Source organism: Castor canadensis, chromosome 12 (assembly GCF_047511655.1).
Source record: "Castor canadensis chromosome 12, mCasCan1.hap1v2, whole genome shotgun sequence".
Classification (NCBI taxonomy): domain Eukaryota; kingdom Metazoa; phylum Chordata; class Mammalia; order Rodentia; family Castoridae; genus Castor; species Castor canadensis.
Genome location: NC_133397.1, coordinates 76,984,734 through 77,096,323, shown reverse-complemented (window position 1 = coordinate 77,096,323; position 111,590 = coordinate 76,984,734). Strand labels below are relative to the sequence as shown.

At 41.0% G+C, this 111,590-nt stretch overlaps 1 protein-coding gene and 1 long non-coding RNA gene across 2 annotated transcripts; one reads left to right on the top strand and one right to left on the bottom strand.

Annotated features, from left to right (window-relative positions):
- Positions 1-23,296: 23,296 nt before the first annotated feature.
- Rpia (ribose 5-phosphate isomerase A) lies at positions 23,297-63,146 on the bottom strand. Its single transcript, XM_020183871.2, has 9 exons — positions 62,816-63,146; positions 56,932-56,992; positions 55,351-55,406; positions 41,318-41,377; positions 38,959-39,023; positions 37,916-37,984; positions 36,964-37,105; positions 29,221-29,320; positions 23,297-24,228 (listed from the first exon to the last, which is right to left on the bottom strand). Exons 1-9 carry the CDS (start codon positions 63,098-63,100, stop codon positions 24,131-24,133), a joined length of 936 nt encoding a protein of 311 aa, XP_020039460.1. The 5' UTR covers positions 63,101-63,146; the 3' UTR covers positions 23,297-24,130.
- On the top strand, positions 63,082-71,020 carry LOC109699245 (uncharacterized). The gene is made up of 2 exons (XR_002213617.2): positions 63,082-63,327; positions 69,555-71,020. It is a non-coding gene; the product is annotated as an uncharacterized lncRNA (long non-coding RNA).
- Positions 71,021-111,590: the final 40,570 nt, after the last annotated feature.

Genomic DNA, 111,590 nt, shown 5'->3' with positions numbered 1-111,590 from the left:
TTTTCTTTTGTCATTCATCAAGCACAATAATCTAAACATGAAGAAGTTCTGGACTGAGGATCACCCATCCCATCATCTAATCTGTCCCCATTTTCTATAGTCTTCTAGATATCCTGGGCTATGGGCTTCTGAGCATTGCTGTGCATTGAGCTATTTACCAGCTTATCAGCTTCTTGATGGATCAGGATCCATTGCTAGATGATATGGTGCAGCCTACCAGAAAGGAAAGGATTTTCTTGGATCATAGCAATAGTTATGAGAGCCACTGCAGCTGACAGGCTAGAAGGATCTGATGTTTCATGCCCTTACGTTGACTTGTCTTTGGCTTCCTTTCCACACCTCTACTCGTTTCTTTAAGATTGTAAATGCTTGAGGACACAGACAGGATCTCCCAAATTGACTATAAAAAAATCAAATCTTTGAAACAAGAGAAATAAAATAGGCATATGTGGAACATGACACAATTCAACCTCACCACCCCACCCCAACACACACACACACACTCATAAATGTAGATATATGCTTCTCTGCACTCTCAATCTCAACTTGGTTTTCTAATGCACATTGTTGCTCAGAAATACAGCAACTCCTAAATCTTACATAAAAAAGTACTTTTGCCAGTATTATATTATATAGTTATCAGGTGATAAGTAACATTAAGCAAGTTCCTAAAACTTGACTTCACTAGGCCTTCCTGATAAGACAGGCAAATAACATAGTCACTCATCTTGCTAGATTCATGACACACCCCAAAATAATGAGGTATAAATAGTCTTACTGTAATATTATCAAAGTTGTGACTCACATAACTCTTATGAGCAATTTATCTACAGGTATGTATGACAAGTGAAAGCTTGGTCCTACTTCCACATGATGTAAAGAACTTCTGTCTCCCCTAAGATGATCTATGAGTAATGAGACACTCCTGACTCCACCTAGTCACCCTTTCTTTGATCCCACACATCATTACATACCATCCACAACTATGTATTTAATTTATGCAAGTTCCAAGTATTCCTGTCATATTTTCTATCAAAATAGAAGCTCCTAAAAGACAGTGCCTTTGGCCATTATGTAGAAACTGGCATCATTCCCCTTGAAAACCAGGCACCCAAACATTCGAGGATCACAATTGTAAGACTTAAAGAAAGTTGTTTTTTTTTTTTTTTTTTTTTTTGGTGTAACTGGGGTTTGAACTCAGGCTTGAACCACACATCTAGTCCATTTTGCTCTGGTTATTTTGGAGATGGGGACTCAGGAACTATTTGCCTGGACTGGCCTCAAACAGTGATCCTCCAGATCTCAGCCTCCCAAGTAGCTAGGATTACAGGTGTGAGCCACCAGTGCTTGGCTTAAGAAAGCCATTCTTTATTTCCATATTTCAGTTTATGATTTGCACTACCATTTATTGAGAACCTGACCTAGAATTTTTTCACTTGGTCATTATATAAGTTTATAGCCATTACAGAGTTTGGCACAAAGCATGGTACCTTGGTCTTATGTGTTTGTTGAAAAAATAAAAGAGTGGATAAACAAATGAATTGTTAGTGGTTGATTTTATGTTTATAGAACAGTTACAGAGGGGTTGTTTTTTTCTGTATGTGGTTGTGTTTGTTTGTTTTTTAGATACATTGACTAACAGAGTGTAATGTTATTATCCCAGTTTATCGATGAAGAAGCAGAACCAAAAAAGATCAACAGACTCGCCCAAGTGGAAAAGTCACCTCTCCGATACCTGTCCTGTGAGTTCAAGCCTTTTTCCTTAACAAAACCACCTGTCTGGACCAACACCATTGGATCCAGTGGTCCAAGTCTGCTGGGCTTGTAATCCACTCTCCAACTGTGGCCTTTAGGGATGCTCAGCTTCTGCTTCTGCCATCCTCGTATAACATAAGTGTTTTATGTTGTCTTGAGCTCCAAAAAACCTTTTCTGTAAGGATAGGAGAGTGTACCTTCTGGAGCCAGCCAACTAGAAAGCTTTTGCATCTCATGAGCCCAGATAATCTAGTCTAATTCCACCTCCACCACCCTCTACCCTGCACTCATGGGTTCTGTGCCCACAATGGGTACTTAGAGTTAGGGTCAAGAGGACAAGTTCACTTTGGGGTACAATGGTTTGAGCACAAGCAAGAGGTCATTGACTTGGCCAGAAAAGAATGGTTTAGTTGCTCTAAATTATTTAGAATTACTATTATTTCACAACTGGAAAGGAGTGTGTATGTGTGTGTCCAGACAAATTTCTCAAACTCACTTAGTTATAAGAATAAGTCTTTTAAAAAAACTTTTTAGTGACAGTATTTCTAACATTTACTCTAAAAAACTATATTGGACCTATAAATATTCCAGGGTTTATTTAAAATTTTGATAACTTTTTACTCTTTTTTGAATTTTTTAAAATTATTATTGTACTGGGATACACTTTGACATTTACAAAAGTCCTGAAAACATACTTTTTACTCTTGAGTTATAACTGTTCTATAGATATGAGAGTCTAAAGAACAGATAGAATCACTAAGGTATATATATATTTGACAAGCTTCCCTGGCCCACCACAGAGTACAAGGCACAGTGAGGAATGTATGCACATGGATAACACCATACTTGCCCTCAAGGAGTTTCTGTGAAAAGAAATCCTCACCAAATATATGTATATTGAGAGTACAAACAAGGGGAAAACAGTATAGTATGATCTGAGTACTAATGTTCTGAGAAAAGTCAACTCAAAGTAACAGAGTAATTAGGGCTAGCTTAGAACTAATTTTTAAATTGATAAAAGAGCTGAAGAGACATTTATGGACTATAAGGACTAGAGGGATAGAGCCATAAAAATCAGACTACCCTCTTTATTTTAACAAAGTAGGAGACTGAGCCTGACAGCAGTTGCCTGACTTACTCAGCACCGTTAGTAGTTGATGCTAAAACAAGACAAGAAGTGAGGGCTCAGGACTCTCTGCCCATTCTCCTTTCCCTACATTCTTACAAAGCTTAGACCGGGGGTGGGGGAGGATCATAAAAATTTGGTACATGGTGCGAGAAAGGGCTGTGAGCTTCCCTGAGGTGGTGGAAAAACCAGAGGATAATGTGGGCTATTCTGTTTTGTTAGCTTCTAATTCAGGGGAGATGATCGATCATTAGATTCACTGGCTCAAACACCCAAGAAATCTGAGTCATGGTTATATTGGACAAGTTTCATTGGATTGACTTCCCAGGGACTGATGTGACTAGAATGAAACTGATCGCTGGAAGATCAATGACACTCCTCAGATTCTTGCCCTTCTCAAGAGCCCAGATTCCCAGGCTGTGGAAGGGGCAGCCCTAAGTAACTATTGCTACCTACAGGTAGGTCACTGCCTGGAATCAGCATGTTCTCTAAGCCATTCTCTAATTGTTTCATCTGTGTTCATTTTGTCTCATCTAAAATATTTCTAACTATGGCATGTGCCTTTAATCCCAGCACTTGGGAGGTTCAGGAGAAGGACTGCAAGTTTAAGGCCAGCCTGGGATACATCGTTAAGTTCCAGACTGACATGGAAAAAATAAGTAAGTAAATAAATAAACGAATTAACTAACTATTGTATTATTAACTACATCTGGAACTTCAGGCCGTCCTAGGCTATATAACAAGATCCTATCTCAAAAAAAAAAAAGATAAATAAAAAATAATTGTTAGTCCTAGCTAACCCTGCTAGAAAAATATTGCTGGAAGAATCAAGCAAGATACAGATGGTAAATTGCAAAATCTGAGTCCTAATCAGAAACTTGGACACAGGATATCAAAACTAGAAGGGACCCTTACGAGTACAAAAAACAAATCTTGTGTTTCACAAATGGAGAAACTAGAGAAGACAACTGAGAAATGAAAGGACCCACAGAAGTCAAGAAAATGCCATAATGAAGGTACAGATTTCATCATTTCATTAATCTGAACATGAGAAGAACAAGGGGATTTCCACAGTGCCACATCACATGGAACAAAGGCTTCTATTTTAAGAGTCCTGCCCTGCACCTGTTCTGTCCAGATGGGCCTGGCAAAAGAAGAAATGAAAACAGGCTTTTCTCACTACGGAGCTGGCGTGCGGGTACAGGTCACAGGTTGCCCAAGTGACAATGGAGGAGCAAAATGCTGATGTGCACTCCCTGAGGGTGGGGAGCCTTCATTCTAAGATTCCTGATTCCATTATGAAAGAGCTTCCCACCACAGCAAGGAGGAAATGAGGCAAAGTCCAAGCAAGGAACCGTTTAACATCCTGGTTCCACAGTGTGCTGATTCAGCAGGAGAAACAGGAAGTGAGAGAAGGTGCAACCCAGCCATGGGCTAGAGGCATGCTCCCTACTCAACATGTCCAGAAAAACAAAATGGTTAGATCTTGGAATAAATCGTCAAGAAAAGCAGCAAAATAATTTCACCATAATTTCTTCCATGTAATAACAAAAATGCAATGAAAAAATGACAAATTGTACAGCCAAACTGATTCTGAACTCAGCTGGGCCGCAACTTGGTTGACTGGCCTGGAGCAAGTAACTAACATTTCCTTAACCTCGGTTTCCTCATCTGTAACTTTTTAAGATAATATCACAGCACACCTTTGAAAGTGCTTGTAAGGATAGTGATAACATAACAGCATATAGGAAAGGACAGAGGGAAAAGTAACTTGTTATTTTACCAACCTACATGTGAACACTGCTTGACATTTCCAAAGCTCAGAGAAGCTGCTTCACTGCTGCTTCTTCAGATCAGCACATAAACAGTAAATCCTATCATCAGATCAGGATTCACCAGTGACACAAAAGCCATTCTGTACATCTTCCTTCCTCCAAGGACCTGCCACACAAATTGGAAGGATCCTGTAAGTTTTAGTTTAAACCATGTCATTATGCCTCCCTGCTCTATCAACATCTGATGGTTTAAAATCTATTGTGTGTAATTACAAAATTCACAAGCTGTATTTTTTATCAAAAGATGAAATTTAAAAACATCAATTCATGATTAAGATTTTGTTATGTAACTTCAGAAAATTCCATATTGGCACTTTACTTAAGGAATGAGTTGTTCTAGTTAAAATAAATTGCATGTATTCCAAAGGATCATGACTGAAGTGACATAAAACTAGCATATCTGATTTCCTTTATTTAATGATTTTCTGCCTTTGATAATTCAGAAATCACTTCAGTCATGAAGTGACCTTAGTACTATAAAGGAGCAAAAATATTGATGTATTTAGACCATTTCACAAAATCTCAAACCTTATTTTATATACTCATGCCTCTCTGTGCTAAAGAGTTTATAATCTACAATTATAAGGAGCTCCTGTGGTTATCATTTTTTGTCTCTGGCTTCTGAACTAGTTTTTCATTTGTAGAATAACAGTAAACATCCAATACTCATGATGCAGTCAGAAAGAGTATTCTGGAGTCCCATGTCGGCTACTGCCTTGTTAACAATCTTGAGTGACTCACTGGGCCTGTTTCCCTGTCACATGAGGGGGTTGAACTAAATGATTATGAAGATCCCTTCTACATCTAAAATGCTATGATTTCTACATGGCAATTGAAGAATTTATAAGCTCCTTTCTTGGAGCATGATTTGCTATCTATGAAGTGAAAATAATCATTTCTATATGAGAAGAGGCCTTGCCCTACTCTTTTTGGAGTTGATTTTTTTTTTTAAGTTCCATCCAGTGAAAAAGCATTTAAAGAAGGACTGCCTTCAAGAAGATCACTGGTCAAAGAGAAACTAAAATGACAGAGATAAACAGGGACCATCATGCAACGTGTTCTATGACCCTTTCAATGTGCTTGGCCTTGTGCTAGGCCTCCACAGAACTTTAGGAATTTACAACCTAAACCACATGCTCACCTATTCGGATGCTCAGAATACACCTGGACAGTCCATGAACTAGAATATGAGATGGTCCAGATTACTTATTTAAAATGTAGTTGTTAGGAAACACATGAAAATCTGGAAATCCCCAAGTATCTTGGTTTGAGTGTCAACAATGGATGAAATTGCCAATGCACCTAGTCTAGCTTTCCCCTTACCTGTGCTATGAACACTTTTTGAGAGATTTCTGCCTTTAGATGGTATGTTTTAAAATAATTAAGAGGCTAAAATGAAAATAAAACTTCAAAAACATACACACTGGATTTGAAATGAAACTTATACCCCATTCTGGTTCTACCACTATGTGATGCTCACTGAGTCATGTACCCCATTTAAAATAAGTCTCAATATAAAATTGTGAATAAAAATTTTGCACAATATTAAATAATGTTGTGTAACCATCTCGCAAACAATGCTCAGGAAATCTTTGTAATGTAATTGTTTGAAATCTTCTGAAGGAAGGCTCCCAGGAATGGTAGAAATCATTTCATGAAAGGCAACATGGAGGGCCTGTCATTGTCAGCAAAGTGAAACAAAACTGTTCCCTTCATGTGTGATGGGCTCACAGACTGCTGTCCTCACTGACTCCAGGTTGAATACATATTTACTAAGCCTTGTGTAATTAAAGCAGCAGGAAAAATTTCCCCCAATCCCCGCTTTCTGGCTCAGCACCTGCAATCATGGAAACAAAAAAGTTTCCACTATGAGGTTTTCAAATAGGAACTAGCTCCATGCTTGAGGTGTAGAACTAAATCAGGTTTTTTTTGTGCTTCTCAGTGAGAGATTATCTGTAGAACTCAGTACTTGAAACTTACACACACACACTTATATCTACGTACTACTTCACCCTTAGGTACTTTTGTTTGTCTGTTTGTTGTTTGCTTGCTAGGTGGGAAAGGAGAGATACAGATGTGTGAAGAGAAACTGCAGAATAATATTCACATGGTTGAAAAATAACACTTGTGAAATATTTAATTGGCATAAATTGGTATAATCTTTCGGAAAGGAGTTTAGTAACATAACAAAAGTTACTAAAATTCTATTTCCTTTAAGTCAATAGTTTCAAGAAATCTAAAAATCAAACATTAGAAGGCTGAGAGTGTGAATCAGTAGTGGGGCACTTGCCTACCATGCTCCAGGCCCCAGGTTCAATCCCCAGCACCACAAAAATAAACAAACAGAAAGAAAATCAAATATTTGAAAAAACCTAAGTGGAAAAATGGCTAAGGATATAATGATGAAAAGTCAACTCAATGGACTAAATTATAGTGTACTGAGCAGAGGCTCCAATGTCTATGTGACAACATGCAAAGTTATAAATTGATGAGGCATCTGTAAAGTGTGGAATGCTATACTTGCCTTCCTTATAACCAGTCCTATGTAACAACATATGTGTCTTATGAATAAATATTGGAAAGAGAACATATAAACATGGATGAAAATGTTAAGAATATTGCTATATTAAAGCACAAGACTGTGAATTTTCTTCCTCAAAATGCTTGTTGTGAGGGGACTGGACTTTGATCACATGATAAAGCGAGAGCACACAGGGAGGGGTGAGGATAGGTAAGACACCTAAGAAATTAGATGGCATTTGTTGCCCTCAATACAGAGAAACTAAAGCAGATACCTTAAAGCAACTGAGGCCAATAGGAAAAGGGGAACAGGTACTAGAAAAAAGGTTAGATAAAAAAGAATTAACCTAGAAGGTAACACCCACGCACAGGAAATCAATGTGAGTCAATGCCCTGTATAGCTATCCTTATCTCAACCAGCAAAACCCCTTGTTCCTTCCTATTATTGCTTATACTCTCTCTACAACAAAATTAGAGATAAGGGCAAAATAGTTTCTGCTGGGTATTGAGGGGATGGGGGAGAGAGGAAGGGGGTGGGAGGGAGAGGGAGGAGGGCAGGAGGTTAGGGAGGGGGTGGGGGAAGGGGGGAGAAATGACCCAAACATTGTATGCACATATGAATAAATAAATAAAAATTAAAATTAAAAAAATGCTTGTTGTTTGCCAGGAGTGGCAGCACACACCTCGAATTCCAGCACTTGGCAGATAGAGGCAGGAGGATCCCCAGTGTAAAGCCAGCCTGAGCTATATTGCAAACCCTGAATAAAACAAACAACAAAACCAAAATGTTTGTTGCTAGAATATCATTTTTATCCTGTAGTGCTGGGAATTGAACTAAGGCTCTGTGCATGCTGGGCAGATAGTCTGCCACTGAGACACATCCCCAGTTCCAGAATATAATTTTTATAAGGAATATTCAGGAACTGGTAAAGCGATAGAACAACTTGCCAGTATTCACAGTGGAAGCAAGGCATCAATATTTGTCATACTTTCAGATTGAGATGGAGCCCATGCCTCCCATGCCAGGCCCTGGGTGGGTCATTTCACAGCGTGGAGCTTCTGCTACAGCACCCAGAGTAGAACACAGCTACTCAACCAGACATAAGTGCTAATGGCTTCCCAGCAGTTTGAATTAAATGATCTGAAAGAAAATTACACTACTTCCAGCAAATACTTCCTAGAATCACAAAGTACCTTTTATTGTCAAGTGACATGTAAACTATAAATACAAGTTTAGCCATTCTTGATTGAGAACTAAAAATATGTTACATTTTAACAACTGTTTAAAATAAATTATCAAAGAGCCAATGTTTTAATTAATAAGTCACTTCTGTCTAAGTTCTCACATATATTTGTCTAGTTGAATTCCCTGAAGTATTCATAAAAGCAAACACGTATCAAATTAAAAAGCAGAAAAAAGATCAAATATTTTACTGATTTTTCTTACTGGAAAGTTCTCCATTTAATTTTTGGAAAAGTAATCCCTGCATTTGGCAAAACATTCCAACAGTTCGAAAGAATAACCATGGGAAGAAAATTTCTCTCCACCATTCCCTATCCCCCAAGCTAAGAAAAATTTAACAAAGTATTTTAGCTCTATAGTACAGGAATTTTCAAGCAGATTGAAATAAAAAACTGGTGTGTTAGAAAAGGCATAGCAAGAATTGAGTTTTGGAGGTACATGTTGCATATGCTCTCCCTGTAAAGCAAAACAGTTCTTGAACTTCTAAAACTGAAACTTTTGGAATTTGTTTAAACTTATTCTTACCTATAAAATTAGATTATAAAAGTGATAATTATTTTAATTATAGAATAGTATTTAGAAAAATAGCTTCTAGAATGTAATCTTGGTTTTGAATAAATATTTTGGAACATTTACCCATTGCCTTTCATTTTGTTTTGTTTTGCTTTTAAGACCATGCTGGCCTCAAATTTGAAATATTCCTGCCTCAGCCTCCTGGGTGCAGGGATCCATGGCATGGGCAAGCCGGGATCATTGCCATTATTTGCATTTGGATACAAACTCAGGAGTAGCCATGATCTAGTTGAATTCCTATAAAAAAGGGAACAGAAAGTATGTCTTTCCCATGAACAAAATTTATAATTATTCAATGTTGCAGGCATGCAATTAAAAACAAAATCAACAAGATTACTTAGAAAAAGGATTTCTCTTGTCTCCCCACAACTTTTAAACATAAATATAAAAATTTATATGCACACACCTTATAACACAGCAATCTATTTAGGAATAAAAATGCACTACGGTGAATTGTGGTATGTGTAAATTATATCTCAATGAGAGTGCATTAAAAAAAATATGAAAACTGCTCTCAATCCAAAGGAACTGATCTTTAGGCATCAGCCCAGAGAACACAACTCCCAGTTGTACAAGGTACTTTAGGAATTTCCAAGGTCAACACTCACAATCATCAACTTTTCACACCTGAATTAGTTTACTTTGACACACTCTGATGATTTTTCCCAATTAGAATTACATCCATGGACCTCTTTACCCTTAAGAATTATATGTTGATGGTACCAACTGAATTTTACTTTAAAAATTCTATTTTTGCTTACATAATCTCTTTATTTACATTTCACCAAAGAAATGTTTTCCATTACATGGCTATAATTCATTTTCCAAAACAGAAAAGAATAAAGTTGCATAGATTCTATACTAATAAAGGGGAGGAAAACCACACAAATAATAGTAGGCTCTCTCCACTGGGGAATATGTGCAGGAGGGGGAGAAGTAAAACTATAAAGAGTTACATAAAATTGTTCTTCTATGACCTGGTCCTACCTTGGATTTTCTAACAATTACACACAGAGAGAGCCAACTGTGAGGGGCACACAGCCTGGGTGGGACTCAGAATGCAAGTTTTACCCAGTTTCTGTATGGGCAGCAGATTGGCAGACCTCACTGTGGGGACCCTAGTGGTAGCTCAGGACATTCTCTATGTGACTGCAGCTGCCTTCAAAATCTGAGCCCCACGCATTTTTTTCAGATCCATTATTTGGAGTTTGACTCATCTCCCCCAGGAAAGCCTATATGCTCCCTAATAATCCTCTGACCTCTGAGGATCTGTAAGTAGATATTCCCATCTGCTTAAAGTTGCTGTGGAGGAGTTTCAGACAGGCAGAACTGCAACCCAACCCAGCTAGTGTGTTCAGGCAGAGGAGGCTTCATGCACCCAGGAGAACAAAGCTAAAGGCTAGGCAGCAAGTGGACATAGCAAACATTCAGGGTGACACATCTCCACTGCAAAGAAATGTTCTCGGCCATTTCAAAATGCATCTCTAACTATAACTGCTGCTTTGCTGGTTAAGTGCCTAAGCTGGTCTCTGAGAGTCAGTCATTTTGGATGAGATAGAGAAACAGCACAAATTCAAAACTACTGAGTCTTGCACATGGCAATTTCAAGTACTTACTAGCAGAAAGCCACCATGGATTTTATAAGATATATGTCATCTAGGGCTGTGACCACTGGCAGCTCAGACGAGACCCTTTATATCATGCATAATCAGCAGAGTGGTGCTTCAGAATGAATGGAAACATCAATGCACAAGTGCTGAAAACACCCAAAGGTGCAGGGAAGACCCTCCAATTATGGTTGTTCAGTTGGCTTTGTCACGAATCATGGCAATAGCTTGCCTAAAATGGAAGGACAGATCAGCTCCGAGACGAAACACAGAGACAAATCTCTTGGGGACAGCAGTTGGCCAACAGAGCCACATCTCCTCAAAGGTCCCACTCTGCAAAGGCCACAGAAATCCCACCCTCAATCAGCCTGTCCAGAAAATATTTAACATGCAACAGGGACGCCCCCTTCTGGCCTCTTCCAGGGAGAACACCAAGCTCTTCGAGGGCCATGGAGTAAAACCTGGAGGAGAGATTGGTATCAAAAACTTCACATTTAACTATGTTACATCTGTCATTATATTTGCATTATCTTCTTCAAAATGTTGTTTGGCATCTTCAACACACACACAATTATCAGTTTTTATTTTAATAATGTTTCAGTTTATTAGCGAGAATAGGAAAATACATGAAAATAAGCCATCTATCAATCCATCAGCAAAAACAACTACTTTTAACATTATTTAATATGCTTCATTTTTATGTAGTCAAGATTATGCTATATGGTAGCCATTGCCAATCTACTTCCAGTTCCTGTCTCTGGCTCCATTAAACTGACTTCTGGATCAATTCGGCCAATGAGAGGCAGTGGCAAGAGTTTGGAGTGTGGAAAGAAGGGATAAGCCAGGATATTTATCCCTCTCTCTGCCTTGGGGAGGAATTTCCCAGCTCCATGAGTCTAGTCCCCACCAAGTGCGTGATTTATTGGGTGTGGCACCATCTTGTCCAGCCCTGGGGGAAGTAGGGGGAGGGCTTCCTGATACTGTTCACCTCTATGGGCTCTCTGCCCTCCATCACTGAGAATCAATTCCATAATAAATTCCATTTGTTTGAAATGCCTACAGTGGTTCATTTTCCTAAGTGGATCATGACTGTTCTATGTCACATGTGTAATTTTTGGTTATTACTTAATAATTTATCACTTGGGCTGGTGGAATGGCTCAAGTGCCTACCTGACAAGCCCTGAGTTCAAACCCCAGTACTGAAAAAAAAAATACCAGTGCTAGACACTGTTCTAAACTGTTGGTCAGGTGCTGGTAGCTCACACCTGTAAGCTACCTGATCTCTGCTACTCAGGAGGCAGAGATTAGGAGGATGGAGGTTCAAAGCCAGTGTGGGCAAATAATTCATAAGACTGTATCTCAAAAAAAACATCAAAAAAAGGGCTGGTGGAGCTGCTCAAGCAGTACGAGTGCCTGCCTAGCAAGTGTGAGTTCAAACTCCAGTGCTGCTGAAAAAATATTAATAATTTGTCACTCAACGTTATTCCATACAGATTATTTTATCTGTAGTTCTTTACAAACCTTCCTTAATGGCTGCATACCTTGTAACTTCATACCTTAATTGACTCATATCATTCAAGTTTCTAATTTCTGCTGAACTATTACATTAATATGTGCATAAATTTCTACCCATACTTCTAAGTATTTGCATAGACATGTTTCCTGAAAATGCCTAAAAATTAATGACCCATTTTAAGATTCTTGATACATATTGCCAAAAAAAGTCTCCAGTAAGAAAGGATAGACCAGTTCCCAATCCCACCGACAGTCTAAAACAGCTTGTCTCACTGTGTCCTCTGCACCTCTGATTTCCTTGGTGCGTTTATGTTACAGTTTTAAAAGGCATCCTGTTGTTACTCCTTAATTTAGATGCATTTTGTTTTTGCTGTTAGTGAGGTGGAACATTTTTCAGGTGATTATTATCCATGTGCACTTCCTCTTTGGTAAACATCTTTTATCATACAGTCAGTCCTTAAGTGATTCTCACTTTGTTCAGGTATACCAGTGATAGTTCTGAGAGATAAAAAGCAGAATATTGCTCTAGCTACATTAGGCAAAAGGGATTTATTAAGACAACATAAAACTAAACTATGACATTGAAAGAACTTTTGTAAATGTCACAATGTACCCCCAGCATAAAAATAAAAAGTAAAATAAAATATTAAAAAAGATTATGTCATATAACTACAAAATGAGTAAGAAGGCTGAAAATTGAGTTCAGAAAATAGGCAAAACAGAACCTAGTAATCTGGAAATATGGTCACAGTCCTGCCGATGCTACTACTGATGCTGCCACCCTGAAATGCTATTCCTGGCATTGCTGCCCCCAACTTCACTGAATTCTGGATGCCACCAGCCAAATGAACACGAAGTTCTTCTTGTACCTTTATCGTTCCCTGTGACAACGGCAAACTCTGCATGAGTACCTTCCTTCATCAGGAAGTGTCTACTTCTCTACCTCCAGAAGCCAAGCTATTTTAATTCATGAGCAGTACAAGTTAGAAGTGACACTGCACAATTCCTGAGGAAGACTGCAGCTTAATAAGCATCTTCAAAAGGGCCACATGTTAAAGACTTAGTCACCAGCCTATGGCACAACTGGGAGGTGGTGGAATCTTTGTCAGGGTGACAGAAAGCTAAAATAACTTCTTAGATTCCAGCTGCCTGCCATGCTGTGAGGAAGATAACCCACAGATAGGCCCAGGCAGACTCAAAATTGCTCCAGATAAGACCACATGTAACAGAGATGAACCATCCCCAAATTTGCAGGTCTGTGAGCAAATGAAAGTTTTAAGTCACTAAGTTTTGGAGTGGTCTGTTATGCATCAAGATATAACCAATACAACTCTCCCTCCTTTTCCTGTACTGCAATCCACTGTTCTTCCTCCCAACTACTCTTTCTGCCCCTTCTCTTCCACTCTTTCCCGTCTTCAGCTCCCCCTCCGTCCTCCCACAACCTGTCACCACACTACCCCTCCCTCCTACACACTCACCACCCGCTGACTGGCCACTGTACCAACTGCACACAATCCCAGCCCCCTGCAGTCCCTGACACAAGCACCCTCCACTCAACAGAAACACACCCAAACACACACAAGGGCCACAAAGCCCAGCAACCCCCATAACTCTAAACCCACCCACCCATTCCTTCCTCCCCCCCAATTCTTTACTGCCACCTTTACCAAGTCCCTATAATCTATAACCAGATATACAGTTAGATAATCTATAACCATTACCCCCTCCAACTCCAACTGTTTATAGATATTATCATCGTGGGGTTTTCTATAGAATACATTAAAAACTGGTCTGGCATTGAACCTGTGAACTTGTTAATGCTAAAATGCACCCCCAGACCAGGGTCAGATAGAGCACATCAACCTAGCTAACAACCAAGTCAGACAAAACATACAAACTAAATCAGGGAAAGAAATCGGACAATCAAACCCACCAAATACCCTACCAAAAATGTACTGGCACAGCACCAAGTGGGTGAGGAGAAAAAGAAGAAGGGATGGAAAACACTCTCCTCAAAAAAATAATTCAATACAGGTTTCAGTGGAAAATGAAGAAAATGGATACCCAGTTCCTGATCTCAACAAAACAATGATAAATGTAACTAAGGAACTCAGTGATGCCCACAAAAAAACTCTCAAAGAAGAAATCTGGGAAGAATTCTGAGAAATTCATGGTGAAGATATCAGACTAGAGATCGTGTATATTCTGGCCAACCAGAATACACAAGAAATTTCAAGACACCAAAAACAAAGAACATGAGATGACACAGAAACAAGCAAAGGAACTCAGAGAGGCCTCAACAAACACCAAAGTGAAATAAAGGACACTATAAAAAGAAATACATGAATTGAAGAGAACAACAAAAATTATAAGAGTTGAACAAAGATTTGGAAAACCTCAAAAGAAAGAATCAAACAGAAATCCTAGAAAGAAAAAGTCCCTAGAGTCAAACAAAAAACACAGTGGAAGGCCATTCCAGCAGACTAGAACAAGTGGAAGACAGAATCTCAGAGCTCGAAGATAAAATGTACATTAAAGAAAAAAAACAAAGAAAACTTAGTCAAACAACTCAAGAACTATGAAAGGAATATGCAAGAACTCAGTGACTCCATCAAACCTGAGAATCATAGGCGTTGAAGAACAAGAGGTGCAAGCCAAAGGGATATGTAACATATTCAATAAAACAATAACAAAATTTCCCAAATAAAAGAGTTTTGACCATTCAGATATAGGAAGCCCCCAGGGCACCTAACAGACTTGACCAAAATAGAACCTTCCTGTGGCATATTATCATCAAAACAACAAGCATAGAGAACAGAGAAAGAATATTGAAGGCTATCAGAGAGAAAAAACAAATAATATATAAATGTAAACCCATCAAAATAACAGCATATTCTCAACAGAAACCGTAAAAGCAAGAAGGGAATGGACTAAGGTATTTCAGGTACTGAATGAAAATAACTTCAACCCTAGGATACTCTATCCTGCAAATCTGTCATTCAAAATTGATAGAGAAATAAAAATTTTCCACGATAAACAGAAACTAAAACAGTATATGACCACCAAGGCACCACTACAAAAGGTTCTACAAGGAATTCTGCACACAGAAGATGAAAGTGAACAAAACCACGAGAGGACAGGAAGCATCAAACCATGGAGAAGAAAAGACAAGCAATCAGGGAGTAGCATTGATTTGACTGCACACAATCAAATCCTTAAAAAACAAAAATAACTAAATGCAGGAGTCACCACACACCTATCAATATTAACACTGAATGTTAAGAGACTCAACTCCCCCATCGAAAGATTAAAAAGGAAGATCCGACAATCTGTTCTTTACAAGAGACCCATCTTATTGACAAAAATAAACACCAGCTTAGAGTAAAAGGCTGGAAGATTTATTAAGCCAATGCCCCCCACCAAAAGCAAGCAGGAGTAGCAATACTTATATCAGACAAAGTAGACTTCAAACTTACGTTGGTCAAACAAGACAAAGAAGGACACTGCATACTAATAAAAGGTGCAATACATCAGAAAGAATAACAATCATCAACCTATGTGCACCCAAGGTCAGAGCACCCAGTTTCATCAAACATACACTAAAGGACTTAAAGGCATACAGACTCCAACACAGTGGTAGTGGGAGAATTTAATACCCCTCTATCACCAATAGATAGGTCACCCAAACAAAAAATCAACAAAGACATCCTAGAACTAAATGACACCATAAATCAAATAGACCTAGCTGATGTCCACAGAATATTTCATCTGACAACAACACAATATACATTCTTCTCAGCAGCCCATGGAACTTTCTCCAAAATAGATCACATCTTCAGACACAAAGCAAACATAAGAAAATAGAAATAACTCCCTGCATTCTATCTGATGACAATATATTAAAACTAGAACTCAACAACAAAAACAACAGCAGAAAACACAAATAATTGGAGGCTGAATAATACAGTGCTCAATGATCAGTGGGTCATAGCAGAAATAAGATAGGAAATAATGTTCCTGGAAGCTAATAAAGATCAAAACACAACCTACAAGAACCTATGGGACACAGCAAAGGCAGTCCCTAAGAGGAAAGTTTATAACCATGAGTGCATATATCAAACAGACAGAAAGAATTCAAATAAACAACCTAATGCTACATCTCAAACTCCTAGAAAAGCAAGAGCAAGCAAAACCCAAACCAAGCAGAAGGAGAGAAATAATAAAAATAAGGGCCAAAATAAATGAAATAGAGACCAAAAAACCATACAAAGAATCAAGGAAACAAAGAGCTGTTTCTTTGAAAAAAAAAAAAATGAGATTGAAAGCCCCTCACAAATCTGACTATAATGAGGAGCGGAAATACCCAAATTAGCAAAATCAGAAACAAAAAAGGGGAGATAAAAACAAACACCATGGAAATCCAGGGAATCATCAGAGACTAATTTGAAAATCTATATTCCAACAACTTGGAAAATCTTGAAGAAACGAACAAACGTCTAGAAACTTATGACCATCCAAAACTGAACAAAGAGGATGTTAACCACCTAAACAGATCTATAACGCACAATGAAATTCAAGGAGCAATGAAGAGTCTCCCAAAACAGACAAGTCCAGGACTTGACAGATTCTCAGCTGAATTCTACCACACCTTCAAAGAAGAACTAATACCAATACTCCTTAAACTTTTCCACAAAATAGAAAGGGAAGGAACACTGCCTAACCCATTCTATGCAGCCAGTATTACACTCCTTCCAAGACCAGACAAAGACACATCCAAAAAAGGAGAACTACAGGCCAATCTCCTTTAAACATTGAAGCAAAAATCCTTGATAAAATGATGGCAAAGCAAATCCAACAATACATCAGAAAGATCATTCACCATGACCATGTCGGCTTCATCCCAGGGATGCAGGGATGGTTCAACATATGCAAATCTAAAAATGTAATATAGCACATGAATAGAAGCAAAGACAAAAACCACATGATCATCTCGGTAGATGCAGAAAAAGCCTCTGATAAGCTCTAAGAAAACTAGGAATACAAGGAAAGTACCTCAACATTACAAAGGCCATATATCACAAACCTATAGCCAACATCATACTTAGTGGGGAAAACTGAAACCACTCCCCTAAAATCAGGAACAAGACAAGGATGCCCACTCTCCCCACTCCTATTCAACATTGTCCTGGAATCCCTAGCCAGAGAAATAAGGCAAGAAGAAGAAATAAAAGGAATACAAATGGGTAAAGAAACTGTCAAAATATCCCTATTTACAGATGACATGATCCTATACCTCAAAGAATCAAAAAACTCCACCCAAAAACTTCTAGACACCATTAACAGCATCTGCAATATAGCAGGACACAAAATCAACTTACAAAAATCAATAGCCTTAACACCACCACAAGCAGGTACTGGCGAGGATGCGGGGAAAAAGGAACCCTCTTACACCGTTGGTGAGAATGTAAACTAGTACAACCACTCTGGAAAAAAATTTGGAGGCTACTTAAAAAGCTAAATATTGATCTACCATTTGATCCAGCAATACCACTCTTGGGGATATACCCAAAAGACTGTGACACAGGTTACTCCTGAGGCATCTGCACACCCATGTTTATTGCGGCACTATTCACAATAGACAAGTTATGGAAACAATCAAGATGCCCCACTACTGACGAATGGATCGAGAAAATGTGTTATCTATACACAATGGAATTTTATGCAGCCATGAAGAAGAACGAAATGTTATCATTCGCTGGTAAATGGATGGAATTGGAGAACATCATTCTGAGTGAGGTTAGCCTGGCCCAAAAGACCAAAAATCATATGTTCTCCCTCATATGTGGACATTAGATCAAGGGCAAACACAACAAGGGGATTGGACTTTGAGCACATGATAAAAGCGACAGCACACAAGGGAGGTGTGAGGATAGGTAAGACACCTAAAAAATTAGCCTTCAACGCAGAGAAACTAAAGCAGATACTTTAAAAGCAACTAAGGACAATAGGAAAAGGGGGCCAGGAACTAGAGAAAAGCTTAGATCAGAAAGAATTAACCTAGAAGGTAACACACATGCACAGGAAATCAATGTGAGTCAACTCCCTGTATAGCTATCCTTATCTCTACTAGCAAAAACCCTTGGTCCTTCCTATTATTGCTTATACTCTCTCTTCAACAAAATTAGAAATAAGGGCAAAATAGTTTCTGCCAGGTATTGAGGGGGTGGGGGGGAGATGGAGGGGGTGGAGTGGGTGGTAAGGGAGGGGGTGGGGGCAGGGGGAAAAAGGACCCAAGCATTGTATGCACATATGAATATTAAAACAATTTTTTAAAAATCAATAGCCTTTCTATATGCCAACTATGAACAAACTGAGAAAGAATACAGGAAAACAATTCCATTTACAACAGCCTCAAAAAAAAATCAAACACCCAGGAGTAAACTTAACAAAGGATGTAAATGACCTCTACAAGGAGAACTCAAACCACTAAAGAAAGAGATCAAGGAAGACTAGAGGATGGAAAGATCTCCTGTGCTCATGGACTGGTAGAATCAACACAGTAAAAATGGCTATTCTACCAAAAGCAATCTACATGTTCAATGCAATACCCATCAAAATTCCAATGACATTCATCACAGAGATTGAAAAATCTATCCTAAAGTTCATTTAGAAACACAAAAGACCACAAATAGCCAAGGCAATAATACTGAGCAAAAACAGCAATGCTGGAGGTATCACAATACCCAACTTCAAACTATACTACAGAGTCATAGCAATAAAAACAGCATGTTACTGGCACAAAAAAAGATGTAAAGACCAGTGGAACAGAATAGAGGAACTGGATATGAATCCATACTGCTATGCCCACCTTATTTTTCACAAAGGTGCCAAAAATATATGATGGAGAAAAGAGAGCCTCTTCAACAAATGTTGCTGGGAAACATGGCTGTCTGTCAGCAGAAAACTGAAACTAGATCCATGCCAGTCACCCTGTACTAGTACCAACACAAAGTGGATTAGACATTAATATCAGACCCGAAACCTACATGAAAGAGCAGGGAACACCCTGGAAACAATAGGAATAGGCAAGGACTTCATCAGCAGCCCAGCAACTAAGAGAAAGGATGGACAAATAGAACTACATGAAATTAAAAAGCTTCTGCACGACAAAAGAAATTGTATCTAAACCGAAGAGAACACCCACAGAGTGGGAGAAAATATTTGCTACCTATACATCAGACAAAGGACTGATAACCGGAATTTACAGGACTGGTCTCCCTCCACCAAGAAAAGCTTCTGAAGTAAAAGAAGGACAAATACACTCTCCTATTTGTAACTTGGGTAGGGTACCCTCAAAATCTAGCTCTGTCATTGAGGGGCATTCAGGGATCTAATGTCACTTGAGCCTGACAAGAGGTGCTGTCAGCCAGGACTTCAGTTCCCTGCTTCCTCTCCCACCCTGCTGCTGAGCCAGGAGGTTCTCCATGATCCAAACAGAAGGGGGCTTCAACACTGAATTTATTTTACTCATCAACTGCATAACTCATTGTCTGTGGAACATTTTGCACTATCTTTAAAAGACCTTTCCTTCCCTCTCTGTAATTCTGCCTTTACCCCACTTCACCATCATTAACCATCACACTTCTGTCCCTCTCAAAACACTAGATGTTTTCCCATTGAGCCCATTTGAGTACATTTGAGCGGTAGGCTATATTGGAGTGTTTTTGCTATCCTGCAATACAACCCAGCTATTAAAAGTGCAGAGGCACTGAACCTATGTCAAAACATCACCTGATTACTGGGTTAGTGGAGAGTGAAAACTGATGCAATCCTAAATCTGGTTGCATCAGCTGCTAGGTGTGACAGGAAGTGAGCAGTCAGGCATTTGAGAAGGAGATCACAAGAAATTGTTGTCCTAGCACCAATGAAGTCCTGGAGCCACATCACAGGGTATCTGGGGCCCAACTCGCCCACCCCAGTGCCCAGTACCCAGCAAGTGCACAATACTAGTTAATCAAAGGACTGGTTACAGAATGCTCAAGCTATCTGGATCCTGTGAAAAAGATAAGCACCCCATGACAGCTGGTAGTTAGCCTGGTTGGTTTTATCAGTCAGACCTTGGTGTGGCTACAAGCTGGCGGGGCACCCACAGCTTGGGTTGATGCTTGTTTATATTAAACGTAAGCAATTTCATGGAACATCAGTGGCCATCAGACAAAGACCAATATGACCATGACAAAGACAAAAACAATACTCCTTCATAGGCACATTTGAACACAGGCAAAACAGGGACACCATCCAAGTCCCAAAAAGGAGCAGGTATCCCCCATACCAGCTAATGAGTGACTTGCTTCTTTACCAAAACCAGCTTTAGCCTCACTCCATTCTTCTCACCTTCCAGGTAAGAATTAAGATGCCCAATCATAGTTATCCCTGTTTCCTGACAGCATCCAAAGCAAAGCCTATTCCTTGAACCCAAGGATCTGAGACATCCATGGCTACCCATAGTCAGAGACTTCCCTAATTCAGTGGGTCAATGGACCCAATTTGTGTTCCTCAATGGTCTTTGGGATTTACAATCCTTAGCCATACATAACCCTTCCCAGATTAGCAAAATGACTATGGTTATCATTGTGCTTGTGTCACAGGGAGAAAGCAGGGGAAGAAACAAGCATGGGGGACTCACTGAGGGGAGGTGGGGAATCAATGGTTGTCAAGCTTCACTTCAGAGCGACAGATGACCTGTACAAAGGGCATTTTCCCAATGCAATGTTCACTCCTTTCTTTCAAAGAAAATTCAACAGAATATAGAAATAGGATTAACCATGAGCTTACACAAACACACATATGTAAAATAAACCATTCACTAACTTTGGTACTCTGACAAATAACTTGTGACAAACATTACAACTGATGGACACAATCAAGGAACACAAACCAGCCAAAGCCTTACAATTACCTCGAAGTAGGAGCAAGGTCTAGAGCCAGAGACATCAAGCCTGCTTTATCATGAGTAACCTAAACAAGTTACTTAAACTGAGCCTTGTTTCTCACTCTGCAAATTAAGAGAACAAGAACTATAAAGTAACTATGGACTAGCAGGACAAAACCCAAAATATTACTGCCTGGCACACAGAACAAGTTCAAAGTGACAAGTCCCCCCCTTTCCCGTCTTCTCCACCTTCAAATAAAAGGTGGGAACCGCTACAATGGTACATTGAAAAGAACCCATGCAAGCAAAGTCCCTCTCCTGAAATAAGCTGACCTCTTGAAAAGATTACTCTCAAAAGAGCTTTTCTTTGAAAATTGCCTATGTCTACTGGAATTTTCCCATAAAAAGTTCACAACATGGCATCCTTAGCTCTTCTGAGTTTCCTTCCAAGGGCCTACAAAATCCCAACCTGAAAACCAGGGCTTCCAGGCTGGCTTGGTCAATAGCCACCTTTGTGTCCATGATCAAGTGACATCCTATTCAGGCCTGTTTCTCTACCATAAACTGACACATTATTTCACTTTACTATTGGTCAGCAATGATGGCCATTGCTGGACAGGAAACTGTCACCAGTCACCAATAACCACCTTCCCCACTGGTGGCCTTTTTTCCCAACTGTCTAGCCACCCCCCAATATTGCACTGTCACCTGGCCTCTTGCTCACTAGGCTGGATACATCTGGGGCACAGTAGGTACCTCACTCATCTCTGTCCCACCTTTTTCCTCCCACTACTGCCCACTAGAGATTGACACAAGATGGGAGCTCAGAAAGTTTGATGAGAGTCAAAATTTTGAGCTCCAGATGAGTTGAATAGATTTTATTGAAGTCCAAGTGATTTTCCTCCTTTGATGACTCCCATGAGGGTGACAGCTTGTACTGGTTACAAGCCTTTCCCAAACACCAAACTTGCTACTTGTGCTGTGCCTCTCAAGATTGATCACATGCCCTGATTAATTGGTTTTGTTACCCAATTTATTATTACTAGGAAGGTCAATTTAATAATTTTATTGAAGAATCTTTAATGAAGAATTACCTCTAAAGAAAACTGCCATGTGTGTGCGCCTAAAGTGTAATAGGTATTTTGTTTTCTTCAAGAGAAGAAAAACATCACATGAACATTCAAAAACTTAGTTTGGTCACAGGTGCCAGTGCCTGTGAAACCCACAAAAATTTACATGTGATGTGGACCAGGCAGGTGAGTTTCAGAACTCAGTTTAACTTTTTTGTTTTTAACCCCTGAGTTAAATCCATACCACAAAAACTTTGTATTATTTTGAAAATCTGCTCTATCAAGTTTTCTCAGCTCATTTTGTACCAAAATTACTCTATCACCCAAACTAAAATAGTCTTAACGAAAAATACTGCACTCCTAACACTAACTTTCCTAACAATGTGAGACAACTACTTTTTTAAAAAAAGCCTTGAGAGTAAAAAAAAAAGGAATTCAACAAGGGGCAAAAATGTCTCTTTTAATGCTCAGTCCTGATTAATTTTTATACCGCACCTCAATTTAGCAGGAATATAGATGACAGGAGGTGCTAACAGATTACAGAATTCAAACTTTAAAACAAAGGGTAAACTGAGGAAATGACTGTTCAACTACTGTGCAAAGCTAGCATGGGGGAAACCAGGGCTCTTGGCACAGAGATCTTTAACAACAAAATGGATCTTTTGAGACCCAGCTAGAATGATCACTGAGCCAGTCATGGCCTTCTTTCCCTGTCTATACAGCTGTTTCTACATAGCTCACTGCTTATTAGGCAGTTTATCTGAAGATTACAGGGTGGGAGAAATAAAAAGAAAATTCAGGTTATTTATTTTACTGCTTATCAGATTCCATGACTAAAAGAGGTTTGACTAATATAAAACATGGAAATAAGTATGACCTGTTCAGCTGTGCTGCCTTCACAATAACTAAGAAAATTAACACTCTCTCTGTCTGATGAAGGTCTATGGAATAAACATTCCCTTGTTTAAATACCAGAAAGCATTACCTACCAGAAAAAAAGAAGGCATTAATTGGTAAATGGCTCAGTTTTCTTGAGTGAACTCTACCCCTTACCTGATATAAGTTGAGTGAGCAAAACTGATTTCCATTTCACTGTAAATTCTATAGTAATAACAAAGAGTCAAAATGGCACAACACTGTTTATTTCAAACTTCAAACAACATGAAGTGATGACTTCTGACACCAAGCCATACAGTAATACTAAAGGAATAGAAAAAATATTAACAGAAAGAAAATCACTTTTCATAAGAGCAAGTGCTTCACATTTCACAGCAGTGCTTCAGCAGTACTGGCAAGTATTTCTGGACAACTGCTTTCAACAACAGGATCTGAAAAAACCCATGACCAGAACAGAGAAGTCCACAGCTTCACCCTGACAGTTTACATTCCAAGTCACTCCACACCACACTGCTGCACTCACAGACTTTTGTAAACCTGACCTTAAAATGTAACTGGGTATTGTGCGTGATTGCAATGAAAACTACCTAAAAACAAAACAGAGTGGCAGAAAAGTAAACAAAGTTTCCCGTAAGGCATCAGGAGATCACTGCTGGCTGGCCCTTCATTTCACCAGCTTAAAGGAAAGAGATTTTTATTTCTCAGCAAGCTCAATGTTTCAGAAGCTTAGCCATCAGGCTCAAGTCTAAAGGTTTCAAAGACAGTCTTGCCCACCTCTTTTTTATTTTTTGGTAAATGTTTCATATAAAACATGAAATCAAGTTCTACTGTATAAAAAAAACAATATTTTTCATAGTAAAAATATATATGTTTAAATTTCTCTTTTTAAAAAGACACATAATAACAATACTTCAGAAGACTGGATTTAACTTTCACTTCCCACATGGTCAGCAGTCCACCCTGGCACAGATACATTAAGGCAAAGGCTCCAGGAGAGGCACGTCCACCTTGGCTGTGGCTGGAGAGACTCAAGGTGAGCACACTACTCCTCACAGGGTCAACAGAATGGCTTCTCCTTCATGTTCACTGAGCCATCCTGCATCCCAAAGTAGACTCTTTCTGCCATGTTAATGAACAGGCCTGTGTCCACCACACCTACACAACAAAGAATAAAAAGAATCATTGAGGTTCAGCCTCCCAAGATAAGAAGAGAATCAAGGATCATAGGGTCACGGGAAGCAAACATTTTAAGCAGCACTGGATAGTAACAAATCTAAAGCCTTGCTCTCCCACAAAGCAACTTAAAGAGATTCTGATTATCTTTATTTCTTCCTGCCAGCTCTTTCTCCACCCCACCCGGCCCTGAGGCGTTCTTTCTATACCCAAATGTGCAAGCTCTGCCCCACCACAGGGTCTTTGTCATGCTGCTCCCTTTGCCTGTCTGATCATCTTCAGATACTTCATGGAGTTGCTCTTCTTCACCCTTCCAATATACCAGACAAGTCCTCTTCTAGAGAGACTCTCCAAGACTACTCTAAGCAGCCCCCACTCTGTAATTTTCAATCACACACATACTCATGCCTAGTCTCCCGCAATTCTACGCCTAGATATGCAGTTGTTAGGTGTATGTATAATAAAAAAAAACACATATAAGATGAGTCAGGCACAGGGCTCACACCTATATACCTAGCTACTTGGGAGGCAGAGACTGGAAGAATCAGGTTCTCGGCCAGCTTGGGCAAAAAGTTAGCAGGACCCCATTTCACCTAATGAAAAGTGTAAATAGGAAGACCGCAATCCAGGCCGCCTGGGTATAAAAGCTAGACCCTATTCAAAAATAACTAAAGTGAAAAGGGTTGTGGGTATTGCTCAAGTATAAAGTACCTGCTAGTAAGCATGAGGCCCTGAGTTCAAACCCCAGTACCACCAAAAAATAATTTTTTTAAACCACATATAAGATATCCACTGCAGCACTTTTCCTAACAGCTAAACACTGGGAATACCCAAATTCCCACCAAGAGTAGAATGGACACATAGATATGTTTCTTTCCACATACACACACACAGAGTGGAATACTATTCAGCAATGAGAATAAACTATAACTACATATGACCTTTACCTGAAATATTTACATACACACACACAGAGCAATGAGATAATATTAATCAACTATCAAAGAAAAAAAAGTATGATGAAAAGTGGTGTATAGGGAAAGAGGGGCATGCACACATTGCTAGTAGAAGAATAAGTCTGGTACTATCTGTGGAAGGCAATTTAACACCATCTAGCAAAATCCATGGACACACATAACTTCTGATCCAGCAAGTCTCTTCTAGCAAAAGACGAGAAACATAAACGTCCACTGGTGAGGATCTGGTTAAATAAATTATGAAATAATATTAACATAGCCATAGAATACCAGTTACTAAAAAAAAAAAAAAAAAAGGATAAGATTGCCCTTTTGTGAACCAATACATAAGAGTCTCCAAGACAAGAAACAGTGGGAAACAGTACAGAACATGTACATAGTGTGCTGTTGCTTAGGTAAAAGGGGTATAGCAGGGGACTTTCAACTTATGAAAGACCATTTCAAAACAGACCAGATGATTTTTATTAGCATATAATAGTTGTACGGGGGAATACATTGTGATATTTACATATGTACTCACAATCTATCTTTGTTAGATTTAACCCCTCCATCATTCTCTCTCTTCCCCCCTTTCCTCCTTCTTAGAACAATTTCAACAGGTTTCATTCTTTTATTTTCATATATGAATACAAAATATATCCACCATACTCACACCCTTTCCTTATACCCACTGGTACTCACTCCTGGAAAAGACCTGTTTTACCCTCCTACCCTTCTTTTTTTTTTTTTAAAAAAAAAAAGTCATACAATGTTTTTGGTAACACTGGCTGCCTCCAGACAGGGTAACTAGCTGGTTATAAAAAAAGGAAGGGGAAGGGCACTTGCCACTATTTACTCATAATTTTGAACCAGGTAATTTCAAAAAGAAAATAAAATTTCCATGGACATCCTTCAATAAACAAACAAAATGGGCAATGAGTCACTAAACATAAAGATTCCTGGCACCAAACTGGACCTGTATAACTGGAGCCTCCCAAAGATGAACAAAATAGAACTTAAGACCCATTCTTGGGCCAAGCGCATGGCTCACACCTATAATCCCAGCGATTAGGAGGATCAGACTTAGAGGCCAGCCTGGGTAAAAAGTCAATGAGAGCCACCCCAATCAATAAACTGGGCATAGTGCCACATGCATGTAGTCCCAGCTGTGCCAGAGGCACAGGTAGAAGGATTACTGTCTAAAGCTGGTCCAAGGCAAAAATGTAAGATCCTGCCTGGAAAATAACTAAAAAGCAAAAAAGGGACAAGGCATGACTCAAGCAGTAGAACACCTGCCTCCAAGCCTAAGAACCTAAGTTCAAATCCCAGTACCATCAAAAAAATAAGAAAAAAAAATTTCTAAACCTCTGCAACAGGGCTGGCATAGTGGCTTAAGTGGTAGAGCACCGGTCCTGAGTTCAAACCCCAGTATCACCAAGGGAAAAAAGAAAAAGAGCCAGAACCATATAAATAATTTGACAATTTTGCTGGTGAAATGGCTCAAGTGGTAAGAGTATCTGCCTAGCAAAGTGAGGCCCTGAGTTTAAACCTCAGTGCCACCCCACCCCTCAAAAAAAAAGAAAGAAAAGAAAACCCACCTCTGCAATATAAGGTGAAAGCTTCCATCTGACCCCAGAGAAAGTCAAACTGCCTTCAGAAAAGGCTTTAAAGAGAAAAAGAGAATAAAACAAGAAAAAAAGAGGAAAAAAAAAAAAAGCATGACCTTGGAGTAACCTCTTCAACTTACTGAGTTGCTGGGAGTAGCTGATCCTCTTACCCCAAATAAAACACAGTGGAAAGGACAGAGGACACTAAATGTGAACCATGATGAAAACACTCTGATGACTTTGGTCCTTCAACAAAGAGGTACTCTGCTCCAGGCAGACCCAATCAAACATCCAATGGAGCTGTTCTCTAAGTGTCCTCACCTGTGCAAATGCACATGGAACACAGGCAACTGGGGTCAACAGGGAGAATGGCACTGTTCTCCACCCTTAATATTGCTCCAACAACAAATCTAACAGGTAAAACCAAGGAAAAGGAAAAAATAAGCAAAAAGAAACCACTATGTTATCAAACCTGCTGATAACATATTACTTGGTTTAATAGCTAGCTTTTTTTTTTTCATTTTTCTCATTCTAAGTTCTAATAAAACTCTGAAATTCTCTAAGATGTAGCTCCTACATACTTAGGTAGACAGCAAGACAGTGAAAATTCCCTTACAAAGAATATCTCAAAGTTTCAATAAGCCAAAAAATGGCCTGAGCAGGAGCAAGTAAGCCCCCTAGTGAGCACTACAAGAAATGCACCTACAGAGGAAGCATGCAGGCATGGGTGAGCTGTTTCCAACCCTACACTGCGCCCCCTGGGTGTGTCTACATTATCATCAGGAGCAAGTTCATCTGTTTTACTAACAGTGACTTCTACATCATCTATTCCTCCTGTCTTTTTTGGCTTTTTAGCCTTCCGCTATATAAATAACACTAACCAAGAGAATGAGTATAATTCAATTTATCTTTTTGAATTAATAAATTGGGTAAAAATTGGCAAGAGAAGACTAAAACAGACTAGAGTTGGAAGAATTAGCTTCCTTTTTCACACAGCATATATTCACACCATTTTCATTCCCAATTAGCAGGGATAACTCAGAATCCAGTATGTTTAGTTAATGGTGAAGATAGTAACCTTTCTCCCTAAGAATTATTCAGATTAAAAACACTTCCTGTGTGGTCAGTGTTTTAACTCATTTAATCCTCCCAACAATCCTACTATTAGCCCAATTTATAGAGGAAGAAACTGAAGCCCAGAGATGTTAGATACAGCTCCAAGTTCACACTGCCAAAGGATGGCAGGGATAGGATCCAGTCTGCTCCCAAAATCCACTCTTAGTCACTATACTTTGCAAAAGTGACCTTATCTGCTTCATTAACCAATACTGGCTTAGACTGTGTTTCTCAATGTTATAAAAGACTGATACCTCTCGAATATACCTCCTCCTTTAAATCCCCTCATATGAGCCCTCAATACTTTCTCTGGCTTGGACAAAGCCTCAAGAGTTATAATTCACTTCTACACCACTCTCCCTATCTTCTTTACCCAGGGCTCCAACCAGCTCCTACTCCATCATTCCCTGGCACAAGCTGCACATTTATGTTACACAACATCCCGAGTTTGGGCAAGTGAGCATTTAAGATCAGGGTCTAGAGGCAGACAACCTATAATTCATCTTGGTGCTACAGCTGTTGGGCAAATGCTTCAGTCTACTCAGCCTGTGTTCTCTGTAATGAACTCATCCAACTGGGAATCAAATGAGAGCCTTTTAAACACTGAGCACAGTGTCTATATTACACTATCCTAAGGCACAGGTCAAAAACACCTCTACACCCTGAACTTCCTCACCTTCCAAAAGAAGCAGCCTCTGTGCACTCTAGATCCCTACTATTCTTCTGGCAGAATTAGCGTATTCCATGTTATTGACAAGGATGGCTTCACAGAGCCACAAAGCTTTCCCTAGGTTTATACCAGCTCTCCTTGAGAATTGATTCCATGTACCATAGACTGGAGCATCCCATGTAACTCAAGGCACAGCATCTTGCCTATGATATGTATTCAATGAGAGTGGGTCAAGTAAGTCATTTCCACCCCCACTGCTAAGAAGATAGCTCACAAAGATCAGAGAGGCTGCAGTCAAGCTCCTGAAAGGAAAGACTCTACTCAGAGATGGTGGCCTTATTTCAAGGTAAGCCCCGTCTGACTTTCCATCAGCTCCAGGACTATCCCAATGAACTCAAAAAACACTGAACTATACACACACACCAAAGCTACTAGGTAGGCAATAACCACTCCTGTGGGGAAAAAGCAAAGGAACTCAAGTTAAAAACCCCAAACACAGTACAAAGAATTTCTTCTTCCCAACGAAGTCTCACAAAGCCCATGTCCATCAAGCCTTCTCTGGCCAGAAGCAGGAGACAGTTATAAAGGACATGGTGACCCTGTCCAGTGAATGTCATCAGGTTACCTGGGATCATTTTGATAGCTGTGTTCACTTCACTCCATTTGTGTACCCGGTCAAACTTCCAGTCCAGGATAAAATTTCCATTATCTGTCACCACAGGTCCCTAGAAGATAATTTTCCATAATAACTAAGAATGAAGAAAAAGGTAGGCAGAGGACAGGAATGAAGGTGATAACCAAAGACATCTATCCTAATTAATGGGCTCCAGTCAGTACTCCTGCTTTGTGTTTTCTAGAAGGTAGCACTGTGAAACAGTAGTGAGCAGTGATAGAACAATAATGTCACCATTTTGTGAATCAGCCAAAATGGCAACCCCACCCTTAAACAAACTCCCATGCTCTAAGACAGCCCCACCTCTACCAGAGACTACTGAGCATGTGCTAACTTCCTTCCCCTCCCCCTTCTATAAAAGCCACTGCTCACCCAGACTCAGGGCTGTGCCATCTTTTCCCCGGACAGCCTGGCAGTTTGGGCCTGCCATTAAACTTTGCTCTGTGGACGTGAGACTTTTCTCGTGAGCTTTCTTTGTGAGCGGCCTTTTTCCTAACATTTGGTGCCATGACTTGGATTGGGTTGAGTTCCTGGCACTGACTTGCTCTCCTGGCCTCCCCCACCCCATAGCTCCCTCCCTCCCTCCCTCCCTCCCTCTCTCTCAATTCCCATTTCCTTCCTCCAGGATCTGAGCTGCTTTACCAGGACCCCCAATCCTAGAAAATGCCACTTTCTCACTAGCTCACAGGGAAGTTCCTCCACCCCAGGGCACCTCCAACTGCCATCCACCACCGGCCAATCTTCCCTCAAGGTCCTCTCTCCCTCAGTGAGTCCTCCTCGCATGCTGAGCTGTGGTCTCTCTCTCTCTCATTTCCTCGAAAACCCTAGCACTAGGTCTCAGCTCGCTCTTGTCCCTGGGAACAGTTCCCCACTTGGGACTATGGAACCCCCCCCCCACCGTGATGAAGACATTTCTTCTGGGTGTTGTGTTCCACATTTCTCTCTCTCTCCTGAGGACCTGATATTTTGGGGATGCCCACCATAGCTCTCCTCAGGTCAGGACTTCACCATGGGAGTTGGACTGTCCCAAATTCCTTCAGACTCCCCATTGGGATGTCTCCTGGCAACCTTTCGCCCCTACGCCTAATGCCTGATCTTAAGCCATGAAAGCTCATTTTTCTCTGTAATCAGGCCTGGCCCCAATACCCATTAGACAATGCCTCCAAATGGCAACTTAATGGCATTTTCAATCCCAATAGTTTAAGGGATATACAATCTCTGTGAGCGTGCTGGTAAATGGAAGGAACTTTCCTACATCCAGTCCTTTCCCTATCTCTGCATCAAACCCTCCCTCTGTACTTCCTGATCCCCTGCACAGATTCTATTAGCCTATAAACCAGTTTCTAAATCAACCAATTCCTCTCCCAAACCTCCTCCTTCCCCATGTAAACAGACTTCTTGCACTGCTTACCATATCTGTCTCCTCCTATTTTCCTGAAAAACTTTCCCCGACATAGAGTTAAGCAAGCCACTCCTTGCCAACTCTGGCCTCAAGGCGATTCCAACTCTGGGAGAGTTCATGCTCCCTTCCTCTGGACTGGGACCAAGCCCAGGGTTTATTCAGGTATGCCTCATGCTACATTGGCGGAATCCTGTTTGATTATGTCATCTGACGACTGCTTCTCTTCCCCCTCCCATCTAATGTCCCTTTTTCCTGAGACAGCAACTGGAGAGTGGAGGATTTGTTTTGCTGAAAGTGTTCCAGTACCAGTCAATGGAAGTGACCTAGAGGCACAGGTGATCACTAATCCCTCAGACGTGTCATGTCTCCAGACTCTGCCTTCCCCTCCCTTACCTAAGATGTCAGCACACCTTTTCTGCTCCTCCATGGTCTCACCGCATGTCCTTTGTCTCTGTCTGCCTTCCCCTCCCTGGGCTTACTGGGACCCTGCCTCCCATGAAAAACCTGTAGCATGGTACCTTATGACTTAAGTTATTCCAACTAGTTTGCCAGGCTTCCCAGTCTAAAGTAACTTTAAATCAGCTGCTTTACAAAAGCGCTTACAAAAGACTGTGGCTGCCACGCTTATGCCGTAACTCCGCCCCCACAAAGGGAGGGGGGAAGCAAACAGACACACTAGTGCACAGGATGCCGGCTCCTGGACACAGCAAAAACGCCTGCCATAGCTAAGAAAATCCATAGAGAGGACCCAGCACATCCTGGGCCACCAGCCACATGTGGCAATGGCTATGGCCCACCGCCACTTCCCCTAGAATAAACGCCCGCAGAGTACACAGGAAGGGGGGGAGGGGTGACAGGCCGCAGGATCAGACCTAGGCAGTCAGGGTCATTTGTCCCGGGTGTGTGTGGAGGGAGTGGTGCCTTGTACAAGTCCTGCTCCTAGCCCCACCTCACACCTCGGGGCATCAGACCCAGCCTTTGTAAGTTAATTGTTAGCTCAAGGTTATAGTCCCAGAAATAGCAAAATAGACATTACTGTAGTCTCTAAACTTCTCATTTAAAATTTTCTATACCTTTGGCCTCAACATAAATTTTTCCCTCCAAATATTAACACTAGTTGTCCTGTACTGTACTGTTATTGGCCTGAAATGCCCTCTGAATGCCCTTCTCTAACTTTACAAATAATTTATTTCTTTGTTAAAAAGGTAGACTTTATTAAAGAGGCTGCCTGCTATTAGCTAAAAAATGGGATCCTAGCGTTTTGTTCTTTCTAGATGTACCTGCCCCATTCCAGTCTTCTGGCCTGTCTATTAAAACGTTAAAAAAAATATATTAAAAGCTTTGTACTGAGGACTGGCCTCAATATGCCTTGGGTGACCAAAAGAAGTGGCCTTCACAGGGTTCCTTAAATTACAATACCATACTCCAATTAGACCTTTTCTATAAAAGTAAAAAAAGTAAACTGAGGTCCCCTATACAAATTTCTACCTTCTAAGCCACCCCAATACTCAGAACCTCTTAATGAGTGCTTCCCTCTTCAATAGGCAATGGTAGGAAGAGGGCAAGTCTTATGTCCCCTTCCAGTTATCAGATCTAAGGGAAATTTAAAAACATCTAAACAGCTGTACTGATGCCCAGACAAATACATCCAAGCCTTTATCTCTGTGATCCAAACCTTTCAACGGACATGAAAGGATATTATGCTTCTACTAGACCTGACTCTTATCTCATTAGAAAAGCAATGGGTTCTGGCCCAGGCCACTCAGGTTGGAAATGATTATATGGCTCAAGCAGTAGAGTGCCACTTTACAAGCATAAAGTCCTGAGTTCAAGCCCAGTACTGCCAAAGTAAAAATAATAATAATAATAATTGGGGCTGAGGAAGTAGCTCAGTGGGAGAATGTCTGCCCAGCATGTGCAAAGCCCTGGGTTCAAATCCCCAGCATTACTAAATCAAAAAAAAAATGGTAAAGAAGGTAAATGGCATTAATGTCACTTCAGCCATCTCACAGTGGAAAAACATAGTTTAACCTAGACCAGATCCCTCATTCTTCAAGTGAGGAAACTGATGCCCAGAACAGTTCAGAGACCTGCTCTCCAGTGTGTCAGGTGTCAATATAAAATAACAACTTTACTTTACAGCAACAACCTAAAAAAAAAAAATCCTCTTACCTTTCTATAACATCTTAAGGAGGCTACCAGAAAGCATACCAAAATGGACTCAGAGTCACAGGTGAGAGAGGTTCTCCTCAAAGATAAATTTCTAACAGTCAGCCCCAGATATTCGTAAAAAAACTCAAACTGTGGCTGAAGGGAAAAAAAATCATTGAACCAAGTGATACAGCTAGCCATGTCTGTATTCATAGCTATGTCTGTATGTCCGGGACCTTACTAACAGGAGAGAAAAAACAGACACCATGGCCTCATTGCTGCTCTCAGAGAGGGCCCCACCCAACTGGGGCCTGTATCCTAAACTTGCTACCATGGTGGACAGGAGGGGCACTTCTGCAGAGAATGCTTAAGAGGGGACAGCCCGGGAGACAGCCCCGCCCCCAACCAGGACCCTGCCCTCTCTGCAAGGGTAACCACTGGAGGTCTAAGTGCCCCCATCACCAGATGGAAGGCGAGGTGCCACCTCCTATGGATTTATGGGTCCCGTAAATAACTGTCCATGCTCCACTTATTAATATCAATATTGAGGAGCCTCAGGTAGTCATAATGGTAGAGAAGTGAAAGATCATTTTCCTCCTAGACAGTGGAGCCCGTTTCTCTGTTTTACCTTTTTCTCCTGGTCCCTGGTCCAATGACAAAAATTATCATTTGGGGCAAATCTGGCAAGCCCCTAGAGCGCTAGCTTACCTGGCCTCTGGCCTGCTCTTGGAGAGACCTCCTCTTCTGTCACTCTTTCCTCATAGTACCTAAAACTCCAGTGTCCCTGCTGGGACGGGTTTTACTATCTCAATTAAAAGCTCAAGTTCTCCTCCCCTCAGGCAGCTACCTTTGCTGCCCCCTCCTTCAGGAACAAAGAGATTCCACAGTGTGGACTGATGAGATGAGTGTAGGGTGGGCCAGGACAGCCCTCCCTAGTCAAATAAAACTCAAAAATCCCTCAGTTTCCATACCCAAAACAACATTCCCTCAAGCCTGAGGGATGATGAGGCCTTATGCCTCTCATAAATTCCTTAAAGCAACAGGGCTACTAATTAGTTGCTTTGGCCCCTATAATAAATTTAAAATTCTTATAAAAGTTAATCTTAAAATACAAGTTACAAAGTAAACAACTGGAAAGCATATAGATAGGTAGTGAATGTATTTTTTGAGAAGTTAAAGGAAAAAGAAATGTTTTTAGATGAGCAAGGATTTTGTAAAGAAGGGTTTGTCCTAAAGATTGTTTCAAATAGGAGGGATAAAGACAAACCATCAAAGGGTTTAGTATGTTATATAAAGGTCTAAGTAAGTTTTAAAAGTGTATAAAAAGATTCAATGTGTAATAAAGTTAAAGTTGAGTATAATCTAAGAGTTGCTTAAAAGATTTTTAGGGTCATGTCAAACTAAAATCAAATCCTCTATGTCTATAAAATAACAAAGTTATCTTAATATTGTTCTGCTCTGAGTAACATCTACAAAAAACAGTTACATAAAAAGATTTTATCAAAGAAATTATTTGTTTTCTGCTGATCTTGTCAAGCTTTAAGTACCACTTAATCAGAGTTCATTTACATATTTGTTTATGTGTTTTAAATGACCACGTTATAACAGTGTTATGTTATACTTTATCTAAATATGGTACAAATATTTAAAAAGTTAAGTGTCAATTTATATAAAATGATGAGCTAAAGCTCTCTTTTATCCAAGAGTGTTACATTTAAATCCTGACAGCTCCTGCCTCCTACAGGTCACCTACCTAGGTGTGGTCTTAAGGGGACACTCACTCCGAGTCATAAATGCATCAACCCAATCTTCTGTTTCCCAACCCCCATACCATAAGACAGCTTACAGCTTTCCTGGCAGTTGTAGGATTTTGCAGAATTTAAATCCCTAGGTATGCAGTCCCTGAGCAGACACCTTTTTATGCTCCTTCTAATATTCCTATTTGGGTCTTAAATAATGTATGGCCACCCATTTCTCTTAGAAAACTTACCTCCAACAGACTCTGATCCTCTGGCTGACTACCTGCCTTCTCAGAGAACTTCTCAGAGAGCATGCAGACCAGATCCTGTCCCACCCCATAACAATTTCTGTTAAATCAGGGCATCTTGTTCTCCTAAAAGGATCTTCTACCCTCTCTGTTGGGACTTTGGTCGACCAGCACTCATCTTGTCATTCTCATGACACCCACTGCTGTCAAGCTCAATGGGTTCCCCAATGGCGGCACCTCTCAAGAAACAATTAGAAAGATGAAGAAGGGAATTGGAGGACTCTTGAAATTGTCTAGGGAACAACATTTCACAGTGGTTCTCCTGGCCAACGCCCATCCTAATGCTTATGTTTCTTGCTCTCCTAGCTTCCTCCCTCGTATCATACTACATGTCTGCTATTGCTAATCAAAAGTTTAACTAGTTGTACCTCCAGGGATATCAACCTCTCCAAAACCATCCAGAGGACTGCTATGAGGGCCCCCACCAGGACACGGGAGCCTGAGGATCCTGCCCCATACAGCACCCCCTGCCAGCAGGAAGGAGCTAAAGAGACCAATGTTTTGCCCCAATTCCTGATCCTCAGCCCCTACCCTCATAATTATTAAAGAAAAAAATGGGGGAATGATAGAACAACAATGTCACCATTTTGTGAATCAGCCAAAATGGTAGCCCTGCCTTTAAACAAATTCCTACACTCTAAGACAGCCCCACCCCTACCAGAGACTACTGCACATGCACTAACTTCCTTAACCTCCCCCTTTCATAAAAGTCACTGCTCACCCAGACTCGGGGCTGCCCCATTTTTTCCCTGGCCAGCCTGGCAGTTTGAGCCTGCCATTAAACTTTGCTCTACGGATGTGAGACTTTTCTCGTGAGCTTTCTTTGTGAGCAGCATTTTTCCTAACAAGCAGGAGTTTTGGAGTCAGAAAGACTTGAATTGGAGTCACAACTCCCCCATGATCAAGAAATCCCATCAAAAAGACAGGAAGCAGAGACAGCGTTAGTAGTCAAATGGGCAGGGGAGAGTTTTAGTTAATTAATTCAGAATTCCTCAACAGCTTTGAACCCTAAAAAAAGCAGACTGAGTGTTTAGGAACACAAATGACCAGGGTCACTGTCAAGGAAACTAGAAATTCCCGCAGACTGGAAGGAGATGGGGTGGGAGTTCAATTGGTTACTCTGTGAAGTGAGGGCTGGGCTGCTACCAGGATTAACTCCAGCCATGGAAAAAGAACCTCCACAACTTCCTCCTGGCCTCTCAGCTACAAAGGGAGCCATGAAACATCAATGAGAGCTTTGTAACAACTGTGACTAAGACTACATTTTTTTTTAGGTTTAAAAAAAAAAAACACTAAGAAGAAAACATGTAAAATAAAAATATCATGCAGTGCACAGGTGGCTCATGCCTATAATCCTAGCTACTCAGGAGGAAGAGATCAGGAAGATCTCAGTTTAAAGCCAACCCTGGGCAAATAGTTCCTAACCCTATTTCAAAACAACTTACAACAAAAAAAGGGCTGGTGAAGACCCTGAGTTCAAACCCCAGTACTGAGAAAAAAAAACAGGGTATAGTTATATATCACTTATTTTCTGTCTTCCAACCTTTTTACAATTATACATAAAACTATATTTAGATTTTAGATTATTAACTTTTGTTTATTTAGTAAGAGAAAAAAAGTTCTTCACAATCCACTTTAGAAGCTGAAAACACCCAGACTGAAGTGTCAAGAATGTATTCCTAAAGAATACACCTCCAACAAAATATTCACTTGTCACATTTTAGCATAGAATGAGAGAAAAGAGAAGAAAAATTATAGTACAGAACCTGAAAAACTCTGCCCCAGGGGACTTCCCAAAAGCAGTCTAGTAGCTGTTCATTAGGGTGGTACAAGCTTCAGGTACAAAGATCAGATCACCTGAGAACCCCAATTGCGAAGGAATAGAAAGAACCATTCCCCCTTTTGTACAGAGGATATGTACTATATTAAGTATCATCTTAAGCTCATGAAATTGAATACAGAAACTGATAAAGCCAACTCTCTAAGAACTAACAAACTTATCAAAAATAAACAAGTTAGGTCCAGAGACCTAACTTGAGGAGAAATGAGAACATCAGAGCCTGAGGGGCCTCTGGAAACTCCCCTGACCACTTACTGCCTTGTGGACAGCCATTCGAAGTTCAACTTCGCCCCCAAACTTCCGTGTCACAGCTCGGCTCACTGGGACGTAGGCCATTGGGATGACCTCAATAGGGATACCCTTGTGCCACTGATCCCCAAGGTTCTTTGAGTCTTTCCTAGGGGAAAAAAAAAAAGAGTCCAAAAGCACAATGAAATTAAGTAAGTTCAATGGCACAAACATCAACTTCAGGAATGGGTTAGCTACATGGACTGGTCAAAAATAATGCCCATCGATAGTAAATATAAGGGGCTTCTTATAGCCCCTTATAGGTATTAAAGTTATTGGCTGCTTTACAATTTATGAGATGTTTGAAATAAATGTGACAAAAATGTTAAAATTTTATATATCTGACTTGTTTATTATATTTATGTTTTTAAGTATAGGTGTTTATTATCTGTGCTCTCCCTACAGCTATATTTCACAAATAAATGCACACAGATTTTTTTAAAACAGGCTCAGCACAAGTGCCTCCTCCTAGACTCCTTGAAATAGAATCTGAGAGCCTGTCAAAGACTGTGCCCAACATGAGTCATGTGTGGCCAGTCCTGACCCCAGAGGAATCAAAGCATGCTGAGTCACTGCCTGTGGGCAGGGCTTGCCCTGCTTCCTGAGGCTCCCTGTGAAGATCTAATGAGTGATACATGAGGATGAGCTTGACTAGCAGAGCTAGTTTCCTTCTCTTCCCCATGAAAACATGAAATAGTGCTGGATATCCCAGCTCAGTGTAAGAATGAGGCAATCAATTAGCAATATCCACCTTCAAAATGGAAGCAAGATTCAGAGACACTTCCCTAAGTCCTCACCGTCAGTCTCAGAAGGCCAAGAGTCCCTGAGTTTCTCTATGAGCTTGCTCCTCTATAAATAGGGATGAGGTTTGAGAGCCAATCTACCTTCCCAGCAGGAAGCTCAGAACACTGGACACTACCTGAAATCAGCAATCACGATGAACCGACTGGCATAGCCAGCCACAATCTTCTCCTGGGTCAGGCAGCCCCTGAGGATGGGAAAGAAGGAAGTGATAACAGGAGTTAAGACAAATCTCAAATTGAGAGCTAGGTTCAGATACGTTGAATCTCACATCTGCTGAATCCTGACACTTAAAGAGAAATTTAACTTTTTGTTTTTAACAAGTCATCCTCAATCCCATCAGGCTGCTTCCAGTAAATAGACAATAGCAACATCTGCCTGTATCTGAGAGAAATCTAGAAAGTAGATAGTAGTTCCCATTCAGGCCAGGCATAATCCCCTCCAAGATGAATTTGAGAACAGCACTGTGTTTAGGGACATGCCCTCTAGACATGGGCTGAGAAAGACAAGCTTTGAACAACCCACTCTGTGGACTACTATTTGTCAGTCAGGGTGAAGGAGTGGAGAGAACCCCAGACACTGAATCGGCAGATCTGGGTCCAGCCTATCTCTGCTGCTCACCAGTTAAATTACTTCATATCTGCAGCTAGGATGATTACATAACACTTATTAAAAAAAAAAAAAAACTACACAAATATTTTGTCATTCAATAATCTGCTTGATTGTTAAGAACCAGCAGAATAGGACTTCCTTCATCTTTTTCCACTTATCATTCCCTAAGCCTCTCCCCAAACCAGCACGTAAGAAACACCCAATAAATGTTTTCAAATAAGGAACTGCTCACAGATGTAAGAGCAGCTTTAAAGCAAAGGCCACAGACCTAACAATCTAGTCCAATAACATGCTGGGTTAGCCTGTATACAGATATACAAAGAACCCATTAAGATGAATAATCTCACTGGAGGCTTAGGTTCCCAGTCACCAGATTAACACTAATGACCAGAAATAGCAAGCTGGCTCAAAGGCATATGGTATCAGCATCCTAGTAGGAAGACAAACGCATATATCACAGTGACAATTTGTTTATTCTGCATCCAATTTTGCTTTACTAAGCACTAACTGGCAGATATTTTTTAGCCAGAAAGTCCCCACAATACTCACCCACCACCCTTAATGAGATTGAGATCAGCATCTACTTCATCAGCACCATCAATGGCAAGGTCAATCTGTGTCAGGAGGAGGAAAGATGCAAAAACCACTAAGAACCTCATGAGCCTAGGCAGATTCCCAAGCTTGACCATGAAATGATAGCGCATTAGGCCCTCAGCAGCTCTATTAACTAGGTCCAGTATTTTCACTTAACCAATCAAGAGACTGAGACACAAACCTCAGTCCAGCTCTTACTCATGACACTATACTCCTTTTTCTCTTTAATGGGCTTCTCAATGGACAAGATAGAGTTACTCAAAGCATATATTCTCAATGGCAACATTGCTTTCAAAAAAATAAAAATTGACTCTAGGGATGAGGGAGTAAGGGCAAAAAATCTCAGAGAAAGGTTTTGGGCTTCCCAAAGGGCCACAAGTATATAAACACATATGGTACATCTGTGGTATTAAATTCCACAGGAAAGGGAAAGGTTAAAAATAATTTCAAAAAAGGAGCTGAGGAAAAGTGATTCAGAAGTTGGTACTCATGTGAGCAAATACAGGTAAATTTCAGGTGGACAAGAAGACCAGCCAGATGATAGCTCACGTCTATTTGGGTGGCTGAGATTAGGAGGATCACAGTTTGAGGCCAAGCCAGGCAAACAGTTCACAAAACCACATCACCGGTTGGGGGCAGGGGGGAGAAATGAACCAAGCCTTGTATGCACATATGAATAATAAAAGAAAAATGAAAAAAAAAAAAAAAAAAAACACCACATCACCAAAATTACAGGGCAAAAAAGGACAAGAAGTGTGGCTCAAGAGGTGGAGTACCTGCTCTGCAAGCACGAACCTGAGTTCAAACCCTAATCCTGCTAAAAAACATTTTAAAAAGATATCACCAAAGAAGCTGACAAATATTTAGTATATTCCTAAATTGGAAATTACCTGAGATATTCCCCCTAAAACCTCACAAAGCAACTGACTGCATAACCCAATCCCTGTATTAGGAGCCTTCACTGCCAGTCTCGAGCCCCAAAAGCAGCTGAGGGACAATGGATTCATTCATCTTTCAAAAATCAAAATCCCTGAAGTTGGATTTCTCAGTACTGATGGTACTCTGCATGGACAACGTGGAGACTTCAGGTGTCAGTTTTTTTCAAGCAGCAGTATCAAGGGACATATTCCATTCGTGTTGCACTTGCTTGAAGTGACTGGTGTGGCACAGGTATGAAGTCCAGTTTTGTGCAGGGCACCCTTATTCTCATCCTTTCAAGAAGTTGTCTGAAGCTGCAGCTTGCATTGCTCCTCTCCTAACCTACACTAACCCTAGGGTCAGGCTGCACTGTATCAACTCTCCAGGGCCTGGAAGGTGCCACCTTTTCTATCTGGACCCTGAGCCCATCTTCAGCCCAAGCACTGTCCTCATAGATAATTCAGCCTATGCTTCTAACTCTACCCACAAAAATCCCCCTAATGAGCCTTTCCCATGGATCTTACTAACCCCTTAAGGCCTTATGTACCACTACAACATGGATTGCTAGACTACATCAAGTCCCCTGCCTTCACCCCACTATGTACCACCACTCCATTCAAATCACCTCCTGAAAGTCTGGGCACTGTCCACATTATGCCCACATACCCTCAGAAAGCTGCTTTCCTGCCCATGCCATGGAGGCTTTGCCTCTTCCCCCAACTCTTCTAATGGTGCTCTAGAACCAGAAGTGCACAAGTTCCTTAAGCAAATGACATGCCCTCGCTGTGCCATTTTTACATCCATAAATTGGGAAAATGGGCATAATTATCCATCGTCAAGACCACTGGATATTAAAGATCTTACTACAGGAGAAGCACCTAGCACAATGCCTGATAACTTATAGTGGCACTAAGATGACTTACGATGTTACCACTCATCTTCAGTCTCCTCTGGAGTACCCCTGCGTTTAGCAGTCTTTAACACAAAATTCAATTCTAATCAGTTTTCAAATGTTCATGGCTGCCTCAGATGATGACTTCTTATCTCCACTTACATGTAAGCTCCTTGGGCCAGCCTACTCGTGTATCTCTGCTTAAGAAAGAAATCTCAGGGAGCCCTGAATCCAGCCCTGGGTTTGTCCAATTCTCCTTTACTATACTTGTACTGAGTCCTCCAGGTTACATCCCAAGTAATCCAACCTGTACTGAACCAACCTCCAACTAACCTCCTCTCCAACTGTGACCTCAGTCAGGATTAATATTCAGGATCCCAAGAGAAAAGTTAGTATGACTAACTTGTCTTCTCCTAGACTTGCCAAGATATCTGGATTCCATGAACAAGTGACAGTCACAAAAAAAAAGAGAGAAAGACACAGTATTAAGTCTCTCTCTCTTACCTCTGGGTGTCGATCCAGGTCACTGAGGGTTAAGCCATACTGAAGGATGAGCTGCCGTGCCTGGGAAGAACAAGAAAAAGCTCCAATAATCATTTACTCTGAACACATACATGGCAAGGATCCTCAGAATTCTTTGGGTTAAAGAATTCTCTGGGTTAAGTGCCAAACCCAGAGGCCTGACCCAAGTTCCCTCTTAAATCCCAAGCCAGCCCAGGATATAGGCCCACAAATGGCAAGACTAGCTGCTAATCCACTCTGGGAGCTGAAAAAAGGCAAAGAACACATAGTAAAGACTTCATTCTAATGCTGAGCTAAGAGTTCCTCCCTACTTACTTGCTCCTTGAAACAATACCATGGTCCTCCTAAAACTTCTGGCAGTACCTGTTTTTAAAAAGTTCTTAAAGCCAGATGTGATGGTGCAGGCCTATAATCCCAAGCACACAGTAGGCTGAGGCAGCAGGATCTCAACTTCAAAACCAGCATGAGTGGGCTACACGGTGAGTTCAACATCACACTAGGCTGTATTTTGAGATCCTGTTCCAAAAAAACAGGGCTGGAGATGTAGCTCAGTGGCTGAGTACTCTACTACCATACTCAAGGCCCTAGATTTGATCTCCAGCGCTGCAAAAACTAAAATTCCTAAAATAAGAACAGAGTCCACAAAATATTAGAAAGGGTTATAAAATAATCGAACAAGCTGGGCACAGTGGTGCACATCTGTAATCCCAGAACTTGACAAATTCAGAGTACAAAACTAGAAGAGTTTTAGGATGTTTATGTTGAAAAAAGGAGCATCATTTACTTTAGAGACATGCCTCACAGTTAACCTTCTAAAAAGGTTAAAGGTAGTGGAAATATTATGTACTCATGTATGAAAATGGAAAAATGAGACCTGTTGAAACTGTTCCAAGAACAGGGAGAGGGAAAGCAAAGGAGAATGATGGAGGGGGTGAATTTAACTAAGATATATTGCAAAAACTTTTGTAAATGTCACAAAGCACTCCCCATACAAAAATAATATAATAAAATTAGGAAAAAATAAATGCTTTGTCATTTAATAAACAAACAAATAAGCAAGCAAGGTGACAAAATTGGAGAGCAGTAGCTCAGGCCATGACATGGCCCTGAGAAGGATTCCTAGCTAAAAAGGTGCTGGGGTAGCTTCACATCTGACCACCCAGGTCCAGATGCTGAGGGATTGTGTTGATATCACTGGTTACAATATGCAGAAAAACCAAGGATAGAAAATTATCCTAAACTTGTTTCCCTTTAAAATATTTTCTGCTTAAAGTGAGTAGCAACTAAGATTCAGAATCAGGTACAGGTTCTAACCTTAAATAAACCAGTATAAAAAAGAAAAAGAGGAAGAAAAGAAAAACCCAATGCAGAAAAGGGGAACTCTTATAATACTACTGGTGGCAATGTAACTTACTACAAACTACCACATGACCTGGCTATCCTGCCACTTATTATATCACCAAAGGAAGCAAAATCAGCATTATTAAAGATAAACCTGTACTGCTATACTTACTGCAGCACTCTTTCTAACAGGCAAGGTACAGTACCAACCTAAGGGTCCATCGATGGACAAATGAAGAAAATGTGGTCTATCTATGCAGTGAAATAGTATTCAGCCATTTTTTAAAATTGGAATCCTGTCATTTATAGCAACATAGAAAGAACAAATAGAACTGGAGGACATTATATTAAGTGAAATAAGTCAGGTACAGAAGAACAAATATCACATATTCTTTTTCATATATGGAAGTAGAGAGCAGAATAGTCGTCACTAAGAAGCTAGAAGGAGGGGGGATTCCAAGATGGCAACTAGAGGGAGGAAGCAGAAAGCGTGCCTCCTAAAGTAAATCTCAGAGAGACGCTGGAGACACACCTTACAGGAAAAACCACAGAGAAGAGGCAAAACTTTGACTTCTCCACACCTCCATCCTGCACAGAGCATCTCCACTTCACATTAAAGAGAGAAACGAGGAGGGCACCTGAGCTGCCGCCAGACACCGGCACCCAGACGGCTTGGGAAGACGCGGACCACAAGGTGAGCTAAGCGGTACGCGGTACTCCCACAGACAACCCTGGGCCAGATCAGCATAGCCCCCTGCACAGATTGACCCCCACCCAGGGAAAAAAGAAAAACTGAATAATAAGCAATAACAACAACAACAAAAAAAGACAGTAGCAGAGAGGGTGGGGTGCCCTGAGCACCGAAGAGAGGGGGAGGGAATCCTTCACAGAACTGTAAATAAACAAGCTGGGCCAGAGAAGGCAGGAGAGGCAGCACACGCCCAGCAATCAGGAGCAGGAAAGCTTGTAAAAGTGGCAGTGGGAGGAAAACTCCACAGGAGAGGGGGAAGACCCACTTCCTGTGTGAGCTGTAAATAAACACACCAGCCTGAGAAAGCAGGTGCAGTGTCACCTCCCCCAGTGTGCTTGGAAAGGGGAAAGCTTGTAGCAGCGGCTTGCGCACAGGAGACTCTAAGTAAACAAAGCCTGCAGGGCCAGGTGAGTGCTAAGCTCACCCGAGATCTGCATAAATAACGCCTCCAGCAACAGCAGGCTGACAGCAGCAGATAGCCATTCACAGACCTGTCTCCAGACTCTTTTTTTTCTCTCTCCCTACCTTTGATGAGCCAACAACCGAACTACACCTGCATGATGAAAAACATACTGAAACTGTACTGCATTTGAAATTGGGACACTTTGTGGGATTTTCTGTTTTGTTTAGTGCGGTTTTGTTTTATTTTGGTTCTTCCAGTCTTTTTCCCCTTTGGTGAGATAACCACAGAACTACTTCTGAGGCACCATCTCCAGGAATTGGAGGCTGAGGGACGAACACCAAAAATTATTAAGACTGAAAATTCATTGCATTTGAACTTGGAGATTTTTTTTTTCATTTATTTATATTATATATATTTATTTTTTATTTACAATCCTCTGTCTCTCTAATGCCTTCTCAGCTTACAGTTGATTACTACACTGTCTCTCCCTGTTTTTATCTTTGAAACTTTTTTTGTTTGGTTTGGTTTTTTTCCTACTTGTTTTTCTCTTTAACTTCTTTGCTTTCCATCTCCTCTCACCCTTCCATTCTAAATATCACCATTGATATTATTACAAGCTAGAAAATACTTAATTGCACACAGTACAGGGACAATAACAACACCAAGGGCAATGACGGGAAGACAGAAAAAACAGGGAAACCAGTTTCCCCACAGCAAAAAATTAGTACAGAAACCAGAGGGGAATGAAGAAAACAGATACCTAGATCCAGACTCCAACAAAATGAAGATAAACTATGCCAAAGAACACAATGAAGCCCACAAGAATAATCTAAAAGAAGAAATACTACAGGTACTCAATGAGAACTTTATAGGGATGATACTGGATAGGGTCAACCAAAATGTACAGAAGACACTCAAGAAATTCCAAGACAACAAAAATAGAGAATTTGAAAAAGCAAAAGAAGAAATAAAGGAAACCATACAAGCACTGTATAAACACGAAAGTGAAACAAAGAACACGATCAATACAGAGATAAATGAACTCAGGACAAAAATAGACAACATTAAAGAGGAAACCACCCAGGATATGGAAAAACTCAGAAAAAAGAACAAAACAGAATTGCAAAACAAAACGGAAGGCCAATCCAGAATAGAACAACAGAAGACAGAATCTCAGAACTCGAAGTTGAAATGGTAATTAAAGGAAAAACTGAAGAACTATTACTTAAACAACTCAAGACCTGTGAAAAGAAAATGCAAGAACTCACCGACTCCATCAAAAGACCAAACTGGAGAATCATGGTCATTAAAGAAGGAGATAGAGGTGCAAAGAGAATGCGCAATATAGTCAACAAAATAGTAAGAGAAAATTTCCCAAATCTAGAGAAATCTATAAACCTCTACAAGGAAAACTATAAACTTCTGAAGAAAGAAATTGAGGAAGACTATAGAAAGTGGAGAGATCTCCCATGCTCATGGATTGGTAGAATCAACACATTAAAAATGTCTATACTTCCAAAAGTAATCTACATGTTTAATGCAATTCCCATCAAAATTCCAATGACATTCATTAAAGAGACTGAAAATCTACCATCAAATTTACATGGAAATACAAGAGGCCACGAACAGCCAAGGCAATACTCAGTCAAAAGAATAATGCTGGAGGTTTCACGATACCCAACTTCAAATTACATTACAAAGCAATAACAATAAAAACAGCATGGTACTGGCACAAAAACAGACATGAAGACCAGTGGAACAGAATAGAGGACCCAGATATGAAGCCACACAACTATAACCAACTTGTCTTTGACAAAGGAGCTAAAAATATACAATGGAGAAATAGCAGCCTCTTCAACAAAAACTGCTGGGAAAACTGGTTAGCCGTCTGCAAAAAACTGAAACTAGATCCATGTATATCACCCTATACCAAGATTAACTCAAAATGGATCAAGGATCTTAATATCAGACCCCAAACTCTAAAGTTGATACAGGAAAGAGTAGGAAATACTTTGGAACTAATAGGTATAGGCAAGGACTTTCTCAGCAACTAACAGATAGCATAGAGAAATGGGACTTCATAAAACTAAAAAGCTTCTGCTCAACAAAAGAAATGGTCTCTAAACTGAAGAGAACACCCACAGAGTGGTAGAAAAGATTTGCCAGCTACACATCACACAAAGGACTGATAACCAGAATATATAGGGAACTTAAAAAACTAAATTCTCCCAAAACTAATGAATCAATAAAGAAACGGGCAAGTGAACTAAAGAGAACTTTCTCAAAAGAAGAAATTCAAATGGCCAAAAAACACATGAAAAAATGCTCACCATCTCTAGCAATAAAGGAAATGCAAATCAAAACCACGCTAAGATTCCATCTCATCCGTTAGAATAGCCATCATTAGCAACACCACCACCAACAGGTGTTGGCGAGGATGTGGGGGATAAAGGAACCCTCTTACACTGTTGGTGGGAATGTAAAGTAGTACAACCACTCTGGAAAAACATTTGGAGGCTACTTAAAAAGCTAAACACTGATCTACCATATGATCCAGCAATACCACTCTTGGGGATATACCCAAAAGACTGTGACACAGGTTATTCCAGAGGCACCTACACACCCATGTTTACTGCAGCACTATTCACAATAGCCAAATTATGGAAACAGCCAAGATGCCCCATTACTGACGAATGGATCAAGAAAATGTGGTATCTATACACAATGGAATTTTATGCGGCCACGAAAAGAACGAAATGTTATCATTTGCTGGTAAATGGATGGAACTGGAGAACATCATTCTGAGTGAGGTTAGCCTGGCCAAAAGACCAAAAATCATTTGTTCTCTCTCATATGTGGACATTAGATCAAGGGCAAACACAACCAGGAATTGGACTTTGAGCACATGATAAAAGCGAGAGCACACAAGGGAGGGGTGAGGATAGGTAAGACACCTAAAAAATTAGAGAAACTAAAGCAGATACCTTAAAAGCAACTGAGGCCAATAGGAGAAGGGGACCAGGAACTAGAGAAAAGGTTAGATCAAGAAGAAATAAGCTACAAGGTAACACACATGCACAGGAAATTAATGTGAGTCAACTCCCTGTATAGCTATCCTTATCTCAACCAGCAAAAACCCTTGTTCCTTCCTATTATTGCTTATACTCTCTCTTCAACAAAATTAGAGATAAAGGCAAAATAGTTTCTGCCGGGTATTGAGGGAGTGGGGGAGTGGAGAGGAAAGGGGCGGGGTGGGTGGTAAGGGAGGGGGTGGTGGGAGGGGGGATAAATGACCCAAGCATTGTTGCACATATGAATAATCTAAAAAAATATAAAAAAAGAAAAAAGAAGCTAGAAGGACAGAGAGAAACAGGGTGAATAACAAGTATAAAAATACAGCTAGATAGGAGGAAAAAGTTCTAGTGTTCTATAGCACAGCAGGGTGACTATAGTTTATAATAACTTATTATATCTCAAAATAATAAAGAGGACAGAGGACTTGGAAGGTTCCTAACACAAATAAGTGCAGATAAGTCTGATATGATCACGATAAACTGTATGGATTATCATGCTATTATCACCCCAAAAACATGTACAATGTGTGTCAATTTAAAATAAATGAACCAGCCATCTGAGCCAAGTTTTCTCATCTCTGAAAAGCTGGGGATGGATGGGTTGAAGTGTACCTCAGAGGTAAAGCACGTGCCTGGCATGCCTAAGGTCATAGGCTCATATCATGCCAAAAAAAAAAAAAAAAAAAAGATGGGTGGATGAAATTGAGGCAGGCTAAAACTAGGGACTCAAAGAAAAATACACTTTAGATTAACCATACTTTGGCTAAGGAACCACCCTCACCTGACTGGGAACTGCCTGTGCCCCTCCCCAATCATTGATTACTGGCTGGGAATCTCCTTGCTCTCCCCTTCCCATAGGTTATCCTATGTTTTAAAAGCATCTGAAGGGCAGAAACACTCTCTCAGCTTCTGGCTTCCATCCGGGCCTCACCATTCCTCCCTGTGTATTTCCCTTCCCTAATAAATTCCATTTACACCCATGTGTTCTGCTTGGATTCTTCCATGCCAGAACGCAAGAACCATGGGCTTCTGGAAACACCATTTGCTGTTAACAAAATGACCAAAGCCAACCTTCTAATCCTAAACCCTAAACCTCTAAGAATAAAATACAAAGTCCCTGAATTTACAATATATTGGCCTTATTTGGAATTCTGAGTCAAATATTTTAAAGGATAGGACAGTAAGAAAAATTTGAACCCTAGATTTTTGATGTTGTTAAGGATTAATTTTGTAATATTACTGTGATATTTAAAAGACTCATTTTTTGAAAAGGCATAAAGAATATACAACAGAATGATATTATGTCTGGAATGTGTTTCAAAATAATGAGGGTGGAGAAGAATGGGGTATAGATAATCTGGCCATGAAATGATCATTGAAACTGGGTGGTTAGTGCACTGAAGTTCATTCTAATGTTCTTTTTTTCTTTTACGAATTTCAAATTTTCTACAATAAAAAGCTAAAATGAAATGCTTGCTGGAAAATAATAAAACCTCATGCTTTTATTTTTATAAAGAAAAACATAACGAAGGGGGAAAACAAGGAAAAAATGGCACTACTGGATTCTCAGTTCCTAAAAATTCCAAAAGTAGTATTAGAGAGAGCTGGATGTGGGGGTGCATGTCCATAACCCCAATACTTGGGAGGCTAAGGCAGAAGGATGATGAGCCTGGACTTCACAGGGAGACTTTGTCTTTAAAAGGATAGTTTCTGTACGACTTTGTATTTCCAGACCCTGAAGCTAAAAAGACATTGGGAAGGTCTAGGATTCTAAGATGGCTTCAGTAATCCCCGCTACATGATATTCATCTTACTGTCCCAGAATTGGTCTGTGTGACCAATGGGACATAGCAGAGATGATGGTGTCACACTTCTGAGTTTATAAATAATGCTGCAATGGGATGGCGTGCTCAAGTGGGAGAACACACACAGTCTCAGTCTCTCTCTTTCACTCTCACACAGTTTTTCAAATCAATTATTAGCATATCACAAAATTACAACAAATGTGAAGGTCATAATTGGCCTTATCTGCAATTCTAGAATAGGAAATCATCAAATAAAATGAGCGAAGCAGAGGAGGTTGGTTTTACAGACATGTTGTAGGAAGCAGAAACAAAGAAAAAGCAGAATGGTCATTTCAAGGTTACTTTCCTTGTAAATTAGCAGAATAGGAAAACAGAACAATAAATAACTGATTAGTTAACTTCAAGTTACTTTTTTGTTTAAAGCAGAAAAACTTCATTATCATGCTAACTGAAACTGATCTATTTAGGAAACTTGGCTATTACCCCTTATTCTCCTGATTTCTCCAAAGGTCAGAAAACAACTTAGTTTCAGTTTAATGATAATTGAATTTTACTTATTTGGTTTTGTTTATTTGTTTGGCAGTACTAGGGTTTAAACCCAGGGACTCACACCTGTTAGGCAGGCACTCCACCACTTGAGCCACTTCACCAGCACTGAATTTTACTATTAGTGACTACATTCTGATTTTTGGCCTGGTCTATCTGAGCCTAGTACAGGAGTCTAGACTAAAACTCCTGTAAGTTTTATTTAACACAACTGAAATCTGGGCCTGTACACAATGACCTCAAGATCCTACTGGGGTGGGATACCCTAAGCCTGCTCCCATCAAGAGATCCCCCAGCACCCCATTCTCCCAGCTTTAACCTGATTCCCCACAGGACCCATGAGTGGCCCTGAAGCTATAAGGAGAAGTCATATAGCTTCAAATGACATGAGCTTCACTCTTCCTGAGTGCTACAGATTGAATTGTGTTCCCTCCAAAAAAAAGATATGTTGGAGCCCAAACCCCTAGGACCTCAGAATGTGATCTTTCTTGGAAGCAGGGTCTTTATGGAAGTTACCAAATTAAAATGAGATCATTAAAGTGAGCCCTAGACTACTGTCCTTATAAAAAGGGGAAATTTTACCACAGACACACATGAAGAACGGCACGTAAGTATTAAGACAGAGATCAAAGTGATGGACTCAACAACCCAAGAAACATCAAAGGTTGCCAGCAACCCACCAAAAGCTTGCAAGAAAAGAACAGAACAAAATCTCTCACAGTGAAATAAGCCAGACTGAGCCAGGCATTGATGGCTCACACATGTAATCCTAGCTACTCGGAAGGCAGAGATCAGGAGGATCACAGTTCAAAGCCAGCCTGGGCAAATAGTACAAGCAACCTCATCTTGAAAATACTCAACACTTTTTTAAAAAGGGCTTTGTGGAGTGGCTCAAGTGGCACAGTGCCTGCCTAGCAAGCCTGAGGCCCTGAGTTCAAACCCTAGTACCACAAAAAAAAAAAAAAGTCAGAATGAAAAAGACAAATATCACATGTTCTCCCTCATATGTGGAATCTAGTCCTGAAAAATGAATGATAGAAATGTGAAACAAGCAGTGGAAATATTATGTACACATGTAAATGGAAAAATGAGACCTACTGAAATATTCCAGGAATGGGGGAAAATGATAGAGGGGATGAATTCAACTATGATATATTGTAAGAACTTTTGTAAATGTCATATTGTACCCCTAGTACAACAATAATTTTGTTAAAGTTTTCAAATAAATGAAATATTTTAAAGTTAAGAAAAAAAGTGAAACAATTTCTGTTTGGGGGTGGGAACCAGTAGGAAAGGGGAGGGTGAAAGGAGAGGGTGAAGGGAGGGTGAATATGATCAAAATAGTTTATACACATGTATGAAAATAGAATAATGAAATCTGTTAAATATGGAGGATGAGAAAGAATAACGGGGTGAACTGACTAAAATACACTGAATGCATATATGAAAATATCACAATGAAATCCCTATGTACAACTAATATATGCAAATAAAAAATGTGAAAAAAAAAATTCTCCATCACAACCTCAGAAGAAAACCCTAGGAACACCTTGATCTTGCATTTGTGGCCTCCAGAATTATGACAAAAAAATTTAAGATTTCTAAGCCAAAAACTGAAAAAGACTGAAATGATTTAGCATATTTCCCTTTAAAGTTAAAAGCTTTTGGAAGAGGAAAATAAAGCATTTACTGGTTTGTGGTACCTTCTTAGGGCAACCTTAGCAACACACACCAAGTTCAACATGGCAGTATTGACCCATCACTGTCTCAGTCAACACATGCAGCCTCGCAGCCTCGCAGCCTCGAGTGCCTGACTAAAATCAGCATCTGATAGACACCACGCCCTTCCAGCCGGCAAGTTGAGGGGGTCTCCTGAAGGAATGGGGCAAACAGCCCTACCTAGCTCCTCCAGCCAGAGCTCTAAAAAGGGCTTAAAGCAGAAAAGCTAATGATTTGCTTGTACTTCAGAAAGACAGGAAGCAATGCCTTCTAACTGCAATCCCATAAGTGATGTCCTCCAAAATGTCTCTTGTGATTATGTGATCTTGTGGCATGGAGCAGGTGAACAGTCCTTCTGTTTTTCATAAATTCCACAATAAAACCTGAAAACTCTGTATTTTCCCTTCTACCATGTAATCGAGGTGGAAGTACAAGCAGAGTAAATTTAAAAAAGCAAAACAATGGTTTGGGCTTAAACCAGATCTAGCTTGCAAATGCTTTTATTTCCACCCCCTTCCAAAATCTTTTAACTTTAAAGGGAAAAATCTACCAAATCATTTAAATTCCTTTAAGTTTACTAAGGCACAAAATATTTTGATTTCCTTTTAACCATTTCAAGAAACGGCACCTGGCTAAATTTAACACAAAATAAGTTTGGGCTTAGAGGCAGGGGAGGGAGGCTAACTGAACAAGTAAATTTTTAAAAAGCCCTGTGAGCTCGAGGTATAGCTCAAATGATAGAGGTCTTGCCTAGCATGTTTGAAACCCTGAGTTCAAACTCCAATACTGCCAAAAATAAAATAGAGTAAAATAAAAAGCCCTGTGAACTTTGAATGACTGTTCTACTTAGTTAACTGGAATTGGCTGACACTTTCCAATCTGGATATGTTGTTATCAATTATCATCATAAAACACAGGTAGGTTAGAAGAATAACAAGTTGAACACTTGTGTTTAACTCAGCTTCTTCCCAAAACCTCTTTAAAAGTACAACAAAAGAATTCTTCTTAAAGGTACAAACCTCACAGAAGAAAAGGGTGACTAATTTTTAAAAGCTAGGCCAGTGTGACAGTTAACTTTGGTTGTCAACTTGACTGTACTGAAGGATGCCTAGAAAATTGGTAAAGCATACTTCTGGATGTGTCTGTGAGGGTAATGGCAGAGAAGACTGGCATATGGGTCACTGAACTGAGTGCAGAAGACCCACTATGAATGTGGGCACTGCCCTCCAACAGGCTGAGACCAGCTGGAAAAAAACGGTGGAAGAAAGGGGAAGCTCATGCACTTGTGCACTTAACCCTTCTTCTGGCATGAATATTTTGCTGCTGCTGTCATCCACAGACACAAGACTCTAGCCTTTGGACCAAAACTTATACCTGCGGTTTTCAGGCCTTCAACCTCAGACTGGAGCTGCATAATTTGTTCCTCTTGTTCTGAGGCTTCTAGCTTCTTGCACTGAGCAGCTACCAGTATTCCTGGCTTTCTAGCATGTACAAAGCACTGTGGTACTACTCAATTTCTGACCATGTAAGCCAATCTCGTAAATCCCTTACAATTATTCATATACAAATACACACATACATACATACAGATATACACACACACACACATTCTATTGGTTCTGTCTCTCTGGAAACCCCGAGTAGTGCAGCCATTGATAGACAACGATAAATAGCAGAAATAAGAAAGATATACTAGGGGCTGACGGAGTGGTTCCAGTGGTTCAGTGCCAGCCTAACAAGCATGAAGCCCTGAGTTCAAACCCCAGTCCAAAAACAAGAAAAAGAAAAGATAGATATACCAAAGCAGTACTGGAGAAAGCTAAGAAATAGTCAAATAAACATCACAGAACTTCCCAAGACAGTCAGGAAGCAGTGTTATCATGACCTCCAGAAAGCACATACAATGAAATGTATAAAAAGGGAAAACTAGCTGACAGGCTACTTAAGATCCTGTTATACTCCACATCTTCCTCTCCTATTGTCAAAGCAGCAGGATGACTCTCAGGAGAAGAAAAACAGCTGGTCTTAGGACTAGATTACCAGTCTCAGTTGAGGACAAGGGTATTCCATCAGTGAACTTCTGCTGCATAACAACTGCTCCAAATTCAGTGGCTTAAAAGAGTAAAGTTTATAATTTCTTATGTTTCTGTAGACTGTCTGGGCTGGCTAGTTTAGGACCACCTCATTCACATGCCAGGAACTGCTCTCCATATGGCTTCTTATCCCCAAGGAGTCTAGTCTTGGCAGAATAATCCAGCAGCAAGAGAGGTCAAGCTCCAATGCAAAGCCACTTTTCAGGCCTCTACAGGCATCTCACTGGGTCATTTCCTTCCCAGTGGCAAACAAGTCACATGATTATATCCAGATTCAAGGAGATACTGCAAAATGTTAAAACACTTTTTCTTATCTACTACAGGTACTATAGTGAAAACAAGAGAATTAGGAGCAAGTTTATATCAAGAATATTTGCAGATGTCTTCCAGTCCACTTCACCTACTTGGCTCCCAGGACGCAGGCAGCCATGCATCTCAGGGAAATCTCACAAGCAAAAGGGATGACCTAAGTAATGGCTTGACAAGTCAAGTGCAAAAACCAGCCTCATCCTGAGAGTTAGCTGCCTAATCAGCTTCTAAGCCTACATTGGGAGACAGCTAAGAAACACAAGGATAACTTTTAAAGACTAAGATAGTCTAACAATATTTTGATAGTATGAATTGCTAAAAGACTGTTTCTCAAACTCACAACTATACATCAATTAATGGTGAATTTTTCTGTACGTAAATTTTACCTGTAGCAAATTGGGAAAAACAATTGAGGAAAACAGACATACAATAAGAAGTCTTTAAAAGCATACATTGTTAACATCATTTGAGAAGAAATTGGAGAAATTAAGCCTATAAAAAAAGTACAAGACCTTACTTACAAAAGCAAAAAAAAAAAACTTTAGGTAAACCAAAAAGGCTCTTAGATTTTAAACACATGAGAACAATGAAAGCTCAATAAAAATGATTAGCAAAAAAAAAGCTAGAGCCAGGAATGATGGCATATACAACTGTAATTCCAGCACTCAGGAGACTGAGGCAGGAAGATTATGAGCTCAAAGTCAGCCTGGTTGGTCTCCAAAATAAATAAATAAATAAATAAATAAATAAACAAAACAAGAAAGAAAAAAGCTAAAAATATAGCAAAACAATAAGATAAGCCAGTCTACAGCTCCAAAGTCACAGCAAGGGTCCTAGAAGATCACAGAAAACAGAAACGAAAAATCAGGAACAAGAGAAAGAACTCCCAAAACTGAAGTGTGAATTTCCAGGGTGAAATTCTCAGCAAGTACCCAGCATAATGGATGAAAACAGAACCATACCAAGACACATCGTGACGTTTTCCAAGAATAACGGAAAAAAGCAGATCATAGAAGGGGATACTGATTCTGAGAGAATTGAAAATACATTTCAGAGACAGGTGTAGTGGCTTGCGTCTGTAATCCCAACACTTAGGAGGCAGAGAAAGAACACTACAAGTCAAGTCCAGCTGCAAGTAGAGTCCAGCCTGAGCTACACAGTGAGACCCTATCTCAAAAACAAACACAAAAACTCTGCACAGCCAACAAGTTCACGTAAATCATGACCAATATCTGGAAATAAAGAGAGAAATTCTTCAAAATAAAAAAAAACTTTCAAACAAAGAATCACATATTGAAATGGTATCAAGTGCCTCAACAGCAGATTAACTAGAAGACATAGAAATGCCTTTAAATTTCCTAAGAAATTTTTTTTTTTTTTTTGGCAGTACTGGGGTTTGAACTCAGGACCACATCTGGTTGCTAGACAGGTGCTCTACCACTTGAGCCACTCCTCCAGACCCTCCTAAGAAATTTCTTAACGGAGATTCTCTACAGAGTCAATTGCCTGAGCACTATCTCCACCCCTTCTACTCTTTCCTTATCTTTCCCTGAATTTAACTGACTCCATGTCCATTGCTTTCTTTTTCCAGCTCCTACTATGTTATGGTGGGAGAGCATTAGATATGGAATCAATATACTGTATTTGCATGACTGACATCTCACTTAATTCCTTTCAGCCTTGATTTTTTCACCTATAAATGGGGACAGTATTCCTTGAGGACAGAGACCACACGGTCATCTCTGCATACTCTATGATACTTGAATTCAAGAGACACTGAAATGCTCTTGGGGTAAATAAATGAATGCATGTAAAACCACACTTCAAAGAGCAATCCTTGGTCAATAAATTCCTCTCCTGCTCCTGGCTCTCTCACCTAGAACAATCTCAATACACCACAAAGCCACATGTCCGTATCTCAGGAAACCAGATTTGGCAGCAGCTTGAAGATGCAAAATGGAAAGCAGGACATACCTGGAAGGAAGTAGGGATACAGACGAGGTTCAGATTCTCTTGCTTCACTCTTTCAGCTGTGGGGTCAAAGGTCACATTGGTTTGTTACTCTCTTCACTTTATAAATGTAGTTGCATTTGTTCAAATCCAAGTGAAAGGGAAATGGCCTATTTCCCCCTGACCAATGTCTTTCATTCTGTCCCCATTCTTGAAAAAGCTAGTGATCTCAAATCACACATCAGAAGACAGGACACCAGGAAGCCTAGGGAGGTTAAGCACTGACCACAGAAAAAGCAATGCCAGTGCTGCTATTGTCATGCCTGGCAGTATGCTAAGAACTCTGTACAATGAGCTCTTTTAATCCTAAAAACCCCAAAGGTAGGTTATGATTATAATTTCTATTTCATAAATGAGGAAACTGAGGTACAGAGAGGTGAAAGGACTTTGGTAATTATACAGCTGCTCAGTGGCAGGGCTAGAGTATCAGGCTAAGCAGTCCAACTCCAGTCTCAGCTACTACTCTACATTGCCTTTTCCAGGGAAAACTCAGAACTTTACTTCTGCATGTAGTAAAAAATATAATCATTTATAGGTCCAAAGGGTTGTTAAAGAAGGTTCGTTTATTTTAGATTTATTCATTTTAAACTTTCAGGAAATTTTAATTTAAAAAAAAGTCTTAAAAAAAACCTTTCTTTTTAAAATCTCAAAGCCTTTTTATCAAGTCTGCACACTGGAAGGGTTGGATGCCACTCATGAAATCCACAGCAATCCTGTGCCCTAAAATCCTGTACGTGCTGGGTTACTGTAGAAAGGCATTAAAGTTCTGGCTTGGCCAGTAAGGAGGCTCCCAGAAGCCATGACATCAGCACTACAACTACTTTTTTTTTTTTTTTTTTTTTTGTGGTACTGGGGTTTGAACTCAGGAACTCAAGCTTTCTAAGCAGGCGCTCTAACACTCGAGCCATTCTGCCAGCAACAACCACTTCTTAATGACAAAGGGAACCTGGATTTTGCCTTTAGAGTCCTGACCCTTGTCACATACAAGAGATTAGCATTGGGTAAGCCTCTCCCCAGGCCTTGTTCTTACAAACAAAAACAGCGCAGCAGAACCTGTTGAGCAGCCACTGGGGCTGATAATTCCTGAGCCTCCCCTAACCACAGACACAACTCAATCTGGGTGAAGTAAACATCTACAGGAACCAGCCACAATCCACTCCACAGGGTCACAAACAGGGCAAATCCACTCTGTTCTCGATTTGTTTGCCAAAAGAATCCTAAGACCACACATAGGACCCCTGATGGGAGTGTACCACCAAGATGACTAAAATTCTGCAGGAATCTCAGCTAAGGCAGTTCCTCCTCCCCAGATGGGCAGAGTAAACAAATGAACCCCCAGTGTTAGCAGAAGACCCACAAAATCCCTCTTTCCAAGTCTTCTTTGGAAACACTGAGCTGACCTCAGGCAAGCAGCCTCTTCTCCCAGATCTGCACTGCTAGAACCCAGACGGGCAAGTGTCAAACCTGTGCCTGCTCCCTCCCTTTCCTCTACTTCCACTCCCATGATCACACACAAAACATCCAGTAGACAGTCTAAAAACATACCTATTCGCTGCACAGCATGGACAATTGTAGAACCACTTCCAATTCCCAGCACTTGGTTATTCTGTGAAAAAGAGGAAAGAAAAAACAAAACTAATTATCATCATATTTTACTCCCTCTTCAGCCTACTTTGTAAAGCTATAAAATTATTATGAAGAGCAATTCACCAACACAGGTGCAAGGCAGGTACTGTGCCTACTTTACAGCACATAACCACTGAACCTCAAAGCTGTACTTTAATCCAGTGTCCAGTGTCCAATGGGTAATTAATCAACAGAGCTTTCATTTTTGACACTGCCAGCATCACTACTCCCTCCCAACATGCTACCAGACAAAATGATTGGCTCAATTACTTACAGCGTATAGCAACTTAAGTTGGCCTCACAGAAATGGCCTGCAGACAAACACCAAAAGATTTCTAGACTAATCAAAAGAGGTAATGAGAAAGAAAAAAAGCCCTAGAATTAAACAACAGAGCAGGGGCAAGGGTGGAAAGCTAGAGTTTCTGGTTTTGGTGCCTTTTCACACAAGCTTAACACCCAGCAGGCAGGGGACTGCCATCTTTTAGTTGGAAACAGCACAGGAAACCTCAAGGGGCACAACATCCAGAGCTCTCCCTAAATCAGTAGAAGAGGGGAAAGGTGATGCTTAAAATAGTCAGCATCTGTCCAATTAATGCCCAGGGGTCCCTATTTTGCCTGAGTCTGCCTCAGAGAAAATGGGAAGAGAGTAAAAGCCTAGTAAGGAACATGAGAAATAGTCTTCATATGCAACAAGGTGTGTAATAGATGTGAGTCACTTTCTAAGTACAAAGGACAAGAAACACATGTCACAATATTGAACCTGCCATCTTACGAAAGGGGGAAGGTACCTATGAGCAGACCAGTCAGACCAGGAAAAGCAAAACAAGGCCAGGGACTACCATTTCAAGGTAACTCCCTGGGATCAACCTCCAGCTAGGCTATGGTGAAACCACTAAAACCAAAGCAGACCCTACCATTTGTTAAATGCCTGGCAAGAATATTACAAATATTAATACAAAGTCAAATCTCACAACAATCCTTATGACCCAGAGACTCACTGTCTCCACTTTAGAAATTAATCCAATATCTTCAGAGGAAAAAAAAAAAAAAGACTTTGAAATGAGCAGAATACAGGATATCCTTTTAACTGAATGTCGGAACCTTACAATGGTGTGTGCTATTGATAGCTCTATAGAGACAAATTTTAACTTGCAAAAAACTTAACAAAGCAAATTCTTTAGAGGAATGCAAATTAATTATGGTTGATAGGATGCAACTGATTATTGTCCTATAGATATTACTCAATAAATTCTTAAAATTCATGTTAACATTTCTTGATCGCATCCATCTCACCCAAGTCAGACTGGCTATCATCAAGAAAACAAAATATTTTTGAGCCCTCAGTTCCCACCCTCTGCATGTCAGGGGATGCTTTCTCTTTCTCCACTTATTTTACTCTGCTTTACTAATAAATCCTTTTGGCTCATGGAAAAAAAGAAGAAGAAGAAGAAGAAAAGAAAAAGAAAACAACAAATGCTGGTGAGAATAGGGGTGGGGAATGGACAACTCTCATACACTGATATTGTGAATATAAACTAGTACAACCACCATGAAAACCAGTATAGAGGTTCCTCAAAAAACTAAAATTAGACTTACCTAACACCCAGCCGTACCACTCTTGGGCATATATCCAAAGAAATGTAAATCAGTACATACAGACATATACTCATGTTTATTGCAGCTGTTTCACAATAGCCGAACTGTGAATTTAACTGAGATGCCCAACAATCAATTAATGGATAAAGAAAATATGGGAAACACACACACACAATGGAATATTATTTAGCCATAAAGAAAAGAAAAGTGAAATTATGCCATTTGCAGGAAAATGGATGGAACTGGAGATCATCATATTAAGTAAGATAAGACTCACTACCACCAACAACAAAAAAAGGTTAGGGGCATGACACAAGTGGTAGAGCACTTACCTAGCAGATAAGTATGTATAAGGCCCTGGGTTCAATCCCTAATACCACCCCCCAACAAAATAATAATACACATTATACATGTTGTACAGAGCCTTGAGTTCAAACCCCAGTTTTACCACCACCACCAAAAAAAAAAAAGACAATAAATATGTATGTTGCAAGTCAAACCACCATAAGACAGGGACTGTCTATATTAAGATGTGGGACCTTTGGGGGGTGATTAGGCCACAGGGGCTGCACTCTCATTTGTGGGATTGATGCCCATCTATGGCACCTATTTCCTTCCTCCTCCCTCCCTCCTTTCCTTCCTATTTCCTTCTCCCCCTCTCCCTATGCCAGCTATTGAATTTCCCAGCTGCCAGAACTATGTGGCAATAAATTTCTGTTCATTACAAATATTTCAGGTATTATTTTCAGGTATTATTACATCAGCAAAATGGACTTAACACATGTGAACAGGTTCTAACACCTTTTCCAGTTTCATTAATTTAATGAGTTAAAAATTTTTAACATATGTTCATTTTATATTTGTATTATGATTCTTTTTATTTTAAAAAAATCATCTTTTAACAGTGTTGAGACACACACACACACACACACACAAATAAAACCTCACTTTGAATAAACAATTTCAAGAAGTTCACTTTGCTGAAATAGCATTGCATTTCAAATTTCATAGAGTTCCAACAACTAACAATTCATCTGGCAGGAAAAAATCCCATTGTGAAACTTTCTTTTTAGGAAGAAGGAAAAGTTCTGTAGGCCCCTCAAAAATAAATAAATAAATAAATAAAATAAAAAACTGATGACCATAGGTAATACCTCTCACTCCCAACAGTACAAAAGCCAGAGGAATACCCATTGGTAAGCCCCAGAGCCCCACATTTGAATTGGTCCTTTTCAAAGTTAGACTGTCTAAAATAAGAGAACATTAGAAAGAATAATCAACAGGCAGAAAATTTTAAAAAAATAAATAAATAACCCACACAAGTCAAATACTAATGTCCCCAGCAACCATGTATCTGTACACTAAAAAAGCTTGCAGCTGGGCCTCTCCTACCTCCAGAAGACTTTATCCATCAATTTCTGTGTTCTTAATCTGGTAGAAACAATTTTTACTAGTGCACAGTTCCAAAGTCACCAAATGGACCCAATGTTTAGGCCATCCGAGCAGAGCTCTGCAAATTCCACCAGTGACAATGCCCTCAAAAGGCAATGCATCTAATAAAGTCATTTATCTGACTGGGCAAACCCCAAAGGCCAGGACTTCAAGAAAACTATATGGGCATTACAAGCCATCATGACACAAAAACATTCCAAATGGCTACATATCTCAATACGTAAAAATCTTCAAGTATGAAAAAATGTGTTGACCTCTCAATACACAGGTATGCTAAACCTGACCTTCACACACCTGAGTTGAAGCCAAGCGCTCCAGCTATACAGCAATTCAATTGCCAGATTCCTCATTTCCAAGCTTAGCCATACATTCACATCTCTTGCAGGCTTCCAGAAGGCTGGTTGCACATAAGATGAACTTGGGTACAACAAACAAGCTCTGTACAAGGCCTCTGCTTTGGTTTTCAGAAGAGGCCAGGAATTGTGGGGGCCTGACAGACCCAAAACTTTTAAAAATCATGTGATCCTGCTACCTTAGAATCAAATTACAGACCCGGGAGTCAGTGCCCTAGACAAAGCCAAAGGGAAGGGGCCAATGGCCCCCTGTGGGGTAGTCCAACAGCAAAAAGCCCTTCTGAGCCACATGTCATACCTGCAACATCACTCATCCTGTTCAAAGGGGGTAACCTTAGGAATACTTTTGCTGACCAATTAGAACCACTGCCCAGTAACTTCTTCAAGATAAGCAACGAAAAAAAAAAAAGAAGCCCAGACTCCACAGAGAAAAAAGGGATGTGGCTACAGGCATTCAGGAGAGCCACTCCTGCATGGTAACCTATCCTAGATAACCAAACACACCCAACCCCAGAAACAGGCAGATCTAAACCAAGATACAAAGGATTCAGCTGAGAATTCTCCAAGTACTCACTCCATCCAGTGGAAATGGTCACCATATTGAACAACGGTGGGCTAGGGGACTAGAAACTCTACACTCACAGATTCTAAGCAAAGGGCCACCAACAGCCCCACAACCTCCATATTAACAAACATTTCCTGGGCAGGTCTCACTGTGGCCCACACTGAACGAAGATAAGGTTAACTATCATCCAGGAGCTTATTCTTTGGGGGCTGAGCAGTACAAACACAGATGACTAAAACATAAGCCATCAACATAAAGCACCTAAGAGGCACAAAGAACAGGAGGAGGAACTGTCCTCTCCTTAGGAAGCTAAAGAAAAACTGAAAGCAGGAAACGGTCTATAAACCAAACCCTAAAGGAATAACAGGACTTTAACAGGTGTCCCCAAAAAAGCCAATGGCGCTCTCCCTAGGATCATCTCATAACTTCTTTGAATGACGCAGCTGTAATCCACTGTTCTAGGGCTCTACCTTGAGATGAGGGCCTGAAGATTTTTATTTAATCAAATACATTAACTATAAAACCTAGGTCAGGGAGATAAGAGCCACTAAATAGTAATGTAAATATATTAACAGGAAAATATATAGGGCTCTTCTAATTGCACGGATTTCATTTACCCATCTATTAAATCACTTTATGTGGGTATTTTGAAATTTCAGCTTATTATTACAATTTTACAGCTGTGGTTCTAAATCACAAACATAGGACCAAATTACTCATTTTACATGCTCTCTCTTAATTCATATAAAAAATCCTATTGCTAATCAAACTTGCAACAAGTTACATCAGGACACAGCAGCCACCAAACTGATGGAAGGTACCAGAACAGGAATGACTTGGTTTGTCCTTCTACAGAACAGGCAGGGCCACCGGTTATGTCACTGGCCTCTCCCACTTAACCAAGTTGCAGAGAAGCTCAAAGGACATCACCTTTGCAAAGATCATGCTTTGTACAGCAAAGCATTAAGAAATGTAAAGAAATCTCATTTGAGAAGAAAAGAGCATCCGATAACACTACCTAAAAAGTAGAAAACAGACAAAAGACAAGGCCAGGAAATTCCAACGCCACAGGGCAGAAATACTCCATGTGGGTTCGGCTGAAGTACTATAATGAAGATAATTAACTTGATTGGTGACAGCAAACCCACTTGGTGAAAAGAATTCACTGACAGCACCACACCTGCCACTTATGCGGCCACGACCTCACTGGGTAAATGCTGAACATCTCTGAAGCCCCACCTCAAAGAACAGCCTTCTCCAGACTTGAAGTGTCCACTCGGCCCTTTCAAAGGTAGGAAGAAGTTCTGAGTTCCAACCTGCCCCTTTGACTTGGTCTCTCCTTTCCCCTGAGCACAGTCAAGAGATTGGCGCTAGCCAAGCTAAAAGCCTCCTTGGAGTGAAATTTCAAAGCACTTTGCAAACTTGCTCTCCTGGCTGGCTTTCCCAAGAAGTGAAGACCAACCTCCAGGCAGCCCCATGGCTCACCATTTACCGTTTGTTAATCAGGAGACCAGCCAGTATGTGCCTCTAAACCACCCCACCTCCCGCCCCCTGCAAACATCAGACACTACCAGGCTCCACTCTGCAGGCTGTTTCAGCAGGGCAAGGAGTCTTTGGAAAGTTAGATTTGGGAGGGACTTGATACCAACTGATTCCATATCTAAAGGCCTTTCAGGAGCAGGGGAGAGAGATCAAACTCCTGTTAAGCGCTCACCCTCTCCCCTTCTCACACAGCCACCGTCTTTCCAGGAACTAGGCACGCCCTGGCAGTACCCAGAGCGCGCAACAAGAGCCCATCACGACGAGGACAAACGCCCCAACGCCCCGAGCTGCTCACCCTCACATGGTTCTCCACGGCCGCACGGCCCGCCAGCTTCTTGGCCTCTTCAGCCTTGGACATAGTGGAGGGGGCCGGGAAGACGCTGTGAGAGTCCGGGCTGCTGGTGCTTGGGCTGTCTAAGCCACCGCGGGTCCCGGACTGTGCACGCCCCGGCAGCTGCACGTGCGAGCCTTGGAGGCCCCAGCTGTTCCCGCCTCCGCCGGAGGCCGCGCCCCCGGCCCGTCCGGGCAGCGGGGCCAGGACCCGCCCGTAGAGGGTGCTGAAGGGCCCGGGGCGCTGCATCCCGACACTTCGCTCCAGCCTTTGCTGTGGTCCCGCCCCCGGCTGCTGCGGAAGTCGTTTCACTCACTGCACACGGCTCGAGCGCGCTGATGCGGCGGGGCCTGCTGGGATGTGTAGTTCCGTAGTATCAGTGGCCCGTAGCCTTGTACCAACCTGGACTAACAGCCCCACAATGCCCGGCGACTAAATGCGTAAGTCGACCGCGACGGACTCCGGCGCGTCAGGCGGTAAGGTCCGACAGGCACCGCTAGCTGAGGAGGGGGAGGAGGGGGAGGAGGGGGGAGGGGGGGAGGAGGGGGGAGGGGGGAGGGGGGGAGGGGGGAAGGTGGGGGGAGGAGGGGGAGGTGGGGGAGGAGGGGGAGGAGCTGAGGAGGGGGGAGGGGGAGGGGGGGAGGGGGGAAGGTGGGGGGGAGGAGGGGGAGGTGGGGAGGTGGGGGAGGAGGGGGAGGAGGGGGAGGAGGGTGGGTGTGATGAATAACAAGAATTTGGAAGCTGAAAGCTTTACTTCTCCACCTTTAGAGTTTCCCTCTATCCTAAATGGTAAAGGGGGAGGTGGAGTACATTCCTTTTGGAGCCATTTAACAGGCAAACTAAAGTCAACCCCAGCTTTACCGACCACTTAAAATGTGTGGTATTTATTCTTTGCGTCTGTATTAGTGGAATTCTTTTTATCTTGAGCTCAAGGCCTTCAGCTTCACTCCAGGTCTTTGACTTTTGCATGCAAAGCCCCAGTAAAAGCAGCTGTGACCGCCATCATCTAGGCTTGGGGTTTTTTTAAACTGTACTGTGCAATCTGATATCTATCCTTTAACATCCACCTTGAATTGAAGGGGGGAAAGTTGTTCGAGATTCTTGGTTTTAGGCGAAATTCAGAAATTAGCGTGAGGTTATGGCAGAGAAGCAGAAAAAATATCTGGAGTCCTGCCGTTAGGTAACAGCCATGAGCAGTGGGGTCATGCAAAGAAAACCCAAAATGGAGGTCCTTCAAGGTCTGCAGAGAAGAACACTTAACAGCCCGATTAGGATCAAAATATCCCACCAAGGTCATGGACTGTAACAAGATTTTTTGAGTCACTCACACTAAGGTGGGTTGGCATCAGTTCCTGAGACAATAGCTCTTACAGAACAGACCCTAAGAGTCAGGTGGACCCAATAATGTTAACTTGTGACTGATCCTAGCGAGGGACTTAATATTTAAAGCCCCCTCAAAAACTGGTGCTAGAGTTAAAATTGTCATTCTCATTATTTCTCTAGAGAATATCTACTTTCAGGGGTTGGGGATTTAGCTCAGTGGAAGAGCGCTTGCCTGGCAAGTGTAAGGCCCTGAGTTCGGTCCCCAGCACCGAAAAAAAAAAGGAAAAAAAATAGAGAATGTCTATTTTCAGTCTTTTGAAAATGTATTCCATTCCTAATAAACTTTACTGTCACTTTGACTACATTTTTGTACCTCACCTGGATGCCCTTCCAGTAACACTGCTACTGTTGGTCTGCAAAGTTGAAAGCCACCTTAATTAATTTCAAAGCCTTTTCTGTATCTCCTTGGAGGCAGCCTTTCCCTGTTCTGAATTCTCAGCACCCACTAGCAAAAAGTTTATGGAGCAAGTATTGACCAATCTCTGGTTTATTACTCCAGCCTAATGGCCTATAAACCACCCTAAGTGTACTACTTGCCTACCTACCCCTTCTGCCAGGTGTATCTTGTCAGCTGAATGCCACCTCCTTAGAGAAGGCTTTCTGACCATCCTAGCTTGAGTTTCCCACCATCCTCTCTTGCTTTCCCTGTGGTTTATTTCTTATCACAGAACTTTTCCTTGATCATTTGTTTACTTAATAAACAAATAAAGATGATCCTCAACAAATACCTAAATCATAACTTCAGTAACATACATTTCATGCCTAAACCCCACACTCCACCTTCAGCCACATAAGTTTTCGTTCTTTCACACACTTTTATTTAGTTCTGTTTTTGCACACACCACCCTTCTAATTCTCCGATGTTCTTCAAGACTGCACTCTGTTACTTACTATTCTGCAATCCTGAATGCCCTTCCTAATTGGAGTGGCTGCTCCTCTGTGCTTCCAATCACCTCTCTCCTCTCTGTCACAGTCCATCTTGCTCTATTCACTTCGCTGTCTCACTCAAAAGGATATGGGACCCTTAATAGCAGAGATTATTCACCATAGAATCCAAACCACGTCGCTCAATATTTGGGGGTGAACAGTGTTTTCTCTAAAGGTCAACCTGTCTGTCCCTCTTTCTCTTTCCTTCTCTCTTCTCTCTATCTTGTGTTCTTTTCTCCAATCCTACCCCTTTTTAATTCTTTTCTTTAGATCTGCCAGTGATGTCCAGTGACTCACTCAATCATTCTGAAATCCCACTGATGGTTCTTAGGGCTGAATACTAGGCTAATACCTTGGAAGAATTTGAGCATTGTGTTCCTGTGACACTTTGTATAGGCACCATGCTAAATGCCTTAAAGACTATCCCCTACCTCCCAAATAGAAGTTTCAATTGGAAGGAAAAAGGGGACAATACTGATTGCAGGGAATTTAAGCTGCATGCCAACCAAGAAAAAAAAAAAAAAACAGGCATTTTATTGAATTGTTGGAGTAGTTGGATAACTTTTGTTAGTCTTGAGTATCGTATTTTTAAGAAATATTGTTTAAGGAGATCCCTCCCCTCATAAAATATACATCAGTGGCCAATTTGTCCTTGGAGATATCCTGGCATTAAGTTGCACCTGGTGGGTTTTTTCTCTTGTGGTAAGATAAGGAGATAAAGGACAGGCACATTCTGTACATTGTTGACAAGGGAGAAGAGAAACTCTTGGTGGGCAACATATTTGTGGGTTAATGGTGGGAGAACCATTTTTCCCGTGAGGGTCTCTATTTCTATTTCATTACCCCTACAAGTATTTCTCCCACTTTAATCTTAAGGGAGTGTTGAATGGTGAAGGTCCAGCTTCCAAAACTGCTTTTACAATGCTAGGAATCTCTCTGTATAGCTGTCCTTATCTCAACTAGCAAAAATGCTATGTCTTTCTTATTACTTCTTATTTCTACTCTTAAATGGAACTGGAGAAAAGCACAGAGCAGGTTCTGTCTGAAAGTGAGGGGGGAGAGGGGGAGAGGGTGGGAGCGGGGGCAGGGGGGAGAAATGACCCAAACAACATACACACATGTCAATAAATGAATAATTTTTAAAAACTGCTTTTATAGTTGTCTGGGGACTGATGACCCTAGCTGAGAAGTAGAAATCCTTGGACACATAATCTAATGAGGACAAAATTAGTAGTGTAGACTTTCTGTCTGGGATGGGTTGAAAAGTCACAGGACATCAGCTTGACTTGGAACTTGTGGAGTCTGAAAGACACAAATTATCTCCTTGGTGGACTAGCTCTTAACAGGCACGTAGATTCTTTTAAGGGTTCACAGGTGTACTTATGTGGCTTTGGGGAGTGCTATTACAACCACTCTGGTGAAGGAAAGACTCAGGCAGCTGCTCAGCCACTTGTGGAGACTGTGTCCAGAAGTCCTGAGTGCAATGGATCTTACCTACTCTGGGTTCATCTCATGAATATTGCTTTACAGACTTTCACATTTAGAAGTAACAACTCCAAGAAGTACACACTGTTAGCTCCACTGTACAGATGGGGCATGAGGGAACAACTCCCTTCTCCAAGGTCACACTACTTGTAAATGAAATTGGGATACAAACCTTCAGGTGATTGTAGAACTAGATCTTACCGGAGATAATTGGTGGGAATTTATTGCCCCACCCCACCACAAATATAGTCATGAACTTTGTGTAAACGGCCCAGGTAATACCTTTTCTCTTTAAACTCACAAGTCATAGCAATGAGTCTTAAGACAAAATGGATAAGGGAAAAAAGAAAAAACTATGTAAGTACTGAATAAAGAAAAATGCGTAAGTTTGGAATGCTAGGCCATGTTCAGGTTCTCACAGGTTGAAATCAATGTACTTTTTTTCAATTTGATTTGGTTTTTGTTTTTTTGAGATAGGGTCTCAATTATTAGCTCAGGCTGACTTTGAATGCTCAATCCTCCTGCCTCTACCTGCAACTTTGGAATTACAGATGTGCATCATATTGCTAAGCAGTAATATGAAGTATGTTTTTGTCATGCTGGGGGTCAAGCCCAGCCCTTTATGCATGCTAGGATAGTGATATACCACCGAACTACATCCCACCCTCAATCTACTTTATAATTTTCATATCCACTGAAAAGCCTGTTTTTCTTTCTAGACTAAGAAAGAACTGCATAAGGCTCATTCTTTGTCTTTCATGGAATATAAAGAAGTTATGTTAAGATTCTAAGGAATTCTTAGAAAACAGTTTTCAGGATCAGATTAGTGCCAGGAGGCAAAGCTCACATCCTACACTATTGTTGCTAGCAGGAGGGAGGGCCTGGACATGGAAGGGCTTTAGGCACCTCACCCCCTAAGGCTGAAAACAAAGACAATGGGACACACTGGCACTTCCCAAAAGGCTGGGAAGGAGGCACCCCCACGCAGATACAGCCACTTTGTATGCCTCCCTGGACTTCAGTGAAGCAGGGAAAACTCCACACTTTCATTCCCTCTCCCTTCTCTTCTTGTTTTCTTCAGAGTGTGATTATTTTGATTCCCAGGGAAGAGTATACAGAGCTACAAACCAGATGCTGGGATAGATTTGAGGATCCTACCAGAGATTGAAGTGGTGCTGCCTCAAATACACCTTAAGCTAGAGTTTGGTTCACCCTACTTTTCTTAGCAACTAGACATTTAGCAACAGCTACTCAAACTCACATAGCACCTCCAATCTCACACCCTTGCATTGGTCCTTTGAAGCTTCAACTTATTGCCTGAATTGCTTCATCCTTTTCTTCAAGGGCAGGTTTATTGCCTACTAATAATTTTGACAGTTAAATCGTTAGAAGACTATGAACCTTACTCATAGTGCTCTAGAGATCAAAATGAGCCATGATCAATACCTCAGCATTACTACCTTGCTATGCACTTAACACTGGAAGGCAACAGAGTATGGTCTTTACCAGTCTTCCTGCTGGTTAACCAAAGTTATGGGGGGAAAAAATGTGTATAGAACACTTCCTTAGGTGGTTGGGAAATCTATTTTTTGCTTAAGGATCAAGCTGCCTTTTGAAATTGTTAGAGCAACAGTTATCAACTTGGAGTGATTTTTTTTTTTCCTTTCCCCTTAGGACTATTTGGCAATATATAGAGACATTTTTTATTGTCACAATTGTGCAAATACTACTGTCATCCAGTAGGTAGAAGCCAGGGATGTTGCTTAACATCCTATAGTGCATAGACAGCCATACACACAAAGAATTTCTTACCCCAAATGCCAATAGTCCTAAGACTAAGAAACTTCACCTTAAAGAATTTTCAGGTGGGGCTAACAGAGTGCCTCAAGTGATAAAGTGCCTGCCTAGCCCTGAGTTCAAACCAGAAAAAAAAAAAAAAAAAAAAAACTTCAGGTGGAGATTCATGAATGGCTCCCTACTCTATCCAGCTTGTTTCACCTGCTTCATCCACACCCAGAGCTCCTGCATGATGAGCCTTCTCCAGACTTACCCTGCCAAGGAACTCCCCACCTTCCAACACCACCATCTGCATTGACTTCCCCTTGTTGCCCACAGCACCCATGAAAGCTCACCTTTTCTCAAGTTGTCATCCAGGTCCATTGATAATATTCCCCTCAGTGGCACTAGAGAGGCTTCAGATCCATGCGAGTGAAGAAAGAGGAGGAAGAGGATGGAAATAAAGCTTTACCAGTTTAGTGGGGGTGGGGGCAGACATCTACAAGTCAATCCTTTCCACACTGTGAGAGTGATCAGCTCTGGCCCTAACACCTGCACTATTCCACAAAGAGCCTCTGTCTCTGTTCAGCTTTAAGCAGCATCAGCCTAACTAACCAGATATCAAGTCCTGAGGGACTTCAAGGGAAGGGGATTTGTGTCCTTCCTCATGAAGAAAATGAGGAAGAAAATAATCTGTTCTACCATTTTGCTATGTAAATGAATTCTCCTAAGAAGTCAGAGGCACTTTCTAAGACTGGATCACATGTTTTAAACATGGACTTTTACAATACTGGCTCCCACTGCTCATTCAGGTCTCTGCCTCTCAGAGGTTGTCCCTGAATTATTAACAAAGTACTGAAGCTGCTTAATGACTTAAAGAAAAATCTTCCCAGCACAAGTTTAATTCTCTCTCTGACTTAGATTTTGTTTTCCTTCTTCTTGCTTGATTAAATTGCATACCAAGGCTAAGCTGAAATGCACTACATTCCACCTTTCTGGAGCACTCCCTAGTCATAGGCCATGGGGAAGGTCACAACTGGAGTGATGTGAGCTAGAATAACATAGAACAGGAATTGGCCATAACAAATACACTGGTAAACAGATTTTTTTTATCATTTGTGTTTTCTTTTAGATTCACAGAATTGGACTCTCATTGACCTTCACAAAAGCAAAATTAACAACCAACCCTGGCATCCATCCATCTGGAACCCACATCCATTCCCTTATTAAAAAAAAAAAATCAAAGGAAAGACTCAACATAAAAGACTCGACACAGGGTGGAAAGATGGAAACTCAGTTTTTTTCTCTGCTTATGGCCTGTACTTCCCCTTCTAAAATGTGAGCAGAAAAATTATCTTTCTTGTTCAGTTCTGAATCCCAGCATGTGCAGAATAAATGAATATGCAACACCAACCCTTAGCTCCTTCCCCTCATCCTCCACCACCCCATATTTACCGATACTTGACCTCAACTAAGCTACAGAACTGCCCTCCTATTTTATTAGCTCACATGTAGTTTAAGGATTTAATAATTTTACAGAGAAATTCTATCCCAAATGTTTCTGCTATATCTCTGTGGTAGTTTGCTATACATGAAGCACATACAACCACACACTCTACTGGATGCTCTATACAGAGTTCCTTGTGTCTTTTGCAGCAACTGTTGCCTTGCTGGTCTTCTTGACATCAGACGCAGCTAGAGCTTAGAGGGGAAGGGCTCAGTTAGAGAATGCTTGACAAGGGCCACTTAGGGGTGGAGTTCAAGCAGGAAAGAGACCTGAGGTCAGTTACCTTTGTTCTCTACACTAGAAAAGCATATAGCCTGACATAAAGCATCATTAATGGAAAAGCATGCTTCAGGAAACAAGCAGTTTTATTATTTCAGGGAGGACAAAAACAAGATATTTTCCATAAGTTGTTTAGAAAGTTCAGGCTTTCCACCCTGGCCACTACTTTGCAAATTTTTTATGATCTACAATTGACTATCCATTTTGTTAGAGATCAGTCTAAAGGTTTAATGCTGTTAAAGAAAAAAAATTGTCAGGTGCCAGTGGTTCACACCTGTAATCCTTGCTACTCAGGAGTCAGAGATTAGAAGAATCACAGTTCCAAGCCAGTCTAGGTAAACAGTTCATGAGACCCTATCTTGAAAAAGCCCATCACAAAAATGGGCTGGTGGGATGACTCAAGGTGTAGGCCCTGAGTGCGAATTCCAATACCACAAAAAAGAGAAGAAGAAATAAAGATTCTATTCATGACACTTGTTTTAGATGATAAGGCAGACTATTTAGGGGTGTCTGTGGCAATAGGTATAGAGACCACTACCAACCAACAGGCTCTTGCCAAGGGGAGAGAGGGCTTGAATGTGACAACATGTACAAGTGGGTGTTTATAAGCAAGAAACAGGTGGGGGTCAGTGGATGGTAAATGACTAAGAGGAATCATCAAGATGAGGTTCTGGCTCAACTGACTTGATAGGATTATTGCTGAGTGTGATGGATAAATTTCTGATTGTTGCCTCATTCTATTTACTTCTAGTCATAAAAAGGAACCTAGCAAATAAATGGTGCCCATTGGAAGGGTTAATGATTCCTGGCAATAGTTCCTATAGCTTATCACATAAGTTAAGAGGAATGGACCAATGTTCTATACCTGACTGATTATGAAACAAAGTTACCATTAAAATCCCTAGCCTACATTGGCCTTTCATATCCCATTCTTCAAGGCATGAGATTGCATATGCATAAGGTTGGCCATGAATTCTCCATAGATAAAAATATGCCACTTGGGTCACACAGGCCCCCTTTTCAATTCTGTTGCTCTTTAATACCTTAGTTAGAATGATATAATTAGCAGTTTATTTCCCAAGAGTTTGAGGCAGAAATATTATAGGTTAAAAGAGCACTGTAGTACTTGGCACATGAATCAGCTTGTGAGAAATTCCATCTGGGCTTTTGGTGAAGATAGTTCTTCAGATATACTTGTTGATCCTTGTTTTTATATCCCATGACTAGATTGAGTGAAAACAAATGAGATTAGAAGTCTCACTTCTCAAAAGGGACCACTATTACAATTTAAACAATTACAGTAAGGATACTGCTAGGGTTAGTCACTAGGTGGCTAAAAGATTTCTGAGGTCATGTAAAGACTTGAGTTTTACTCACAACTTACATGGTAGTGAGTGCATGTAATCTCGGTATTCAGGAGACTGCGTCAGGAGGACTTGTGAGTTTGAAGTTGGCCTAGGCTATATAATGAGACCCTGTAAGAAAGGAGAGAGGGAGGAAGGAAGGAAAGAAGGATGGAAGGAAGGGAGGGAGGGAAGGGAAGGGAAGGGAAGAAGGGAGGGAAAGAAAGGAAGAGGGAAGGGAAAGGAAGAGGGGAGGAAAAGAAGGGGAAGGAAGGAAGGAAGGAAGGAAGGAAGGAAAAGAGAGAAAGAAAGATTGATTTTTGGTTTCACATGATGTAGCCTACTTTGTCAAGTTGCTCATGAAAGCTACTGATTGGAACATTCCAATTTACAGTGTTATCCTACCAAGCAAAAGAGGTAGGCATAAGCAAGAAAAATTAAGATGTAAGGATTTTATAATGGCAGAAAAGAATTTTCCCTGGTTAGCTTTACCATAAGGTCCCCAACAGGTATACAGTTCCAAGAATATGGAGGGGCTCTTTTGAGCTGTGAGATGTGGACCCAAGTTTCAAGGCCCCAAAGTTTGTAGGCAGTGAGAAGAACTTGCATGGTCCCTTCTAAAGGAGTCCAAGGGCAGTCTTTCTCTGATGTCATTTCCAGCAGACCCGATTTCTCAGTTCTAGATCATGAAGGGCTTCATTGTCTTTAGTTAGTGGATCATGAAAAGCTGCTTTTACCTGATAAAAATATAGTTTGAGATAATTTATTAAATCCCTGAAGCATCTAGTCATATCAGAGTTTAGAAAAGCAGAAGATAAATGAAGTTCTATAGAGTCACAGGCCTTCGATGACTACATAAGGGGTCAACCACATTTTCCAGTGGGAATGAATCGGATTACTTTTGATCTAGGTAATCCAGTTCATTCAATTAGTTTTGCCTACATGTGGAAATCCAGTTTTCCCAGCACCATTTGTTGAAGATGATGTCTGTTCTCCAGTGTATGTTTCTGGCACATTTATTGAAGATCAGACAGCCGTAGCTGTGTGGGCTTACTTCTGGGTCTTGTTTTCTATTCCATTAATCTACATGTCTGTTTCTTCTGCTAGTACTATGCTCTTTTTGTAACTATGACTCTGTAGTATAATTTGAAGTCAGGTATTGTGATTTCTCCATCATTACTTCTTGCTTAGGATTGCTAGGTCTTTTCTGCGTCCATATGAATTTTAGGATTAATCATGGGAATTTTGATGTGTACTTCACCTTTGGTAATGTAGCCATTTTCACAATACTAATTCTGTTGATCCATGAACATGAGAGGTCTTTCCATGTTCTAGTGTCTTCAGTTTCTTTCTCCAGTGTTTTATAGTTTTCAATGTAGAGGTCTTTCACCTCCTTCCTTAAATTTAATCCTGAATATTTTTTTAGGCTATTGTGAACAGAATTATTTCCCTAATTTCTTTCTCAGCATGTTTCCTATTAGTATGTGGAAAAACTGATTTTTGTATGGTGATTTTGTATCCTGCTGCTTTGCCAAAAGTGTTACTCAGATCTAAGTTTTTTTGGTGGAGTTGTTAGGATCTTTTAAGTATAGAATCATATCATCTGCAAAGAGAGATAAGCTGATTTCTTCCTTTCCTATTTTAATTCCTTTTATTTCTTTCTCTTGTTATATTGCTCTGGATAAGAGTTTGAGCACTATATTGAAAGAGTGGAGAGAATAGACACCCTTGTCTTATTTCTGGTTTTAGGAGAAATGCTTTCAGTTTTTCCCAACTTAATATAATGTTGGCTATCGGTTTGTTGTATAGCCTTTATTATGTTCAGATATGTTCCTCCTATTCCTAATTTCTTCAGGACTTTTATCTGAAGTGATGTTGAATTTTGTCAGAGGCTTTTTCTTACCTATTGATATGACCATGTGATTTTTGTCCTTAATTTTATTTGTCCTTAATTTTACGTTTATTGAATTGCATATGTTGAACTAAACTTGTATCTCTGGATTGAAACCAACTTGATCCTGTAGTATCTTTTTAATGTGTTCTTGAATTTATTTTGTAAGTTTTTTATTGAAGATAGCTGCATCTATGTTATCAAGAAAATTGGTCTACAGTTTTCTCTTTTTGTTGTGTCCTTATCCACTTTTGGGACCAGGGAGATACTGGTTTCGTAGAATGAGATTGGTAACATTGCTTCCTTTTCTAACTTATGGAATAGTTTGAGGAGCATTGCTGTTAGTTCCTCTTTAACAGTCTGGTAGATTTTAGCTGTGAACCCATCTGGTCCTGAGTTTTCCTTTGTTGGAAGATTTTTTATTACTGCTTCAGTCTCATTGCTCATTATAGATCTACTTAGGTAATTTATATCCTCTTGGTTCAATTTTGTTAGGTCATATGTGTCCAGAAATTTATCCATTTCTTTTAGACTTTGCATTTTATTGGAATACAAATTTTCTAAATATTCCCTGCTTATCCTCTGAATTTCATTGTTATCTATTTTAATATCCTCCTTATCATTTCTAATTTTTTAAATTTATGTCTTTTCCCTCTTTCTTTTTGTTAGTTTGGCTAAGGGTTTGTCAATCCTACTTATCTTTTCAAAGAACCAACTCTTTGTTTTATTGATTCTTTGGATTATTCCTTGAGCTTGTGTTTTTTTTTAATTTCTACCCTGATCTTAATTATTCCTTTTTCCATCTGTTGATTTTGGCTTCGACTTATTCTTGTTTTTCTAAGCCCTTGTGGTGCATTATTAGGTTTATGTATTTGAGATCTTTCTCATTTTTATGTGGGTACTTTATAGCCATAAACTTTCCTCTTAATGCTTCTTTTGCCATATCCCCAAGATCCTGGTAAGTTTTATCATGTGGCCATCTATCTTCATCTATGTGTTTGATTCTGGAATTTTTTTTTTTTTTAGTTTTCTCCCCAATTTCATCAATGACCCACTGATCACCCAAAAGTGTTCTGTTCAATCTCCAGGTGTTATTACAGTTTTTGCAGTTTCTCTTATTATTGTTTTCTAATAGCATATCTGTATCTTATGATCTATTAAGATACAACAAATTATTTCAATTTTCGTTTTTTAAGAGTTGCTTTGTATTCTACAATATGATCTATTTTGGAGAATTATGTCTATAGGCTGCTGAAAAGAATGTGTATTCCACAGCTATTGGATGGAATATTCTGTAGGTGTCTGGTAAGTACATTTGATCTATGGTGTAGTTTAACTCTGAGGCATGTTTGTTGATTTTTTGTCTCAATGATGTATCTATTGATGAAAGTGGGGTGCTGAAGTCATTTACTACTCTTATGTCTGGACATATCTGTCCCATTATGTCCAGTAGTGTTTATTTCATGAAATTGGGCACACTGATGTTTGTTGCATATATACTTAGAATTGTTATATCTTCTGGATGGGTTGTTCCCTTTTTTAAATATGTAATGACCTTCTAATTCTGGCTTGAAGTCTTCTTTGTTAGATATGAGTATGGCTATTCCTGCTTACTTTCAAATTCTGTTTACTTGTTAAATCATTTTCCTTCCTTTCATTTCTAGTCTGTGTGACTTTGCCTTGAGGTGTGTTTCTTTTCTTTTCTTTTTTTTTTTTTTTTTTTGGTGAAGGGTTTTTTGAGATAGGATCTCACAGAACTATTTGCTGGCACTGGCTTTGAACCATGATCCTCCTGATCTCTGCCTCCTGAGTAGCTAGTGTTATAGGCATGAACCTCCAGTGCCCAGCTAGAGGTGTGTTTCTTGTAAATAAGTTGAATCTTAAAACAAAAAAAAAAGTTGGATCTTGTGTTTTAACCCACCCAGCCAGTCTATGTCTTTTTATTGGAGAGTTACGATCATATATATTAGGGTTATTATTGACAGGTATTTGTTGATTTCTGGGGTCATTTTCCTTGTTGATTTGAGTACTTTGTTCTTTTCTTCAATCCTTGTTCATCTTAGGGTTTTGCTGGTTTGAATTGAATATCTTTGATCATTTCCTAGTTCTCATGCATTCATCTATTCCTGTCATGAGATTTATGCTCTTCCTGAGCTCTCAATTTCTGACTGACTTTCTCTCTCCTCTATGTGTATTATTCCTGTAAGTATTTTCTGCAACATTGGCTTAATGGTCATGAATTGTTTTGCTTATGCTTATCTTGGCAGGTCTTTATTTCACCATTGATTTTGGATGATAATTTTGATGGGTATAGTAATCTTGGTTGGCAGTTATTTTCTTGCTGGGTTTGAAATATATCATTCCATATTTTCTTGGCTTTTCGGGTTTCTACTGGAAGGTCTGAGGTAATTATGATGTATTTTCTTTTGTAAGTAGGTATTTTTCTTGTCCTTTTAACAACTATATGATTTAGAGCAGTTATTTTCTGGACAGGTCTATTTGGGATTCTAAATGCTTCCTATACTGGGGTGTCCATGTCTTTCCCAAGATTTAGGAAATTTTCTTCTATAATTTTATTCAGTAGGTTGTCTGCACCATTGGTTTGTAACTCAGCTCCCTTTTTCTATCCTGTGGAAAAAGATTTGGTCTATTGATTATGTCCCAGAATTCTTCAAGGTTGTGGTCATGCTTGTTTATTTTTTATTTTTTTTTTATTGTTGTCTCAGTATAATGTTTCTCAATCTTATCTTTAATCTCTGAGAGTCCTTTTGCTTGTTTTAGTGTACTAATGATGTGTTCTATTGTGTTTTTCATTTGATTTATTGAGCTTTACATTTCCAACATTCTTGTAGGTTTTTTGTTTTGTTTTGTTTTGTTTTTAGAATGTCAATTTCCTTGCTGAATTTCTCATGTATGTTGCCAATTTTCTTGTCTGAGTCTTGAACTGATGTCCTTATTTATTTGTTTGATTTTCCTTTGGGGTCACTGACCAAGGTAACTTTTTTTTGAACTTGAAAGATCAGATTTATTTAGGGAAAACAAAAAATCCACAACCCAAAGGATAGGATTTTACATCTCAAGACATCTCCCAGGTAGTAAGTCTACAGATTTCAAATCATTTTTATAAAAGATATTTTTGTACAAATTTTACATGTATTCAGGATTAGGACATAAGTAAGGAACTTCTGAATCATTTGTCTTTGGATTTAGTTATTCAAGTGTTTAGGAGCTTTTGGAGGAGTAATATTGCCTTGTGTTTTCATATTAGTTGTGTTTCTTTGTTGCAATTTCTTCATCTGTTAGATTGGCTATCTCTTTCACCTCCATTCAGAGAAAAGAAAACAAGAGGAAAGAATATAAACTAGTCATTTAGATGTAGTAGAAAACAGTCAACAGCCATACCACCCTGAATATGCCCAATCTCACCTAGATGTAGTAGAAAACAACTGTACACATCACTGACTCCCCTAATAAGGCTATAAAGGAAAGGAACTAGGATAGTTATGGGATAAACAAGGACTTTAAAAAATTAAAGTTATAGGTATTAATAATTAAGTAATAAAAAAGAAGGCAGAATGAGAAACAAAAAAGAAGAAGCGGGTAGAAAAGAGTTGGAAAGTATATGGTATGATGTATTAGATATAATAGTGAGAGAGCACAGTAAGATATGTACATAGAGAAAAGATAATAGAAACGCTAACAATAACAGCTACAAAAAAGAAAACTGAATTGTTGTACTTCTTTTTTGAGGAGGAGGGTGAATTCCCCTCTCCTCAAGGAAGTATTTTGTTTCCTTCCTTTGAAGTCTAAACAAGTTAGACAATAGAGGGTTGTCTGGTTTGGGATTTAGCCCAGTTGTAGACCACCCACCAAGCACTTGCAGTGCCCTGAGCCAGATCTCTAGCACAGAATATGATGTTCGCAAGTTGGGCAAACAGAAAACAGCTCTTCCCCTCCTGACTCCAAGAATCCTGTTACTCCTGACCTCCTACTTTGTTCCAGGATAGTTCCTTACTCTTGTGAACTACAGGTTTATTCCTGACTTGATTGGTGGAAATTATCATATTGGCCATGTTCCTATGGAAACCTACCTCACTGTCCCTTGCAATTCCCACATTGCTGTGGTGTGGACCAATTCTCAATTCACTTTCCATTTAACTCATACCAGATGGTACCCAGGGCAGGAGGAAGTGGCATTGTGCCAGTAATCTCTCACCATCAGGTACTCCCCACACTCACCTCCCTTGTTGCAATGTAAACTTTTATCTCCCTCCTGCAGTTCTCACATCTTTTAGGTTCATGCCAAATTCCAACCCCTTCCCCACTCTACTTGCAATTTTTATCAGGTCCCACTCCCCCAAGGCAGCAACATGCCAGAATACTCTCTCAGCAGAGTACCTCTGACCTGTGGTTTGGACTCTTCACCCAACTAGTTTTGTGTCTATGAATTTGAGTCCCAGTCCAACCAGCTTCATGAATCCACATTGATTTTTTAGTCAGTTGATAGGGTAGGGGTTTGCAGGTATAAAACTTCAGGGTCTTCTACTCTCTCTGGCTGAGGTATTTATCCTTTTTTTTTTCCTTTTTCTTTTCCTTTTTCTTTTATTATTCATATGTGTGCATATAAGGCTTGGTTAATTTCTCCCCCCTGCCCCCACCCCACCCTTACCACCCACTCCGCCCCCTCCCTCTCCCCCCCCTCAATACCCAGCAGAAACTATTTTGCCCTTATTTCTAATTTTGTTGTAGAGAGAGTATAAGCAATAATAGGAAGGAACAAGGGTTTTTGCTAGTTGAGATAAGGATAGCTATACAGGGCATTGACTCACATTGATTTCCTGTGCATAGGTGTTACCTTCTAGGTTAATTCTTTTTGATCTAACCTTTTCTCTAGTACCTGTTCCCCTTTTCCTATTGGCCTCAGTTGCTTTTAAGGTATCTGCTTTAGTTTCTCTGCGTTAAGGGCAACAAATGCTAGCTAGTTTTTTAGGTGTCTTATCTATCCTCACTCCTCCCTTATGTGCTCTCGCTTTTATCATGTGCTCATAGTCCAGTCCCCATGTTGTGTTTGCCCTTGATCTAATGTCCACATATGAGGGAGAACATACAATTTTTGGTCTTTTGGGCCAGGCTAACCTCACTCAGAATGATGTTCTCCAATTCCATCCATTTACCAGCGAATGATAACATTTCGTTCTTCTTCATGGCTGCATAAAATTCCATTGTGTATAGATACCACATTTTCTTAATCCATTCGTCAGTGCTGGGGCATCTTGGCTGTTTCCATAACTTGGCTATTGTGAATAGTGCCACAATAAACATGGGTGTGCAGGTGCCTCTGGAGTAACCTGTGTCACAGTCTTTTGGGTATATCCCCAAGAGTGGTATTGCTGGATCAAATGGTAGATCGATGTCCAGCTTTTTAAGTAGCCTCCAAATTTTTTTCCAGAGTGGTTGTACTAGTCTACATTCCCACCAACAGTGTAAAAGGGTTCCTTTTTCCCCACATCCTCGCCAACATCTGTTGTTGGTGGTGTTGCTGATGATGGCTGTTCTAACAGGGGTGAGGTGAAATCTTAGTGTGGTTTTAATTTGCATTTCCTTTATTGCTAGAGATGGTGAGCATTTTTTCATGTGTTTTTTGGCCATTTGAATTTCTTCTTTTGAGAAAGTTCTGTTTAGTTCACTTGCCCATTTCTTTATTGGTTCATTAGTTTTGGGAGAATTTAGTTTTTTTAAGTTCCCTATATATTCTGGTTATCAGTCCTTTGTCTGATGTATAGTTGGCAAATATTTTCTCCCACTCTGTGGGTGTTCTCTTCAGTTTAGAGACCATTTCTTTTGATGAACAGAAGCTTTTTAGCTTTATGAGGTCCCATTTATCTATGCTATCTCTTAGTTGCTATGCTGCTGGGGTTTCATTGAGAAAGTTCTTACCTATACCTACTAACTCCAGAGTATTTCCTACTCTTTCCTGTATCAACTTAAGAGTTTGGGGTCTGATATTAGGATCCTTGATCCATTTTGAGTTAATCTTGGTATAGGGTGATATACATGGATCTAGTTTCAGTTTTTTGCAGACTGCTAACCAGTTTTCCCAGCAGTTTTTGTTGAAGAGGCTGCTATTTCTCCATCATATATTTTTTAGCTCCTTTGTCAAAGACAAGTTGGTTATAGTTGTGTGGTTTCATATCTGGATCCTCTATTCTGTTCCACTGGTCTTCATGTCTGTTTTTGTGCCAGTACCATGCTGTTTTTATTGTTACTGCTTTGTAATATAGTTTGAAGTCAGGTATTGTGATACCTCCTGCATTGTTCTTTTGACTGAGTATTGCCTTGGCTATTCGTGGCCTCTTGTGTTTCCATATAAATTTAACAGTAGATTTTTCAATCTCTTTAATGAATGTCATTGGGATTTTGATGGGAATTGCATTAAACATGTAGATTACTTTTGGGAGCATCGACATTTTTACTATGTTGATTCTACTAATCCATGAGCATGGGAGATCTCTCCACTTTCTATAGTCTTCCTCAATCTCTTTCCTCAGAAGTGTATAGTTTTCCTTGTAGAGGTCTTTCACATCTTTTGTTAGGTTTACACCTAGGTATTTGATTTTGTTTGAGGCTATTGTAAATGGAATTGTTTTCATACATTCTTTTTCCGTTTGCTCATTGTTAGTGTATAGAAATGCTAATGATTTTTCTATGTTGATTTTATATCCTGCTACCTTGCTATAGCTATTGATGATGTCTAGAAGCTTCTGAGTAAAGTTTTTTGGGTCTTTAAGGTATAGGATCATGTCGGATATTTATCCTTAAAACCTGTCCTGAGATGACTCCCAGTGAGTTGGGTAGTGCCGGTGTCTGTTTGCTCTGTGGGATAAAGATCTTCCATATTACGGTTTTGTCTTTTTTTTTTTTTTTTTTGCATACTGCAATCAGTTAGTACCCATACTGTGTTATCTCCTGAGAAGGGTTTCCTTTTTTCACTTTTGCCAGCAACCATGTTTGGGGGGACGCTCCCCATCACTACCAATTTGTTCTATGATAAGGTCGGTCCTTTGTTTCTTTTATAGATCTAAAGTTTAGTACTTTTAGATCTCTCCCTGCACACCCTGTTCTCTAAGTAATCAAAGTTCACTATTCTCCTTGGTTTATTCATGCCACCATCCTCTTCCTAGAGCCATGTGTCTGAGGTTTTGTTTCAGATTCATTGAGGTGCAGGAGAAAGTGCTGGGTGTCTCTAATCTGCATCATACAGGATCCTTATTATTTTATTTAACTCCTTAATGAGGAAACTGATAAGGTGTTACAACCAATTTAAAGGAGTAAAAAAAATCTCAAATTATATGGAGTAAAGAAGTGTTAATGTGTCAGTGGAGTCAACACATAATGTGATAAGGAAGTCCACTGAACCTCTGCTAGACAGAGTAGATTTTGCATGTCCACAGGCAAGAATTCTTTTGTATGGCTCTTGTTGCTTGTCTGTAATGTACAAAACTGCAAAATATCTGTCATAAAATCGGATAACCTGGATGGGTGTCCTGTCAATCTTGACAATGCAGAGCTTCCACTAAAACAGAAAGTATTCCCTGCAATGCCAAGTTCAAGGCTCCCATGCACCCTATCTCTCCAAAGTTACAGTGAGCTGATATGAGATTCACAGACTTGACACCATTGACATTTTGAACTGGAGATTTCTTTATTATAGGGGACTGCAGCAACCTTGGCCCTCACCCATTAGTTGACAGTAGCATCTCCACACCTCTCAGTTATAATGATCAGAAATCTCTCCAGACATTGCCACATATGCCTCAGGTAAAAGATTGTCACTTGTTGAAAACTTCTAAGTTATTGGCTCAAGTACGCATGAGTACTGCAGCACCAAACCCAAACCACTAACTTTAAGAAGCATAAATAATCCTGGAACATCTATTTTCTTTTCTCTTCTCCTTCTGCAGAAACTTCTCATTTCACACTAATTCCCTGACAAAGTCATACTTCTCTAGCAACAGCCACTATGCTAGTAAACAATATTTGTCTTCAGAATCTCAGAACATTAGAACAGTCACAGACTTGTCCTTTCCCCTGGCCCATGAAAACAAACACAAAAATAACTGCAATTAGGAGTTCAATTTTCCCCCAAACTCTTTCTCCTCCCTTATCCCCCTTCTCTGTGTGTCCCATTACAAGTCCTCTTGGAAGAATCTCAGCTGGACCAATTCAACCTTTGGTCTAGAACCCATAGCAGAATGATATTTTACACAGCAACTCTGAAAAAATATTTACAAGAGCAACACTTTTTTTTTTTTTGGGTGGGACTAGGGTTTGAACTCAGGGCTTCATGCTTTCAAGTCAGGCACTCTACTGCTTGAGCCACACCTCCAGTTCATTTTGCTCTGGTTATTTTGGAGATGGAGTCTTACAAACTATTTGTTGGGTCTGTCCTTGAACTGTGATCCTCCTGATCTCAGCCTCCCAAGTTGCTAGGGTTATAGGCGGGAGCCATTGGCACCCAGCCAGCACTTACTCTTATTACATGTAATATTCTTTTTTTCCAAAATGTTGTACTGGTATGGTTTCCATTCATGTTAAAATTTAAATGTTATTGTAATAGTATTAAGAGGTAGAATCTTTAAGAGGTGCTAAGGGTAGGATTGGTGTGGGAATAAAAAGTGAGCATGGCCCTCTCTCACACTCTCTTGCCCTTCTGTCTTCTACCATAGAGTGATGCAAGAAGGCCCTCATCAAATGCTGACCCTCTGCGTATGGACCTCCCAGCCTCTATAACTGTGGAAAATTATAAATTTTGCAGTCTGTGGTATTTTGTTACCATCTACACAAAGCAGACTAAGATATATACTGAATTGATTTCACAAGCCCTAGGGTGTGGTGAGCAGTGGTTTAAAATACTTAACTTTAAGGTCTTTGTAATGCAAGATCAGAGAAGAATAGAGACCCCTAGAGCAAAGATCTACCAAAAGAAGGTCACTATATAGTAAAGAGCAGAGTGTGGAGGCAGGAGGAATAAAAACCCCCAGGCTTCAGTTGGAAGCAAGTCTAGAGGAGGTTCCTTCAAGAGGCTGTCCCTCTTTAGACATTTCCGAACACTCAGAATCTCTCTAAGACCTGTTGTTGGGGCTGAGTCATATTTATGGCAGAAGCTCTGGAGGAGGCCTTCTGTTGAGTAACCCAGAGCTTCTAAACTGAGTCTTCCTCTCCCTAAGACCTCCCTGCCCTTCTACTCACCCACCAAAGGAATAACTGGAATGTGATCAAGTAGGATTCCTTTTTCCCAGATCAAGTAGGTTTCAATGGCCAGTTTCAATCCTCTTTTCCCTTCAGTTCTTACTGGCTTTGACCTTTGTAGGGCAAGAAGCCCTTCCAGGGAGGTCTTCAAGTTGGGAAATCTTTCATGTCTCAGTGACAGAAAATTTACCCCAAACTGGCCACAGGAATTGCTTGGTTCCAAAACCCAAATATTTTGCAGCTCAGTTTGATATAAATGCCAAGGGACATGATTATAACCTGCATTTCAGCTTGGCCTCCTCTAGGTTGACTCCAGAATCAGATGGACTTTCCCCTTGTAGTCCCAAGATAGCTGCCAGGAGCATCAGCTCCACTGTGTATGTCACCCACTAAGCAAAAGACTTTGGATGTCATCTTGAACAGGAAAATCACCCTAAAAGCAGATTATAAGGACACAAGAAGTTGCTAGTTAAGCCATAAAATGGGTCCAGGGCCAAGATAAAAGGCCCCATGAGGAGATAATTGCCCATTCCTGCCTCTCTTTGTCTCCTTCTGTGAACATATTTCCCGCTTCAGATCCCCTGCTGTCCATCCCTGCCTTTCTTTGTCTCCTTCTGTAAACAGACATCTTGACACAGGTCCCCCACCACTGCTCCCACCTAAACAAACCCTGATCCCTAACCCCCAATGTGCACCCACCTATTAGTGACCAGCACATTCACTATAACCTGATCCCTTGCACTTCCCTATAAGAATCCTGTAATTTCACCGCTCAGGGCCCAGAATTTTGAATTTGAGTTTATCTGGGACTGCTGGCGTTAAATAAGGTCTGAGTTCTCCTACTTCTCTGAGTGTTGCTTGGTTTCTCACCAGAAAATATTTCCACAACATTTTCTGGAGGCCCCAGCAAGATTCCAACCATTCTGGCCCCTTGAGCCACCAGCTGTGGCTAGGCTGCAACAGATTAGGGAGGGACTCAGGACTGAACAAGGCAGTGTGCCACCCGATGGTATCCCAGGTCCTCCTTCACCCCAGAGTTCCAACCTTCTGAGTAGTCTTGCCCTGACTGGACTCCAAAGAGAAGTGGACCAACTTGCCTGGCAATTTCATCCAGACTTGGTAAGCCCCCAGGGGAAAGTCAGCCCTCAGTCAGGTCCCATCCCAGTGGGCAGAAGGGGAGTCTGATCAACTCCCAGGAATCTCCAAGAGGAAGTCCACAGATCAGGGACTTCCCCAAAAAGGGGAGAAGGATAACTGTAATAACTTCGGTGTGAATGTGTGTGTGAATGAGTGGCCTGATTCATCCTCACTTCAGGCTTGAGTTTGTGGCTCCACAGCTGAAAAGCTACAGAGTCTGAGTGAGTCTGTCCTGCAGTTCCATGGTGATCCTCATACAGCTTAGGAAGGCATCAGGGCAACCCGATCAAGAGTCACAAAGTTCACCCTGCCATTGATACTAAGAGGCACCTAAGTTCCTTCAGGGCAGGGCCAGGCAGACATCTGATTGGTCTCTTCTCTTGAAGGGGCACCCACCCTTGTTTGGTGGGGAATACATAGGGTGGGTATAGATAACACCTCTAACTGTATGGGTGGAATTTCTTCAAAGCCCATGGTCATAGATTGTATGCTTAAACATTTTAAGAAGGGATTCTTGGAAGATTATGGAATCAAAATGTCTCCCAGGAAGCTGCACATGCTGTATGAGTTGGAGTGGCCCACTTTTGGGGTCAACTGGTCCCCTGAAGGTGCCCTAGAATTGCACACTTTCAGGGCTGTTTATCATTTCATAATAGGAATCCCCAGATTCCCAGATCAGTTCCCCTATATTGACTCCTGGCTTCAGGTGGCTCAGACCATGTCCCCTTGGGTCCTATTCTACACCAACCAAAAGGAACAGAGCAGAGTTTTCTGGCCCAAATACCAGAAGCTGACCAAGCCTGTTCTGCAAGGGGATCCAGAAGATGAACTACCTGTGCCCCCGCCGTGTGTTCCCAGCGCACCACCACCATCACAGCAGCCAGTGCCACCTCTCCCAGACAGTCCACCACATTCAGTGAGTCCCCCTCAGCCCTGTCAGCAGCCTCTCAGCCCTAACGATGTCTCATACCCATCCCTGGCCTGGAGTCTGAGTCCACAGCCCCTGAGCCACCTCCTTCACTAGTCCCATGCACTGGCCCCTCAGTCCAGGGCCCTGAAAATGTCGCTCTGTGAGACACAAGGGCCCCAGCAAATTGGTGTGATGGCACGGGCCAGCCTGGGTGTTCTATCCTCTATTGCCAGCCTTTCCATTACAACTGACCTCTTAAATTGTAGGAACGACACACTGCCTTATTCAGAAAAGCCCCAGGCCATGATCAACCTCCTAGAATCCATATTTTAGACCCATCAACCTACTTGGGATGACTACCGACTGAGCCTCCTGACATTTTTCAACATAGAAGTGCAATGGCAAATCCTGACGGAGGCCCCCCACTGGCTCCAAGGGCAGGCCCCAGTAGGAACCCTACACACAGAATCTTGGGCAAGAGAGGCAGCCCCCAGTGCTCGGCCTACCTGAGACTTCAATACAGCAGAAGGAGGAGGAGTCCTCACCCAATATCATGCCACCCTCCTACACAGGCTCAGGGCTGGAGCCAACAAGCCAACAAGCCAACCAACATGTTCAAAACTGCGGCAGTTATTCAGAAACCAGAGGAATCACTGATTGATTTTTATGAGAGACTCTGTGAGGCTTTCCAGGTGTACACTCCCTTAGGTCCAGGAGCACCAGAAAGCCAGCAGATTATCAATAGAGTGTTTGTGACCCAGTCATATGCTGACATTTGCCAGAAACTTCAGAAATTTGAAGGATTCACTGGAACGAATATCACCCAGCTATTAGAAGTGGCAAACAAGGTTTTTGTAAATCAGGACCATGAAGCAAAACAAGAGGCTGATAAAAGAATGAAAACCAAGGTGTCTTTATTGGCTGTAGTACTGGGGAGGCCAGACCTGACCAAGCAGTCAGCTCCACCAGGGAAGGGGAGACCCAATGGAAGAGCCTCGCTTTGATGGGACCAATGTGCCTATTGTAAGGAGACTGGCCACTGGAAGAATGAATGCCCCGCCACAAGAGACCAACAGCGGAGCCTAACTAGACTGCTCCAGGAAAGAAGACAGGATGGCAACCTGAACGAGAGGCCCAGGACCTCATTGGCCTAGTGGGAATTGAGTCAGACTAGGGAAGACTGGGCTCCTTACTACTAGACCCCAGAGAGCCCACGTCAAAATGAAAGTGGGGAGCCAACCAATGATTTTCATGGTGGACACCACTGAGCATTCTATGGTCATTAAACCTGCGGCCCCACTTACCAAGCACAGGGCCACAATAGTTGGAGCCACCAGCACTCAAACTGCCTGGCAGTTCTGCTGACCCCAAACATGCCAGCTAGGAGGGCACATGGTGACTCATGAATTCCCAATTACCCTGCTGGGAAGGGATTTACTAACAAACTTTGGAGCCCAAATTACCTTTACCCAGGGAGGGCCCACAAGCCTTACAGTGAGAGAACAAAATGCCCTCATGGCAGTGACTATGCCTACAGAAAGTGAATGGCAGCTCTACTGCCAGGAAAAGGGGGACCCAATGAAGCCTACCTGCCTGCTGGAGGAGTTTCCTGATGTCTGGGCTGAAAAAGGACCCCCCAGCCTGGCTCGCAACAATGAGCCCATAATGATAGATCTCAAACCTGGGGCTCTCCCTGTTAGACAGAGGCAATATCCAGTGCCACAGGAAGCATACCTAGGAATTCAGGCCCATCTACAGCAAATGAAGGATGCGGGGATATTGATTGAATGTCAATTACCATGGAACACCCCACTGTTATCCATCAAGAAGGCAGGAAGAAACAATTACCAACCTGTCCAGAACCTACAGGCAGTCAACAACACCATTATCACATTGCACCCTGTATTTCCTAACCCCTACACTCTCCTGAGCCTTCTACCACTGCAAGCAAGTTGGTTCACCTGTCTGGACCTAAAGGACACTGTCTTCTGCCTCGCCTGGCCCCAGTTAGCCAGCTTCTATTCACCTTTGAATGGGAAGACCCCCCCATACTGGAAGAAAGACATAAATGACCTGGACCAGGCTGCCTCAAGGATTCAAAAACTCACTCACTTTGTTCAGGGAAGCCCTAGCAGCAGATTTATCAACTTTCCCAGAAGCAAACCCACGCTATACCTTGCTCCAATACATGGATGATTTGCTTCTGGCAAGCCACAATCAAGGGAAATGCTGGGAGGGGACAAAGGCATTGCTAGCCCAACTCTCTGAGGCAGGCTACAAAGTTTCCTGGAAAAAGGCCCAAGTTTGCCAGCAAGAGGTCCGATACCTCAGGCTCATCATTTCAGAAGGATGATGCACCCTAAGTCCGGAGAGGAAACAGACCATCTGCTCCATTCCACAGCCAAAAATCAAAAGGGAGGTCCAAGAATTCTTGGAAGCAGCAGGATTCTGTCACATCCGGATATCTTCGTATTCAAGTCTGGCCAAACTGCTTTATAAGGCCACAGCAGGCTCTGGAAAGGACCCTCTAAACTGGGGGTCAGACCAAGAAAGAGCCTTTCAGGAGATAAAGAGACTGTTAACCAGCACCTCTGCACTAGGGCTACCAGATGTAATGCAACCATTCAATCTCTTCATCTGTGAGAAAAAAGTCACACAACTCTGGGGGTCCTCAGCTCTGATGGGCCTGTGGCAGCAGCCAGAGGCTTACCTGTCAAAGTGCCTGGACCCAGTGGCCTCAGGGTGGCCTCCTAGTCTTTGGGCCTTGGCTGCCATGGTAACCCTAATCAGGGAGGCTGACAAGCTCACCGTAGGACAGGACATTAATGTTAAGGTCCCCCATGCAGTCATGGCCCTAATGAACGGGCAGGGACATAAATGGCTGACCAGTTCCAAAATGGCCCATTATCAAGGACTGCTCTGTGGGAATCCTCAAGTCAGAGTTGAAACTGTACAAACTAAATCTTGCCACTTTCCTGCCAGCAGAGGAAGGGCCCCTAGATCATGACTATGAAGAGGTAATGGACAAAGTGTACTCCACCAGGCTGGATCTAATGGGTGCCCCACTCTCACGTCCAGAGCTCGAACTCTTTACAGATGGAAGTAACTTTGTCCAGGGAGGACAGCAAAAGGCTGTTCTCAGTCACCACTGCTAAGGACATCATACAGGCTGAAGCCCTACCACAAGGATGGTCTACACACGAGCTGAACTTTGGGCACTGGTCCAAGTGTTGCAATATGCAAAGGGAAAGTAAATGAACATCTACACTGATTCAAAGTATGCCTTAGCAACCCTACACGTGCCTGGAGCAATATACAAGGAAAGAGGACTGATGACAGCAGGGGGAAAAGAGATTAAAAACAAAGAAGAAATCCTCCAACTGGCAGTCTGGGAGCTGTCTCAGGTGGCTGTTGTCCACTACAGAGGCCACCAAAGGGGCACAGACTATGTCAGCAGGAGAAACAGCCTGGCTGACAGGTGACAAAGAAAGAAGCAGAAGAGCTAAGTTCTCCTGGAATGCTACAGCAAACTGCCAAACTTCTGCTGGCTCCAGAGCTACCTCCCACCCCAAATTACACCAAGGTGGAAGAACAATGGGCAAAAGATGAAAAAGGAATAAAAGAAAAGGGGGGCTGGTGGAAGTTGCCTGACCAGGGACTCTTTGTCCCCAGTGCTGTAGCAGCCCCTCTGGTAAAACAACAACATGAGAAAACAGCCCTGGAAAAACTGCTGGACAAATACTATTTCATTCCCAAGCTCTCCACCCTGTGCTCTCAAATAAGTGCTAGATGCATTACATGTGCATGAAACACTGTGAGTCAAAGGCCTAAGCCAAGTCCTTGGATACAAGCAACAGGCACCATACCTTTTGAGGACCTGGAAGTGAACTTCACAGAGGTCAAGCCCTGCCAAGGATAACAGTATGATACCTCCTGGTCTTTGTCTGCATTTACTCAGGGTGGGTTGAGGCTTACCACACACACACACACACACACACACAGAAAAGTCATGAGAGGTAATAAAGGCCCTCTTGAGAGAAATTATCCCCAGATATGGGCTCCCCCTTTCTATCAGATCAGATAATGGACCAGCCTTCATGGCAGAGATAGTCCAGAGCTTGCCTAAATCAAATGGAAGCTCCACACAGCATACAGGCCTCAGAGTTCAGGGAAAGGAGAGCACATGAATCAGACCCCCAACACTGCGTTAGCCAAACTCTGCCAAGAAACATAATCCCCCTGGATAGACATGCTGCCATTGGCCCTGCTCAGAGTGTGCTGTACCCCTGGACCCTCTGGCTACTCACCCTTTGAGATTCTCTATGGCAGACCCCCTCCCATAATAAACAGGCTCAGAGGGGACCTCAGGCAAACTGGAAATCTAGACATGTCCCAGCATCTCCAGGCCCTAGGAAAAACCCTACACCACATCTCCTGGGAAGTCTTAGAAAGGACCCCAATCCCCATGGGTAATTGGGCCCATCCCCACCAACCCGGGGATATGATATGGGTAAAAGATTAGAAAAAAAGAACCACTCCAGCCCTGTTGGACAGGTCCCCATCTAGTAATAATAGCAAATCCCATGGATGTTAAAGTCACAGGTATCACTCCCTGGATTCATCACTCCTGGATAAAGAAGGCAGCAGCCTCCACAGACCCTAATGACTGGCAGGCTGTCCATGATCCAACTAACCCCCTCAAACTGAGGTTCCAGAGGATGTCACAGTAGCACCCATCACCCGAGAGAGCTCCAGCCCTGCTCCAGCCACCTCTTGAAGCTCGTTGGTCAATGCATGGTGGAAACCTGAGGGCTTGCTCACTAGGACATAAATGTAAACCCTTTTCTGCCACCCTTACCCCATCCTGCTGATTAGCATTGTTGTAATACTGTTCTCACTAGGACTGGCTATCACTGCTCCCCAGGATTGGAATGTAGGCCAAAGTGTACAGCTGGCCTCCTGTTATCTCCTCATAGTAGGAGGCCTTACTGCTCTTTGGTGCTATCTGTAGCCCAGGCCCCAGTCTCAGGCATGAAGCCTCTGATGTGCTTTGCCTTCTGACTCTATTACACTTTAAGGTTGTCCCTTCTAGAGGCCCGGATAACTGCTCAGCTTGTGTAAAACCTTTCTCCTTAGAGGGAAAACACAGTGTGCTTTCTCCTATTACTAATACCTGTCACCCACATGCAGCACATCAATTTCTAAATGAATCAGAGGGGGTATAATTTACTATGAAAGAAAATTGACAGACTCTACAGAGTCCTGCAAGAACAAAGGCACTATAGGGCAGGGACCCCTTAAAGGCATGGAACAATGAAAGGACAGGGGGAGGAAATAAACTTCATTATGTCTGGGCATCCTCCCCGATCACCCCATCCCCATGTCAGTCTGCAAAGGGAAAAGCCGCAGATACAGAGAGGCCATCCAAAGACGATTACCTAGATGGCTACAAGCTTATAAAAGACATTGATCTTCCACCACCACAACCCCCATTGGGGTTTCCTTCCGGGACAGGGAAACTTAACTTGGAACCCCCAACTGTACAACCTGCTAAATGCAACTCACCGCTTCCTTAATCTTACGAACCCACCATTGGTGGTTGATTGTTGGTTTTGCCTGTCCTCAGGTCCCCTCCATTATATAGCAGCCCCAGTGAGCCCCTTTAGCCAGGGTGTGCATGATGCTACTCCCAGCTCTACCAACACAAAACCCAAAGTAAGCAATATACAGCTATCTCAGAGGGCCCTTAATTGTATCTACAACTTGGGAGGAAACTATCCAGTGGGGGACCTGGCTGTTTGCCAATGTGCCCAAATCCAAAACTGTACAGCCACTGCCATTAATTTTTTTTTTTTGGTGGTACTGGTATTTGAACTCAGAGCCTCATGCATGCTAGGCAGGCACTCTACCACTTGAGCCACTCCACCAGCCCAGCCACTGCCATTAGATGTACAGTTGACAGACCATGGTGCAGCAGCCCAGGAACCTTCTTTGTTTGAGGGACCCCTGCTTATAAGTGCTTGCCAGCTAACTGGAAGGGCATTTGCACATTAGCACTCCTCACCTGCCCCCAGATAAACATAGTGCCTAACAATCAGACCCTCCCTGTACCTTTCATGGCCCACACACGGTCAAAGAGAGCTATCCAATTCATACCTTTACTAATTGGATTAGGGATCACAGCTGGAATAGGAACAGGCATAGGAGGAATTGCCTTATCAGCCTCCTATTATCAATTATCTGTGGACCTAACAAGTGATATAGAACAAGTGGCTAGGTCCATAGTGGCCATGGAGGACCAACCGGACTCCCTAGCATCAGTGGTCCTCCAAAATCAGAGAGAGTTTGACTTACTCACTGCTGAAAAGGGGGGACTCTGCCTCTTTTTAAGTAAAGAATGTTGCTTTTATGTGAATTAGTTGGGAATAGCCAGAGACATGGCCCAGCAATTTCAAGACTGAGTTGCACGTAGGAGACAAGAATTAGCGAATTCCTGGAACAAATGGAGTGACATCTGGAATTGGGCCTCACAGCTTCTCCCCTTGGCTGGTCCTCTTTTCATAATCCTATTGGCCCATTTATTTGGCCCTTGCATTCTTAACGCCATCACTCACTTCATTAGCTCATAAATGGAGGCAATAAAGTTACAGCTCCTGGTGACCCAATACAGACCCTTGAGACAAGAGAAACCTGATACAATCCAGGGAACCTAGGGTTGATGCTTGTCCACAAGTAGGAAAAGCATTGAAAGGGGGGAATGAACAGGAAAAATCATCCTAAAAGCAGATTATAAGGACACAAGAAGTTGCTAGTTAAACCGTAAAATGGGTCCAGGGCCAAGATAAAAGGCCCCATGAGGAGATAATTGCCCGTTCCTGCCTCTCTTTGTCTCCTTCTGTGAACACATTTCCCACATTTCAGATACCCTGCTGTCCATCCCTGCCTTTCCTTGTCTCCTTCTGTAAACAGAGATCTTGACACAGGTCCCCCACTGCTCCCACCTAAACAAACTCTGATCCCTAACCCCCAATGTACGCCCACCTATTAGTGACCAGCACATTCACTATAACCTGATCCCTTGCACTTCCCTATAAGAATCCTGTAATTTCACTGCTCAGGGCCCAGAATTTTGAGTCTGAGTTCATCTGGGACCACTGGTGTTAAATAAGGTCTGAGTTCTCCTTCTTCTCTGAGTGTTGCTTGGTTTCTCATTGGACAATATTTCCACAACACTCTAACTAGACCTACTTAGGAAATGAGCGCTCAGAACTTATTGGGAGTGGGGGAATTGACAGTTTTGAAACAGATGGCACTGGAGCAGGAGTTAAGCATTGCTAGAGTACTTTCAATATTGTTAAAGCACTGTTAATGATTAGTCTTTACTGTAAGAACCCCTTATATATATTTTCCCCTTTAAATGTGCTGAGATGTTGCAGGCCGGAGAGATTTAACTCCCTAATTGACAGCTGTTAGACCCTTCCCTAGGGCCTCCTGGATTCTTTGAGTGAAGTACTGCCAATTAGGCAGTCAGACTACCCTTATGCCACACCAGTCACTTTGAACATGACTCCAGCTCCTGAAGGCTCTCCCTGACAAAAAGCTTTTACTGGGCTTTTGCACACCACAAGCTTTAGTGAACTCTAGATGCCCTCTGCAGCTACTTCCACCCAGCCAGAGGGTGAATACTTCCTTCCCCTTTGTCCAGCAGAAGGCAGTGCTAAAACAGTCCTTCATTTGCGTAAAGGACTACCCATGACTGGTGACAGGGACAATGCTATGCTTGGTGTCAACACAGTCCTTCATTTGCAAGAAGGGACTGCCATGATTGGTACAGACACCCTTGTCTTGCCCCCTTTGTGTAAATATATACAGGCTGTTCAGCTCATTTTGCAAGTCCATAAGAAGACCCCTTCCTATGCTCCCCGTTGGTGTTGCAAATAAAGACCTCTCTCCAGGTGTCTTTCTTGCCTACTCTTTTTTTTTTTTTTTTTTTAAGAAAAGTCAGCATAAAGCACTTTTATTGCAGTAATAAAAATTGAAACTCACGTGTGGTGTGAGGGGATGGGGAATAAAGCAACAATTTCTTTCACCAAATCCCTACACAGGGTACCCTGCAAAGGGTAAGAAGGAACCAATGGAAAAAAAGCCAGGAATCTTCCTTACTTTTGATTTTTCAGTGAGTGAGCCGTTAACATGAAGAAAAGAGAAGAAAAGAAGCTAAGAGCAGCAGCAGGGGTGACTAGAGCCATTCTGGCAGGAGCCTACATGGGAGTCTGCAATTGTGGAAGGTGGTAGGAGGAGCATCAGAGCCAACAGCTGTCAATTGGAACTGGCAGTGGGAACAGAACTGACATTGGCAGTGGATCAGAGCTGGCAGCAGAAGTAGCAGAGCAACAGGGGAGATAAGAGAACTGTAATACCACCACTGAAGCTGCGAATTGCCCCAGTTCCCAAATCCTATGGCAAGGGAACTATAACACTTGCTACTGTTGAAGAGCACTGGCTCAGGAGCTCTTGCTGCTGTAGACACTGACAGGTGGCCTGGCCATGGCCCCCAGTGCATGGGACCTGGACACCAGCTGTCAAGTGCTGCAGATCCTGACAGACAAGGCAGAAGAGTAGTAACACCTATTGCTGTGGGCTAGGGGTACCGGTACCCAGGGCCCACACAAGAGCCGTAACACCGGATGGTGCAACCTGTGGTGCGCACAAAGGATTATGAAAATAATCTGCCAAGGGGCCAGAATAACTTGAGGAGGTTCTTATTGCCTACCCAGGATTCCTATCTGGGTAAAGCAGAAGAACCACAGTCAACTAGTCTATAACAGATTTTCCACAGTTTGAACCCCAAATTCTTTATTTTTTTTTCTTTAGTGGGATTGGAGCTTTCTCATTGCAAAACAGACACTCTAACACTGAAGTCACACCTCCAACCCCCAAATTCTTTAGGAGGTAGAATTACCCTCCTTGGAAGTCCATAGACTGTGGAGAGGAAGTATGGAAAGTATGGAGAGGGTACCATTATTGGGAGGAAGGAAGAAAAAACTGTTGGGAATCAAAAATAGCATATTGTCACCTGTCCATGGTAGTGTCAAAACTATCAGTCTTTTGATTCACATCTGTTGTGTTTAGCGTTATTGTATTTGTGTTTTCATAGTAGGCTGCTCCAAATTCTTTTCGGAAAGCAGGTGAACTTATAAACATATTAAACAATAAAATATTGAAGTGTTTAACATATTCTATACACACAGGCACTACCTGCTAGTATCAGGGACCGTGAATGATCATTGTGGAAAAAGAATAGAATGGCTAGAATTAAAATGTTTGTACAGGCAATTCTGGATCTGGACCTTTTACACAAAGCAAGCAAAAGCTGATTTATAATCATATTCTAGTTAAACACTATCACAAGTCACGCCAGATCCTTGAAAATGTATTTTCCTTAACATGATGGATTTAAGAACCCAACAAGCAAGAACCACTTGCAAGAAATGAAGGAATTCATGTACAAACTCTAAGCCATGGTCCTCTCTTTCACGATATTCCATTATCACATTCTGCCTGCAGGACGTTTATAGCCTTTAGTCCTTTTCTTTTGCCCAACACCAGCTGCCAGACACAGGCATTTATCAATGGCTTCATACCTTTTCCCTTGCCCAGGTTTTATTCTCTTTTACAGCTGTCAGAGCAATTTTTAAAAATCGGATATGTTATCCTCGTTTAAGTCTTACAGTGCACCTCACTGTTTTCAAGGTAAAGTACAAGCTTCTTAACAGAGCATGCTGGGCCTTTCCATAAGTGAATCCCTGCTTTTCCCTTCAGCACCATTGCCCCCACCAGCACCCTCTCTGCCTCAACCCCAATCATAGCCAGACAATGAAAGTTCCCTAGTATGCCATGTTCTGTCATGTTGTCATGCTTCTGCAGGAGCTGGTGCCTCTGCCTAGAATGTCTTCTCTTCCACCCTCATTCCTCTGCCTCCTTCATCCTCATGTGGTTACCTCCTACTCATTTGCTAAGACACAGCTCTGACCTTGCCTGCTGAATAAACTATATATATAGAGAGAGATTCTCTCTCTCTCTCTCCCCCCCCCTATATATAGAGATCTATAGATATATATATAGAGAGAGAGAGAGAGACCACAGATGTATCATGGATACCATATATATCTTTATCTATATACTGTGTATATCTTATGTATCATCTCGTATTTCTGTCTCATCTATACCTCTCCTGTTTTGATTTTATACATATGACTATACCTAATTTTGACCACTAGAGGGCAAGCTCCTTGAGTTCAGAGCCTAAATCCTGCATCTTGCGTCTGTAGCCTTAGGGCTTAACATTAGGACGCGGTAAGCATCCAGTATGTGGTTATCAGATGGATGAATGAATGGATGATTAATGGATCAAATCAGCATAGTGAAAGTCTAATACAGCTAGGAAACTGGTTAATTGCTTACAGTTTATCAAAATATGAGTTAACACATGTTGAGACTATATGGTATAATGGAAAGGATAAAGAAAGAATAAAGAATTGAGTTAGAAGGACAAGCTTTTAGAGTCCAGAGTATAAACTGGACATTTTATACAAAGCAAGAAAAAGGTGATTCCTAATTCTATTCCAGTTAAATGCTACCACCAACCATGCCAGATCCCTGCCTGCACATCTTGGCTCAGGGATCCTTCCTTAAATCATTCCTACATCTGGGTTCTGTGATCACATCTTCTACTCACTATGGTTTCCTGCTTCCCTCTTATAAGGACCCTTGTGATTACACCCAGCCCACGTGGGTAATCCAGGATAATCTCCCTTCCTCAAAGAACTTAATCACAGCTGCAAAATCTCTTTTGACATATAATGTAACATTCAAAGGTTCTGGATATTCAGATAAGGTCATCTTTCAGAGGGTGGGGGCACTATTTGACCTACCACAGATAACTGTAGGTAAAAAAAAACTAAACCTAAATCTTACATTTTACACAAAAATTAGCTCAAAATGGATCATAGATTTAAATTTTAAATATATAACTCATTATAGAACATTACAGAAGATTTTTAGGATGTAGGGCTTAGTGAAGCGTTCTTAAACAGATACTAAGTATAATCAATAAAAGAAAAAATAAATTGCACATTATCAAAATTAAATTTTTTGCTCTGTGAAAGACCTTGCTTATGTGAAAAAGATGAAAAGACAAGCTACAGACAAGAGAAAGTCATTTGCCAATCACTAAACTGAAGAAGGATATATACCTAGAAGACCACTCAAACTTGCCTAGCTAGTGTGAAACCCTGGGTTCAAACACCAGTACTGCCACAAAAAAGTAAAAAAAACAACAAAAAGCCCCAAACCAAACAAGCCAATTAGAAAATGGGCAAAAAAAAAAAAATTTTAAAGGCACTTCATGGAAGAGGATATAATAACAGAAAGAAAAAAAAAGCACACAAACCCATGTCCAACATACTCAGGGAAACTGAAATTAAGATCATGATTAGCTATCACTCCACACTTATCAGAACAGCTGAAAATGGTGACAATATCAAATCATGGACAGGAACAGAAAATGTATCTCTCTCACATTACTTGTAGTAGTGTAAAGTGGTACAGCCGCTTTGGAAAGTATTTGGCAGTTTCTTCCCCCTCCCTCCCAAAATAATAATAATAAAAGCAAAATACGCACTCTGATCATTTTCCTCAGAAAAATGGAAGCATATTCACACAATACCTGTACATGAATATTCATAGAAGCTTTATTTATACTACCAAAAACTAGAAATAACTAAAATGTCCTTTAAATGGTGAGCAGTTAAATTGTGATGCACCCATTCCATGTAACTCCATTCGACTAAAATGAGTGAGCTATTAATACACAAAACAATGGATCTCAAGATCATCATACTGAGGGAAAAAGGTCAACCTCAAAAGTTACATCCTGCATGATCACACATGTTATATGTATGTCATCGTCAAAATGACATCATAGAAATGAAGAACTGATTAGTGCTTGGCAGTGTTTGGCATTGTTGCAGGGAGATGTGTGGCTGTGACATACAGGGTAGCTTAGAGAGACTTTTTTTTCATTTTTCTTTTATTATTCATATGTGCATACAAGGCTTGGGTCATTTCTCCCCCCTGCCCCCACCCCTTCCCTTACCACCCACTCCGCCCCCTCCCTCTCCCCCTCCCAATACCCAGCAGAAACTATTTTGCCCTTATTTCTAATTTTGTTGTAGAGAGAGTATAAGCCATAATAGGAAGAAACAAGAGTTTTTGCTGGTTGAGATAAGGATAGCTATACAGGGAGTTGACTCACATTGATTTCCTTTGCGTAGGTGTTACCTTCTAGGTTAATTCTTTTTGATCTAACCTTTTCTCTAGTACCTGTTCCCCTTTTCCTATTGGCCTCAGTTGCTTTAAGGTATCTGCTTTAGTTTCTCTGCTTTAAGGGCAACAAATGCTAGCTAGTTTTTTAGGTGTCTTACCTATCCTCACCCCTTCCTTGTGTGCTCTTGCTTTTATCATGTGCTCAAAGTCCAATCCCCTTGTTGTGTTTGCCCTTGATCTAATGTCCACATGTGAGGGAGAACATACGATTTTTGGTCTTTTGGGCCAGGCTAACCTCACTCAGAATGATGTTCTCCAATTCCATCCATTTACCAGCGAATGATAACATTTCGTTCTTCTTCATGGCTGCATAAAATTCCATTGTGTATAGATACCACATTTTCTTAATCCATTCGTCAGTGCTGGGGCATCTTGGCTGTTTCCATAACTTGGCTATTGTGAATAGTGCCGCAATAAACATGGATGTGCAGGTGCCTCTGGAGTAACAGTCTTTTGGGTATATCCCCAAGAGTGGTATTGCTGGATCAAATGGTAGATCGATGTCCAGCTTTTTAAGTAGCCTCCAAATTTTTTTTCCAGAGTGGTTGTACTAGTCTACATTCCCACCAACAGTGTAAGAGGGTTCCTTTTTCCCCGCATCCTCGCCAACACCTGTTGTTGGTGGTGTTGCTGATGATGGCTATTCTAACAGGGGTGAGGTGGAATCTTAGTGTGGTTTTAATTTGCATTTCCTTTATTGCTAGAGATGGTGAGCATTTTTTCATGTGTTTTCTGGCCATTTGAATTTCTTCTTTTGAGAAAGTTCTGTTTAGTTCACGTGCCCATTTCTTTATTGGTTCATTAGTTTTGGGAGAATTTAGTTTTTTAAGTTCCCTGTATATTCTGGTTATCAGTCCTTTGTCTGATGTATAGTTGGCAAATATTTTCTACACTCTGTGGGTGTTCTTTTCAGTTTACAGACCATTTCTTTTGATGAACAGAAGCTTTTTAGTTTTATGAAGTCCCATTTATCTATGCTATCTCTTAGTTGCTGTGCTGCTGGGGTTTCATTGAGAAAGTTCTTACCTATACCTACTAACTCCAGAGTATTTCCTACTCTTTCCTGTATCAACTTAAGAGTTTGGGGTCTGATATTAAGATCCTTGATCCATTTTGAGTTAATCTTGGTATAGGGTGATATACATGGATCTAGTTTCAGTTTTTTGCAGACTGCTAACCAGTTTTCCCAGCAGTTTTTGTTGATTGGAGAGACTTTTGTATGGTGAAATAGATCTGTATTCTCATTACAGTAATGACTACATGAATTCACACATTTGATTAAAATCCTTTAGAACTGCAACAGTGCCAATTTCCTGATATGTTATATAAGATTTAACCATTTTGGCAACTTCCTGTATATGTGTAATTATTTCAAATTAGCAAGTTAAAAACATACAATTATACAGTAGGCAAAATACACTGCAATAAAGTTTCTTTTTTTTTTCCAAGTGATCTATTACATGCACAACAAAATTCAGTATAATATCCTGAGTTCCTGCTTTGAAGAGTTAGAATGAACTGAAGTTGGCTCCTTGCTCTGCCATTTAATTTTGCATCTATTCTTGGAAAAATGTCATAAACTCACTGAAAATCCATGTAGAATGTCTAGTTCATGTAACCAATCCAAAGATTTTAGTTCTCTTTTTCTTTACTTCATTATGAGATTTCTCATAGGTAAATTCATAGCTTAAAAATGTTACTTGTCAGGTTTCTGTATTTTAGTTGTTAGATCATGACATAAGGATTCTCCCAGCTCTTACCTTCTATAATTCTGCAACCAGTAAATTCACCCAACACAGGAATTGTGGCTTACCAGGGAGCAATGCTAAAAGTGGCCACCAGGTGGCAGACCGTCCTCTCTATAGATTGACCAATTTGGTCACAAAAGGAAATGTTAACTAGCTATATTTAGATTATGAAGTTTTTTTGTATTTCCTGCTGTGAAGAATTTCTGGAACAGCTCAGTTTTGTCAGATTTTCTGACTCTGAGGTTTTGAAAATGATCCAATAATATACTTAGTTAAACTCAGTTCAACAGTCTACTAAATATTTAAGTTCATATAATGGGTACTGTACCAAGTACTTGGGGCCAGTGTTAATCAAATGTTCAGACTTGATAGCACATTTACTTATAAGATGTGTGTGTATGTGTGAATGTGTGTTAGTATTGCACTGTTTTTTCCTATTGAATCCACTTATTTAGTCATATAAGTTATCACAGAAGTGTTTTTCTTCCTTAGTACCTATCTTCCACAACCTGAGCAAAGCTTAAAAGAATAACATTGAATGGATAAAGGTGATTCACTTGGATCTCAAATCAGCTTGAACTTCCTCAAGAGGTCTCTGGTCATAGTGTGACCAGCTTGTCCCAGTTTTCCTGGCATTTTCTCTTTTAAATCTGAAAATACCACGTCCCACAAAATCTGGGAAACTGCGACCTTTGCTGGCTACCCTGTATAGAGACTGCCTCTGTCTTCCTCCCATTCCGAGGGGATATCAGTATGAGAAATAGGAGTGGATTTCAGAATGATCCACTGTTTTGCCACTAAGCCTGTCTGGTCATGAGGTTTACCAACCAGGGCACTATGTCTTGCTGTCAAAAGAACCTAAAGTTGTCCTTTGAATCCTGAGACAACATCCATAAGCAAATATGAGTCATCAAAGCCCGGAAAACCCCACTAATGAGGTGGAGAAAAACTTGTGTGGTGGGAAGGGGCTTTAGTTTGGGTTGTCAGAAGGCGACTGTGAGGAAGCAGCACTGAGCTGAGACCTACATGAAAAGAGACAGCTATCCAAAGTTTGGGGGGGGGAGGAGAGAAGCATCATAGGCGAAAGGATCAGTATTGCCAAGGCTATGAAATAAGAAGATATTTAAAGTGATGTTGGAACCAAAAGATTCTCTGTGTGAATAAAGTAGAATGAACAGGGGAGGAGAATAGGAAGTGAGTTTGTAGTGCCCAGTTCATGTAAGGTCTATGGGACTTGGTAAGGAGTTTGAATTTTTTTTTTCTTTAGGAAAGGGAAGGCACTGGAGGGTCTTAAGAGGAGAAAGGACATGATCCAATTTGCCTGGATCATGATCCATCCCCTGGATGCTGTAGGCAAAATGGACTGGAGCAAGCCAGGCAGGGAAACCACTCAGGAAGTTCCAACCATCTGAATCAAATTCATAGCATCAGGCTGGCAAGAACTTCCATGGTATCACCTGAGGGTACAAGGCATGATGCATGTTAAGGAAACCTCTCTCTGCCACCCAGAAACAACTCCCAAGTAGAATCCCAAGTTTCCCATGTCTTTCTTTATACCTAAAAAGCAGCTCCATTACTTAGCCTGAGACCCCACAGAGTCTGTGGTGTGGACTCAGGATTCCCTCAAAGAGAGATACCTGGTGCTTAAAATACTACTATCCATGCTACTTTGCCCTGAAAGCATGCAAAATAGGGAGAGAGAGATAAGAGAGTGGGGAGATACAGTGCCCACAAAGATTGGTTCCAGGGCCCAGGATGAATATCAAAATTCATGAATGTTCAAGTCCTTTATACAAAATGTCATGGTATCCTCCTGCAACCTACATACATCCTCCCATACACTGTGAATCGTTTTAGTTGCTTATCATACCTAATACAAAGTTAATGCCATGTTAGTAGTTATTGTACTGTATTGTTTAGGAAATAATACCAAGAAAAAATTTGTACATGTTCAATGACGACATGATTGTTTTTGATCTGCAGTTGGTTGAGTTCTTAGATGCAGAATCTGTGATTACAGATAGCCAAATGTGTATAAATTGAGAGAAACAGGACAGCAATAAACACTTTTTAGTGCCCTTAATCCTGAAATTTATACTCACTGCCTATTCCACTAGCTTTTCCCCTCTCTCCAGTCTAATGATAGAACTGAACAGAAAACTACTGGAAGTTTCTTATGTAAACTCAGAATGCAATTTGTCTTTAAAATGAATTGGAACATAAATTCACTACTATACAGTCTCCCCCAGTAGCAGCGTGGCCACAACTGTGATGTGCCAGACCACTGGAGGAGCAGGTTCTAGAGATACGTAAAGGCTGTATGACTGGAAGCCTCAGCCATAGGACATTGGTGAGAATTCTGGTGGCAAAGCCAAGAGCTCCCAGAGATAGTCATCTTTAGTGTGTTCTCCAAACAAAGGTCTTTTCACCTGCTTTTTTGGATACTCCATATCACATTTGGATTAGACAAAAAGCATATGGACAGTGATTCAAGAATGAAACTTAGGGGTAAGAGGAGATAAATTGACTGGCTAGTGCTAATGAAAAACACCACTTAGCTATACACATCGTTAGTCTTCAAAACTCCACCTTTCTAAAACCAAGAAGTTCGTGAATTACATAGTCTTTCTGCTGTGAAGCATATGTGGTTAAGCATAATTAAGAACAACCACCAAACAAATGCTTGAAATAAGTTAGAGGGAGTCAGCAAAAGTGCATTATCTGGGCCAAGAAGGCTGTCCCCTGTACCATTCTTCCTAGCAATACTAGCAATACTAGGAACATGGGAACATAGAGAGACCGTGAGGCTGAGTTGGAAATTGAGCCTCAGCATGGAGCCCAGCAAGCTACATCCACACCACCTGTAAATCAATAATGGATTTGCTACAAAGACCATGCAAACTTTCCAAGATAAACAAGGCTCAGGGCTCCATTGCGAACTGCTTCTGTGCTAGTGTGTTTGATCTGGCAGGGACCAGAGTGGGAACAGACACAGGCATCCCGTGATAATGAGTCATAGCTCTGATACTGACATCACTTGACAATGGGGGCACCTGAGAAGGGTGGCAGCTGGGAAGGTAGGTGAGCTACCATCAGCTACCCTTGGGAGAATCTAAATTTAGTGTGGGTTAATCACAAAGCGTCTGTTAAACAGCCTTGTTCTCTCTTCCAACTTAAATGGGGTACAGTCATGTCACACGTAATACTTAGGCCCTAAAGGAACAGATTTAGATATCTATAAAGATAAGCCTTCCCTTGTTGACTCTTTGGTTAGCCTGAGGTAAAGCTTATTTAAGAAGTAGCCAACAGAGTTTGAATCACAGTGCAACGAAGGAGTGGGTGGTGGGATCTCACAGTGTGTCTGGCCGTCCTTTTCTCTGTCTTGCTTATTTGAGCTTCAGCCGAATTCAAAATAGTAAATGATGTTAAGGCTGGAGAGGACTCCAGAAAGGCCAAGACAATGATGGTCTGCTCACAGACAGCCATCTCGAAGTTCTCTGTGAACCGAATTCATTGACACCTGAAATCTAGACCAACCAGCCATGGTTGTGTGTGTGCAACTGCCATCCACAGAGGTAACTGAACTGGCAGGAAGTGCTTCCAAAATCTTAAGGTAAAGTGTGTTACCCTTCATCCCTTGGAACTTGCTATTCGTGAAGATGAAGAATTAAGCACCCGCATCAATGCTACAGTTGTGTCAACCCCCACATCCACAAATCTATGGTTGGGAGGAAAGGACAACAGATAAAATGTCCAAAGGATGCCTGGATTTCTTACTGTCTTAGGTCTCTAACAGCTGTCCAGTGTTGGTGATTCCAGTAGACTGTATCTCTGTGGTAAATACAATTTTGATTTTTTATAATTCTATTTGCTCAGGTTGGAAGTTTGATTAGCTTTCCAACCAATCAAATTTCTGCATTCAAGTCTTAACCATATTTAAGTGTTACTCGTGGATTCAAAGAAGCTATTAATTCTGAAGTAATGGGTCTTCATTAAGTTGACTGCTTTTTTAAAAAAAAATGTTTGGATTTTAATTGTGATGTAGAAATTATAGTGACAAACATTTCATTTTGTGTAGACATCATCTTTACTCTGGTAGATAAGTTCAACAATAGTCATATACTCCCAAAAAAAGAAAGAGAGAGAGAAAAATAGTGGATAAATGTTTGCATCTTTATTTATAGGCCACTGGCACATTCATCATGGTCCTAATTGAAAACACTCCACCATGATATTTATCCCATTGTCTTTGGTCCCCAGCATGATTACAGGTCCTCTACTCTGCTGTGAGCTTCCTGCGGGCAAGGATGGCGTCACACATCCCCAGAAGCCAGCACTTCACCTGGCATATCCAATGACTAATTGTTGACTGAGTCAATGACTGTATTCTGGTTCAAGATTATCTGTCTTCTTACCTTTATGTTGCTACCATGGGCTGCTGCCAAGTTGGGAGAATTTTTCTCCATCCTTATTTTTGAGTCAATAATGGAATACAGCTTTCTTTCTGTATAAGAACAAACCCCTGAGCCTCCAAATTAGTTATGAGATCAAGAATCTCCATGGGAATTGGAGGTGTATGGGACATAAAGTACCTTGTTCAAATCCTTTGGTCTTTTTCTTCTGTTTGCCCAGCTGTGAAAAACTCTTTCTACTTATCTATATCATAGCAGAAACAAGGGGGGACCATGCAAGCCCAAAGTCAAGAATACTGGACAATGATGCTCAATATTTTGGTGGTAATGGGATTTGAACTCAAGGCCTTGTACTTGCTAGGCAAGTGCTCTACCACTCCAGCCATTCTCCCAACCCTGCACTCAATGCTTTGTACATGCATACTCTTAGGTAAAAGGAAAAATCTTGCAAATGTCTAGTTGTTTTTCTAGTATTTGTTGACTAAGAACACTTATAAAGAAAATCTATAAATTTAAATGATTTAAATTTAAATGTGATTTAAAATGTATTTTACTAACCAGGTATCGGTGACACTCACCTGTAATCCTACCCACTCAGGAGGCAGAGATAAGGAGGATCACAGTTTGAAGCCAGCACAGGCAAACAGTTCGTGAGACTCTATCTCGAAAAAACACATCACGGTAAGGACTGGTGGAGTGGCTCAAGGTATAGGCCCTGCATTCAAACCCCAGTACCACAAAAAAATGTATTTTATTAATTATGCTGTCTCTCCATTCATTAAATAGATTTTTGTCATACAAAGTGTGTGTGTGTGTGTGTGTGTGTGTGTGTGTGTGTGTGATGCATTGTCTATTCATCCTATACCAAAAGTTGGTGTTTGTAGGTTTTCAAGACACTCTGTAGTCCCTCAGGTTGGGACACAACATGGTAGGAGAAAGATGGTAGTTTGACTACAAGATATGCCTTAACTCCATACTCAGAAAAATCCCACTTACTTAGGATCCTAGGAAACTAATATCATCCAGGGAGCTCCCTTTCTCCCTCTCTCAACTATTCCTTCTTTAGTATCAGCCCTCAGTCTCCCCACCCATTAAGAAAAATTCCTACAGGATCCTCACTCCCCTGTACCCTCCGAAAAAATTTTATAATGGCCTTGGCATGGTGGTACACCCCTGTAATCCCAGCTACTCAGGAGGTAGAAATAGGAGGATCACAGTCTGAGGCTAGCCTGAACAAAAATGTGAGTCCCTATCTGAAAAACACTGAAAGCTAACCTAGCAATCACAAGACCCTGAATTCAATCCCCATTATCACTACAAAAAATTAATAACTCTAGTAATTCTTTTGGGTTTTTTGGGGGAGGGGTACTGGGGTTTGAACTCAAGGCCTACACTTTGAGCCACTCCATCAGCCCTTTTTTGTGAAGGAAGTTTTTTGAGATAGTGTCTTGCAAACTATTTACCTGGGCTGCCTTTAAACCATGATTGTCCTGATCTCTGCCTCCTCAGTAGCTAGGATTACAGGATTTAGCTACTGGCACCTGGCAACTCCAGTGTTCTTAAGAGTTAAAGTCCTTGACTTTATCTACTAAAAAAACAAACTAAGCAAAAAATGAGGACTTTCACCTTTGGAGAGTCCTACACTCTTAAAAACCCTGAATACTATCAAGAATGTCCATGAGAATTCTCTTTCTCTACCACTTGTCTAAAAGCAACTTCTGTTTTTTTTTAACCTTAGTTTTTCCTATATTTGAGATGTTACCTTTGGCCCATTAATGGTTTGTTATGTCTTTTTATTATGACACTTGGTGTATTGGTCAAGGTTTACCTTAAGAAAACAGAATCCACTCTTGCACAGAATGTTTTCAGTTCAGATTCAAGACATAGAGTCTAGAATGAACCTTCAGGAAATACTCCCAAATATATATATACACCAAAAAGTGGGCTACCAGCAGCATTGCTACATGCGGAAGCTGCCATCCCCTGCCTCAGCTCTACCACTTTACTACAGTCCATGGAGCAAGATAGGAGCCTTTCTTATCTTGCTGCCTTCCCCCACTTTGAATTCAGTTCTGAATTCAAATGTAACTTGAGTGAATATGATTGGCAGAATGGGAATCAGAATCCAAGGTAAAATGCAATACAATACAATACAGGAAAGCACACTTAAGAGGCTGAACAGGTGTGGAAGAAACCAACCTATATATCGATTGTACCAGGTCATACTTACCTTGATTTTATACCCTCCCACTCCAGTGGAGGTCTTGGTATCCCACCCTCATGCTCTGGGGCCTTGTAAATCCAGTGTGGAGTGTAGGCCAACAGCATCAACACTGAGAGATTTTAGAAAGACAGAATTTCAAGCTCTATCCCTACTTCATTAGAATCTGCATTGAGCAAGCTCCCCAGGTAGCCTGTATGATAACTAAAGCCAGAGAAGCAATGGGGAGACTCTCAAACTTGGCTTCACATTGAAATCATGGGGAGAGATTTTTGAAAAATACCAATGCCTGCTTCCCATCTTCTGACAGTCTGATTTTAAGGGTCTGGAGTATAGTCTGACATCTGTTTTTTAAGAATATAATATACAGCAAAGTTAAAGAAATACTATCTTAGGAAAAACCCTTGCTCTGAGCTTTGTACTCTGCCCTCAGTACTGAGATCATGGTGCTCCCATCTCACTGTCTCACTGAGATTGAGTACGAGCAGCCTCACTAAGCCTGATTAGGGTCTTGGGCAGCCACAGTTATGTTACTAATTCAAGAATCTATTATTTAGTTGGAAAAACCATGAACCCAAAAAGGGGCTAACCAATTAAAGTTTCCAAATTACCATGAGAAATAAATTCCAAGACAGGGAGTTGCAAAATGCACTATGTCCTTTTTCTAATCCTCCTGCTTGGTTATTTAACACAATATCTAGCACATTGCATATGGTCATTAGAATGCCACAGAAGTTGGATAGTGACAATGTACTCTTTCTTAATTGGAACAAATCCTTTCTGGTACTGGCAATGTTCATAAGAAAATGCTCTGCACCATCAATTAGAACTTGAATTAGAACAAATTTTCTTTATGATGATACTCCTGAGCTCATGTCATATGGCCCAATGAATGTGTGGTCCATTGCATTCTAAAGCAGTTAAACCCTTGGTTTGGTTCTAAGATAGTCTCATATTATAAAAAAAATTAAATATAATGGCATCTAAGAAATATTCATTGAATCAAATATGTGGTATTACATGTTATAGATACATTTGGCCACACATACAGTGTCTTTTTCTAGAGTAGATGCTCAGAAATACTTGCTGGCTTTGGGTGCAACTGATTTTTCTTTCAAAGTTGACCAGATTCCACCTACAAAGACTGAAAGGTACAGCCACATAGGCTAACAGTGTTGTCTATTTCCCCAAGTGTATGTACATATCCCTCCATCTTTCTGACATTTACATCATATAGCCTTCTATAGTCCATACTGAGTTCATTTTTCATCAGATGATACAAGATTTAAGGGTCCACCTTTCTATTCCCCCTTTCCCTTATATAAACATTGTTAATAGTAAGAATTAGAAAAGTTAACATTTCATAATGGATTAAGATGCCTGAGCTAGGGCTGGCAGAGTGGCTCAGATGGTAGAGCACCTGCCTAGCAAGCTATGAGGCCCTGAGTTCAAACAACAGTCCCACCAAAAAAGAAAAAAAAAAAGATGACTGAGTTAGTTTATTGTATAAAATGAACAAGTAGTATCAAAATCAGTTTGGGTAAAAAAAGAATCAGTTTGGATGACTGGTCACAAGCACTATTTAGTGACTGGCTAAACAGTAATATTTTGGCTCAGGCTCCCAAAAGGATTCTAGCATTGATATCTCTGAAGAGGAAAGAATGAAAACAAAATGAGTAGGATGATAGAGTGAGAAAGGTGGAAAGTGAAATTTTGAAAATGTTTAGTAGATGAAACCTTAAGATACCAAAAATAGTCTTCATGAGTCTGAGATTGAGAGCTTAAGTAGGTCTAAACAAATACGTATGGTCAAGAGTATTCTCTTGAATATGCCTAATGGAATATTATTCAACAATAGAAAAGAATGAAATCCTGTCACTTGTAGCAACAGGATAAGCCTGGAGGATATTGTTAAGTGAAATGAGCCAGACACAGTAGGACATAAAACACATATTCTCATTTAAATGGGGAAGCTAAAAATGTTGGTTGACAACAATTGCTTGTGTATTTCAAAATAGCTAGTACAGCAGATTTTGAAAGTTCTGAACACAAAGAAATAGTAAATGTTTGAGGTGATAGAAATACCAATTACCTTGATCTGATCTTTACACACGGGGTACATTTACTGAGATACCACCCTGTATCCCATACATCTGCACAATTATTATGACCTTGATAAACAACTTGTATAGAAGTAAGAGAAATACATATTTCTTCAATGTAAATTTTTTTAATTTAAAAAATATGGGAAAAAATTTTCTGTCCCCATCTGAACCCAGAAAGGTTCAGCCTATTACCAGTTTGGTTTTTTTTTTAAGGATTTTTCCTTTTTTTAAAAACACTAGTCTAGATGTCACTGTGAAGGGCTATTGTTAACGAGATCAATATTCAAGGCACTGGATATTAAATAGAACAGATTAACCTCTATAATGTGGGTGTGTCTCATGCAATTAACTGACAGCCTTAAGAGAAAAGTCTGAGGTTCCCAGAGGAAAAAAAATTCTGCTTCCAAATTGGACTAGACAATATAACATCAGCTCTTCCCTAGGTTTCCACTGCTCTACAGATTTAAGACTTGCAAAATCATGTGAGATAATGTCTCTCTCTCTCTCTTCTCACTCTCTCTCTCTCTCTCTCTCTCTCTCCCTCTCGCCCTCTCTCTCTCTCTCTTTCTGTCTCTCTCTCTCTCTCTCTCTCTCTCTCTCTCTTTCATACACATACATTATTAGTTCTGTTTCACTAGAGAACCCTGGACTCTACTGTTATGGTGACACCCTTTCCACTCCCAAGTCCTTCTCTCTACGTCACCCATATTCAGTGTGCCAGTGTAAAATCCTATGCTCTGAGACATGGAGAAATGAGTATAAAGAGGAAACAATGACTCGGGGGGCTATGTTCTGCAACATTCCTAGGAGGAATCCCTCTGAAATGTGTTTCTCTGCTAGCCCAAGAGGAGGCAGTATGGTGCAGTCACCTGGAAGGTCCATGAATGACACAGCACATAGTGAGTGGGCAATGGAGGACTGTGGGGCAGGACCACCTGAGCTGGAGCATGGGTCTGTAAGGAAGGAGGGGGCACAACTGTTCTGTTAGTGCTTTTGTTCCCCAAACTAGATTGGAAAGAGGACTTAATTAGAACCACAAAGTGACTACACCTTGGAGGCATAGGACTCATCTGTGAGAGCCACAGGAATATTTGCAAAGGAAAATTTCTAGAAGTGAAGCTTTCTGTTAACTGTGCAGAGAAATGAATTTTGTAATTATTTTGAGGTCACTTGCTAGTGGGGTTTAGACATGCTGTTATATCGGCTTCTATTTTTGTATTAAATTGGACAATATGCTGCTGCAGAAAAGAGCTACCTACAAATTCATTTCAATGTTGCCTATATTATTGGAGAAAGTTAATTATTTTGTTGTGAGACTGGTTAGGAAATAGACTCAGGTTCTCAGCAATATACTCTCTTTTTTGTCCCACCCCTCTGGGCTGAATAGAGTAATATGTTTCCTGGGACTTCTCAGACTTGCAAACAAATACACTTTGTGAATCTTTAGAAGTTTCCAGGATGAGAGTGAAACGGGCTTCCTAAGCTTATTTGTGTATGTCTTTTTTCAAGTAGCATGTCTTGGAGCTCATGTTTTATTGGACATATGAATAGTAGCAGTCTTCCCTTAAAGATGCTTTTCCTCTTATTCCCCTACTCCAAAGCTTCATGTTCTTTTTGCTTACAGAAAAATCCCTTAGTCAGACATGAGAGGCTGTTTGTGATCTGTCCCTCTGGTCTAAGCTGTGTATCTCATGATCTCTGGTCAGTGCTGTGCTTCTGTAGCCAGATTAACCATTCCGAAAGCCCATGTCCATCTTTCATTCACTAAAGGCTTTATTGGTTTTGTTGGCCTATGTCCAAAAGCACCGTCCTGGCGTATATGCACAAAGGGCATTCTGGATTTTAAAAAGAAATAAGTGGAGTTGCCAAGTTCTGTAAGGCTCTTGCAGCTCTGAGAAACTTAATCTAAACTGAGAACCAGTCATAGGAGCTAGGTTTACAGCCAAAGGACTTGTCTTAAAGCTCCCCTCTAATGATTTTGGTTGTATATATACCTTGGTTATGCAAAGGACCAATGACAGAGTTCTCCATTAGCCACCACAGAGAAGCAAAAAGAAACAAAACAAAGCCAGGTATGGAGATGTACACCTATAATGCCAGCACTCGGGAGGCTGAGGCCTTGATCTCAAATTCAAGGCCAGTCTGGGCTTGGGCTACATAGTAAGTTTGAGGCTAGCGTGGGCTGCATAGCAATACCCTGTCTCAAAACAAAACAAAACCAACAAACAAAAAATAACCCAAACAGAAAAACGGCAATCTCTGGTATCTCCACAAGCTGAGACACCCGAATGCCTTTGCAGAGTGGTATGATGTGACCAGGGCTGGAGTTTAAGTAGCTGTGTATGCCACCAGATGTTCTTTCTTCCATCTGCAACCTGCTATGTAGCTCTGCTTCAAAAGTTTCCTTTCAGAGACAAGATTCTCTCTCCTATCCTTAGAGAAACCTTAACTGAGCTTACGTCTACCCTCCTGGCAGAGCTCCTTCAAGTTCAGGATGTGCTTGACCTTTGACTTTAAAAAACAATTCTAAGGAATGTAAGGCCAGGGCTGTGTACAGAAATTGCCCTTTTTTTTTTTTCCTGATCTAAGATTAAGGTTTTTTTCTATTAAATGGCAGGTCCTGCCTCCAATTTAGCAAAAGAGAGAGGTGGTCATTTGAGAGAAGGCCAAAGGGAGAAGGGGAGGAGATTCCACCTTAAGGCTCTCTCTGATCTCACTTTTCCAGCCTCTGCCTTTTCTCCCAGAATAAACTAGTAAATAAAGGGCACACAGTTCTTCAGCCCCACCCATGAGCAGCCAGCCACAGCTGCATCTGCCTCGGGCGTTTCAGGGAGACATATCACAAGTTGGCCTTGCTGACCAAAAGTGGGCTGAAGGGTCAGGTGACTATCACCCTACTGGAAACATAATCCCCAAGCCAATCGGGAAGTTTATTACCAGCGCACATTTCCTGCTTCTGGGACTGGAGGGAGCTGCCTTCCAAGTGAAAGGAGGATCTCAGCAACTGCAGACTGCTGGGAAAGGATGATAATGGGAACATCTTCCCTCAAAGTTCAGCAGCAAAGTGCAGTCTGTGTTCCTATGCACAGACAAGAAGGGCAAACTTGGCAAACTGCCAGCCATCCAGGTCAGGCCCTCTGTTGACTATTTCACACAGAATGTGGTTGGTACTGGAAGGCATTGAAGCATGGAATACCACTGACCATTACACACTCCTTTTCCTAGACACTCTAAACTTGGCATTAAAGAAGGGTGGAGGCCCCATATTCTCAGTTCCAGAACATGACCAGGCAAACACCCTTCATACTAGTCATTCATTTATTCACTTGTCATTTATTGTTAAATATTTATGGAGAGTCTGTTCTGTGCCAGGTGGTGCATGGGAGCCTAGAACCCTCATGTCATCTGCTCCCTTATCTTTCTGGAACAGAATGTGGTACATACTCTGGCTGAGTACAACCTTGACTTTCTTAAACCTTGCTTTAAGAAAATTGACCACATTAATCAGTCACCATGCTGCAAAGGAAGAACCTATGTTCAGGGCTTAGGAAAGCAAATAGAGGGAAACATGGAGCCCTATGAGCTGAGTCAAGAGGGACTATTAACATCACCTCTTTGACTTCTTCATCTTCTGACTCCCTCTCTAGTGCTGTTGCTGTTATACCCATGAAAACCACACTATTGACTTACCCCATAGCAGATACACTTAGGATGATTTTTCTAGTTCCAGATCAACCCTGATTCAAACTCTTCCCACCAGCCTTCTCTATGACCAATTACATTACTTTTTGAGTTCACTAAGTGAACATGGTCTTCCTAAAATAAACACAGAAGTAATAGGAAGAGAGGAAATTTACGAAGGAAAAGCAAGAAAAAAAATTAAGCTGAAGAAAGAAGACAGGATCTGGCCACAGTGACCCAGCAAGATTGAAATTTAATAATGTCCCGTGGGCTCCTCCTAATCACCGTGCTGGAAGTT

What these genes read in the sequence shown, in the direction of transcription:
- Rpia (XM_020183871.2), bottom strand. Translation starts at nt 63,100, where the DNA reads ATGCAGCGCCCCGGGCCCTTCAGCACCCTCTACGGGCGGGTCCTGGCC. An exon ending in CCATGCTGTGCAGCGAATAG is followed by an intron (nt 55,407 to 56,931) that starts GTATGTTTTTAG and finishes TTGACCCCACAG; the next exon opens with CTGAAAGAGTGAAGCAAGAG. An exon ending in ATCGTGATTGCTGATTTCAG is followed by an intron (nt 37,106 to 37,915) that starts GTAGTGTCCAGT and finishes TTTTTCCCCTAG; the next exon opens with GAAAGACTCAAAGAACCTTG.